This window comes from Choloepus didactylus, chromosome 18, assembly GCF_015220235.1.
Source record: "Choloepus didactylus isolate mChoDid1 chromosome 18, mChoDid1.pri, whole genome shotgun sequence".
Lineage (NCBI taxonomy): Eukaryota > Metazoa > Chordata > Mammalia > Pilosa > Megalonychidae > Choloepus > Choloepus didactylus.
In genome coordinates this window covers 22,369,460-22,503,121 of record NC_051324.1, presented here as the reverse complement: position 1 = coordinate 22,503,121, position 133,662 = coordinate 22,369,460, and the positions used below count along the sequence as shown (strand labels likewise).

At 48.3% G+C, this 133,662-nt stretch overlaps 5 protein-coding genes, 1 long non-coding RNA gene and 2 pseudogenes across 12 annotated transcripts; 5 read left to right on the top strand and 3 right to left on the bottom strand.

Moving 5' to 3' along the window:
• Positions 1-12,361: 12,361 nt before the first annotated feature.
• Positions 12,362-34,785, bottom strand: SLC13A2 (solute carrier family 13 member 2). 3 transcript variants are annotated; one of them, XM_037810032.1, is made up of 13 exons: positions 34,601-34,716; positions 29,999-30,137; positions 20,521-20,649; positions 19,675-19,811; positions 19,370-19,575; positions 18,747-18,927; positions 18,506-18,628; positions 16,355-16,573; positions 16,050-16,138; positions 15,639-15,760; positions 14,400-14,561; positions 13,629-13,766; positions 12,362-13,172 (listed from the first exon to the last, which is right to left on the bottom strand). In XM_037810032.1, exons 3-13 carry the CDS (start codon positions 20,545-20,547, stop codon positions 12,999-13,001), a joined length of 1,578 nt encoding a protein of 525 aa, XP_037665960.1. In that variant the 5' UTR covers positions 20,548-20,649; positions 29,999-30,137; positions 34,601-34,716; the 3' UTR covers positions 12,362-12,998. The 3 variants fall into 3 exon arrangements, with proteins under 3 accessions (XP_037665960.1, XP_037665961.1, XP_037665959.1); XM_037810033.1 differs by lacking the exon at positions 29,999-30,137 and adding an exon at positions 34,451-34,498 and having other exon boundaries at positions 34,601-34,689; XM_037810031.1 differs by lacking the exon at positions 29,999-30,137 and having other exon boundaries at positions 34,601-34,785.
• Positions 30,651-63,390, top strand: LOC119514319. Of its 4 annotated transcripts, XR_005212787.1 has the most exons (4): positions 30,651-30,730; positions 30,935-31,127; positions 33,805-33,867; positions 60,240-60,295. It is a non-coding gene; the product is annotated as an uncharacterized LOC119514319 (long non-coding RNA). The 4 variants fall into 4 exon arrangements; XR_005212790.1 differs by lacking the exons at positions 30,651-30,730; positions 30,935-31,127; positions 60,240-60,295 and adding exons at positions 32,244-32,394; positions 62,908-63,390; XR_005212788.1 differs by lacking the exons at positions 30,651-30,730; positions 30,935-31,127 and adding an exon at positions 32,244-32,394.
• Positions 63,391-63,621: 231 nt separating this feature from the next.
• On the top strand, positions 63,622-70,062 carry SLC46A1 (solute carrier family 46 member 1). Its single transcript, XM_037808215.1, has 5 exons — positions 63,622-63,930; positions 64,342-65,194; positions 67,160-67,243; positions 68,718-68,874; positions 69,454-70,062. The coding sequence occupies exons 1-5, from the start codon at positions 63,691-63,693 to the stop codon at positions 69,509-69,511; spliced, it is 1,392 nt and encodes a 463-aa protein (XP_037664143.1). The 5' UTR covers positions 63,622-63,690; the 3' UTR covers positions 69,512-70,062.
• On the bottom strand, positions 68,457-90,700 carry SARM1 (sterile alpha and TIR motif containing 1). The gene is made up of 9 exons (XM_037808214.1): positions 89,821-90,700; positions 81,793-82,411; positions 81,048-81,260; positions 80,668-80,759; positions 80,322-80,557; positions 78,271-78,373; positions 78,011-78,200; positions 73,636-73,757; positions 68,457-73,509 (listed from the first exon to the last, which is right to left on the bottom strand). The coding sequence occupies exons 1-9, from the start codon at positions 90,288-90,290 to the stop codon at positions 73,380-73,382; spliced, it is 2,175 nt and encodes a 724-aa protein (XP_037664142.1). The 5' UTR covers positions 90,291-90,700; the 3' UTR covers positions 68,457-73,379.
• A 1,292-nt stretch (positions 90,701-91,992) lies between these two features.
• VTN (vitronectin) lies at positions 91,993-94,884 on the top strand. 2 transcript variants are annotated; one of them, XM_037808216.1, is made up of 8 exons: positions 91,994-92,155; positions 92,267-92,386; positions 92,473-92,754; positions 92,834-92,973; positions 93,217-93,373; positions 93,499-93,651; positions 94,116-94,454; positions 94,689-94,884. In XM_037808216.1, the coding sequence occupies exons 1-8, from the start codon at positions 92,092-92,094 to the stop codon at positions 94,799-94,801; spliced, it is 1,368 nt and encodes a 455-aa protein (XP_037664144.1). In that variant the 5' UTR covers positions 91,994-92,091; the 3' UTR covers positions 94,802-94,884. The 2 variants fall into 2 exon arrangements, with proteins under 2 accessions (XP_037664145.1, XP_037664144.1); XM_037808217.1 differs by lacking the exon at positions 93,499-93,651 and having other exon boundaries at positions 91,993-92,155.
• A 1,159-nt stretch (positions 94,885-96,043) lies between these two features.
• On the top strand, positions 96,044-97,002 carry LOC119514693 (annotated as a pseudogene).
• Positions 97,003-99,333: 2,331 nt separating this feature from the next.
• TMEM199 (transmembrane protein 199) lies at positions 99,334-109,946 on the bottom strand. Its single transcript, XM_037808218.1, is given in 6 exon segments — positions 99,334-100,761; positions 107,288-107,379; positions 107,382-107,396; positions 107,604-107,646; positions 108,139-108,228; positions 109,708-109,946. Coding segments are annotated over 6 exon segments (570 nt in total). The 5' UTR covers positions 109,942-109,946; the 3' UTR covers positions 99,334-100,665.
• A 137-nt stretch (positions 109,947-110,083) lies between these two features.
• Positions 110,084-115,981, top strand: LOC119513598 (annotated as a pseudogene).
• The last annotated feature ends 17,681 nt before the right edge of the window (positions 115,982-133,662 follow it).

The following is a 133,662-nucleotide window of genomic DNA, read 5'->3' as shown; positions in this document are numbered from 1 at the left end:
AGACTGATGGGCTGACGCAGTCTGGGATATGGCTGTGGAATTTACAAGTGTAGGTGGAACCTCCAACTGTCTCCGGGCGATCCGGTTCTCGTGACACGCCCCGTCCTGGGCTTGTGTGTGCGCACGCGTGTGTGTGGTGTGTTGGTGCCCAGGCCAGCGTTAGTCAGAAGCAGCAGTTTCAGGCTGCGGGAGCCCCAAAGGTCCCTGGAGGGTGCCTGAGGGCAGGGCTTGAAGTTGACTGACCATGCATCCTCCCAGTAAGCACGGGTGGAGAGTTAAGTCAGTCCTCCCAATAGGCTCTCTGTTTTATCCTCAGTGGGGGAGGAGGGGTTGAAGGGTGCCCACCTCCTGGAGTTTCCAGAACAGTCAGGAGATACCAAGTTCCCTTTTCTCTGTGACTCACAACTGGCTCTATAGTCAAGTTGCCCGAGAGATCACGATTCAGCTTATTCTCTCTCCGGCCCCATTAATGTGAGCTGACTAAGCAAGAGCCACAGGCAGGGTAGAGACCCAGGGATGCTCACGACTCCAGTCATTCCTAAACAGCCTGGCAGGCCTCCTGGCTCCAGTTTCCATCCATCACCCAGCCCCAGGCCTGGTCATGCCTAATCATTTTATCCGTTAAGCAACCAGCCCCCTTCCCCCACCCGGGGAAAGGCCACAGCCTTCCTTTGGGAGCACCCCCCCCCATCCACTGCCACATGTCTCTCCATCTCTCCCCTTCACCCACCTCACACCTCCAGGGTAGAGAAGTCCATTTGGACATCAGACCTAAACTTGCCTTCTGCACCTGAGCTCATTTCTGCTGCTTGGCCAGCATCCAGCCTTTAATGTCCGGAGAGGAGCGGCTGAGGCTCCCCAGTGGCATGGCTCTGGGCTTTTCCTGAACACCCAGAGACACTGAGGCCATTCAAGGACCTGGTGGTGCTGCTGATGTCTGGAGAGATCCATCCAGGAGAGGTGGGGCTGGTGAAGGCTGGGAAGATGGGGTTAGGAATGAGGCTGGAGGAGGGGCTAGGGAGGATGAGGGTGAGGGAGGGAGGTGCGGAAGGAAGGGGGGTATGAAGTAGGTTATAGAGCCAGAGGTGGAGATAGGGATGAGGATGGGGAGGTGGACGGGAAGGAGGCTGGGCTGGGGTCAAAGAGGAGAATGGGGATGGGGTTGGAATGCAAAAGGAGATAGGGATGGGGTAGAGGGATCAGCTAGGAAGTCCTTCCTGATGTCTAACCTCCTTCCTTCCAGCTTGAGTTGACACCTGGTTCTCATGGACTAGCCTGCACAGGGCCCATACACATTGCCAGAGACTGTTATTAAGTCACATTGGAACTTACTGGGAGCTTGTATGCAGGAAAGGACAGAAGGAAGGCCCCTCTATTAGTCTATATGGCTTTGTACTCTAATGAGGGATGGGGTTCGGTGGAGTTTGGAGATGGGTGTGGAGATGGAGGAAGGGGCAGGGAGTGGGGATGGATACATTATCCAGGACCATTTGATTGATGCTTCTGAGATGCACTCTCCAAGGCCATTTATCATTCACAGCTCCTGGGCATGTTGCCAGCCCAACCCCACCCATCCCAGGTCAGGAAACCTCTCCACTCAGGAAACCACCTCCTGTGGTCACATTGACCAGCAAAACTCAATTTAAAATGCTGAAAAGTCTCTCTGAAGTCAATCTCTCCTGCCTCAGAAGCTAATCTTGGCTTGCTAAACTCCCCGCTGCAGCCGTCAGCAGAGATGGCGGGCTGTGACGTGGAAGGAAAGATGGGAGGGCATTCCTGTGAGACTGTCACCTCCATCCCTTTGATAGAGGGGCCCCAAAGCCCCCTCCTCATTAGAGTACGAAGCCAAATAGACTAATAGAGGGGCCTTCCTTCTGTCCTTTCCTGCATACAAGCTCCCAGTAAGTTCCAATGTGACTTAATAACAGTCTCTGGCAATGCGTATGGGCCCTGTGCAGGCTAGTCCATGAGAACCAGGTGTCAACTCAAGCTGGAAGGAAGGAGGTTAGACGTCAGGAAGGACTTCCTAGCTGAGAAGGATTGAGAGGGAAGTGGGTGCCATGTTGTCTTCTTGGAGGGCAGATGGGACTTCATGGGGGCTAAAGGAAAGCCTGAGGCACAGGATAGGACAGGAGAGTTTTCCAGAAGGCAGGTGTCACCAATGGGCTTTTTCCCTTGTCTTTAACTTTTTCAAGCCTTCTCCCTTCTCATGACAAATGACGAAGGCCATTGATTGGGGGCAATGTGGGTTCAGCATGTGGATGGCCCAAGGATGGGGAGCAGGGAGGGGTGCCAAATCCCCTAATCTTTCTCTCCTTTTCTCAGGACCCACTGGTCCAGAGGATTCTGGGGCTCTCTGAGCTCTCTGAGAACTCCCCGGCATTCCCGGGAGAACAGGTTCCTGGCTCTGGGAGGTGAGCGAGGCGCCGGGCCTGGGGGGGCAGCGTGCCTCGGCAGGCCCTGGAGCCAGTAGCTGAGCTCGGCAGAGGCAGTGCGGGCGGGGCCAGGAGGGCAGCCTGGAAGACTTGCACCTCTCTCCGCAGCACCTTCGCCCCGAGGAACCCTGGCTGGGGCAGCCCCCACCGCCTCTGCTCCTCCCCAGGCCCCAGCCCAGCTCTGGCCCTGCTGACCCACCCTGGGCCCCAGCACAGCGCCACAAGAGAGCGGGGCCGGGACAGGAGGTTCTGCCAGCCCCCATCAGATGGGGAGGCCTTCCACTGCCCGCGTCCTGTGGGTCACAGAACGACCAAGATGGTAAAACGGCCCGAGCCAAGCCCAATAGGGACAGGACTGGGGTGCACCCTCCCCACCTCAGCCTTCCATCAGCTCAAAGAAACTGGAGTTTATTCATGGGGGAAAGAGAGGACTGTGGGGGCAAGCAGAGCTGGACCCTGCAGCAGTGGAGCCTTCAGACAGACTCCAGGAAGGACTTCATGACTGTGAAGGAACAGATCAAGTCTCCTCCTTCGGGGATTGGGAACAAAACTAGGAGGCGGCAACCCAGGCTGACATGGGAAATGGCCAGCACGGAGTCAGGGCGGAGGACAGGATGACTTCTCAAGGGGATGAGCCCTCCTGACCGTCCTTTCCCACTGACCGGCTGGGCCTTGCCACAGTGCACAGACGGACGTACCCCCCATACCTGTAGGTGCAGAGAGAAGAGGCAAACTTGCCCACTGGTCAGAGTCTATTCTTAATCCACCATGCTTCTTGGGACATTTAGGGAAGGCCTGGGGGACTCCACGGGGAATGCCAGGACTTTACCTGATCAGGTAGGGGATGGGGAAGAGCCGTGGGAGCCAGAGGGGGCTTCCTGCCACCCCAGATATTCCTTCAGCCTCCAGCCCTCCAAATTCTAGGCACCAAGGACTCCCTACCTGCCTCAGGTCTGCTCGCTAAGCCTCCTCTCCACAGGGGTCTTGGAGGATAGAGATGTTCCCAGACCTCCAGGAGATTCTCCTCCAGCTCAGCATCAACCACTGGCCTTGATACCTGTCTGCCACCTGTCTGCTTCTCCACCGGGCACGCTGTCTCCTCCCTGCAACCCGGGCCTCCCCACAGGCCCCGGGATCCAGACACCAGCCTGGCTGCCCAGAGGTGTTGAGCGATTTCTGGATCCACACACACACCCTCGGCCTCACACAGACCTAGACCCCAGAGCGGGGCTCTCCTCTGTCTACCCGGAAGAGCCACTGGGTTGGGAATCTGCCTCACTGGCTTTCAGGGACAGGTTTCCAGTTCCAGTACTTCCAAGTCCTCCTTATCTCTCAGCACCGGGTGGGTAAGCCCACCTTCTTTAACACCTTGAGACAGGCACACAAAACCCAATAAACACACACCTGAATGAAAACCCCCACTGCAGCAAGAAGGATTGAAGTTAGACAACCTGGAACAGGAACGAGAGGGAGGAGCATGGAGGAAGGGGTCCCCCGTGGCCTCCGGGCACTCACCCCACTTCCTGAGGTTCCCTCAGGCTGAGGTGAGAAGATGGAGAGCACCCAGGAGCTCCCAGTCGGTCCAGAGGCCCGTTAAAAAGGCGACCCCCTCCCCGTGTCCTGGCCCGACCCTGCTGGCCTCCACGGCTGACTTGGGCCAGGTCTCCTCTTACCTGCTCAGTGAAGCAGGTCGGCGTGGGGGCCTGGGGCTGGGGGGCCAGGAGCTCCGTCTGTCTGTCAGTCCGTCAGCTCGGCCGTCCCGGGTCTGTGCTGACATCAGGTGAGGGGAGGCAGCTGCCGGGTGAGCCAATAATTATGATATCAGCTTCCCCTAGCCCCGAGGGGCTGCTGCCAAAACGGGGAGAAGAAAAAGGTGACTAAGAAGCTAGTTTGCTCCTTGGCTCTCGTTTGACAGGTACCGGCTCCTGTGCCCGCCCCAGCCGCGCCCCGGCCCCCCCCAGCCCCTCCCACCTCCTGGGCCAGCCCTGGCCCCTGTCACTGCCAGTGGCCACAGCCTGTGGCCTGTGGAAGAGGGAGCTGCTCCATGCCCCCACCCGCACCCCAGAAAGGGGATGTCAGCCCCCCATGGGTGGGGTACAGGCCTGCTGGGACATGCACAAGTGTGGCAGGAGAGCCTGGCTGCTCATGGGGTCGGTGGGGGGTTCTGGGGAGCAGCACTGGGGGGCGGCCCAGGGCTCTCTGGGGTAGGTGTGGATGAGCAATGGCTGTGACTTCTCATGTGCCAGGTGCTAGGCAGATTCTCTGGGAACCATCTGTCCATGTGGCCCAGCCATGTGTCTGTCTCTCCTGGGTCCCTCTGACACCTTCAGGGTGTCTCCTGGAGGGTGGGGGTGGTGGTGCCCACATGTTCACATGTCCGTGACTCCCTCCGTGCGTCTGTGTGGGCATGTTGAGCCTCTCCACATTGCAACTCCTTGGCTCTGCACGTCTGTCCCCTGAGTTGGTGTGTGTCTGCATCTCTGTCTTCCTCTATGTCCCTGTGCATGTCTGTCTCTATAGGACTGTGTCTTTGTATCCGGGCCTATGTCTGTCGGCTTCTTGTGTGTTGTTGTGTGTTCACACCCTCATGTCTGCACGTGGGTCAGCAGCTCTGGGGCAGCGGTCCTGCTCTGGGTGGGTGGAGATGGAGATAGGGGCCCTCTGGTTCTGTTCAGGATCCCACACCCACACTTGACATCCTGGAAGATGGAAACAAAATTCTGTGTGTGTGGTTGTGGCTCTGGTCCCTCAGAGGCCACAGAGAGACTGGAGTGCCTGGTGAGCCCTGAAGCTTTGGGAAATGGACCCAGATCCTGTCCCTGCCTCCATTTATTGATTTATTTGAGCAGTTTTAGGTCTACAGAGAAATCATGCAGAACATACAGAGTTCCCATATATTCCCCTCCAACACAGTTTTCTCGACCATTAACATTTTGCATTAGTGTGGGACATTTGTTGCAAGTGATGAACCAGTATTATTATAATTATATTAACTAAATCCATAGTTTATATTACTGTTCACTCTTTGTGTTAACGAGTTCTATGGGTTTTTTAAAAAAATTTTGTTGTGGTAACATATATACAACACAAAATTCCCCACTTGAACCACTTTCCAGACTGCAGTTCGGTGGTGTTAATCACATTACTTCTTCATCTTCCTGGCCGCTGTCTCCATCCCCAGACCCTGGTCATCCCTCCCGTCCCCTTGTACAACCCAGATCCCTGTCCTGGCCTCACCACCCTCTGAGCCCGGATGGATGGCTCCCTGGACCTAAAGGCTCCAGGAACCCAGTGGTAGATCTGCTGCCCAGAGAGGCCTGGGGTTTGGCTCCTGGCCGGAAGGTGTGGGCAGGTCTGCTCCTCCTCCTCACTCTGTCTCATTCCAAGGAGAGAGGTGATGTAACCTTGGCTGGAGGATGGTGGGGGTCATCTGGCACTCACGTGGAGTGGGCTGACATGTTTGGAGACTTGTTGGTCTAGGCAGAGAATGTGTGATGCTAAATGCCCATCTCAGAAAAGAGGGAGCTGAGCAGATGACTATGAATCTATTTGTGAGTGACGGTATTTGTGAGTAGAACCCATTTGTGAGTGACGGTTAGATTTTCCATACTTACCACTCTGAACCTCAGTCTCTTCATCTGTTTACAAGGGAAGAGTGTTATTCACCCATAGGGTTTTTGTGGGGATTAAATAAGAGTATATGTTTAAAGTTCCTAGCACAATCCCCGATATACAATAGATTCTCAATCAATGTGTATCTTCTTTCTCAAACCCAGTGATGCTGGGTGTGAAATGAGGCTGTGTTGGCATGCCTACCTGGGTTCTGGGAATAGAACAGGGGCCCGACTCAATCCACCTTTCTCTGGAACTGACACTGGCTATCAAAATCCCAATTAACCTAGTAATCAGTGAAGTTTCATGGTGAAAGGGCAGTTGTCAAGATCTCCAAATGTATTCACCATTTGCTTCTAATGGACTAATTGTTATTCCTAGACTCACAGGTATTTCTGTTTGGGTACTCTGGGCACAAAGAACTGGAAAGTTGTAAATTGGAGGCTATCTTATTGCAGACCAGTGCAATAAAATAAGAAAAAGAAATTAGGGGCATAAATTTAGAAAGAAGGAAGCAAAACCTAAAATCATATTGTAAAGATATCAATTCTTTCCTAAATAATCTTTAAACTGAATGTAATGCAAATAAAAAATCTAATGGGTTTAGCTTTTTCAAACTTGACAAGTTGATTCTAAAGTTTAGGGAAGAGTAAATACATGAGAATAACTTAGAACTTTTTGGAAAAAAAAAAAAAAAAGACTTAATAGGGGGAACTGGCCCTGCCAGATTTCAAAATGTATATAACACGGCTCCTATAATTACAATAGTGTAATTTTGGTGCAGAAATAAACATCAATGGAAGATAATAGAGTCCAGGACACTTGGGTATTTGTGAGAATCTAGTGTTTCAAAGCAGCGGGGAAAGTGTAGAAAATTGTTCTGAAGGCCCTGACCAGTGCAATAAGATAAGAAAAAGAAATGAGGAGCACAAATTTAGAAGGAAGAAAGCAGACTCTTTGTGGATTACAGATGGCTGATTGTTTACTTAGGCAATCTAAGGGAATCAACTGAAAAACTATTAGAACTAATGAGAGAATTTACTAAGGTAGCAGGATATTCCATAAACACACAGAAATCAAAAGCATTTCTATGTAACTGTAACAACCAATTCAAAAATCTAAGAAGACAAAAGGTCCAACTCAGAGTAGCAACAACATTACAAAATACCTAGGAATTAACTTGATCAGAAATACATAAAATATACATGAAGAAAACAATTCAACTTTAGTGACATAAAATGAGACATGAATAAATATAAAGGCATGTCATGTTCCTGAATCTAAACCCTTGAGTATTTGTGAGAATTGGGTATATGATAATAAGGTATTTGAAAGCAGCAAGGACAGTGTAGAAAATTCAATAGAGTTGGGAGAATTTTCTTTCCATTTGAAAGAAAGTTAAGTCCTACTTTACACTATACATTAAAAAATTCCAGAAGGATTAAAGGTCTAATGTAAAAATAAAACTGTACAAATAAATAGGAGAAAATACAGGAAATTTTGAAAATAATTGTAGATTGGAGAGGGCATTTTAAAGCATGACACTGAATCCAGAAGTCATAAAGGAAAATGTTGACCGATTTGACTAAGTAAAAATTAAAAATTTCTGTATGGCAAAATGTACCATAAACAGGGTTAAAAGACAAAAAACAAAAAACAAAAAACAGCCTGGAGGAAAGTGTTGCAATATATATATATATATATATAAAACAGACAGCGGGTTAATATCCATCATATATAAAGAGGTTCTCACAATAAATGAAAAAAGACAATCTCACGGAAAAATGGGCAAAGAGCATGAATAAGCAATTTGCAGATAAAATACAAATGGCCAGTAAACAAGTGAAGCAATTTTCAACTCAATGAAAATAAAGGAAATGCAAATTAATTCAGGGGCTGAGGGTCCCAGGGGGGCCCTGATGGGATCCTCTGGAGTGATTGTGGTTGCCACCTTCTCACAGTGAGTCTTGGCTGCAGTTGGGTGAGATGAACTTCTCTTTCGAGACAGGATCCACCTCTGCCCTAGGAAAGGGCGCGGACTCGGGCTCCCTCTTTCCTTTGGGAAGCACTACTTCCTCATTGCTTGCAGTCTGGATGTTGAGAAACAGGAGCCTTGGAAATTCCAGAGGCCTTGGACTGAAATGGGGTTTGTGAGGTCTTTCGGCTCATTCTCTGCCTCCAGACAGGACCATCCCCTCCTACTCTCCATGCCAGCCCCTCAGAGTTCACTCCTGGACCCAGAAGGTCTGGTGTCCAGCCTCAGCTCTAGCTGCTGTAGTGCTGGCTCCACTCCCCTGGGAGAAGGCTTCCATCTGGAGATTTGGTCCCACACACTGTAGCACCCTAATCTCAGGGTCTGCAGACGGAGCTGAGCTGGAATCTGGCCTGGATGGGCTGTAGCTGGGTGTCTGATCAGGATGGGGCCTCTGGAGCCTGGAGGTCAAAGCAGGTGCAGTGCTACTGGCTCTGCCCAGGACTGGGCTGCTTTGAGCCAGGAACAGGCTAAGAATGGAAATTTCCAGATCCAGTCCCTGCCATGCTTCTCTCTGGTGTGACTCTGGGTATGCCAGCAAAAAGGAAGAACATGTTCTCACTCGTAGGGGCCCCCAACTGCACCCCACATCAGGACAGGCCTTCTCTTCTGTCCACTTTGGCTCATGTGGGCTGGACCTGTCTTCCCAAATGGAGTTCCCAAGATGGAGCCTGCCACTTCCCAGGCCTTCCAAGTCTCATTCCACTGACATGGAAAACACTTCAGAAAATCTGCTGAGCAACAGGGCCCAAGCATAGCTGCCACGAGGCCCTGAAGTCCAAGGACCCCAGGTCAATGGAGGGTTGGAGAGGCCTGGGGTTAATCAGGGTGGGCTTCCTGGGGGAGAGCAGGCACCTCCTCAGCTATGGATGATGGAAGAGTACCCGGCCAGAGCTGTGGAGGGGTGTGTGGCGGGGGAGCTGGCCTGGGAGGTCTGAGCCTGTTCTGGTTGGCTGACCCCTGGGAAATGCAGGGAGTTTCCAAGCTGAGAGCTTGGGAGGGGGAGGGAGGGTCTGCTGGGGTGGAAAGAGCACACTTGGAGTCCTGCTGTGTGGGGAGGCCTGCCCCAGTCTTGTCTTAATCCCTCGGGCTGTAGGAGGCACTGTTGTGGGGCTGGGGGTGGGTGGGGAGGAGAAGCAATGCCAGTGCTGTGCGTGTGTGCACGTGTGTGTTCACTGGCATCGGTATCGGCATAAATATACATGTACCTATATGTGAGTGTTTGAGAACCCACATTTGTGTTCCCATGCTCACATGTGCTTTAAGTCTGTGTGATGCTTGGAAAGTCCATGCTAGAATCTGAGTCTAACCGTGTAAGCATCTGTGAACTGGGGGAACGCTTAAATCTGATGCTGTGTGCACAGGTGTCCGAGTCCATGTGGGTGTCTGGGAGTGACTGTACGCAAATGTCTGCTATTTTATGTCTATGCATGTGAGTGTGGCCACGAGCGCTGCGTCCGTGTCCGTGGGAGCGAGTGCGGCTGGGTGTATGTACACAGGCGGCCACATCTGTGAATGTGCCTGTGAGTTGTCCTGTGTGGACCCAAGAATCCATGGCTCGGTGCAATGTCTGTGGGTCAACCCCACCCTGACGAGCAAGCTTTCCAATCAGGCTGCTCCCTCCCCTGCCACTGCACCTGCCTCCCAGCCCCTGAGGTTTGGGGCTCACCCTTTTGAGGCCTTCAGCCTCCCTGTCCCTGGTACAACCTCTTGGTTCTGTTGGCCATGAATGGAGGCTGCACCCTCTCCAGGCTCACACCCCACCAAGAACCCCACCCATCTCAGTTCAGTCCCCATCCCTCGCCCTTAGCCCCTGGGTGCACCTCCTGCACTACTTCTCCCTCCCTTCTCAGGAGGCAGCCTCCCCTCCGATACTTTGGAGAGACAGGGAAGTCAGGGCCTGAGGCCCTAGGAGGCCTATTCTGGGGCTGGAGACACCAATCCCTACGGCTGCTCTTGATCCGAGGTCCTGGAGTCCAGGAAGGTGAATCCCAGAGAATGGGATCCACAGCCCAGCTCCCACCTGCTCTGTCTCCATAACAAGCTCCCCTCTTCCACCCAGCCATGCAGGGCCCAACGCCTGCTTCCCAGGCCCCTCTCTCTGGTTGCCATGGTTGCTTCTGGGGCAGGCACTGGCCAGGAGGGGCACAGAGAGTGGAAAACAGGGGAACTCCCAGGGCCCTCAGGGTCAGGGTCAGAGGAGAACAGTAGGAATTGGCTTATAAATGTAGGCCTATCTGCTGAGCCTAAGGTGACATTGGCCCAGAGAGGCCAGGATGCTGTCCCAAGGTCACACAGCACTCACACACAGCACTCTGGAAAGGGGCTTCAAGGGCAACGTGTCCAGCTTCCCTCCAGGAGCAAGAAGCCCCTCTGTGCTTCTGATGCATACCTTCATTTGTACCACGTTCACGTGCCAGGCCTTGTGCTGGAAACTGGGGACACAGGTGCATCAGGCAGACTCTGACCTCAAGTTGCTTCTGGCCTCTTTGATCTTCTCCAGCAATGGGGAGCTCACTACCTCAGAAGTTCTTGTGTCCCAGTGCTGCACAAATTTCGCTGGTGGGGAACACCTAAAGCCCCTTGCTGCCTTCTTGGAAGCCATGAGCACAGAGGCACAGGTACAAGGGTTGGAGGGCACAGACCCCAGTCCCAGTCGAGCCCCATCCACCTGCTGCAGCCCAGAGTGTGTGTGCAGGAAGGGCCGAGCTGCTAGACTGTTTGTACAAGCCTGACACAGGCTGACAGGCCCTTCCTTCAAAGGCTGGCCCAGTGGGTGCCGCTTTATTGCCCAGCTAATGACGGTGATTAGGCCAACAGGTGCCGCCTGCCCTCCCGCCTGCTGAGGAGGGTGGTTTCCAAGAAGCTGGGTGAGTCCTGGCCCCCAGGGCACCCCCACCCCCTGGGCCGACCCCTGGATCCTCAGGCGGACTCTTGTCCACCTCCACCACCGAGAAGGCAGGGCCAGCCCAGGCCTCATCCCCTGGGGCTGCTGTGTGACCTCAGCCCATACCTGGCCCTCGCTGAGCAAGACTGAGGGTGGGGGTAGGGAGGCGGTGAGTGGGGGTACATGCACCCTGTGAGGCATACCCCATTCCCCAGTCAGGCCTGGGTGGCAGGTACCCAAGCAGGGTCTGGAAAGGGGAGGTAGTAGCAGGAGGGTTCTCCTCACACACAGGGCTGGGGTTGGTCTTTTAGGAACCCACTGAATTGTGGGTAAGCCTCTGGGGGAGCCCCACCATTCTGGGGCCAGCCCACTGCCATGGGGGCTGTTTGCCTGGGGCTTTGGGGGGGGGGTGTCCCAGGTGTGGGTCTGTGATTTATGACTCTGTGCTTCATGAATGAGGAATGCCAGCTTGGGGGGCTGGGGGTGGGGGTGGAGCCGCTTGCCTGCCACTCCTTGCTCTCCTGGATGTCTGGCATGTCCTGTCAGGATCCCCCTGTCCCCTCAGGACCGTTCAGCATCCCCCTCCCATCTGTGCCTCTGCTCCCTCCCCCAGGTCCAGGAGGACTGAGGGAAGGCCCAGCCCAGAGGGGAGCCAGAATTAAATCCTTTCCCTCTAAAGAGCTCAGCTCCCCTTTTTGTTGAATGTGAGGATGATGGTAAATACTTCTTTCTCTCCTTCTGCAGCAGGAGAGAGAGAACTGGATGAGACTCCTGGAAACTTCCATCTAGATGAACTCAAGGCTTTCAAATGGGAGTGTAAGCTTATATGCTACTGTCTACAGTGAGGGAGACTTGGGATAGACACAAAGATGAACTTCCAGCCAGGAAGGGATGTTGAGCGCACAGAATGGAAGATGAATATGGCATCTTCCCCCACCCCCACCTTGCCAGATAAATGAAAACTCTGGGATCCACGGAGGGGTGGGAAATCAGAATCAGAATCATTCAGAGAAGTGTCTGGCCCTGGACTCCGGAGGCCAGGCCAGTTTTGAGCCTGCTCCTGTGAATCTAACCTGCAGCCTTCTTGCCATCATTTTTGTTGAGGGTCCATCTGTCCGGGCATGGGTCAGCCTGCCTCCCCTGGTCTGGTGAGACCGGTTTTTCCAGCCGGAGGAAGGGTCGGTGAGGAATTGGCAGGGGCAGAGGGTTTTATGTAAATGCCTGGGGAGTGCTCTGGGAACCGGGAGGCCGGTTTTCCCAAAGGCACGCAGGGACTGGCAGCTCCCAATTAGCCAGGCCTGGTGATGTCAGTGCTGCTATCCTGGGTGGCTGCGCCCACTCTGGTCGGCCTTGGCAGGGGCACCCCACCATTACCTTCTCTCTTGGGCGGGAAGGGTGCCAAGAGGGCCGCCGTGCAGGGCAGAGGCCAGGCCCCCACCCCCACCCTGGGGCGTGAACCACACCGCAGACCTGCCCTGGAGAGCGCCGTGAAAAACCAGCCCACACTCTACTGCAAAAGACTTTAATAGGCTAATATTCAAATGCTCCCCCAAACCAGGAGAGCTGGGAAGACCTCAGAAAGCTGGGCCCATCCCAGAGGCTGTTCCCATGACAACTGCTGGTAGGCTTTCCCCTCCAGCCTACCCCAACCCTGAGTGTCAATAAATACTGTGCAAAGGGTCTGGTCACCCTGCTGGGAAGACAAAGCCCTTGAGCCTTGGGATGCAGAGATGGCATGTGGTATTGTCTGGGAACTCACACACGTGCACAAGATATACACATGGACACCGTCCAGCACACACGCCTACGATCATGTACACACACACAACCGCCCCTCAGACGTGCTCACAGACACACGTATTTATTTACATACGCACACACATTTTCCTCAGACACACAGGATTATGTAGACGCGTGTCTTTCTCTGTCTTTGACCCAGGGCTTGGAGCTTGGGGTGTCCCCTCCTGGCTCAGATGAGCGGGGATGGGGGTGGGTCTTCCTGGGCTTGGCCAGGATGCAGCTGGTCAAGGGTCTAGGGCTGGAGCGTGGTGGAGGGCAGGGCGTGGGGGGGCAGGCACTGGGCCGTGGTGTTGGAGATGGCCCAGGAGGGGAAGGAGTACAAGCTGAAGATGGGGATGCCCCAGCTGTTGATGGCCAGTGTGATGACAAGCACCCCGATGACGTTGAGCAGGAATCCCGCCTGGGCCTGTGGAGGGGGCAAAAGCCGGTTTGAGTTAGCAGGTGCTGAGCTGGGCCGGCACCCAGCCCTCGGGTGTTCAGGGGTGCTCAAGAGCCCTCCCACTAGTGAACTCTCCCCGGGAAGTCCTCTCTGTGGTCTAACCTGCGTCACTAGGCAATACCCCTGCCCCTTGCTTTGTCCCCAGTGCTAACAGGGAGAAGGGAGGCTGTCTGTGAGCTCACAGGGACCATCTCCCTGGCGCCTTGGAGCCTTCCCCATGTTGCTCACCTGCCCTCCCTCGCAGAGCAGGAAGATGCCTGGGTTAGGAGGTTGTGTCCCAAGCTGCCCCACACCCCTCCTGCCCAGATGGGGCCCCCTCTCAACACTGAGACTCCCAGTGGCTTTGAGCTGCTTTGTGGTCCACCAAGATGGAAAGGCAGAGCAGGAAGGAGGCTGAGACGTTCAGCCCTCCCTGCCACTCACCATATCGGACACCTTGACTCCCCCGAAAGAGAAGACGATGGCATTGGGCGGGGTGGCCACGGGCAGCATGAAGGCCAGGGAGGAGGCCAGCGTGCAGGGCAGCATGATGTAGAGCGGGTGGAGGCAGATGGCCTGAGCCTGGAGGGGGAGCCGCAGAGCCCGGCTGAGCTGGGTCCCCGTCCCACAGCAGGAGGCGGGACCCCCAATTCTCCGGCTCCCCCTCTCTGAGGAAGAATACAACCCCCCACCCTCACCCCAGCCACACACATACACACACGCTTCTGCCCGAGGGCACTGTGTGACCTGGGAAGGGCCCCTTGGCCTCTCTGGAGGGGATGAGTGTGCTGCGCCGCCCTGCAGGGCGTGGTGGGGGGAGGGGCCCATAAAACGGATCTCAAAGGGGCTCGGGGGTGTCATCAAAGGCTGTGGGAACACACCTGGGGAGGAAGGGGCTGGGGACGCTCTGGGGAGCAATTTCAGCCCAGGAATGACCAGAGCAGAGACTGGACCAGGGAGGTGGGCGAGGCCACCAGCACGCCCCATCAGGATGCTCCGGGGGTGACGCCACCAAGGATGGGGGTGAGTCAGGGGCTAAAGTGCTTTGGGACCCAAGGTAGCTCAAGAACCTGGGGGAGGGTGGAAGCTCAGAGGTCCTCTTCAGGAGAGGAGAGGAATGGCAACGACAGGCCACTTGGCCCAGCAGGCAGAACCCCTGTGTGGGGGTGGGCAGGAGGGCTGCCTGGAGGTGGTGTGTCTGCAGGGCCAGCTCACCATGGAGGCCAGAATGGGCAGGAAGAGTGTGGTGGTGGCCACGTTGCTGGTGCACTCAGTGAAGGTGGCAACCAGGAGGCAGAGGATGAAGGCGATGGCGGGAGCCGGCACGTGCTGCAGTGGGGTCAGCTTGTACCCCAGCCAATCCGACAAGCCTGAGTGCTGTGGGCAGAGGAGGGTGGGCTGTGAGAGGCTGGGCTTTCTGGGGCCCCGGAGTCTGCTGCCGAGGTTGTGGGAGGGTCCTGCTCTTGCCAGAACCTCTCTCAAGGCTTCAGAGTCAAGAAACCCTGGCGGGGCAAGATAAGGCCCAGTTAGAACCCAGGGGTCACTCTCCTACTCTGGAGGAACAGTTGGGTAAGGAGAGAAGGAGCAAATGAGAAGCGAGCAGAGGGAGACAAGGGGCCTTCTTGGGAAACCTGGGGGCTGGTGGGAGTGAACACCTTTGACCCACTTCCTCCTGCCCTCCTGACCTCTCTCAGAAGGTCCCTGGACAACTTTAGCCCTCTCCCTGTCCCCTCCAGTCCAGTGTGTTGGGGCAGAGTGGACTTTGCTCCTGGCAGGGAGGGAGAGAGTGGGGAGAGCCCTGGGTGAGTCTGGAAGAAATCTGGCAGGACAATGTGGGACAAGACCACAGGGTCAAGAAAAGCTTCAAGGCCTTCCAGGTCCACTCTGCCCGCCCTGCCCACACCTGGAACGCCAGACCACGAGTGAGCCCCGGGGAGCTGTGCACCCAGCACCTAGCTTGCTCAATGAGAGTTTGATGGAAAAATGAACCACGGACCCAGGAGTCCCTGGCACCAATTCCCAACCTCCAGGGAAGGAGGAAGCCGCCTGCCGTCTGTGCAGTGGATGGGCTCAGCCAGGACCCTGAGGCTGGGGCGCAGTGTCTAGGATTTCCCACTTTGGGATGGAGGCTCTGGGGAAAGACACACTGGTCCCCAGAGCCAGACTGGGAGTGACCATGGTGCCCCCTGGTGGCTGCAGCAGGCAGACTGGGTCAGCCCAATGGCAGTAGCTTGGATGCTAAAGCTATCTCGTTCTGTTTTTGGCTCTGAGAGTGGGGGAGGTCCCTATGGCTTGTGTTTCCCTTCTTTCAGACTGGGCTCTAACCTAAGTCCCTCCAGCTGCCACAAAGTCTCTGCCCATCGGGCAACTCCTAAGTAGGGATCCAGTCTTCCCTTGGTGGGACAGAAGCAGGGACCCCTCTCTCCCTGGGGGAGGGAGCTTGGGGTCTCTCACCTCACTGCCCTTGGCCAGGGCAAAGCCACCACCCAGCAAGATCACGATTCCCCAGGGCATCTTCGCATGCACGGTCTTCCAGCTGAGCAGGGTAGGAGGGGCCTTCAGCTTCTCTGGATTTCCTACTCCCCAAGCAGAGGAGGAGAGGTGACCTGGAGAGAACAAGCCTTCCCTCCCTTCCACCTGGGGCCTCTGTGAGGGTCCGTATTGGAGCTTAATGCATGCAGGAGGGGGCCTCAGTTCTGCAATATCCCAACTTTGCCCCAAGTCCCTGTGGACCTTGGCAAGTCACCCCAACCTCTCTGGGCTTTGTCTACCCCTGCCAAGTACAGGCGAAAATACATTACATGTCTGAAGGCAGGGGCTGCCCAGCTGACCTGGAGACCTTCCCTGCCCAGGCCAGGTACTTACCTGGGTCCTGGGTCAGCCCTGGGATCTTGGAGGGCATGATGAACAAAATCATGCTGATGACCATGGCCACCGTCCCATCGGACACCATGCTGTGGGTGGGGCACAGAGGCCAGGCTTTGCTGCCCAGGGCTGCTCAGGGCCCCAGGGTGGAGGGGTGGCAGAGAGGAGCCTCCTCCCCGCCCCCCAAAACATGTCACACACACCCCCCCAGGAAGTCCGCCCCCCCGATGTCAACTCCCATTCTGCACTGGGGGCCCTGCTTCCATCCCTCCTCGTCCAGCTTCATGAGCCCCAGCAACCCTCACCTTTTCCCCTTGTCATTAGAAAAAGCCAGGTTTCCCCAACCAGGGAAAAAGCCTGGCTCCCGGGTGAACCAGAGCAGCACCAGGATGAAAAAGAGGATGCTGACAGCCTTTTCTGCAAAGGACATGGGGCCCAGTAGCTTGTGCTCTGTCTGGATGACGTGGAAGGCTGCCCGCTCTTGTTCCTGCTCCTGCCCCCCAATGCCGAAGTTCTTCCGGAAGCTGCAAGCAAAGGGGCAGGGGCAGCTCATGAGGGTCCTGCACCAGGCAGGGGAGCAGGGGGCTGTGAGCGGCCGAGATGGAAAAATTGAGGTCTCCAGAGGTCACCTCAGGGTCACGACACTAAGACCCTGGATCCACCCCAGGTTCTGGAAGAACAGAAGACCCTCCAAGGGCCATGGCTCTCCTTTAGCATGGGCAGGGCTGGGGTGGGGTGAACTGGGTTTCCTCACTCATGGCCCTCCTCCATCTGCCTCACTGGCTTCCTTCCCCTCCAAGGGTTTGCTTGTGCTAAGCCTTCCCTTGCCCAGGTTGAGGAGGAACTAGCAGCACAGACTCACAGCTCCCCTTCTCCAGCAGTCTTTTGGGAAATCCCCACCGCTTCTGTGTCCTCTGCCCAGACTGAGCCCAGAAGCACAGGAGGCTGCTAACCACTTCCTTGTGCTGCTTGCTTGGCTTGTGTTGACATTTAACGTTTCACGTGGGCCCTCCTCCTGGACTGTGAGTTCCTCCAGGGCAAAGACCATGCTTCCCACATCTTTGAACTGTGCTTATCTGGAACTGTGCTTCTTTTGACCACAGCTCCTAACCTCCTCACACTGGCCCGTGTGTTTTTTTTCCCAAGTATAGCAATAATGCTTAAAGGCTTTCAATGGTGCCCCTCTGCCTGTGCAGGAAAGGCAAATAATAAGCACTCACACCCCCATGCCTGTATCCTGTACTCATGGCAGACATCACTAATCAATCACAACACTGGATTCCAGCTGAGCCCCAGCAGGGACTCACAATGATTTTCAACTCAAAGTTCCAAACACCTACTACCAGTTACCCAGGACTGGAAGTAGGAATGAAGCCTATTTACTACTCCTGGCCTCAAGGACAAGATCCCAACTCCATATAGCAAACAAAACCCTCCATAGTCTGCACCTGCCGACACATCTAGCTTCATCTTCTGACATTCCTTTTTTTTTTTTTACGTATTGAATTATTTGTTATGCACACTATAGAAAATAAATTCATAATAAAGAAATGTGCAAAGTAGACAAGTGAAAAAAGAGTCTAAGAAGGATGGAGTCCATGAAACAAGCTTCATACAAAAGTTGATGCTTCCATTGGGTTGAGTTAGGAAATAGAAAATTAAGAAGATGGGCAAAAGGTCAGGCTTTTCACTGACATTCCATTTTGCACTTTATGTTTCAGCCACACAGAAGAAGAGTTCTGAATACATCCTGTTCTTTCTTGCCTCTAGGCCTCTGTACAAGCTGTTCTTGCTGCCTGGAGTGTCTTTACCTGTTCCTTACCTGGTTGACTTCTGGTCCTGCAAGGTTCAGCTCAGGCATCATCTACTCCAGAGGCCTCTGGAATCCCCTGTAACCTGGGCTGCTCTGTGCTCCCGAGGCAGACAGGCTCCCCTCTGTCATGGCCCCCACTTATCATCACCCATCAGATGGTAAACTTCAAGGACTGCTAGTGCTCTCAGTGTCCAGCACGGGGCCAGGCACACAGTAGGTGCTCAACAAGTGCTTTTATGACTGACCCCACTCAGTGTGATTTCATTAGGCACTTACCAAGGGGCTGTGGAGCACTGGGGGAAGAGGACCAGCCTGGGCCTCAGAAGACAAGGTTTTCAATCCCAGCGGTGACAAATCTAGCTGTGCACCACGGGGCAAATCTCCTTCTCATGCCTCAAGCCTCAGTTTGCTCATCTGCTAAGTGGGGTAACACTTCCCACCCAGTCATTCCCTGGGTTGCTGGGGGCTCAAGTAGAGGACCAAGTGCACACGGGGGCCATGTGGGGGGAGGCCTTCTCACTGGGATGGTGACTGTACCGTCTTCCACAACAGCTGCCGGGAGTTGCCACCTGGGCCCCACTGGAAGCCCCCAGAGGGTAAGGGCTGGGGGATCTGGGCTTTCCACACCCACTCTACCACTTACTTGAACCCCAGGAAGAGGATCTGCAGCCACAGCCAGGCCAGCAGCAGCAGGAGGATCATGGTGGGGAAGGCAAACCCAAACCAGGAGGCAAAATTCACCACGTTGCCGTTGTCAGGGAAGAGCCTGGAGCAGGATGGGATGCGGGTGGCTGGGTGACATTGGTGGGTAATGCCTCCAGCCCAGCTGCCTCCCGGTGAGTGTGTGGACAGCCCCCTGGCAGCCCTGTCCCTCGGTCACTCACGAGTTGACCTGGCCTTGCAGCACCAGGTTGGGCGTGGTGCCCGTCAGCGTGGCGATGCCCCCGATGCTGGCCGAGTAGCACACACACAGGCTCATGCCCCTGGTGAAGCGGAGCTGCTGCTGGTTCTGATGTGCCCGTGGCTCCGAAGGAACAGGTGGGACGGGGAGCTTCTGACTGTTATCTGGGAGCAAGGGAGAGATGAGGCAGGGGGTGGACCCAGGGCCAGCTCCAGGGAATGTGGTTGGAGGACGACGGCCCTCCTGGGGCATCTCATCACCGAGCAGCCCAAGGCCTGGGCTGGGAGGAGGGCAGGGGCTGCCTCCAGGTGCGACAGGGCCTGGCACTACCCTATCTGGCCCAACTTCTCCCTTGAGAGAGGGAAACTGAGGCTCAGAGAGGGGACAAGGATTATCTGAGCCACACAGGAAGAATGGAGCCTGGACCCATGGCTGCTGCCCGGATTCCAGCTCCCTTCTTGCTCGGGTGCCCAACCGTCTATTTTCCCAGGACTGGGGGGATTCCTGGGAGGAGGGACTTTTTGTTTTAAAACTGGGGAAGTCCTTGGCAAACCAGGATGGGTTGGTCACCCTACTTCTTGCAGGGTCTGTCCTCATCTTCCTCACCGAGTTTGGTCACCTCCTTCTGGGGACTTGGCTCCTGGAGCTCGAAGGCGGGGTTGTCACCTCCCTCCTCGACATCCCTGCCGGCGGTCGTGTTGTGCAGCTGCTCCAGGACAGCATGCGCGATGGGCACCATCATGGCCGTGGTGGCCGTGTTGCTGATCCACATGGACAGGAAGGCTGTGACCACCATGAAGCCCAGGATCAGCCTGGGGACGGACAGACAGACACGCTGGGGTCCCCAGGTCCCTTTGGGGACTGGATGCCTGGGACGCCTCCCCCGCCCCAGGTGGTGTGGGGTTGCTCACAGTGCAGGCCGCACGCCGATGGTGAGGAGCACGCGGAGGGCGATGCGCTTGTGCAGGTTCCAGTGCTCGACGGTGATGGCCACCAGCAGCCCCCCGAGGAACAGGATGTTGGTGTCCTTCATGTACTCGATGCAGACCTGACGGGCAGGCTCGGCTGAGAGGCGGGAAGACCCTGGGGCCTCCCACTGTGCCCCCGGCTCCTGGGATGCAGAGTTACTGACCCACCTTTGAGCTGACCTGGTTCCCCTGGGCCCTTGGAACCAACGGCGAATGGTCTTCGGATTATCCACCATTTACCATAACCATGTTCCTCTCCTCCTGCCAAACTCCCTCTTTCTCCCGCTCAGGAATGATTGAGAGATGCTCTAGCCCTGATTCCCCACACATATTCCAAGCCCTGGACTGGGAGATAGATAATTTAGTGCCGTCTCTAGAAACTAGAGCAGCAGTTCTCAAAGTGAGGTCCCTGGACCGGCGGCAGCAGCAGCAGCACCTGGAACTTGCTAGAAATGAAAATACTCACACTCCACCCCGGGCCCTACTGCTGCGGCAACCCTGGGGGGGCCCAGTAGTCAATGTTTGAACAAGCCCACCAGCCAATTCTGATGCAGGCTCCAGTTCTGAGAACCACTGAACCTGAAAAATACAAGCTCTTTCACTGGCTCTCAAGGCCTTTTGCTCCTGGGGTACCAGGCCTTTCCACCTCCCTGGCCTAAGCCTAGTTACTCCCATCTTGAATTACCCCTCAGCCCCAGCCATACACTCTGCATCTTCCTGGCTATGGGGAGGTTTCCTTGGTTACCGGGGCAGACCCTCCGTCTTGTGGGCATTGGTGGGGGAACTCACCTCAGAGGCGTCCATGATGCCCATCATGGGGAACAGGATGATGGGTAAGAGGGCGGTGACCGCCAGGGGCAGAGCCTCGGTGCACCAGAAGAGCGCCAAGAGGATGATGATGTAGGCGCAGTAACTTTCCTGCAGGAGGGAAGGGGGCGGCAGAGCTGTAGGAGGGGACAGGCCTGTATCCCAGCGTTACTCTTATTTCCCACCACCCCCACCCGTGAGAAAATAGGCCATTTGTAACAGAGGGAATGAGCTGGAGAAACCCACAGTCACTGATTCTTAAGCCCAAGGTCTCATTTCCAAGTGGAAATAAAAAAGCAACGCAAGGCCCTCACCACCTGGTCTTTAATCTCGGGGCACCCAGACATTATATTCCAGCCACACTGGAGGGGGCCAGAGAGCCTGAAGTCTGGTATCAGACCCCACTTGGCCCAAGGAGGAGGCTGGGGGCAACGGGTCTTGTGGAGGAAGGAGTGGGACCTGGGCAGCGTGCTCTCCTGCCTGATCCCCCGGCCTTTCCTGGCTCCATCACAGCCTGTCATATGTATTTGTTTCACTATCTAGTTAGTGTCCTTTCTCTCTGTTAGAAAGTGAGCTTCATGAAGACAGCGCTGGTTTTGTGGCCTTTGGATCCTTGGCTCTCAGGACCCAGCAGGTTTGGAGCAAGTATTTTCTGAATGAATGAATCACTGGAAAGCTTTGGGGTGGGAACGGCAGGACATCTCCTTCTTAGCAATTCTGGCGTGTCTGCCACATTGCACAACTTCAGGGGGCACTGTTCACATGTGTAGAATATGTAACAGGTTTCCCCATCCCTGCACTGCACAGGGAATTGTGGGGTGATCTGGAGTGGTGGTCTTGCATATCTCTGAGATCCAGGGGACCCCCTTTCCCGGGTGATGCCCCATGTCCGGAGAGGCCTGACTTCAGGCAGGAATGGAGGCCAGAGAGCCCCAGACCTTAGGGGCCCACGCTCCCCAGGAGAGCTGCTACATAAGCAGGGGAGGAAGGGCCAGGGAATCATTAACCAGAAGGAGGCCTCCGGGGAAGGGAGCGCCTGCATCCAGGGCCTCAGGAGCTGGGCGCCTGCTGGCTCTTTCTTTGCCAAGGAAGGGAACACACACTGGGATTGGGTGGTAGTGGGGCTGGGAGGTGGAGGTGGGGACAGAAGGGACCCTCCTCCCTTATTCTCCCCAACTGCCCTGCCTCTCCATCTCCCCACTGGGTAAAGACTGGGATCTCCATCTCTGTACCCCCCTTGGTATCCTGATGCTTGGGAAGGGTCCCATGTGGGTGGGGATAGAAGTGGGGGTGGGGCCTGGCAGAAGAGGAAGCCATTCTTGAGGGCTTGGTGTTTTCATGTACCTTGGATGGAAGGTGGTTTTTGTGGTCCCACCTTCCAGGTGAACTCAGAGAGGGCGAGTGGCTTGCTCAAGGTCACAGAACTAGGGAGTGGCAGAGCCAGGATGTGACTCCAGGCAAGGTGGTTGTATTGCACAACCCCAAGGACCCCCAAGAACGTTTCCCTTGTAATCTATGTCAGTGGCGCCCCCAGAGGTGGACAGTGAGCAGCCTGCACAGCTGAACTTGGCCCAGGCTCGCTTTCTTTCCACGAAACCTCTGGCCCTTCTCCCCCACCCTGGACATGAACTCATCAGCCCCATGGTCAGGGTCACCTTTACCCTGGAACAGAGACCCACCCCCGCCCCATGCAGGTGGCTGATTCTGCTGAGGCTGGTGTTTCTGCACCCAGTTCCCCACCTGCAATGATTTAAAGGCCGGTTACTCACCCTCCCCAGCCCTCCCCTTGGTCTAAGGGCAGGCCGGCCCCTCTGGACCCTGGTATCTCCCACCCCACCCACCCAGAACTCTCTGAGCAGAGGCAAGGAGGGGGCTGGGCGGACTGTCGCTTTGCTGATTCAAGAAGAATGTTCTGCCAATAGCAACAGCAGAAACGTCCTGAGTGTTGGGCTCTATGTGCTTGGAATGCAAGGTTATGATTATTGTCCCCATTTCACAGGTAAAGAAACAAAGGCATAAATAAATAAATATCTCAAAGTCACACAAATAGTGAGTGGGGAAGCCAGGCCACCGGTTCTTGAGCCCCAGCTTTTACCCTCTACCCTGAGCTCAATCCCTCTCACCAGCCCCGCTCTCCACACTTAACCCTTCTTGTCCTCACCGACCTCACATTTCAAGGGTGTCCTCCAGCCTCAGGCTCCCTGGCCAGTGGGGTATATGAGAAATGAGCTGGCTGCCCTGAATCCAAACAGAGCCAGGGGCTGCCATTTTCCCCCGGGACCTGCCACTTCCTATCGCCTGGCTCTGGGCAAGTTCTTCACTTCTGAGACCCTATTTCCAGGTACCAAAGGGAGCTGTTACTGGTCAGACCTGCCCCCTTGAGCTCCCATGTGTTTGATCCATGACTCCTCCACACCTTTACAACTTCCCTGAGTCCCTCTCTGTGTTTGTTGGTCTGTTTCTGGATCAAAACCCAAAACCTGTCTCAAAGGTCCATCTAGAAGCCATCCCTGGCCCTGGTGGCTTTGGCCCTGTGTCCCCATCCCAGCCTCTGGGCTATCTGTCCAGCTATAGCGCCAACTCAGTGACCTGCTCTTCCTGGGTCATGGGGTTCTTAACTGGGGCATGAAATTCCAACGATCCATAAAGCTGGATGGGAAAACAGTATCATCTTGTCACTAACATCTGACTAAGGTGATGAACGTAAGCCGTAAAGCCACTGAACTGTTAATGGCACTGTAGGTGATTTTGTCAACATAAAAATCACAGACATTTGATTGCAGGTATAAGATAAGATACCTGTACAGATCAGTTGCAGTTATCTCAAAGTATATCTAAAAATATTGCTCACATACTTACACCACTAGCCCTTGTTATTGAATGCTTAATAAAGAAGCATATATGTTTCCGAATTGCAAATTTTTTTCATATTTTGATAACTATATTTCAAAGCAATTGGTTTCCTTTGTAATCCTATGCATTTTATTTTTCACATTTAAAAGCAGTTATTGTGAGAAGGGTGCATTGTCTTCACCAGGTTGCCAGTCCAATCCACAAAAGTGGATTAGATGCCCTGGAGGCTACTCCTATGCAAACTTCAGCTAGATATGCCGAATGGCCACAGTATGATGAGCCCAAGTCAACGGGAGTCCCCAAAACCCTAAAGAATACCTGGATCCCTATCTGAGACTCTATAAATGTTTCATTCACTAAGTTTTTTTTTTTTTAAATCTTCATTTGATTGAGATATATTCACATACCACGCAGTCATACAAAACATATTGTACATTCGATTGTTCACAGTACCATTACACAGTTGTACATTCATCACCTAAATCAATTCCTGACACCTTCATTACCACACACACAAAAATAACAAGAATAATAATTAAAGTGAAAAAGAGCAATTAAAGTAAAAAGAACACTGGGTGCCTTTGTCTGTCTGTTTGTTTGTTTGTTTCCTTCCCCTATTTTTCTGCTCATCCATCCATAAACTAGACAAAGGGGAGTGTGGTCCTTATGGCTTTCCCAATCCCATTGTCACCCCTCATAAGCTATATTTTTATACAACTGTCTTCGAGATTCATGGGTTCTGGGTTGTAGTTTGATAGTTTCAGGTATCCACCACCAGCTACCCCAATTCTTTAGAACCTAAAAAGGGTTGTCTAAATTGTGCGTAAGAGTGCCCACCAGAGTGAACTCTCGGCTCCTTTTGGAATCTCTCTGCCACTGAAGCTTATTTCATTTCCTTTCACATTCCCCTTTTGGTCAAGAAGATGTTCTCCATCCCACGATGCCGGGTCTACATTCCTCCCCGGGAGTCATATTCCACGTTGCCAGGGAGATTCACTCCCCTGGGTGTCTGATCCCACGTAGGGGGGAGGGCAACATTCACTAAGTTTTATTCTTCAGAAACTTAAATCCTCTAGAGAGCAACTATGCCAGCTAAGTCCCAAAACCCAGAGGCAATAGCCTCTTCAAGAACATCAACCAGATGTGTCCCCTTTTCCCATAATGTCAACATTCTTTTCAACATGAACAGGTTAGGGTGGTCACTGCCTAATAGACATCCTTGAAGATCAGGAAAGTGATTAAACTAGAGGAAGGAGTAGCAACAGACAAGATAGAATTTAACAAAGGATTATGAATTCTGAATCTCTATACAATTTTCTTAGTTGCTAGGGTATTAGAATAGCTAGAAGGAAAGAACTGAAATGGTGGAACTGTAAACCATAGCATCCTTTGAAATTTGTTCTATAGCTGCTTGTTAAATTGTAATTTGAAAGTTATCACCTTTTTGTATATATGTTATATTTCACAATAAGGAAATAAACTGTGGAACTGTAAACTGTAATAGTCTGCAGTTTGCTCTCTAACTACTTGTTAAATTGCACTTGGAAAGTTATCACATCTATGTATAGATGTTATATTGCACAATAAAAATATGAATAAAAAAAGTGGATTAGAATCCATCCCCTGTCTTAAAGCAAAGGGAAATAAAATATTATCTAGCACCAACCTCTGTGGCTTCCCTGCATCCCTGCGGGGATTTTCTAAACTTCTAGTCCTAAGCCCCACTGTGGACTTAAGACCCTGGCTTGGAGCAGAGTTCTCAGCAAGCCCCAGTGAAGCTGGCATGAGGCAGGATGGAGAACCAACAGCAGTGGGGCGGCCAGGTGGGCGTTTTGCCCACACTGTCTCTCATTTCATGCTCACGGCCTTGCCAGGAGGCATCAGTTCTCATCATCCACATCGAGAGATGAGGAAACTGAGGCTCAGGGGGGCGGTCCAGGAACATTGCCTTAGTGGCGTTTGTTGGTTGAACCTTTGAGGGTTTGGGTTTGAGGCCAGGGAGCTGGCTGTGTTCTGAGGGGCTCCCCTAGGACCTGTGCCAGCCCCCGGGCCACCTCCCAAGGGGAGGATCCTTTCTTCTCGGCCCCACAATGTGTCTGTCTGATGCCAAGGTCAGAATTCCCAGAACTGGAAGTGGGCACTTGGGGGTGCATGCTGCCTAGCTGGGTCCAGCCCAGGTGGAATTCAGGGACCACACTGTCCTCCCAGGCCAGCTGGCAGCCTATGGCATGAAATTCAACTGGCTTAGACCCTGGTCACCGGCAGCTCCCCAGGGCTGCTGAGCTGCACAGCTCCACGGATCCCATCTGTATGTGGAGCTGTGCAACGCAGAGCTTGCATCACTGTTTGCAGAGGTCCCTCCTGGAACTCAGAAACCAGCAAGGAAGAGTTTTCTCTTGGTGACTAATGCTCTTCTTTCTGCCTCTGTCACCCCCTCCTCCTTCCCCAGGCCAGCAGGGTAGTGCTCTCCACTCTGTTCCTTGGCTGTGCCCCTCCTCTTCTCTCTGTATCTGTTTATGGGCTCCTGAGGACAGGGGCTGGGTCTTTTTTGCCCCTGAGTCTCTAACCACTTGCACAGGGCTGGCACCCGGCTTGTCCAGTGAGTAAAGCCCTGGCTGTCCTCCCCTTGGCTGGCCTCGCCCAAGGCCTGTCTTACCATCTCTGGTCCTTTGCCTGGCGCTGGCCTGGTCTGAAAATCCTCCTTTCCCACTTGTGCCACCTCTCTCTCCCTAGGAAGCCATCCTGTTCAGCTCCCCATTCTTCTTCGCCCCCAGGCAGCCCCTGCTATTGGAAACTCCCTGAGGGCAGTCACCAGGTCCTCAGTCTGTTCCTCAGCCACTCATTCGACAAATACTCACTGGGCCAGGTCCACAGTCCTGCTGGTTCTACCCCTCAAATCCTCCCATCCGCTTCTCCCCAGCTCTAGGCCATGAGCCGGGTCCAGCAGCTCTCACCTGGACTCCTACTCACATCCCAGCTTCCTCTCTTACCCCTGAAATCCTTTCTCCTTACTGCAGCCACAGTGACCTCAAGGTACTAATCTGTTTAATCCACTGCTCCCCTTACCCACTCCCCCAAAAGCAGCTTAAATCTCGTCAGTGGTTCCCCCTCGCTCTTAGGAAGCCCTGAGGTCTGGGCTAGGCCTCAGGCCTTATCCTGCCCCTTGTTCTCTCTGCTCCAGCCACACAGGCGCTCTCCCAGTTCCTCAAACGCTCTGTCTTCCCTCCGGCCACAGGGTCTGCCCTTGGGTCCCTTTCTTCGGACTGTTCTTTCCTCCCCACTTTGCCCTACTCATTCTTGAGATCTCAGCCGAAATGATCCTGCTTCAGGGAAGCCTCCTGGCTTCCAGGCTAGGGCGTCTTCCCCTTCCCCATGTTTTGCATACTCTCTACCTCTTCTGTACAGTACTCATCACAGTCTGCAATTAAACATTTAGTTTTATTAATTTCTTGATGAATATCAATCTTTGCCATTGGACCATACTCTCCAGGGAGCAGGGTCCAACTCTTGTTTCTGCTCACTGTTGTGTTCCAGGCCCCAGCAGGGTGCCTGGCAGCTACAGAGAGTCCAATGAATGAATGGATACAGATGGGAGTCAGGCCCAGCCCTGGCGCTCAGGGAGTCCCATGTGAGCTGGTCCGTAGGGTCGCGGCTGGACAGTCTGTCCTGCAAAGTGCACAGTGGACAGAAGAGCTGAACCCTCAGAGGGCTTCCAAACCCCGAGGCTGTCAGTTTGCTTCCTCTGTAATGGGAAAGCACAGGTCAGGGGTCAGAAAACCTGAGTGCAGAGACCCTGGCCTTATTGCTGTGTGTCCTTGGGTGAGTAACTTCACCTCTCTCAGCTTTGTTTTTTGTAAGCAACATTGAGCATTTCCAGCTATGCACACACTCATTTTCTTTATGCAGTTTCCTTATCTACAAATTGGGAATGAGAGAAACAAGCCTCCACCTTGCTGGGCTGCTTGCTGTAAGGATGAAGCGGGCTCACAGCTGTGACTATGCAGGTATCGGCTATAGAGGATGGTACCCTGTGAGCAGCAGGCAGGGTTGGCATTGGGAGGGGAATGTGCCCCTGGGCTCTGGGGAGTCAGGTGGAGGCAGGGGCAGAAGTGGAGAGATGAGGGTGCCAAGGAATGCAGGGCAGAATCTGAACCCTGGGTGTGTGGAGGGTGTGGGACCTGTGGGCACCAAGGCCTTTACCCACTACTGGCACAACACGGTTTGTGGCTGTGGGGCAGCTGCCAATATGCCCACAGCCCCAGAGATTCCGCTGCTTATTCCTCCTGGCGATTGAAGGTTAACCCAGGGGTGGGGCTAGGCTGGCACAGTGGGCCTCTCGCATTGCCCTGCTGCCCCTGGCAAGTGGGGGTGCTGCTGGCAGTGAGCACATCCTCCCAGGTCTGGGGATTGAGGCAGGGCACCAGGTGGCAGCCTGTGAGCACCCCTGCAAAGGAGCGAGCAGAAAAGTGGGAGCCCGGAGACAAGGGGCCCCTTCCCGGACTCTCCCTCTGAGCTGAGGAAGGCTTCCAGAGAGGGGACACTTGCGCAGGTGCTAAGGGATAAGTAGCAATTCAGCGGGTGTTAAAAAGGAGTCGGGTGAGGCAGTAAGCACAGAGGAACCAGAACGAGGCTTAAAAGATCAAGGTGCATCCAGGGAGGGGTGTGTGCTGCCAAAGAGCCTTGTCTGCCCTGAGAGGGATCAAGGACTTTATCCAGAAGACAGCAGTGGGAGCCAGAAGGCCCTCGAGGGTTTTAAGCAAACAGAGTGACATGGTCAGGTCACTCTGATGCCGCCATAAGTGATTTTTAAAATATGCACGCAAATGTTTGTATATACTTAGAAAAATCTCTGGATCAGGGGTTCTTACCTTTTTTATACCAGCCCCTTAGCAGCCTGGTGAAGCCTTCCAACCCCTTCTTAGAATAATGTTTTTAAATGCATTCAATAAAATACATAGGACTACAAAGGAAACCAATTATATTGAGATACAGTTTTTAAAATATGGAAAAAATGCATGTAAGCTAGTGATAGATGCAGCAGAGATGGAGAAAAGAGGGTGGACTCCAGAGATGTCAGGAGGTGGGATGGGTATAGGGTGGGAGGAGGAAGAAGGAGGAGTCAAGGCTAACGCCCAGGTCTCTGGTCCCGGGTGGCTGGGTGCAGGGCCATGGCAGTGCCTGAGCCGGGACCACCAGGAGAGGAGCCCGGCTGAAGGGGCTTGGGGAAGCATGCACAGAGAGGGCTGGGGGAGGATATCCTTTCCAGGAGTAACAACCAGCTGATGCCAAGTGCCTAATACCTTTGAGAAACTGAATATACAAACACAATGGCCAGACCACGCACGACAATAGATGACCCACCCCCTCTGCAGCAACTAGTTCAGGAAGCCAAGCCGCAACCTGCACAGCAACCACCTCCAAACAGTGAGGATTTGGAACTGCCAACTTCCCTAATTTTTGCCCCCACTGCCAACTCAGAACCAATCAGAGAAAGCCAAATATGCTCCCCTAGCCAATCCCGTAGGATGTCCTGCTTCTGGTTGGACCCCTCCCTCCCCCCTGCTGAGAACGTCCAATCAGAGCACACCTGAAGCCTTCCCAGTTTTTCACCCCAAAGCTTCCCGCTGCCCTGCCTATGCTCGTGGGGGGCGGCTGACTTCTTGGCTACAGCCCGCTCTGGGTAAATAGCCTCAGCTTGTTCTCGTTTAGGTGTGCTCCCGTCCTTTTAAGTGAATAACCTTGTTGCATCATCCTCTGCTTTAAAGAGGCCAAAGGGAGACAAGGGGCTTCTGAGAAAACAAAAGTGGGGGGAAGGTTTCCTGATATAACAGTTTGGGCAAAAGGACAGGCAGGAGGATCTTCACATCAGCCCTAGCCCTCACTGCCTGCCTCACATGCCCGCTGAAGATTCTGCCTTGTTTTCCCAAGCCTGACCTTTCACCTCTGCAGTGCTGATAAGCAGGACAATGATTTGGTAATCTGGACAAAATCCAAGTTGGGGAAGCTTCTGTCTGCTCTGGGGATCCTGCTAGTCTTTGAGACTTGCACCTTCTAATCCTACTCTTGGGCACCCAGGAGGCCAGAAAACCTGTTTCCTAGGTGGGAATAGAATAGCTGAGGCCCCCCTGAGGACAGCACCCCTTGGAACAGAGCTGTTGTGGAAAGAAGCCAGTGTCCGAGGCTTCTTTCTTTTTTCCAGGGACCTAGGAATTCAGATAAGAGGCAGAGGGTGAAGTGTTTACTGAGCCCCTGGGTGTCAGGCACTCTGCATCTACAGGTTATCTCATTTCATCTATGCAACAGCCTCTTAGCGGCAGAGGCTCAGGGAGGTTGGCTATGGTCACACAATGTGTACATGCTCTGGAATGGAGTTGAACCCAAGTCCACCTGGCTCCAAAACCCACGTGTTGTTCACTGGACTCTGCCTTCTCGACTGAGAGCCAAGAAGTCTCAAAAGATGAAGTTCCCAGAATTGAAGTACAAATTCCTTGTACAGTCTTCAAGCCTATGGTGAAAACTAATCTGTTGTTGGGGCCCAGGAATAGCTTACATTATGGGCATTTTAGTTACACAAATTTAACACACACACATATACACACACACTTACTGTTCTTGTATTTAGGAGTGCAGGTGATTCAGATTAAGAAATTTCACCTTCTGTTCTTATTGTGAATAGAGTGTGGATTTTAGCTGAGCTCTGTTCCGGCACCATTGGAGAATGTTTTAACAGAGGGTTCCATTGAGGCCTGCGAAGCATTTCCATTTTTAACTCCAATTTACTAGCTATTTGACCCCCGAGCGAGTTATTTAATAATCTTTGAACCTCAATTGCTTCATCTAGCCAATGGGAATATCTACCTCCCAAGGTCATTGCGAAGACCAAGTGAGTTTTAAAATAGGATCAGATCAGGTCGCTCTTCTGCTTGAAACCATTCAATGCCCCTCACTGTCCTTGGCATAAAATTCTACCCCTTCCCCGGTAGGCCTGACATTGTCTGACCTCTTCCCCCTTCAACGAACTTCACTTGAGCTCTCTTCTCCTCACTTACACACCGGGAGCCACATTGGCCTCGTTTGTCCCTCTCCCTTGTCAGCCAAGCTCACCCACGTTTGTGCTTGCTGCGCTTTCTGCTGGAAGGCTCCTTGCCCAGAGCTGTGCTTGGCTGGCTCTTGTGTAAATATCACCTCCGCAGAAAGCCTTGCCCGGCCACCCCATCAACAGCAGCCTCTCCCCAAGCCATAGTCACTTCCCACTTAATGCAAGCTCCACACGAACACGTGTGGCATTTTATTCTCTCCTGAATTCCAACCCCCCAACCTAAACAGGACCTGTCACACAGTAGGTGCTCACTGATAAGCGAATGAATGAGTGAATGAATGGGTGTAAGGGTGTAAGTTTTCTGGCACATTGATGGTGCATCTTTGACATCTGCTGCAGGATGGGGAAGCAGTGACAAGGCCTCAGGCCCCTAACCTCAAGCTGGGGCAACTAGCATTTCAGGGGCTCTGTTGCCAATCCTCTAACACATCCTTCTGTTTCCAGCCCCTACACCTCAGCTGTCCCCTTCCCCTGACCTGCCTTCTGCTGACGCCTCACTGTTGAAATCTCACCCAGCCTTCAAGGGCCAGCTCAAATGTCACCTGCTCCTGATTCTTCTTTGACTCAGTTGGAACGATCTGCTCCCTCTTCTGGCTGTGCCTCTGTTGTGGCAAAAACACATCTCCTCCTCTACACGGTAAGCAGTGTGAGGACAAAACATCTGCATTCCTTTTCTTTACCCCTGGCACAGGGCAAGAGGTCAGTAGAGATCTCTGACTGCAGGATGGACTGGTGGGTGGCTGGATGTGAGGCTGGATGACTCAGGAGGTGGGCTCCATGGGGGTGCCCCCCTTCCCTCTTGGACAGCCATAGGTGGGGACCTCAGGACCTGGGTTCCAGTCCAGATTTTGCCTTTTTCTAGCTGAGACTTTGGGCAAATTACTTCATCCCTCTGGGCCTCAGTTTACATGTCTGTAAAATGGAGGTAGTAGTAACCTCACAGTAACTCAGGTTATTGTGCGAAATGAATGAACTAATGCTTGGAAATGCTTAGCACAATGCCTAGCACATAAAAAGAAACTCAGTAAATGGCAAACTATTATTATTATGGAGGGCTCTTCCCCTCCCCTTTGGAACTCCTTGCAGAGAGAAAAGACTCAACAGGAATTCAGGACAGGAATTCAAGATGGACCCTCTTTGCCCTCATTCATTCATTCAGCAAGTATTTTTTTGAGCACCTGCTATGTGCCAGGCACTGGGGATGCTGCATGAAACAAGACAAAGCCCCTGCCCTCAGGAAGCCTACATTCTAGAGAAGAGAATCAGAGAATTAATAGGAAGTCGTCAAATAAATAATTTTAGCTAGTAAGAGCCCTGTAAGTAAAATAGCAGGGTTATGTCACAGAGAGTGATTGTGGGTAGTCAGAGAGGGCTTTTCTGAGGAGGCAGATTTAAGTGGAACTTAAGGAAGGAGAAGGAGGCGTCTGGGAGAAGATTCCAGACAAGGGGAGGAGCAACTTAAGGTGCAGAAAGAAGGCTGGTGGGGAGAAGAGTGAACAGGAGGTAGAAGGTAGAGGATAAGGGGTGGAGTCTGAGGGAGCTCGGGGCCACTTTAAGAGGTTTGGATTTTATCCTAAGTTTGATGGGAAGCCAATGTAGGATTTTAAGCAGGAGATCCACGTGATCTTATTTGTGTTTTGAAAAGCTCATCCTGACTGTGGGTGGAGAATGGACGGGGGAGGGATGCAGGATGGAGACAAGGAGACGGCCAGGAGACAGCTGAGAAACGACTATGGCTTGGCCCAGGGTGGAGGCAGTGGAGGTGGTGGGAAGTGATTCCAGGGAGAGTATTTTTGGATATAGAATAAACAGGACCTGCTGAAACATGTGGATGTGAAGGAAGGAGAGGAATCCAGAATGACTCTGAGCACAACCTGATAGAAGGATGAACCATTTCTAGATGAGTAAGATGGCAGGAAGAGCCAGTGGGGAAAGATGGGGAAACAGAGTTTTATTTGGGGTGTGTAAAAGTGTGTGCTGCGTATAAAACAGACGTTCAAGGGGGGAAGTCCAGTATTAGTTGGATAATATAAGTTTAGAGCTTTGGGCTGGGGTTACACACTGGCGAATTGTCAGAGGAGATGCTTTGTAAATCCACGGGATGGGGTGAAATCACATGGTGGAGAGTGTGTCGGGGGGAGGCAGGATGGACCCAGGAAAACCCCAACGTGCAGAGCCAGGTGTTAGAGCTGGGAAAAGTGGCTGTGGCAGGAGGAACACCAGGGGAAGGTGTGCCCAAAGCCAAGAGAAGGCTGTACTGCAAAAAGGAGGTGATCAGCTGTGGCAAGTGTTGCTGAGGGGCTGGGGAGGGTGAGGACAGTCCACGGGTTTAGTAACATGGAAGGTGATGACAAGGGCTCCCTCGGTGGAGTCTTGGGGACCTAGACAAAGTGGATCTGCAGTGCAGACAATGTCTTTGGGGCAGAGAAAAGAGGCAGCATCTGGGATCAAGGGAGGGTTTGTTTTGTTTAAAATGGGAGTCTGTTTGTACCCTGATGGGAGAGATCAGGCAGAGAAGGAAAAATCAATGATGCAGGAGCAAAGTCCTTGAGGGAGGCTGGTGTTCCGGGCCCCAGTGAAGGGGACTGGCCTCCCATAGATAGGACCAGTGGCCGTCCTTCCGAGTTAGGACAGGGGAGGCAGCATCTGGTGACCGGACGAGGGGGAGGGAAGGCGAGTGTCCCTGACGCATAGCACACCCACTGCGAGGCCTGGCTTCTAGTACAGACTCTGCCTTGAGTTTTCCTGTGTGACCTTGGGAAAGTTACTGACTCTTGCTGGTCTGTGCTTTCCTCAGTGGGTAAAATGGAAATCACAGCCCCAGTCTGGCTTCCATCGTGGGGTTAACACAATTGGCCTAGAATGTCTGAAAACCCATCTGATGGGTCCTTGGCACTGAGATGCCAATGGCTTTGGCTTGAGACAAGGGTCGTCTTGCAGGGTATCAGAGATCCAGGGGCTGCGTGCCCCCTCCCCCAGCCCCTTACCCCTTTGGGACACCATGAGCAAAAAGCCTGCATCAATTTCCCCACCTGTGACACAAGATTCAAATGGCCTAATGGGCTGTTCTGGGAGTGCGGGGTGGGGTGGAGGCTGGGGCTCTGATTCAGTCTCCAGGAGGCAGCTGTGGGGAGAGGCCCCAGCAGAGGCTATGGAGTCAGTCCACACCCCCTGTTCTGCCACTTCCCAGCTGGGTGACTTGCCAGAGGGAGTTTTCCTGTGAAGCTTGAGCTTCAAGACCCTACACCTGGATGGACCCTTCCCAGAGCCCCATGCTCATTTTAGATTCAAATTTTGTGTCCTTTTTCTTACAGAGGAGCCCTCCAACTGTATAATATTCAAGATCCATGAAACTAGGATCTGCCCTTTAACCTTGGGTAAGTAGCTTAGCCTCAGTTTCTCCATCTGTAAAATGGGCCAGTCAACCTGCCTCGCAAGGTGGGGGAGAGGGTGCCCAGTGCAGAGCGTGTGGTGGGGGTGCAAATGAATGGGAGCGGTAGTTTTGACTCCAGCTGCTGGGGGTGCCAGAGGCAGTGGTGCCTGGCTGTGCCCAGCTCCCCCTCCACCCAGGGCACGGTCTCTGTGGGTGCCCACTCTGCAGGGGTCCCGTCTCCAATTCCCACCCTTCCTCCTCAGCAGACTTCACCCTTGGGATTAGAGGTGAGCTCCTTCCTTTTCTGTTTACACAGTGCCTGAGGCCAGCTTCCTCCTCCTCCCCCTTCCATGCCCCTCACCCCTGGATCTCCCCCAGACCCCCAGGCAGCTCTTCCCATCCCCCACTGAGCTCAGGCCCATGGTGGGCACACAGTAGGCAGCTCAACTCCCATCTGCCCCCTCCCGCATCTCCTTGATGGATCTGGGCTCCCTGTTTCCCAAGACAGTAGATTTCAAGCACACCTAAGCAATTCATAGCAGCGCCCAATAGTGGGTGCCAAGCAAAAGCCCTCTTTGACCTCTTACCTCTTAGCCCTCAGAAGACCCGTAGGTTACTGCCTCCTTCCAGTGTAGCTGGGAGGATGGAGAGGAGGTTATGACCCGTCCTAAGGATGCCCGACCCTGGCTCAGACAGTCCCCTCCCCAGCCCCTTGGAGGTTAAACCCGAGTCCTTACCTTGGTGGGGATAAGGATGGGCAGAGGCAGCAGGACAATGGGCAGGAGGAACACAATCAGGTAGGAGCGATAGGCCCAAAGGCCCTGCCAGCAGGTGGCCATGGTGGGGCCCCTCTAGCCCTCTAGTCCACGGCCGCCACTGCCCCCGGGCAGCAGGCAGGAGGGAGAGGGCTGGGCGGCAGGTGGCCCAGAGGCAGGCAGGCTGGAGACTTATATAAAGCCAGTTGAGTGTTAACCATTGACCCACCCTGGTAATCAGAGTGTTTTTGGAGTCCAGGAGGTGAGAGTAAGGAGGAGGGACCTGTAGGAGGTGTAAAGATCAGGAAGACTATGCCAAGAAAGGGAGGGAGAAGAGATCAAGGAATAGAAGCTTCCTGTTCTTTCAAGAAGTTAGGCCCAGAGTTAACTCTTTCTGTTCATCAAGGCTGCTGGAGAAGTAGGGGAAGCAAAGGTGTCCGGGGAGCCTCACGGCCCTTTTATTCCCCAGAGGCCAGGTTCTCAGCTCAGCAGTTTATTGGGACCCTGAGTGGGGTGGCTCCGCCTCCAGAAAGGCCCTGCCCTCTAGGAGTCTTATTCTAAGATTGAGGGTGGCCCAGAGCAAGCCCTTTCCCCACCCCCCTGGAGTCAAGGAAACTCAAAACTCACCAGTCCTGGTTCTATCCCTTACTCACCAGGTGACATTGATCCAGTGGCTTAACCTCTCGGAACAACCACTTCCTCATTCTCCAGTAGCACCTTCCATTGTGATGCTCAAATCAGACAACCATGGTATATTGAGCACTTGATGTGGGTTAGGGGTATAACAAAAGACAAAAGCGAGTTTCTTTCAGGATCTTCCTGCTCCCTCCCCTCCCACTCCCATCCCAAACTGCCGTGGGAGACCAGCAACGATCATCTCATATTTTGGAAACCCTCCATTTTCCCATCTATCCATCCACCCATCAAATAAGTACTTGGCGTCAATTATGTGTTTAGTGCTAAGGACGCAGTGATGAGCAGGCTTCTGCTGGTAATTGCTAACAATTTTTCCACACTTAGTACAAGATAGTTAAGCGATTTACTCGGTATAGTCACACCACGAATGGGGTGTTACTATTTCATTTTATAGATGGGGAGACTGAGGCCTGAGGACACAAACATGCTTTAAGAGTGTCCCAAGGGAGGACCAAGCCAGAGAGGTAGCTGGGTGGAACGAGAGCAGCAGGAGCACCAGGGAAGGATTCCTGGGGAAGGTGACATCTGGGCTAAGTCTTGAAAGTTGAGTCTAATTTGATCATGAGGTGCAGGGGGATGGATGGCGAGCAAGGGAAGAGTGAACTAAGGCCCAGATGGTGGTGCATTTGTATATCTGTGCCTCGGGGGTGCTGGTTTGGCATTGCCAGCTGTCTATCTGGCCGGGGCCTCTGTCTCTTAGTCCCTTCACCCCTCCTCATCCCACAGTGCATGCAATAGGTGCTCAATCCACAGTTCCGAGGATTGTCAGAGTGTGATGATCAGTGTGTACCAGGATAAGAAGGTAGGATGTTGGGGAGATTGTTTTAGGCATTGAGCACAGCCTCTGCCAAGATGCAGGAGTTCAGAGAACAGCAGGTTCTGTGCAGTTGGATTGTGGGTTTGTTGGGGGCAGGACTGAGCTGATAGCCACATTTCCAGGGTGTATGACAGTGTGACCCAGGCTGTCATACCACCGAGACACCCCTGGAGACAATGAGGCCTGTGTGAGAGACCCTTCCTCTTTAGGAGGGGTGGGCATAGAGATATGGATGGTTCTGGACCTCAGGGCTCCTGGGGCCAGGCCACACGGTGTGGGACAGGACAGCTGAGCCACTCCCCTGACCCGTTCAGGCTGTGACTCCTCCATTCCCACACAGCCAAACTGCCATCTGGCACAGAGAAGAAGAGTCAGGGAGCACAACGATAGACAAAGGGCCTCAGATAGCCAGTAATACTCTCCTGTCTCGCTTTAGAGGAGGCCCCTGCCATGGCCAGAGGCTCTGGAGGAGCCACCAGGGGAGCAGGGCTGGGCCTCACCCCAGAAGGACAACATGCATTATGTGTACGATCCGCACTCCAGCTCCCCTAACTCTCCCTACCAATCCTGTAATGTAGGCTCAGAGCGGTGAAGCTCCTTGCCCAGGGTCACACAGCTTGTGAGTAACTGAGAGAGGACTGTATCCAAGATTGCCCATGCCCTTTGCCCAGCCCTCCATGCCCTGGGATCCTTTGAAGGAGTTGGGGAAAAACTCAGTGTTTCCAAATGAGATGACTACTGTTATTACCGAGATCCCCTGACTTTACACCTCCAGCTGCCTTCAGAGCAACAGACTCTTGCTGACCTGCCTTTGAGAACCGGTGTTGGGGGACTATCCCAACCCTAGCAGCCAGGTCCCATCAGTGATTAATTCCTTTCAAAGGCAGCATCCTGAGGCCAGCGGGAAGCCTCCAGCAGTCTCACCCATTACAAGAACTTACCCCCTGCCTAGCAATCACAGCCAGGACCCCACTCTGCTAGGTTGCTACCCCCAGATTCACCCCTGGCCTCATTCAGTTCTCCAGTTTGCTCCACCCCCCTTTCCTTCCATGAATGCTGCAAACAGCTGTGATTTTCTTCATGGCTCCTAATAGATGGTGAACAGGTGCCATGTCCTTTAGTCTTTGTTGGGGATTTCCTGTGATAGGTCTCTGTACTATTTCAGAGAGGAGTCAGGACCAAAAAACACCTGCTTTGCACTTTGACCGCTGACTCTGCTGGAGATGGCCATTGGAGAACAGCTGTGAAAGTCCTAAGGAGATGAACCCCTGCTTGCAAGAGCAAGTTTGTCCTCAGGAGCAGGTGGCTGATAGGCTGGAGATAGGGCCAAGGTGGGGGCAGGGCCCAGAGGGGATCTTTAGGAATTTCAGACCCAGACATGTGGGCTGGCATCCAGACAGAGGCTGCAGAGGGAACCTGGAGTCGAACGGGCCAGGCCTGGTCCTGGGAGGGCGGGGGTGGCCGAGCGCATCAGGGAGCACCAGGAATGCCCAGGAAGACCTGGGACTGGGCAGCCTGGAGAAGAGAAGATAGAGGACAGAGTGTGGGGCCAGTCTTCACATCCTCGCTTGAAGCAGCAGCCAGAGACCTTGTCAAGGACGGAGAGGGAGAGTGGGGCTAGAGAGGCAGGCTGGGGCTGTTTTCAAACAAAACCTGGGAGCCTTCTGCTACTAGAAGGGACTTGCAGCTCATTTATATACAGTCAGCCCAGAGCTGCCTCTCTGCATCCCCAAGCAGCAAGCCTTCTCCCCACTTCTTCTAAGACTCCATGCCCAGCTTTTTTTGAGGCCTCTCTGTTTTCTCATTTAAAATTTTCTTTGATGTGTATTTTAACCCTGCTTTCACCTCTCTTGCATTGTGGGGAGGCAGTAGTGATGGGAGAAGATGCTAAATGAAATGGTTACCATTGGCTTCCCAATCTTTTGGGTCCCCAAAACCTGATCCCATCCATTCATTATCCATCCCATGTATCCATTCACTCATTCATTCATTCAGCAAACACTGAGGGGCAATGCAGAGTTTTGGAATTGAAAGAACCTGGGTTTGAATCCTGGCTTCGTAAGCTTACTACCTACATGATCTTGGACAAGACAAAGTCAAAGCAGGGAAGAAGCCAGAAATGAAGCCAGAAGAGATCACTTAAATCTTTTGTGGGGAGGGGGTTGCTGGAAATGTTCTAAACACCGTACATAAAGGCACCCTCTCCCCCCCCCCCATAGACACTGGCAGCAACTGTTAATTCTCGGGGGTCAGCACTGGGTGGGTGCAGCCCTTCTCTGGGGTCCCTTGAGTCTCGGGATCAAGGAATCAGTCTCCTCTGGGAGCTCAGCTTCAGTGTATTTGCCCAAGAAATCATTAGCTGTTGATAAATGTAAACGGGATGCTGGCAGACCAATCCCCATGGTGACAGGGACAAGGTTTCCCACACGTCACGTATCCTGAACTTGAAGGCCAGGAGGATGGGAGTGGGCCCTGCTTGGGAGGAGGAAGGAGGCCTGTGTTTGTGGAGAAAAGAGCCTTTCAAAAGAGACCTTTCACTGATGACAGCAGGTTTTAATCTGATTGTTCTGGGCCAGGGGAGTGGCGATAAGCTGGGACGGTGTTTGTTGGAATCTGGAACTCTCTGGTGAGGAGAGCAACAGAAAGGCTGCGCAGAACAGGAGCAAGGCCTTCTCGGTCCTTCCCCTCCTGCCAAAGAATCCTCAGCTCCTGGAAGCCTAGAAGCAGCTTCCGAGTGGTGGAGGCGGGAGGAGGGGCTGGGTTCTGGACCCGACTTCTGCCCCTCAGCAGCTGTGTGACCTGCTCGGGGTCTTGCTGAATCTGAGCTGCCTCACCTTTAAAATAAACATTAGGAAAATCTACCTGAGAGGCTTGGTGTGGGGTTTACGTGGGTTTTATAAGAAGAGTAACTGGCACACAGTAGGTCCTAAGGCTAAGGTTGGCTTCCTCCTTCTTCCTTTTCTATCAGCCTCTGTTTCCTACTCGGCTTTTGGATGCTTAGACCCCATCTCTGCTGTTAAACATCCTCAGGGCTCCCAAGCCTCCAGCTGCCTGCACACTGGGCTGACTAGAACCCTGACTTCTGGAATATGCTGCCCACTTCCCTCTCCATTCCATGAACTCTCCCAGTCCCTCAAGGCCAGATCACACCTGCCATCTTGCCCGATGTCATGGCCCATCCTGGCCACCTCCTGTCCAAGACACCTTTGGGACATGCCGGCTGCTCTGGCTTCCTGGCACAGTCTGTACTTTTGGTGCCAACACTTGTTTCTGGCAGGTGCTCACCTAGACTGTGAGAGCCCAGTTGCGGAGCCAGGATCTGATTTGCCCACCTTTGGTGGGTAGTTCAACATGTAACCCAGCACCCTTCTCAAAGCAGTGTTCTGAAAGATGTTGATGACAGATGGACTCATCCAATTCCCTTATCAAGTGTCCAGAACTCCATCTAGTCCCCTCACCCCACCCCACCCTCCCACCAAATTATTTCCCTCAACAAGATGTCGAAGCAGAGCCCCTGGCCATTTAATTTGCAAGGCATACAGGTGTCTACGGCAGGTGTTCCCAGCCTTGAGACCCTTCACACTCTAGATGTGTGCCCTTAACGAAGAGAGGAAGACACCTGATAGTTCAGGTCACAGATTCCTGCAACAGTAGAGCTGGAAAGGAGTTAGAGATTATCCAGGTGAATATTTTCGTTTCCTGCTAAGGAAACTAAGGCTCAGCAAAGTGAAGGAGAAGTTGTATGAAGTCACACACATTTGGCAGGTCTTGGACTACAACTTCTACCAGTAATTTCCCGCTAAGTGTTTAGCCAACACTGAATGCGGTCTCCTCTGTAGGCCCAGCCCTTGCTAGGCATTTGCACGTTCATTCTTCTATTTAATTCTCACTGTACTGCTTGAAGTTGATATTATTATCATCATTGACCAGAGGGACAAATTGAGGCCTTAGAAAAGGGAACTCAATGGCCCCCAGGCCTCATAGCAAGTGGCCAAGTCAGGATTTGAATCCAGATCCTTTAGCTGCCAGTCCAGCACCCTTTCCACCAGCCCTGTAGCCCTTCCTTGGCAATGCCGAAAGATTGCTGGGGGAACAGGCAGCATGCCCAGCTGAGAGGAAAGGGTCAGGGTTAGGGCCCTTTGGAGATGATGGGTAGCACAGATGATGGCAGGGAGCTGGAATGATGGCCTTCCCATAGACTCTGGCTCTGCTTTGCATAACATGCAAATCAGACCTCACAGCCCTCGGTAATGCCGTGGAACTGCTCCCTGGCTCAGGGCAGCTGATTCCCAGACAAGGGCTTCCTGACAGCTGCTCAGTGCCACACCCCTATTCCTGGTCTTGCTCCTGCCTCCTGCTGGATGCCTACTGTTCTAGACTGCTCAGCTGCTGAAAATGCAGATACCATCAAATGGGTTGGCTTTTACAATGTGAATTTATTAGTTTACAAGCTTACAGGTTCTGAGGCCATGAAAATGTGCAAATCAAGGCATCATCAAGGTGATGCTTTCTTCCCAAAGACCAGCTGCCGGCGATCCTTGGCTCCTCTGCCGCGTGGCAAGGCACATGGCAGCATCAGCTGTTCTCTTCCTTCTCTTCCAGATTTCATTGATTTCAACTTCTTGCTTCTGTGGCTTTCTCTCAGTCTGTCTCTCCTCTCTCTCTCTCTTCCTCTCCATTCCACGACGTCAGTAATAGGATTAAGATCCATCCTGAATGAGGTGGGTCGCACCTTAACCAAAGTAGTCTCATCAAAAGTTCCTACTTACAATGGGTTTACATCCACAGGAATGAATTAGATTTAATAACATATTTTTCTGAGGTACATACAGCTTAAAACCACCACAGTGGGGGAGATTGCTAGCAATGACAAAATAAATATGCAATTAAAAATAATGACAAGTGCTAGTGTAACCAGTGCCCTGCTGGCAACAGTGCCAGGTGGAATCCCATTCCAGGTTCAGGACTCTCGCCATGGAAAGAATTCAGGGACGAGAGGGGCCAGTGGGAATAAGTAGTAAAGTTTATTAAAGAAAAAGAGAAAGATACACTTGAAAGAGATAGCATGGGCGTGTTCAAAGGAGACTCATGAATCGAGTGAGAGTGGCTTGTCTTGTTATAAAGAGAAATTTTACAGTGATCTTCTTATCTCAACCTTCTTTGTTCTAGGAGGAGATCGTTATCACAGTTATCAGAACTTGTGACCCACCCTTGCCCTTGCATACCTAGAATTTGTCTTTGGGCAGATGTTTAACAACATTTATGCCCCATGCTTTTTTGTCATTAACTAAGACAAAGCTTTGGGCCCATGATTTTACAAGTGTTTATAGTTTTCAGAGGTTTTGGAGCTTTAGGGGAAATTTTTGTCCCATAAGAAATTCAGGGGTCTGCATTAACTCTTCTGAGGCTGAATAGAAGCCCAGGGACCACAGCCTTGAAACCCTCTTCTATCCTGCCTTAGTGGATCATGAGGTATTCAACAGTGCCTAACCCAGCCTTGCTAGTCCAAGACGGCAGGTACATCTCTCAAATCTGGATTCCCCCAACCCTTGCCTTGCCGGCCTCCTGAAGAGCTGCTTGGGTTGATAAGCTCCTACCTGTGGCCCAAGACCTACCTGGGGTTGGAGGCACAGAGAGCCATAAGTCTTCTATATCTCTTCTCGAGTTTCTTCCCTTAAGTTAATCCTTTGGAGCCCCAGGTAGTAAGCCCCAGCCTAGGAGAAGTTCCAGGCCCTAGGAGCGGCTGGAGGTGGGGAAGCGGGTCTAAGTGGTAAGGTAAGCCTCATCGGGAGACGGGTCAGTCCTGCGGGGTGGGAGAGTTTACCCAGAGTTCCTAGGGCCTAGGACCCTTTCAACAAACCATGAAACGGCTTGAGACCTGAAAGCAAAATCATAGCGGCACCAAGATACAAAAATCAAATTGCAAAATAAAAACGAGTAACTTAGTGATTAATTCAGTGTCTCCCAGAAAAGTGAGGTGTCAAAGGCATCTCAATTCCATGTGTTCAAGTCAAAGTTTATTTACAGTGGGACATCTTGGTTAGCAGGGGATGTCAAGGGGGCAGCCAAAAGTAAGAGGGGCTGGCCCTACCTAGGAAGGCCTTCAGCTGGCCCGGGTGCTGAGGCTCCCTATGGCGGAGCCTATCGCGACAGAATCTGCCTGGGACCGGTTCTGAGTGGAATGAGCCAGCCTTTCCAGCTAAGGCACCGGACGCTGGGCTGGGTGAACCTCAGCAACTGTTTAGTCCAAGGATCGCCACAGAACTTCGACACCCGGGTGCCTGTGCATGGCCTGGAGAAGGGGGCCCGCACCTGCCCACCTCACAGGTGAGAGAAGTACCTGGGAGGGGGCCCTGCCAGTGCCACAAGGCCAGTGGTAGTTGATCCAGGCCTGGGAGCTGGGCTTGGTCTCCCCAACCAGAACTCACCGAACAAAGGCCTCAATTCTCTCCTGACCATGCGGAAAGGGTGCGCCGAGGTCTATAGGCATTTGTGCTACTTCTCTTGTGGTCACGGTTTTGTATTCACCTTCATTCTGCCATGGCCTGATCTTACTCTCGATTGTTGTCCTATGACGTATGTTCTAATAAGCCCTCCAAGTTCCTTGAAATAAAGAAGTAAACAAACTGAAGCCCAAGACAAACTGTACATGACAACAAACAATTAAAACTTCTCTAAGGCTAAAGACTCGATAAACAAAGTTGAGACATTGACTGGCTGGGAGAAAATATATAGAGCAACTATAACAAGTGAAAGTTGTACACATAAAATATTTAAAGCATCTATAAATCAATAAGAAAAAAAGTCAGAGATCCAATAGATAAAAGGATTTGAACACGAAATTTGCAAAAAAAAAAAAAATTGAACAACTGATAAACATGAAAAAGTTTTAAATTTACGTATCAACTGAGGAAATTTTAATCAAAGCATTCCTTGCCTATCAGATTGGGAAAAGTTTTACAGAATTGGTGAGGGTGTTTGGAAACAGGCTAACTTTTGAGTGGGGATACAAATTTATACAAGTTTTCTGGAAACAGTTTAGCAGTAAGAATTCTAATTTTTTTAATGCAAATCCCTCTGACTCAGGAATCTTCCTTCTAAGGGATTAACCTTACAGAATGATTCAAATGTCCAAACTTTTTTTTTGTACAAGGATATTCATTGCAGCTTTATTTTTAACAGTTAATGGTTATATACATAAATTATAAAGTATTCACAATGAAATACTATGCAGCCATTAAAGAGAATGGCCTCTATGAACAGATATGGAAAAAATATGAACAGACAATATACTATTGTGTGAACAGGGTAAGGTGATTCTATCTTGTAATTAAACAACAGTAAAAACTGCAAGTGTGCGTCATTTAGGGTTCTTAATTGCAAACAACAGATCACACTTTAGATAGTTGGAGCAGGAAATAATTCATTAATAGGCTGCTGATAACTCACAGAATCCCTGGGAGAGCCAGAGCTCAGGCTTAGAGGCCCTGCCAGCATTCACAATACTCAAATCAGACCACAAGGCTTCTACAGCAATGACCCAGCTACCACAATATGGGTGCACATATCACAGTTTGCACAATGACACTGAGCAGAGGATACCAGGACCTACTCATGGCTATCCCTGGGAAGGTGCTTGGTAGCCAGGAGTGCTAAAAGGTGGATATCACATAGCTCCTGCTTCATCACGTTGCTCTCTTGCACAGTTATTTTTAAATAGTAGAGGTTAGGTCACATGCCTGAGCTGGTAGCAAGGGGCTCTGGGAAAACAAATTTTAGCTCCTCTCTTGGGTAGCTGGACCTCATAATGTGGGAAATGACCCTCAAATAGGAAAGTTCTTCAAGAGCATGACACATGTTCACCACACTCCCACTTGGCTGCCCAACATCAACACTGCCATACTTAGCGTTCCAAAACAATAACAACAAAATACTCTTACCTAACAATTCATCTATCCTATGTACGAATGTAAGTAAACTCACCCTCTCTCCGCAAGGAGGACATTTCAATGTCACACGTGATTTACCGCCTCCAGCTTCAAGTCTAGAATCTCTGGGTGACATCTATTTTCTCTCTAGTTCTGCTACTATCCTGCTTCAGTATTCTGAAACATAGGCTATAAAGTTAACCAACAAAAACATACCATTTACAAAATAGGGAAAAGAGATAAGGAAAAATTAGTTAAAAATATAAACATAGCAAAGAAAAAAATATGGGTACATACTATTGCCATCATTTATGCAACTGGTCACTAGAGCAGAACTGACATTTATAATTTCTTTCTTCCTCTACTCATCCCGCTCCTTTGTCCACAGCTAGCAACTCAGCTATCAGGGTTCTTTATCTGGAGGTGAGACCCACACCTTTTTTTCTAAAAGATCTATTTACTTTATCCTGGGACATGACATTATTAGGAGGCACTCCCAGAAAATTCCTCTGAATTCTGGACAGCTTTTTTTGCCCCCTTTTTTTGCCCTGTTATACAGCAGCTACCCTATGTCTCCTTAAAAATCAGGATCAATCATCTGAACCAATACTGAACATCCATCTTTTGCCTGATCATTCAGAGGCAGAAAGAACCCCCAAAAGTTTGATATTCTCAGCTTTAATTCAATACAACCTTTCTTTTCTCCTTTTTTTTTTTTTTCTTTTTTCTTTTTGGAGTTTTTCAATGATCTTTTTCTAACTTGTTAGTTTAAAACTGGCGTATTAATTTTCAGTCCCTTTCCTTTCTTGTATAGGGACTTAAAGCTATCAATTTCCCTTGAAAGACCATGTTGTATTCATCCCACATGTTTTAAAAAAATCTCTTGAAATTTGTTGAATTTCAGCCTATCATGGCTTAGCATATGTTTATCTTGGTGGGTAGTCCGTGTGTATTTGAAAAGAACTTGTATTTTGTAATTTTTGCATGTAGTGTTCTTTTAACATCCGTTGGGTCAAGTTGATTGTTAGTATTGTTCAAATCGTCCATATCCTTTCTGATTGATTATCTATGTGTTCTATCAATTACTAAGAGGAAGGTGTAAAAATCTCGAAACATAGTTGTGGGTTTGTTTGTTTCTCCCTTTAGTTCTGTCAGTTTTTTCCACATATTTGGAATCTCTCTTATTGGGTGCATGAGCATTTAACATTTTTATGTCTTCCTGATGGATTGACCATTTTGCCATTGTGAAAAATCCTTATTTTTACTTCTGGTAATACTCTTTTTCTTAAAGTCTGCTTAATCTGGTATCAATATAGTTACACAAACATTCCCGTGCTTAAAGTTCACATGTTATATCTTTTTCCATCCTTTACTTTCACTTGTCTATGCCTTTATATTTAAACAAAAAGCCTTGATTTGTAGTGTTAGCCATAGTGTCAATACTACCACGATGTCTGATTTCAAACTACCAATGCGACACCATCTTGGGAAGAGACGCTCAATAGTGTACTATTATATAGTAAATAGATGCAAATAACCTCAAGAGCATAGATTATTATAAATGCAATAAAATTTAGGAACTGATGATTTTGAATATTTTTTTGTGTTTTTAATAAAATATATTTAATTTTAAATTTGTATAATTTAATTTTTAACAGTGGTTATGATTAACAATCAGCTTAACAATTGGCCCTTTACAGATAATGATAGCTGAACCCAACTATAGAGTTTCTATATGGAAAGTTTTTAATGTTTCCTATTATTGATTTTTTACTCAATTGCATTATAGTCAGAGAACATAATCTATATAGCATTGATTTATTGATATTTGCTGAAATAAATTTTATTACATAATAGATGGTCCATTCTCATAAATTATTCATTTATGCTTGAGAAAAAAATGTACTTGAATTTTTTTGTGTAATGTTCTAGATATAATGTCAAGTTTGCTAATTGTGCTATTGAAATTTTCCATATTCTTATGAATTTTTTGTTAGCTTGATCTTTAACTTGCTGAAAAATGTGTGCTAAAAGTCTTATAATGACAAAAGAGATTTATCTCTGTCAAGGATCCTCATTTGTCTATTTGTCCTTGTAGTTCTATTAATTTGTGCTCTACATATACCTTATTACATGCATGTGTATTCGTAATTGGATGCTTTTGGTGAATTGAAACTTTTATCATTATGTAGTGACCCCCTTTATCCCTAGAAAGGCATTTGTGCAAACTCTGTTTTGTTTGATATCTGTATAGCCATACCAACTTTAATTTAGTTGGTGTTTGCCTGTTATGTATTTTTCTGTATTTTAATTCAACTTGAAATATCCCTGAATTTTAGGTTTATCTCCTATAAATTGACATATCTGGATTTTATTCTTACTTTTAAAAAAATCCAATCTCATACCCTCAATTATGAGTTTAGTCCATGTATATATATATTTTAAATTAAATTCAGTTTTATTGAAATACATTCACATACCATACAATCATCCATGATATACAATCCACTGTCCACAGTATGATAACATAGTTATGCGTTCATCACCACAGTCTATCTCTGAACATTTTCCTTACATCAGAAAGAACCAGAACAAGAATAAAAAATAAAAGTGAAAAAAAACACCCAAATCATCCCCCCATCCCACCCCATTTGTCCTTTAGTTTTTATCCCCATTCCTCCACTCATCCATACACTAGATAAAGGGGGTGTGATCCACAAGGTCTTCACAATCACACTGTCACCCGTTGTAATCTACATTATTATATAATTGTCTTCAGGAGTCCAGACTGCTGGGTTGGAGTTTGGTAGTTTCAGGTATTTACTTCTAGCTATTCCAATACATTAAAGCCTAAGAGATGTTATCTATATAGTGCATAAGAATGTCCACCAGAGTGACCTCTCGACTCCATTTGGAATCTCTCAGCCACTGAAACTATTTCATCTCATTTTGCATCCCCCTTTTGGTCAAGAAGATACTCTCAGTCCCACAATGCCGGGTCCACATTCATCCCTGGGAGTCATACTCTGCGTTGCCAGGGAGATTTACAACCCTGGGAGTTGGGTCCCACGTAGGGGGGAGGGCAGCGAGTTCAGTCCATGTATATTTGTTGTGATGAATTATATATTTGGAAATATTCTAATCATATTATTATTTTTAATGCAAGTTTATTGAGATGCATTCACATACCATACAAACCATCCAAAGTATACAAATCAGTGGCTCACAGTATCATGATATAGTTGGGCATACATCCCCATGATCAGTCTTTGTACATTTTTATTCCTCCAGAAAAGAAATAAAAATTTTATAAAACCCAAATCCTCCCATATCCCATATCCCCCTCTATTATTGACCCATTGTATTGGTGTGGTACATTTGTTACTGTTGATGAAAGAGTATTAAAATATTGCTGTTAACTATAGTCCATGGTTTGCAAGACATACATTTTCCCCATATACCCCTCTATTATTAACTCCTTGTAATGGTGTTGTACATTTGTTCTAGTTCATGAAAGAACTTTTTTATATTTGTTCAGTTAATCACAGTCATTGTCCACCACAAGATTCACTGTTATACGTCCCCATGTTTTAACCTCCAACTTTAACCTCCAACTTTCCTTCTGGTGACATCTGTAACTCTAAACTTCCCCTTTCCACCATATTGACACACCATTCAGCACTGTTAATTGTTCTCACAATAAAATGCTAGCGTCACTTCTATCCATTTCCAAACGTTTAAGTTCAACCTTGTTAAACATTCTTCACATATTAAGCAACTGCTCCCCATTCTTTAGCCTCATTCAATATCCTGGTAACCTATAGTCTATATTTTATGTCTATGAGTTTACATTCTATAATTAGTTCATATCAGTGAGATCATGCAATATTTGTCCTTTTGTGTCTAACTTATTTCACTTATAATGTCCTCAAAGTTTATCCATGTTGTTGTGTGCTTCAGGACTTCATTCCTTTTTACTGCTGAGTAATATTCCATTCTATGTATATACCACATTTTGTTTATTCATTCATGTGTTGATGGATATTTGGGTTGTTTCCGTCTTTTGGCAATTATTAATAATGCCACTATAAACATCATGCAAATGTCTGTTAGCTACCCTGATTGTATTATTTTGTGGTTATATTTTTCTTAATTCTTCTATGATTCTTTTTAATTTTTCCTGTGTTCTTTAGGATTGGAGTCTATAAGTAAACTTTTATTTTATCAAAATAATATAGTTAAATAGTCAAACAATCCTGAAAGTCTTAAAACAAAATGCTCCTCTCCACTCCCCTAGTGTCCCTTTTTAGTGTCAGTCATTTTCAACTTTTTGCCCTTTCTTTTGGCATTTATATTATCCCTGTTTCTAAGTAGAATACATATACTCATATTTTATTCATAAATTTTTGCATTATCTATCCACTTCCTATTAGAGTATTATTTAGCTATAATACAACTATACTGGGAAGATTCAGCTCTCTTAAATGAAATACAATTATTTTATAATTTTAAGCTAAATTAATAGTCAAATTTTACATTAGAATGCTTTTGCAAATATTCCTAGTTGGGCATTGTGGTGTATGATAGTTATGATTCTTTGCTTATTTCTGTTTTTTTCCTGAAGTTAATAATTGCCTTGTGTTTTCGTTAGCTTAGTCTTCTTTGTAGTTGTTACTAACTTTTCTCACACTATCTAAACACTGCTTAGTACAATTTTCCAAAAGTTTAATCACATCAGATGATCTGTTCCTTCCACATTGTTTCTTGGAGACCTTTACTCTCCTCTGTCCTGGGGGCCTCCAATCTGCTCTGTCCAGGCTGGTTGTTCTTTAGGCCTATTGCCCAGCTGTCATTCTGGGACTTCCAGTGTTATATCCTTGGAATTTCCTTTGCTTTTCCCCTGAATTGGATCTCATGCCTTCCTCCTCCTTGATTCACTTCCTTTTTTGGTGGAGCACATTCACCAGCAGAGGACGTGGTGAAGACAGTCCTCAGTATGACTGCCTCATGAGCCGCGTGCGCCAAGGAGGAGGGGTGGCCCTCTCTATCTGGGGCACCGTTGCCATCCTGGGATCTCCCTTCATCATCGTCATTGTGCAGATTCCCTTCCCTTCTCTTCTGTGTTGGATTTCCTGTTTCCTGTATCCACTTCCTGCCTCTTAATTCACACCCTCATTTTGGTAGAGGACATCTTTCAACAAGTTATTGAGAAGGGATGCATGATGTAGACTTTTGGAGTTCTTGCATATGTGAAAATATCTGATTCTCCCTTCACACTGGAATGATAGCTTGGCTCGTTATAGAATTCTAGGTGGGAAATAATTTTCCTTCAGAATTTTAAAGTCATTGCTCCATTATCTTCTTACTTTGAGGGTCTTGTTTGAGAAGTCTAAAGTCATTCTGATTCCTGATCCTTTTATGAAACCTGTTTTGCCCCTTTGGAAACTTGTGAGTCACCTCTTTATCTCCAGTACTCTAATGTATTGCAATTATGTGCCTTGGAGTGGGTCTACTTTTGACCATTGTTCTGGGCTCTGTCAACCTACAAGCTCACACTCCCCAGTTCTGAGACATTTTCTTGAATACTTTCATTGGCGTTTTCTTCTCCTTTATGTTCTCTCTTTTGGATTATTTGGATTTGGGGCCTGCTGGACTGTCTCTCTAATTTTCTTATCTTTTATCTCTTACTTTCCATCTCTTTTTCTATTTCTTTTAGTTTCTTGGGGGATTTTCTAAACTTTCTCTTGAGCTTTTCATTTCTACTCTCATGGTTTTGGTTCTCTGAATGCTCTTTTTCTTTTTTTTTATCATCACATTTTAAAAAATTGTGATTGTTCACATACTATACAATTATCCAAAGATCCAAAGTGTACAATCAATTGCTCCCGGTACCATCATGCAGCTGTGCATCCATTACCACATTTAATTTTTTTTCAATTTTTAGAACATTTTCATTACTCCAGAAAAGAAATAAAGATTAAAAAAAAGGAGACTCCAATCTTTCTATACCCCTTAACCACCCCCCTCCACTGTTGACTCATAATATTGGTATAGTACATTTGTTACTGTTTATGAAAGAACAGTGAAATACTATTAACTGTGGTACGTAGTTTGCAACAGATACATATTTGTTTCCTATATGCTCCTCTATTATTATCTTCTAGTTGTAGTGTCATACATTTGTTCTGGTTCATGAAAGAGATTTCTAATGTTTGTACAGTTAATCATGGACATTGCCTACCACGAGGTTCACTGTTTTATACATTTCCATCTTTTAACCTCCAACTTTCCTTCTGGTGACATACATGACTCTGAGCTTCCCCTTTCCACCACATTCACGCACCATTCAGCACTGTTAATTATTCTCACAACGTGCTACCGTCACCTCTGTCCATTTCCAAACATTTAAGTTCAACCTAGTTCAACATTCTGCTCATAATAAGCAACTGCTCCCCATTCTTTAGCCTCTTTCTATATCCTGGTATCTTATGTTTCATGTCTGTGAGTTTACATATTATAATTAGGTCCTATCAGTGAGTCCCTGCAATCTTTGTCCTTATGTGTCTGGCTTATTTCACTCAGTATATTGTCCTCAAGGTTTCTTCATCAATCCATTTTTTTAAAGATGGTTTTGTTCACACCCCATACATTCCATCCTAAGTAGATAATCGATGGTTCCCTGTATAGTCACATATTTATGTGTTCACCACCCTCACCACTATCCATATAAAGACATCTCCATTTCTTCCACAAAGCAGGAGGAAGAGTCAGAGAAGGTAAAGAGGCAAAAGAAAAAGAAAAAAGAGAGAGAAAAAACATGACAGCTAGGAAGCAGCAAAAGGAAAGATAACCTTAAACTAAAGTAGAATAAAGAGTCAGACAACATCACCAATGCCAGGAGTCCCATACCCCTCCCTTACACTTCCTTCTTATATGTGTTTAGCCTTGGTATATTGCCTTTGTTACATTAAAGGAAGCATAATACAATGTTTCTGTTAATTATAGTCTCTAGTTCACATTGATTGTATTTTTCCCCCAATACCTCCCTATTTGTAACACCTTGCAAGGTTGACATTCATTTGTTCTCCCTCATGAAAAAACATATTTGTCACAATTGTTGGACACTCTAGGTTTCACTGAGTTATACAGTCCCAGTCTTCGTCTTTCCTCTTTTCTTCTGGTGTCCCACGTGCTCCTCTTTCAACCATATTTATAGTTATCTTTGTTCAGTGTACTTACATTGCTATGCTACCATCACCCAAAATTGTGTTCCAAACCTCTCACTCCTGTCTTTTCCTATCTGTCTGTAGTACTCCCTTTAGTATTTCCTGTAGAGCAGGTTTCTTGTTCATAAACTCTGTCACTGTCTATTTGTCAGAGAATATTTTAAACTCTCCCTCATATTTGAAGGACAGTTTTGCCAGATATAGGATTTTTGGTTGGCAGCTTTTCTTTTTCAGTATCTTAAATATATCACACCACTTCCTTCTTGCCTCCATGGTTTCTGCTGAGAAATCCACACACAGTCTTATTAAGCTTCCTTTGTATGTGATGGATCATTTTTCTCTTGCTGCTTTCAGGATTCTCTCTTTGTATTTGACATTTGATAATCTGATTATTAAGTGTCTTGGCATAGGCCTATTCAGATCTATTCTGTTTGGGGTACGCTGCGCTTCTTGAATCTGTAATTTTATGTCTTTCATTAGAGATGGGAAATTTTCATTGATTATTTCCTCTATTATTGCTTCTGCCCTGTATTAATTAGGGTTCTCTAGGGAAACAGAATCAATGAGAGGTGTCTCTGATTATCAAATTGTAAAAGTGACTCACACAACTGTGGGTATGCACGAGTCCAAATTCTGTAGAGCCATCAACAAACTGTCAACTCCAAGGAAGATGTCTGATGAACTCGTCAGGAAATGAACTGGCAACTTCGACGAACTCCTCAGGAAATGCTTCACTGGGCAGCCGAAAAAGTGAAGGGCCTCTATCTGTCTTGCTTATAAGTCTTCAACTGATTAATTGGATCCAATCCATCCAATTGCATTCTCTCATTGTGGAAGGCACACCCTTTGGTGAGTCATCAGTCACAGCTGCAGTCAATTGACTGATGATTTAATAAACCAGCCTGTTGGTTTATCAACCAGCCTCAAACGTCCTCACAGCAATTGTTAGGCCAGTATTTGCTTGACTAGACAGCTGGGTCACCCGGCCAAGCTGACACATGAACCTAACCATCACATGCCCCTTTTCCCTTCTCTTCTCCTTCTGGGAAACCCATGACACATACATTCTTGCATTTCATTTTGTTCTTAAGTTCCCAGAGATGTTGCTCATATTTTTCCATTCTTTTCTCTATCTGTTCTTTTGTGTGTAGGCTTTCAGGTGTCTTGTTCTCCAGTTCCTGAGTGTTTTCTTCTGCCTCTTGAGACCTGCTATTGTATGTTTCCATTGTGTCTTTCATCTCCTGTGTTGTGCCTTTCATTTCCATAGGTTCTGTCAGTTGTTTTTTTTAACTTTTGATTTCTGCCTTATGTACACCCAGTGTTTTCTTTATAGCCTTTATCTCTTTTGCCATATCTTCCCTAAACTTTTTAAATTGATTTAGCATTAGTTGTTTAAATTCCTGTATCTCAGTAGAAGTGTAAGTTTGTTCCCTTGACTGGGCCATAACTTATTTTTCTTAGTGTAGGTTGTAGCTTTCTGATGTCTAGGCATCTGGTTTCCTTGGTTACCCCAGTCAGGTTTTCCCAGACCAGAACAGACTCAGGTCCCAGAAGGAAGAAATATTCAGTATCCAGTTTCCCTGATGGTGTGTCTTAGAGTATTGACACACCCTGTGCTTTTCTGGGTGGTGTGGGTCAGCCTGTCACTCCAGACTGGTGTAAGGAGGTGTGGCCTGTGGCTGTTTTCACCCAGGCTCTGGGGTCTGGTTCTGAATGAGAGGTGGGTAGTAGAGCTTGGCACCGCCTTCTTCCTCTTAGGGAAGATATGCCCCCTAGAGAGAGGTCATTTGCATATAAATAGATTCTTTGTTTCTCTGACTCTGCTATTTCCACCTTTGTCTGGGTCAGAGTGCTATGAGTTTAAAATGGCTGAGGCTTTCTCTACTGCAGAGCACTGCGAGCTGAAATCGGTTGAGGCCTTTTCCACTGAGCTACCCAGGTTGAGAGAGAGAGAAAGGGACAGAGAGCCCCCTTTCAGGGTCAGTCTGTGGCCTCAAGAGTCACCTGTCAGCCAGAGATAGCATGCGATCCTTTGGGTTCCCCGTCCCGAGACAGATACGTCCCCTGACTCTCCAACGTTAGTCATCATCAAAAGCCTCTGTCTGCTGTTGGGGATTCGTAGTCTGTAATGCTCAGTTAACATTAAAACCCCAGTTGGAGCTGGGCTGAGATACATTCACCTGTTCAGAGAGTGCTGATCTCTGTCACAGCGACGCGTTGCAGTTCAGGCTGCCATGAGGGAGGGGCTCTCAGCAAGGGTCCGCAGTTTTTACTTACAGATTTTATGCTGCAGTCTTGGGCATTTCTCCCAATCCAGGTTGTTGCATGATGTGTGGTCAGTCATGGTCATCTCCCAGCAGTTATTCCAGATCTTTTACTAGTTTTTCCTGATTGTTTATAGTTAGCTCTGGGGGGATTAACTAACTTCCACTCCTCTCTTTGCCACTGTCTTCTCTCTCTCTTTTTCTAATAGCACCCTGTTCCTGTTTCATGAATGCAATATTCTCTTATTTCTCTGATGAAATTAACCATAGGGTTTTTGGAAGTTTTCTTTTTCCGGCATAGTTTCTTTCTTCAGAGCTTTTTTCCCCGTTTAATTGTTTGGGTCTCTATCTGAAATTTTAGAGGCTTTTCTCAGATGCTGGTTATCATGGTCATTGGTTCGTGTTTAAGAGTGGGGAAACAAAAAGCAAATTGGATGCTCTGAGTGAACTGTGAGCTTCATTACGGTGACCTGGACTGGTCATTTGTTTGGAAACACCAACTGTCCCCTCTTTAGATCTTTCCTCTTTGGCTGTTTAGAGTCCTCAAAAAAGACACTTCTAATCTTCTGACTATAGGATATAGGTTTTACTTCTAGTGTTCTGGGAACCCAATGGGGGAAAATGATGAGGATCTCAGCTTTTGGCGTGCATGTAGTCACACAACCGTACCTTGCAGTGTAGTCCTTGACTACATAGTCCAATGACTATCTAGTCCTTGACTATGCCAACTGTCCACCCCATCCAAAGATCTGTTGTTCCTTCTTTTAAGAATAACCCCCTAATATTCCACTGGGTTGCAGGAGGGTCAGTCATCCCATGGTGTACAGTAGCAAAAAGATTTGGTATCTTACTCTTTCTCAGCTTTCACCCAATCCTAGGTCATTGCAGCTGCATAGGAGTCTAAGAAATGAAGGCTCTTCTGGTCTCTATAATACAGGGAGGCAAGCTAGAAACAAATTGGAATGGAGCTGAGTGAGCTGGGCTACAGCATTTGCCACATATATAGTTTTATGCCTGGTGATAGAAAAGGCAGAGCAGATTCCAATCATGGGATCAATGTCCAGTGGCGGCATCAAAAGCAGAGTTCATGTCCAGCTGTGTCCCAATCAGAGTGGTGACCAGCTATGTCCCAATCAAACAGTTCTTGGGAAAACTTTGGCTGTGGTTCCTGCTTATTTTCCAAGCCTGGTTTTCCAGTTTTCTGGGAAATTCTGTGAAACCCTCAATGACCTTCTAGTGCATCTCTGTTTAAGTTAGCTGACATTGGTGTCTACTGCTGCCCACTGAATCCTGATTCATATCCACCCCAATCCTGCTTTTTATCTAGTCACTTAGTCTAAATTACTATCTATCTATAAAGTAAGATAGAATTCAAAGGAAAGGTTAGGAGTAGAGAGCATTTGCCTTTTTCCTGCCAAGAGTCCACTCCCCTCCTTTTTGGTTTCCTTGGAGAAACCTCTCTTCCCCCACTCAGTCCATGCAATGGCTTCAAAGTTCCAGGGGTGGGGCAATGGCACAGGTCTGGTCAATCAGAACATTCCCTTCTTCTAGTCACAGTGGTAGGGATAGGACTCAAGCCGGGCTACTGAGACTTAATTCTATAAGTTTCTTGGAACCCTGATAGCAAAACCAGACAAAGACAGTACAAAAAATAAAGTAAGCTACAGACCAACATACCTCAAGAATAAAAGATGCAAAAACCTTTAACAAAATGTTAGCAGATAGAATTCAGCAATATATGAAAAGAATTATGCACCGTGACCAAGAGGGGTTTATTCCAGGGATGCAAGGCTGATTCGATATTTGGAAATTAAACAGTGTAATCTACTATACTCACAAGTTAACAAAGAAGGGTCATATGAGCAAATCAATTGATGTAGAAAAAGTATTTGACAAAATTTAACACCAATTCATGATGAAAACTCTCAGAAAAATAGGAATAGAGAGGAACTTCCTCCACTCAATAAAGAACATCTACAAAATCCCTACAGCCTTTATGATACTTAATGATGAAAGACTGAATGATCTCCTTCTAAGAACAGGAACACGGCTAGGATGTTCATTCTAACAACCCTTATTCAATATAGTACTGGAAGTTTTAGCCAATGCACTAAGGCAAGGAAAGGAAATAAAAAGTATATGGATCAGAGAGGAAGAAATAAAATGGTCCATACTTGCAGATGACATAACACTTTACATCAAAAATCCCTAGGAATCTACAAAAAACCTCCTAGAACTATTGAGTTCAGCAAGATTGTAGGATACAAGATAAACACACTAAAATCTCGTGTTTCTATATACTAGTGATGAATACATGGACACTGAAATTAAAAGTACAATGCCATTGACAATTGCTCAAAAAAAGATGTAAGTCTAAAAAAACTGATTCCTGACTTCTATGCTGAAAAGTATAAAATGATGATGAAAGAAATCAAGGAAGATTGAAATAAATGCAGAGACATATCATGTTCATGGATTGGAAGACTCAACATTATAATGATGTCAATTCTCCCCTAATTAATATACAGGAAATATAATTCCTAAAAATATCCTAGCAACAATTTTTGTAGACATGGAAGGGTTATTCTAAAATTTATATGGAAAGGCAAAGAAGCTAGAATAGCTAAAACAATTTTGAAAAAGAAAAATAAAGTGGGAGGAATCAGTCTACCTTATTTCAAGAGTTATAGTGACAGTAATCGAGACTATGTGATAATTGTGTAGGGACAGATACACAGATCAATGGAACAGAATAGAGAACCTGTAAGTATATCCACACAGATACGCCCAACTGATTTTTGATCCTTTCCTTCAGTGGAGGAAGGATAGCATTTTCAACAAACGGTGCTGGAGCAATTGGGCATCCATAGACGACAAAAAAAAAAAAAGAAAAAAGAACTTCAATCTAAACCTCCCACTTCATACAAAAATCAACTCAAAATGGACCAAGGGCTTAAATATAAAATGTTAAGCTGTAAAACTTTAAGAAAAAAAATGGAAGAAAACTCTTCAGGATCTAGAATTAGGCAGAGTTCTTAGATCTGACACCAGGGGCATGATCCATAAAAGGGAAAATCGATAAATAAGACATTCTGGGGATGTCCGAAACAAGGGAAAAGCAAAACAAGGAAGAGGCAGATGGGGGAATCGAAGGCTCATGGGAGGGGTAGTTGGAAGTCAAGTCTGGAGAGGAATAAGTTTTGTGTGGTGGGGAAGCCCAGGAAATAAGGTCTGTACACTGAGAAAGAAGTTCCCGGTGAAATAGCATATGAAGTGTTGACAGGATAACGTTTCAACAGTGTGCCCTTTTCTCCCCAATGTAAAACCCCACAGAGCCAAGAGGGTGGTCTCTTGGACGGTCACTGCCACCAAGATCTGGCATTTGCAACATTCTGGGACAGTCCTGGTGTCACGTATTCTACTCTTTTCAATGTGGGTGACTTATAATGTGGCTTGCTAGATGTGATGTGATTGCTCATTTGTAACTTTATAGGACTTATCATTACATAAATGACCCATCAAAAAAAAATCGCCCATCTTGACAACTCTTTGTTTGGAGAATATGCTTGCCTAATCTGCTGGACTCACTTTCAAAATTGTATAGCAGGGTTCCTATTTGCAGATTGAGGACTTAGTTCTGAGACTGGAGAGCCCTGTGACACCAGGTGTGACCACCAGGAGGCAAGCAAGAGCAGGTCTGGCTGGAAATCCATCAGGAACAATTACCAGGAAAGAAGCTTAGCCTCTTCTGAGGCTCCCAGTCAGCAGAAAGCAGGGAAACATCCCAGCCACAGGGTTTGGAATCAGTGTTGCTGCGGAGGCCCAGTCTCTAGCATTATCTTTGGGGCGGAGAGCACTGACCTCATGCACACTCCACGAACCCTGTCCCGACTCTTGGTGGGACCTCTTCTGAACAGACTGGTGCCCTAGAACTGCACTCTGCTGCCCAGCTGTCTGCAGGACCACCTGCCTCAGGGCTCTGCTGCTCAGAAGAGAGCCCGGGCCGGAATCTGCTGGAGCCTGACCCAAGCACACCGCACTGAATCTTCCTCATTCTGGTTTCCTTTGTCACCAGAATTTACTCAACTTATGAGGGCAGCCCAGCAGCACGGAAATCAGTACTTCCCGTAACTAGCAATCAGCCCACCTTCTAATAATAGCATCTTGCTTTGCCTGCTCCACTGGGTGCAGCCTTGGAGGGACTCAGTCAAGGTGCCTCCCTTCTTTCCAAGGGGTGGACATGTGGCCCAGCCAGGCCAGCCTGGATTATGGGAACTGGACTATAGAGTAGACAATAGAATCGGGTTGCAGCTGATTCTTCCTAACAGCAATGTCCCATAGAGAGTGTCTGATGGTTCCTGCTGCCTGGATTCCCAGGAATGTCCTCATTCCCACCCTGCTTGTGACCTGGTTGTTTAGCATTCTATGTATTCTGAGATACCCTTCCAGAGCCTTCAAATACAGCCAGAATTTTTTCTGTTCCTTGCAACTAGAGAATGCTAAGTGATATGGATGGGCTGAATCTAACATGTAAGGAATACTAATATGGGCCTGACAATGGATCCAAAACCACCTGCAAATGGGCCAGGGTGAAATAGACCCAGGAGCAGAGCGTGTGGCAGGAGCTTGGGGATTCCCAAGACCAACAGAGCAGAAGCCAACAGGACAATGAGAGAGCCCCTCCCCCCTAGTTATGGCATCATTAATGAGTGTGTAAAACTTGGACAAGCCAGGTGATGCTCACGCTGCGTCCTGTGGGAGGGCTCTGTTCCTGCAAGAAAGGGCATGATGGGGAGGAATCTAGGACTCCCTTCAAAGGAGGCGTAGTTGAAGGAGCAGAGTTGTTCAGCCTGGAGCCAGGAAAGCCTGCTGGCTTAAAATATCACTTTTTCAGTCATCCAACAATTATTCATGGCATGTCATGCACTGCTACATGGAGTGAGACATAATTCCCTCCTTCAGAGAGTTCACAGGCCAGAACCCCAGTGGGGAAGGTACAGGGCTTGGTGGCAGTGCCTATTCTGGGTATACTCTTTATATATTCTGTTTATACTGTCCTGGATGGGGAGTGGGCTTGCTGGAGGAGGGATATCTGAGATGAGTCTAGAAGGATGAGTAGGGAGGAGTTACTCCAGCAAATGGGCAGGTGGGGTGGGATGGGAGAGGGTGCTCTAGGTTGGGGCAGAAGCAGGTGCCAAGGCTGGAAGCGGGCAGACTTAGGGTCCTGCCTGGAGTGGGGCCTGAGAGGGAGGGAGCTGGCACCAGCTCAGAAAGAGCCTCAACTGTTATGCCAAGGGAACCGTCAAAAGGTTTTCAAGTAGGCAAATGACAAAATCAGACTTGCAGTTTTAAAAGTTCTCTGCAGAGAAAGATTTGGAAGCAGAGAAAGGCTAGAATACAGAGACAAGTTAGGAGTCAGCCGGAATAACAAGACAGGGGGTGGGCTGGGCTGGGCTAGTGGAGTGCTGGAGCGGCAATGGGACAGGGTAAGGAGTGGAAAAGAACAGGTCCCAGAAGGCCTCTCCTAACAGGCTAAGACATTCACTTATGCAGTGGGCAGCTGGTCTTCCGAAAGAGCTATCTTGGCCATGGCAGCAGAACCTTGGGCAGTTGCCCTGTCCTCTGACCCCAAGTGTCAATTTGTCAGGACAGCTGGATGACAACTGGATTTCAGGGGCTGACATGCAGTAACCAAACTGGTAAGGAACTGCCTCATAAGTTCAAATACCAGTGTGTTAACTCCCAGTAGAGAAACAAACTTAAAAAATCTCAGTAGACTTCCATTCCAAGGACCAGAGAACATGTGCCAGTCAACGAGTCACCTCCCCTGCCCAGCAAGGACCCTGGAGGCTGGAAGGGTGGATGGGGAGACTGCAGTGATATTTATGTGGCCCAAGCAAGTCAAGGGCTGGGACTGTCTTGTCCACTGATGTATCCACAGCACCTGGCACCTGGAAGATGCCAAGTGAATGCTTGTGTCTGCCTGATGCAATGCTTCTCACCCTGGAATGAAAAAATTACCACATTCCTTCTTTCTCTATGATCTCCATTTTCAGGACACTGTTTTCAGTTGACCCATTTTTTTTTCCCCCGCTACAGGCAGTGCCTTATTTCTTACATGCTATGGAAATCAAGGGTACAAAAATTGAGCAAAAGCTGTACATGTCATATGATATAAAATCCCTATTTATGATAGAAATGTTTAGTTTTTTTACACCTGAGTATTATCCAGCACACACATGATTTTTCAAATCATTAAAACGTCATTTCTGTAACGTCAATGGCATGAAAATGCAGGGGGTTGATGGGGACCTGGGAGAGACTGTTCCAGAACAAGAGACTTAAGAGCCATGACATGCTTTAAAATGCAATGTGTGGTTCCCGAAGTAATTTGGCAGAGAATAAAAATGTATTTGCAGGGACCCCCTGAGGAATTGGGGGAAAATGCATAAATGTTGGACTTCCCCACCTTGGTTATTACTGATATTCTTTCTAACATTGAGGACTACCAATTTAGTGGGCTGAGCCCTCAATCTTGGGGCTTGCCCTTATGAAGCTTGTTACTGCAAAGAAGAGACTAAGCCTACTTATAATTGTGCCTAAGAGTCTCCCCCAGAGAACCTCTTTGTTGCTCATATGTGGTCTCTCTCTCTCTCTCTCTCTCTCTCTCTCTCTCTCTCTCTCTCTAAGCCCACTGGCAGGTAAACTCACTGCCCTCCTCACTACATGGGACAGGACTCTCAGAGGTGTAAATCTGCCTGGCAATGTGGGACATAACTCCCGGGGATGATCCTGGACCCGGATTCATGAGATTGAGAAAATCTTCTTGACCGAAAGGGGGAAGAGAAATGAAACAAAATAAAGTTTCTGTGGCTGAGAGATTTCAAATGGAGTTGAGAGGTCATTCTGGAGGGCATTCTTATACGCTCCATAGATATCTCTTTTTAGTTTTTAGTGTATTGGAATAGCTAGAAGGAGATACCTAATACTGTTGAACTGCAACCCAGTAGCCTTGATTCTTGAAGATGACTGTAGAACTATGTTGCTTACATGGTGTGACTGTGTGTGAAACCTTGTGGCTCACACTCCCTTTATCCAGTGTATGGACAGATGAGTGGAAAATGGGGACAAAAATTAAATGAAAATAGGGTGGGATGTGGGGTGGTGGAATGCTTTGGGTGTTCTTTTTTTATTTTTATTTTTATTTTTATTTATTTATTTATTTATTTTGGAGTAAGGAAAATGTTCAAGAATTGACTGGTGGTGAATGCACAACTATATGATATTGTGAACAGTTGATTGTACACTATGGATGACTGTATGGTATGTGAATATATCTCAAGAAAACTGAATTTAAAAATGCAATGTGTAGGCAGATTTGATCCCAATTCAAACATGCCAATCATAAAAACACAGTTTTGAGACAGCTGTTGAATACCCAGTATCAGCTAATACCAAAGCATTATTGCTAAATTTTTAGGTGTGGTAGCATTGTGCTTATGTGAGAAAATGTCTATGTATTTTAGAGATGCATACTAAAATATATAGACGTGAAATGACATGATGTCTGAGATTTGCAAAGGAAGAAAAAACTAGATAAATTTGTGGCAGGATTTTGATCATTGGTAAATCTTGGTGATGAGCAGATTCTAGAACCCTGGTCCTCCACAGGGCATCTCGACTTCAGCAACCTTTGCAGTGTGGTTTGAGGCTCCAGCTGGGGAGTTCATTTCTTCATTCAACTAACATCTTCTGAGCATCTACCATGTGTCAGGCTCTATTCCAGATCCTGGAGATACAGAAGTGAAGAAAACAAAGCCCTTGTCACCCTGATTTCTCATAAAAGGAGAGAGACAACAAATGAAGAAATAGGAGATTTATAATAATTCAGATGGTGATAAATACTATGAAAAAAACACACAAAGAAACAGGATAAGGGAGTGCCAGGAGATGGGGAAGGAGAGTTACCATTATATATAGAGGCCAGGTGACATTTTAGCAGAGACCTAAGAAGTGAGGGAGCCTGTCAAATGGATATGGGGGTGGGGGTGGGGGGAAGAATTCCAGATAGAGAGAACAGCAAGTGCAAGTACCCTGAGGCAGGAACCTGCTAGGCAAATTGGAGGAAGAGCAGGGAGGCCAGTGTGGCTGGAGCAAAGAGATCAAAGGGGGACTGAGAAGGGGAGAGGGTCAGAGGGCCTCCATAAGGACTTGGCTTTTACTCTGAGTGAAATGGAAACCACTGGATGGTCTTGAGCAGAGAAGTAACCTGAGGGTAGCTGTTTTGAAGGATTTACAAAGAGGTCTCCAGTCTAGTGGGCTCTGCAGGCTCCGGCTCTGGGATGAGCCACACCCCACCCCACTCCCACTTGAGGGACCTTGGCCTTAGCTCTCCCAGCCTTAGTTTCTCTTTATCTAGGAATAATTCCATAGTTTCAGCAGGGCACCCTTCCCTCACCTAGCAGGTTGACCTAACTTGGACAAGCCTTGGTGTGGAAGGTAGGGAGAGGAGGAGCAGGGCCTTCAGTTAACCAGTATCAAGCCAGGCCTGGGCCTCCTTCCTGCTCCAGGACAGTCGATAAGCCAGCGACCAGAAACGGAGCTGCCCAGACCCAGGCATCAGGCCTGTGGGACACCGTGCAGGGCCGGCCTCCATATCTCTGCTTGGCTGCCCAGTCCTCGGGGAAGGCTGTTTTTCCTGGCTGTGCTCCCCACAGACCAGGCCAGACCCCTGAATTAGCGCCTTTGTAGGCTCACACGCCTTTGCATAAAAGCACTTTCCACAGCTGGAATTTTAGTGATTAGTTGGATTCTATGATAGTCTCTCTCTCTCCCTCCCTCCCTCCTTCTCTCTGTCTCTCTGTCTTTGCTAAAGCAGTTGTAGGTTTACAGAAAAATCATGCAGAAAGTACAGTTTCCATTTACTGCCCTCCGTAGGTTTCCCTATTATTAACATTTTGCATTAGTGTGGTACCTTTGTTACAATTGATGAAACAATATTATTTTAATTATTCTAGTTCATAGTTTATATTAGGGATCACCTTTTGTATTGTACAATTCTGTTTGTTTGTTTTTACATTTTTATTCTGGTAACATACAACCTAAAATCCCTGTTTTAACCACATTCAGAATGTTGTGCTACCATCACCACCATCCATTACCTTTGACTGTCTCTTCCCCACTTTTCCCAGAAACTCTGGGTCCTGATGGGAGCTTTGTTTCCTTCACTGTGTTTCCAGAGCCCTGCAGCAAGGGGCCTGGCACATAAGAGGCACTGGATAAGTATGCTGAGTGAATGATTACATGAATGAGTAAGTGATGGGTGGGTAGGGTAGGTAATGCTACTCCTGTTTTACAGGCAATGCAGCAGAGGCGACAGGAGCGGAGCAGGTGACTGCCTTCTGCCCACGTTCCGTAGTGGGAGCACTGGTTGAATGGGTCCACACCCAAGGCCGTCCCAGGCCCTCCACGGCCAGCCCTCTGCTCTTTTAAAGGGACTGCAGAGACTGTTTTCCAAGGAAAGGACCCTCTGGACGGAGCAAAGCGGCACTCTATTAATAACAATAATAGCACTGATAACGCGCCAGACACAACCTTTAAGGTAGGTTCTGTTGGCAGCCCCATTTTACAGATGAAGAAACTGAGGCCATCGGGCTGAAGTGTAGGCATCGAGAATCACATGTTCTTCCAGATTGGCCTTGCGTGCCCGATGACCTTCCTTCACCTGTAGACTGGATTCGTTAATAGTGACTACCCTGTCCGGGAGATTAATGCTCGCAAACCATTTAGTAGCGTGTACAGCGCACAGTTAGCGCTTAGCAAATATTAATTATCGATTTTCCTCTTATTGTTATGCGTGTTCCTGGGTCCGGGAGGGAGGACTGCAGGGCAGTATCCCTGCACAATTTACAGATGAGGTCGCCCTGTGGGTCAGGTGTGAGGGGCCCCTCGCCCGCCCACACCCAGCCCAGAGCGGGCGCGGCGACGGAGAGGTGTCCTGCCGGCCCCAGGCCCCGCCCCGCCAAACTTTTTAATAGGGACGCTGGGCGCAGGCGCAGACTGTGCCGGCCCGCGTCTCGCCCAGCAGGCCCTGGGCGGCGAGTCGCGCGCCAGTCTCGCTGCCCGCCTCGCGCCGTTCCCGATGCGTGCGCGCATGGAGGGGCAGGCGGGCCCCCCGGGCGAGCCCCGCGGCCGCTCAGCCCGCGCGATGCTGTGCCGCGGCCCGGTGGAGCCGCTCGTTTTCCTTGCCAACTTCGCCTTGGTCCTGCAGGGCCCGCTCACGACGCAGTATCTGTGGCACCGCTTCAGCGCCGACCTGGGCTATAATGGCACCCGCGACAGGGGGAGCTGCCGCAACCACAGCGTGAACCCCCTCATGCAGGTAGCAGCGGCGAGGAGGCGCGAGGGGCTGGCGAGGAGCGTGGCAGGGGGCGGGGCCTGGGCTGGAGGACGTGGTGCAGCCGAGGGGCCGAGGGGCTTTCGTAGAAAGTTGGGGGCAGATGAGAGGGCATGGATATTGGGCGGTGGGCGGGCCCGAGCGAAGTTGGGGCCTGGCCGAGAACAGCGATGTGAGGGGCCTGCTCTAAGATTGATCGAGCTAAAGCGTCGTCCTGGCCTATTTCCCATACCTCCCCTCTAATGCCAGGTTTTGAGATAGTTGTATTAAGACATTTCTGACGTTTATGCCTCCAAAGAAAGGCCTCTCATCTCCATAGCTCCCAGGGTGAGATGTTTTAGGAGCTGGACAACCCAAGGAGACGAACAGCACCTTGTAAGGTTTATGCCCCCACAGGAAGTGGACACCCTCACCTCCCACTGGACCCTCTACATGAACTTGGGCGGCTTCCTGGTGGGTATCTTCTCGTCCACCCTGCTGGGGGCCTGGAGTGACTGCGTGGGTCGCCGGCCGCTGCTGGTGCTGGCCTCCTTCGGCCTGCTGCTCCAGGCCGTGGTGTCCATCTTTGTGGTGCAGCTGGAGCTCCACGTCGGCTACTTTGTGCTGGGCCGCATCCTTTGTGCTTTCTTCGGTGACTTCAGTGGCATCCTGGCTGCTGGCTTCGCCTCCGTGGCTGATGTCAGTTCCACCCACAGCCGCACCTTCCGAATGGCCCTGCTGGAAGCGTGCATTGGGGTGGCAGGGATGTTGGCCAGCCTCCTCGGGGGCCACTGGCTCCGGGCCCAGGGTTACGCGAACCCCTTCTGGCTGGCCTTGGCCTTGCTGATAGCCATGGTTTTCTACGCGGCATTCTGCTTTGGTGAGACGGTGAAGGATCCAATGCTCACCCGGCTCTTTACGCTCCGTCACCACCGCTCCATCATCCGGCTCTATGTGGCTCCTGCCCTGGAGAAGTCCAGGAAGCATTTAGCTCTGTACTCATTGGCCATCTTCATGGTGATCACTGTGCATTTCGGGGCCCAGGATATCCTGACACTCTATGAGCTGAGCGCACCCCTCTGCTGGGATTCCCAGCTAATTGGCTACGGTTCTATGGCTCAGCAACTCCCGTACCTCACCAGCCTGCTGGGTCTGCGGCTGCTACAGTACTGCCTGGCTGACACCTGGGTGGCCGAGATAGGCCTGGCCTTCAACATCCTGGGGATGGTGGTCTTTGCGTTCGCTACCATCACAGCCCTCATGTTCACAGGTAAAATGTGTGGGATCAGGGACAGCTTGTCCCAGAGGCACTGGGGTGCAAGTTGGGGGCCAGGCACTCTGTGGTTCATGCCTGTGTGTTTGGAAACAGCGTTGCCCCCAACCTGCATGGGAGAAGAAACAGCTAAGAAACCCCAGAAAAATGTCATCTTTGATATACTGAAAATTCAGACTGTAAGTAGCCAAAGTAATTAATCCACCTTATCAATCATAAATACAGCTCTATATAGCAAAAGAAAAAATATGGCTCATACATTAATTACATCACCCCTTGGCCTTACATGGTCTGTTCATAATGTTCTTAAACAAAGTCCATGCTGTTAGTATCTTAATACTCACTTCTCTGATAAGTGTCACAGGACCTCAGATATCCTAGGTCAGCTTCTTTGGGTTTTTGACAGAGCCAGCGTCCTCAGACTACGGATGTGAAATTTCTGCTTGCTTTAGTTCTTTTTCTTTCCTCTGGGGAAAGAGGGTCTGGCCAGGGAATGAGGAAGTTAGCTTTTTTTTAAAGGGACAGATTTATTTTGATATAGCCCTAAAATGTGTTGCGTACAAAGCTGACTGTTCAATAATCAAAGTGTGTTTGTCAACTCAGCTGCTTACTTGGACAGCAATGCAGAAGGAGATCTGCCCACTGCATCTGTCTGCCTTGTCCTGGGTGCTGAGATGATGAAGACACTGTGGTTGTCTACTTTTCCAGTAGAGTCTCGGGGATTTGGGTAGCCTGACACCTGCCCTGCAGGACTTTTGAGTGTCCCATTTTATATCTGTCTTGGAGGATATAAAGGTCTTGTCCTCTAGGAGTTTATGGCTTTTCGAGGAGGCATCAGTCACACTAGGGAGAGAAATGGTTGTGAAGAAAACAGGGTAAGCCTGTAGTGACCAAGTGCAAAGGGAAAAGGAGCCCACATGTACTGTGTGCTTAGTTGTGCCATGCCCTTCATCATGTCCCCTCGATGCCTCATGTGTTAGCTTCCTGTGGCTGCTGTAACAAATTACCACCAACATGGTAGTTTAAAACAACAGAAATTTACTCTCTCACAGTTCTGGAGGCCAGCAGTCCAAAATCAGTATCACTGGGCCAAAATCAAGGTATCAGCAGGGCCGCGCTCCCTCCAGCGGCTCTAGGGAAGAATCCGTCCGTTGCCTCCTTTAGCTTCTGGTGGCCACCGGCACTCCTTGTCTTGTGGTGGCATCATTGCAGTTTCTGCTCTGTGATTACATTGCCTCCTCCTCTCCTGTGTGCCCTCTCCTCTGTTCTGTGTCACGTCTCCCTCTGCTTCCTCTTGTGAGGATACGTGTGATTGCATGTAGGGCCCACCCTGATAATTCAGGGTGATTTCCCCATCTCAAGTCCCATGACATCTGCAGAGACCCATTTTTCAAATAAGGTCACATTTACAGGTTCCAGGCATTAGACCTGATATCATGGGGTGGCCACCCTCCAGCCTACTTCCCCTCATACCGTCCTGTGATAAAGGCCTTGCTTTCCTCCTCTTACAGTGAGTCAGGCTCAGCGAGGTTAGGATCCAGGGATACAGTGAGTAAGCACCAGTGTCAGGATTTGTACTTGAGCCTGACTCCAAAGCCCCTCCCTGCCTGTTTTCTGTGCCCTGCCATCTTGCTCCCAAGTGCTCAGTGGGGTGGGTGGTGCATGCCGTGCCACATGAAGTATTCCGACAGGAAAGCAGTTGGTGGGGAATAGCCATTTTCCAGAGCCCCCTGTCCTGGGGCATTGCCCTCCACCTCACAGCCTGGGGAGGGGCCCTCAGAAGGAGATACCTGGGCCAGCCCACCCAAGTAAAGGCTGTGTGACTTCTCTAGACAGGAGCTGAGGGTCCCCCATATATCTGAGAAAAGTAGAAGGTAGCGTCCATTCCTCCTCAGTCTTTGTCTGCCCACCCCCAGCCCTCTCCCAACCCCATTTTCCTGATGATTGCTTATTTCTCCACAGGGTATGGGCTCCTCTTCCTGTCGTTAGCCATCACACCTGTCATCCGGGCCAAACTCTCCAGACTGGTGAGCGAGTCAGAGCAGGGTGAGTGTCCGAATCACCGTGCACCTGGTTCCTCACGCCTGCTGTTGCCTGAGCTGAGCAGATGGACAGCCATGGGCCACAGATAGCTAACCTTCTTCCGTCCTACCCTGGAGAGGTGGCCAAGACAAATGCAGACTGCTGAATTGTCCTGGGCTGGCAGAGGAACAGGGTCCCTCAGATTGTCAGAACACAGGGTTGGGATTTGCAGTCAGCAGAGCACAGTTATGTTCTTTCTGGGCAACCAGAACAAAGTATTTATATTTACTCTCTTTAGACTTCAGCTTTTTCATCTGTGAAATGGAGGTGACAATGCCAGGGTTCCCAGCTTCCAGGGGGTCAGAGTGTACAAGCCTTGTGAAGTTGGTTTAATGGTCCCCAGTTGACAGATGAAGAAGCAGAGGCCCAGAGGGTTAAACCGACTTGCCCAAGGTCATTTAGTAAGTGGTGGAGCTAGGATGCAAACCCAGATTTTTAGGCACAGTGGGTCTCGGAACCTGAGTTTTAGTCCTGGCTCTGTCACCCACTGGCTGTGTGATCTTCGGCAAGTCCCACTCCCTCTCTGGGCCTCAGTTTCCTTATCTGTAAAATGAGTTGTTTGCTCTTGATGACCTCTAGGGCCCTTCTGGCTCTAACCGTCTGTGAGTTTAATGTCAATTCCTATTGGGTTGTTGCTTATTTTGCAAATTTGGGTTCTGTTGGCTTATTTATAAAGGACGGCTTCTGAAGCTTCTGGGTCTCTAAACTCCCACCTGGAAACATCTGGCTCATCTACTTTTCCCCAGATACCTCTCAGCCCAGGAGAAGGATAATGATGACAGAGATCCTATTTCCATGCAGACCCCACCATGAGCTCTGCTGTCCCCAGAAGCCATGTAACTTCATTTATTCACTCAATAAGCTTTCTTCCTGCATTGTCCTTGTACCCGAGAGGCCAAGGGGAACAGGAGGAAAGAATAGTTCTTTGCCAACTGGCCATGTCCAAAGGGCTAGGCCCTGCAACATGTGCTTTACATGTAAACTTAATGTTCCTGACAATCTGTGAAGTAGGAATTTTCCTTATTTAACAGCAAGGGGAACGGAAACTCAGAGAGGATAGCAACTTATTCAGTGATCACACAGCTAATAACTATCAGAAGTGGGAATCAAACCAGCAGTCAGTCCCAAACAAAAGATCATATCAAAGAGGATAAATAAAAAACCATTTCTCTTAGGCTTTCATTAGAAGATATCATACATGCTTTTAATGTGGATTTGATAGCAACCATTTACTTAGTACCCTCTGTGTGCCAGGTGCTTTCCATGGATGACCCCATTCTCTCCTTATCACAACACTTGATGCAGGATTTACAGGTGAGACAGTGAGACTCAGAGAGGTTAAGTGATTTGCCGCAGGTCACACAGCTGTCAGGTAGTGGCGTCAGGATTTGAACTTGGGTCTTGCAGACTCAGGAGCAGAGTATCTTTTTCTTCACAGGTGCTCTCTTTTCTTCTGTGGCCTGCGTGAATAGCTTAGCCATGCTGACAGCCACTGGCATCTTCAACTCGCTGTATCCGGCCACCCTGAACTTTATGAAGGGCTTCCCCTTCCTCCTAGGAGCTGGCCTCCTCCTCATCCCGGCCATTCTGATTGGGTAATGCAGGGCCCTCAACCCATGCTCCTAATAGGGCCCCTTATCCTAAGGGTTTTCCCTTCTTCCTCCTCCCAATCAGAAATAGTGGCCTCACTCCTGGGAACCCTTCCCTTCTGGGTGTCTCAGTCCCAGGCTGACTCTCCCATTGCAGGTAGCTGCCTAACCCCCCAAGAGCCATTCCCCAAGGGCAGGCTGGAGGCTTGGGTAAGGAAATGATAAGGCTAACAGTATGGCTTCTTGGCAAGGCTGCTTTCTCTCCCCCAGTTCCCCTCGTCTCCCATTTTACAGCTAGAACTATGGCAGCAGAAAATATGCTAAAAGGAATCCCAGAGAGCTTTCTTGGCTAGTTGTGGCTGGCTACAGGCTAGCCTGGCCCACTGACTTCCTCCCTATATCCATAAGAGCCATTTTCCAGAGTCCCCTGTCCTGGGGCATTGCCCTCCACCTCTCAGCCTGGGGAGGGGCTATAGGAAGGAAATTTCTGGACCAGCCCACCCGAGTAAAGGCTGTGTGACTTCTCTAGACAGGAGCTGAGGGTCCCTCATATCACAGCTGAACCTTCTCTCTGGTCTTTCACAGGGTGCTGGAAAAGGCTGATCCTCACCCTGAATTCCAGCAGTTTCCCCAGAGTCCCTGATCTGCCTGGACCATGGGACAGGGGCAGAAGGAGTGGAGTGAGCTCTGACCAGCTCACAGCAGCACCGCAGCTCCCTCAAAGGGCTGTGCTGTGAAGAAGTGGTCAGGCTAGACCAAGGCCCCACCTCATCCACAACTGTGCCAACCTGCGACTCTAGGATGTGGACTCATAACCCAGACAGGCTTACTCCAGGGCAGGGAGGGGGTGGGAGAGCCATTGGGAGAGGAGTTTGTTCACCCTTTATGCCATCTGTCACTTGGAACCCCCCAGGATAGAGGTGACACCTCAGGAACCAGTAGAAGCATGAGGGCTGGTGTCTCTACTTCCAGTCAAAACTGCCCAGCCCACAGTGTTCAGTTCATGACGTGTGTACCAGCTGCCTGACACTCTTTAATGATAAATATAGTGTCAGGTAGTGCCAGTCTTGGGGAGAGGTAGGTTCAGGGGAGGGGCTTAGTGCCCTCTGGAGACAGTGCTGTTGTCTGCATGGGCCCCAGAGCCCAGCAATACCAATCACAATAATAAATCCCTATGATCACATGGAAATGAAACTTCTGGTCCCCAAGGTATCAGCCCTGGTTTTCCCAAATGTGTCACAACAGCAGCTGTTGGGCTGGGAGGGAGCCCCTGAGCTGCCCGGTGCTGGGATTGGTATTCGACGTGACCAGCCCAGGCCTCATCTGACCCCCTTCTTCTCCTGAGCTGCTGGGAGATGCAGGGCTGCTGGGCTTGCCTCAGGCCAGTGGAGAAGCTCCCGGGCAGAGCCCTGGCTCCTCTGGAGGGGCAGTCAGAAAGCCACTCCCTGCAGGGCCTTCCTGGTCAGCCCAAGCAGAATGTTTTGTTGCCACCCAGCCCTCCTGTACTTGCCGTCACTGGCGTCTCAGCAACAGGAACCTGGGAAATGGGGCTAATGCCTCATGTGATCCAGGATCCTGGCGACCCACAGAGAACAAAGGGCTTGTTTCTAAGGAGTTAGGAAGGCCTGAATCTGAAGTTGAAAGGCAGAATCTGATTTAATATTAAGACACTGTGATGAGGGCCATAAGCCTCCCAAGCAGACCAAAGTCAGCTGGTATTTGACTTCAATCCAGAGTTGCCCACCCGGACTCTGCCCCCTGCTGCCACTTCTACCCTTGTTCCTTCTCACCTGCCTGCCCATGCTGCCAGCCAGTGCTTCTGTGGCTGGAAGCCATGCAGGAACAATGGGGGTGGTCCAGGGGCAGACCAGAGCCAGCTGAGACGTCTGCCACCTGGGCTGTTTCCAGGCTCCCACCTCACTGTCTCCTCTGTCCTTGGGAGACCTAGGCAAGAAGAGGGCCCTGCACCCACTGTCCCACCATGAGGCAGGCAGCAAGAATACGGAAAGGCTGTGAGTGGGCCTCGGGCCTGGGTTCTACTCTGGGCACTGCCACTGCCCAGCTGGGTGACCTTGAGCAAGCCCCCCTGGGAATGGCTAGATCAGCGATGCCCCAGACTGTCTGATCATAGAGATCACTCCTTGTTGGGCCAGTTTAAGAAACACTGGACCAGATGACATCCTGAAATCCCAGTTTATACATTCTAGAACGAGACACCTGTTTTCACTGTCCTGGGTGGACCTGCAAGAAGGATGAATGAGTGGTGGCTGGACTTTTGGCCCAAGGGGCAGGATGGTCTTGGAGTGTCCCTGAGCAGTTCTAGGCCCCTGGGGAGAGGTAGGATGGGGGCCAGCTGACTCGGCCCTAATCTCGGGGCAGCAGCCCAGCCAAACAGGAAACCCTGTGTCTGGAGACCCGGGTCAGAGCAGACTTTGTTGGAAAGGCCACTTCTCAGCCGTCTGTCTCAGGACCAGCCCTGAGGGGCCAGGCGTAGGTTGAGGGTGAGGGCCAAGGTCCCTGCCCAGGCTGAGGGAGGTGGTCACCCTTGAACACATGGCCAGGCTGGGGGGAGGGTTATCACTTCGGCTGCTCCGCTGGGGCTGGACTCTGGGCTGGGATTCCCCACAGGGATAGATAAGGGGGGCAGAGGTCATCCCTACCACCAGCTCGTGGAGGTAGGCAGCAGTGGAGGGTGTGCCAAACAGAAAAAAGGGCCAGAGAACCTCTCGGTGCTGCCCATGGGGGCCCTAGGAGGGAGCAGGGCTGACTAGGGACAGAAACAGAAAGCTTCCCTTCGAGAATGCTTACCACGCTGTATTATTGTCTCTGTTTTGGGAGGGCAACATCTAGTCTGCCTCGTTCACCAGTGGGTCCAGGCCCTGACCCTGGGCTGGCATGGTGGGCCCTCCCGGTGTGTGAAGAAGGAGGGCAGCTGGGAATTGAGCACGATCAGGACCAAAGCGCTCTAGGCCAGGACCATGCTGAAGATAGTGTGTGGCAGGGAGGGGAGTGGGAAGGAGGAGTCCCAAGTCTGGAGTAAGACCTTTGACTTTCTGATGTGGGTTGGGAGCTAGGAGTGGCCTGGCCAGCACCTAGAGGTGGGGGACAGGGGCGGTGGGAGCTGAGCCAGCCTTGAGGTGTGAACCCACGGCCCTCAGCAGGCAGAGCCAGGTTCAGCTGACCCCACTAGCCCTGAGTCTGGGTTTATTGGAGGGAGGGACAGAGGGACATTTCCACTCACTTATTTCTTTATGGCAGCCTGGGTCAGCCTTTTGTTGCTTGAACTCACCCCTCACTGCTAGATTCTTTGGGACAAGGGGGAAGCCGACTGTGGACAGCCCCACACAGGCACCATCTCCAGGGTGTCTCACAGGCCAGTTCCACCAGGCGGTGGACTGGGTTCTGGAAGCCTGAGGCTGCGTCCTGGGGCTTCACTAAGGACTGGGGAAACTGGCCACTCCACCTTTCTGAGCCTTGAGCTCTGTAAAATGGAGATGATAATACCAGAAAGAGGTGTTGTGGGATTACAGAGACCGTGGCGTGGTCTTTGGGAAATGGCAAGGATTTGTGAGGGATTCGTGTTTTAGAGCCAGCAGCATCGACTCATTGGGGAATTTATGAGAAATGCAGAATCTCGGCTGTATATTTGTTGTTGGAGGAACAGCCCTGGATAACAATCCTTGTCCTTCAGGATCCTGCCTCTTCCCACGGAGCTGCAGGCTCTGCCCAGGCTGCTGCCTGGTGCCCTGAACAAGGGTGGGTGAGGGGCTGGGGAAGCCGGCTAGGCCAGCCTGGGCAGGAGGCATGGGGTAGGACGGGCTAGCTGCCCTTTGAGGAATTGCCTCCCCTGTCTAAGCCCAAGCAGGGGGCCCCTGTGCACCAGTAACTGCAGCAAAGCCAGCCATAGGTACAGACCAACCCCGGATGTGGCAAAGGAGACTGCAGCTCAGGAAGGCTGGGAGGCAGCATCTGGGACCAGGCCCAGGCGGATAAGGGCACTGAGTGGTTACAGGGCAAGGCTACGAGGTGGCAGGAAGTGGTGATCCCAGGGGCCAGGCACAGTCTTGATGAGAACCATCATTGGCCTCATCCCTGGCTGGCTCCTGGGCCCAGACTCTTGCCGAACTACAGTGCTCAGGCCGGAGAGGGCAACATCCTTCACCCTACTTGAGCTGGCTGCTATCAGGGCAGGGGAGGGGAGTGTGTGCAGCAATCCCCCAATCTCCAGTGTCTCCAGAACTGAGCAGGGACTCTCCTCACATCCGGGACAGAGCCATGCTGGCAGGCTTGGGTGGCAGCGGCGGGGCCTGGGTGAGGTTTAAACCTCACCACCCCAATGCCTGGCTTCCTGTCCGAGGTGGGCCGTGAGGGTGGGGGAGGCGAGAGCCACTTGCCGAGAAGAGTCCAGGCTGTCTCAGCCCAGGGAGGCCTTCTTGAGTTGCTGCTCCAACGGGGAGGGCATTGGCAATGGGGAGGGAAGGGTCACAGCAGGACTTGGGAACTGGGGGTGGTTAGTTTGGGCCCAAGGGGACAGCACCCTCCAAACTGTTGTCGGAACCTGCAGACGAGTCCCGGGAGGAGCGGCCCTGCAGGAAGCGGATGATCTTCTCGATGGTGGCCTCCTGGTACTCGTGGGACCACCTGTGGGCACGGGGTGGCTTGGGTCGGGGGAGAGGCAGAGGGCATTTGCTTTGCCCACATGGTGCCTCATGGGGTGATCTGTACCCACCCCCCTGGGTTCTCTGTCCTGGGGACCCAAGGGCTCACTTGATGCCATTGAAGGTGAGCACAGCCTGCATGTCTTCAGGCAGGGCCTGCGGCTCGGGCCACTCGAAGCCATCTATGACGGGCACAATGTTCTTGCCACAGCTCAGGGCAGTCACGATCTCCTGCAGAAAGAGCAGAGAGGGGCCTGGAGGTGATGGAGAAAAGACCTCTGTCCCCATTCAGGAAGGACCCTGAGGCTCTGGGCGAGAGGCCCTTCTGCAGTACACTCTGACTTCTCTCTCACTCCCGCATCCAGGTCGATCTATCGTGAGCTCTGCCAACTGTACTCCTCACTTGTTCCTCAAGTCTACCCATTTTCTCTCCCCTCCCCCCACCCCCTTGCTCTAACCTCTCATTATCGTTAGCCCCCAGCACATCTCCCCTCATCCACTCTTGCCCCTCTAACCTGCTCCCCATACTGCCCCATTCACCCAGCTAATGAATGCAAAATGCAAATCTGATCATGTCACTCCTTACTAAAAATTCCTCAGGATTTCTTGGTGCTTAGAATAAAGTCCAAACTGCTTAAAGTGGTCAACAAGGCCCTGTGTGGGGAGCCACAGCCCACCTCTCAAACTCTTCCGCCCCTGCACTCTCCTCCCAGCCACACCCTCACCCTCACCACCGGGCCCCTTAGTCCCGCACAGGCCCTTTGCATGGGCCATTTCCTCCACCTGGACCGCCCTGCCCTTCCCCTTCACTGAGCTCATGCCTACTCGGTTTGCTCATCTAAGCTCCATCAGTACTTTCCCAGGGAAGTCTTCCCTCAGCACCCAGTCGCGTCAGATCCCCCAGCTATGGGCTTTCATAGCACAGTGTAGTCCTGCGGCACAGCTGCAGATGCAGAGTTAATTAATTAATGGGTAACTTTCTTAATACCTGTCTCCCCCACCAGGCAGGAGGGCAGGGACTAGGTCCGTTTTTTACTCACCTTATATCCCCAACACCTTTCACAAAGCCCTGCCTGTAGTCCACCCCCAATAACCACTTAAAGGTTTGATGGATGGATGTGGCGACAGTCCAGGAGCTAAGCTTAGGGGCTGCACTCTGGGATCATCAGATCTGGATTCACATCACCTCTCTGACACAGGCTGTGTGACCCGAGGTGAAAACAACGGCCTCTCAAATCTCTTTTCTACTATATAAAATAGGGTTAATGGTAACCTCTACCTTGTAGGATTGTTGGGAGGCGTAACTGTGACACTCTGTGCAAGGTGGTTAGACTAGCACCTAGCATACAGTGCATGCTTGATAAATAAGAGGTGTTAGTATTTCTTCCTCTGTACAGTGGGGATTATAACACTTTCCTCACAGGGTTGTTCTGAGGATATTCCTTACTATTAATGGGTGCTCAAGTGAGTGCTTACTGAGGTTATTTTTTTTTTTTTTTCCTTTCAAGGGGGAATCACAGGAATTGGACTTTCCTGAGTGCAATTCACGTGTGATTTTCCGTATTGATTGTCGGCTAAATGTGGCTGTGGGAAAGGAAATTTAAAACTCCTCTTAAAACCAGAGGCAATTAGGCACTAAAACAACGGAAGAGGGATGATGGAGCTTTTGAGACTCAAAAGCCCCAAGGCTGAGGCTCCTACCACCTCCCTGTCTCCTCCCCGTCTGCTGGGACAACAGGGGTGTCCAGCGCCCCTGTGGAGCAGAAGTTTTCCTGGGGAAAGAACCTGCCTGGCATTGACCCTGACTGGCTCTCTGGGGAGCCTCTTCATTTTTCAAGCAAGGAGAAGGACGCCTGAGTCACAAACACGCCCAGCCCAGGAGGGGCCGGGCCTCTGACTCAAGCCCTCAGATGCCAAGTCCAGGGCTGTTTTGACCAAGCCTTGCTGCCTGTCTATCTGCTGAGCATCTGGATCAATTCTGACCCTGCAGCAATATATTGGGGAAGTTTTCGACATTTGTTTCACCCAGAATTACACGGAACCAAAGACAGCCAAACCACTCATTGCACAGATGCAGAAACTGGCCAAGAGAGGGTAATGGCTTATTCAAGATCATGCAGCTAGTTAAGAACAAAAACTAGATTAGTCAGGACTTCTGACCTGGTAGACCTAGTGGATATGGCTCTCCCAGTAACCTCAACTTCATCAGAATGAGTGCATTTGTTTACTCGTTGATTCAGTTTTTCTATAAACTTTTTCAAGGGCCTACGCTGTGCCAAGCACACCCTTAGGCATCCATCAGGGATACAGTGAACAAAGTGAGGTCTGAGCTCTCGTGGAGCTTGCCAGTGTTCCTGTCTGTGTCTCAGAAGACAGTCTGCCACCTGCTCTGGGCCATCCACCATGTTCCTCCAGGATGTCTCCCCGGCCCGGTGCCCCCTCCCCAAACGAGGCCCAGTACACAGCCCTTCCTGCAGGGCCTCTGGGGCTTGACCCTCTTTCCCTTTGCCAATTGCCAATCAGAACTGCACTATAGTGTCAGAGCCTTCCTCCAAAACCCCACTACTCTGGCATCACCCCTCTCGTGTCCCCATGCTTTATGCACAGGTCTTCTCCCTGCCTTTACACACTCCATAACCTGGTTCCATAGTTCCTATCCAACCAATGGCAGGCTGGTAAATGCTTAGCAGCCAGCTCTTTGGGGGGCAGGGGCGAACAAATGAAAAAACAAAGCCCTAATCTGTAGTGTTTGCCAACTTCCTTGGTGTAAATACTCCCGCCGTGGCAGACTTCAAGCTACCAACATGATTTCACTAAACATGGAGTTGGGAAGAGACACAGACAATCATGCCTCATGTGAACTGAATCCAAGCCTACCCCACCACCTCCCCTCACACCCCATCATATCTGTGCCATGTAAAAGAGTACATACAGGTCCTGGGAAAGAACATGGGCTCTGGAGTCAGAAGGATGGAGTTCAAAATCTAGCTTTTATGATTTCTACACTAGTAGTGTGGCTGTGGGAAAAATTATCCTGCTTCCCTGAGCTTCAGTCTTTCTCTGTAAAGGGGAGAAAGCAATACCAATGATGCATGTAAGTTCTTGGCATCTTTCTCATCTCTACCTTTGTTCCTTTGCTAATTTTGTTCCCCCTGCCTGGGGTGCCTTCTATTGCACTTACATAAATTCTTAAGGCTCTTCTCAAGTTATGCTTTCTCCATGCAGTCTTCCCTGATTATTATAGCTGTCAGTGCTCTCTCCCTTCTCCATACCACTATAGTAAGTAACAGGTTCGCCTACCTGGCTTAGCATTTATACCAAGTTATATAGGATCCAGTCATTTGGGGCATATTCTTGTCTCCTCAGCTGCTTGAGGACAAAAGCCCCATCTCAGATGATTTCTGTATCCCTCAATTCCAGCCCTGATTCCTACAGCCTGACTAATGATTAATAACCTACAGATGGGACATGGGTCCATCCACCCATCCGTTCATTCCATATTCAATAAATTCCTACTATGTGCCAGGCACTGAAGATACAATGGAGATTATTGGGGATCAAATCATGTCCCCCCCAAAAGGAATGTTCAGGTCCCAATCTCTGGTCCTGTGAGTGTGAACCATTTGTAAATAGAACTTTTGGAGATGTTATTAGTTCAGGTGTGCCCAGACTGAATGGTTGAAGTTCTTATAAGCAAAGGAAACTGGACACAGAAAGAGAAGCCACGGTGAACAGCCAGAAGCTGGAACCCAGAAGAGAAAGAAAATGGTGTCATGTGCATTGCCATGTGACAGAAAAGCCAAGGAACCCCCAAAATTGCCAGCCAGCCAGAAAATACCAAACCCAAGAGGAAGCAAGCTTTCTGGCTTCTGAAACTGTGAGCCAGTAAATTCCTGTTGTTAAGCAAACCCATTGTATAGTATTTGTTTTAGCAGCTAGGAAACTAAAACAGTGATTTAAGCAATGGTGGTAGTTGTAATAATTATATTCATTGGAAGAATTGCTACCATTATTGAACAGGTATCATGTCCCAGGCACTCTGCTAAGCATGTCACATGCTAGGGGGTTCGGTGCTCTTATTTATCTCCACTTCCCATAAATAAACATGAAGCTCATTGGGGTTAAATAACTTGTCTAAAGCCAGAGCAAAGATTCAAACGTACACCTTTGTTCTTAACAACTATTCCATTCTGCCTGTCACTATGTTTATCCAGCCCCACCCCCTGCCCTCACAGAGCCTATTTTTCAAAGTATTTTCATCCCTCTCTGACCATCACAATAATCCTTTTGCAGATGTGGAAACAGATTCGGAGAGCCTAAGTGGCTTGCTAAAGTCAGAGCTGTGGCTCCTGACTTCCAGCTGGGCCAGGGAGGTGCTTCGGGGTTAAGTGTTGCTGGGGTATGCAGACGAGAAGGGATGGGGGGACTCTGTCCCCCGGGCCACCGGCTGGTGCTGGGCCACAGAGGCCAAGGCTGGCACCTACCTTGTGCACCCAGTCCTTGCAGTCGTGGTCCTGCATGCACTTGTCCAGTGCCCCAGCTGACAGCACCAGCACAAAGTTGCGGGCACTCATTACACTCTGGATGAGCTTGTCCTCAAACTTGCCGGCTTCCAGCTTTTCCACATCAATGAAGACGCTGAAGCCATGCAGCTGCAGGTGCACCTTTAGGAGGCTGCAAAGAGGTCCTGGGTCACCATATGGGCTTGCTCCAAACCCCAGGCTGCCTGCCTGCCCCTCCTCACCTGGCCAGCTGGGAGCCTGAGTTTCGGCGGTAGCTGATAAAGACATCTGGGGTATCCCCGCTGGGCTTACAGCTGGTGCAGGGCAGTGGGGAGTGTAGCATTTCTGAGGTGGACAAGAAATGGCACTGTGGGGGGACCTTCCCCACCACTCACCACGAGGTACATCATCCCTTGGGGACTTAGTTCTCTGCCCAGCCCGCTCTCTCAGCCCAGCCCATGCAGGATGGCAGGTGGCCCAGGTGGGGTTTGCTCCAAAAAGGGTCACTGAGATGAAGAGATGGGGCCTGTGGGAAGGAAAGATGCTAACCATTGGTGAGTCCTCTCAGGAGGCAGGTGCTATGTTTTAGGGACACTGACATGCACCTCCAGCTCCTCCTCTCCGGGGCTCCAGGCCTGGACAACCAGCTGCCTAAGGACACTCCAGTCTCAACACAGCCCAAGTCTGCCCCTCGCCCCCTGATTCCTAGTTTCCCACCAGAGCCAGAAATCTGGATATCAGTTTTAACTCCTGCCTCTAGTTCCTTCAACCAGCAAATGTTTGTTTGGCATTTACTGAGTTCCAGGCACTATTCTTAGTACTTGGGATACAGCAGTGAACAAAGCAGACAGCCCTGCCCCTGGGGAGCTGACATTCAGCCTCAGAGCTGGGCACCATGCTCTGTGGACTCTACCTACTAAACGTCTTGGACTCCAGCCCCAGGGCCCTCCCTATGTCCAGGTCCCTAACTCCAGCCTCCTCACTGGTCTCCCCAAACTCACACTTGCCCAGCCTAATCCATCTGGCACCCCTACCAGGGGATCCTTCTAGAACCCAAATCTGAGCATGTCATTGACACCAGTTAAAACCTATGCATGGCTCTGTACTCTCTATAGAAGGAATTTATAAGCTATTTTAGCCCTAGGACCCTCCTGTTTTAAAAAAATGTAATCTTGGGATTTCTTACAGGAAGTTGCAATATAAAAATGACAAAAGCCAACTTGCTTTGGTTGAAGCAAATATGGGCTAAAGCCTTTGTCAGTTTTTAAATGATCGGATGAATGAAAAGGGTCTACCCTCTTGTAATATGCAGATTTGGCACCCATAGAAAACATTTTTCTGTTTATGAAGCAGAAAGATCCTAGTTGTCTTATAATGGCTTCTATAACCTTGGGTAATTTACTTAAATTCTTTAGATCTTAGTTTAGTCATCTATTAATTTAACACCCATGATGGAAATGTTCTTTATCATTGATGGTGAGGGTGGTTACACAAGGGTATACATTTTTCAAAACTCCTTGAACTGGACACTTTTAAGTTAAATTATACCTCTTTTTATTCTTTAGAATGTTTTTAGAGTTGATTAGAAAAAATTAGCACCACCCACTGTATAGAATGGATGTACAGCTTAACAGATGGATGTACAGATTAATGGGCTAATATCCATTAAAATTTAATATAGTAGTTGGCATGTAGTAATTGACCAATAAATATTAGCTGATGTCTCAGTAAAAAGGGGAGGGTTTTGCTAGAACCCTAGAATCCACTCTGCCCTTGTGACCTCCCCAAAGCACATAGCCAATACTTTGTAAGCTGTTGGCTATTAGGATGAGCCCTGTCTTCCCACCTCACTGCACATATGCACCCTCCATGCACACTTTTGTATATGCTGCTCCCCCTGCCTGGGCTTCCCCTCCTCCTGCCACCCCACCCCATCCCACCCCAACACATCCTCAGTGCCTGGTCAGGCATCCCCTCCTCTCCCAGATCCCTTCCCAGGTGGACAGGGTAGGCAGTACTTTCTCTGAAATCCCACCAGAATCCTAGGGGTACTTCCTGCTCTATTTTCCACCTGTTTATATACCTGCTTCCCACCCCACCCTCTCACCCACCCCAGACTGGGAACTGCTTGAGGGCAGTTGCAACACATTCACCTTTACATCCCCAGAGCCCAGTCTGGCACTGCCTATGTGTTCTGTAACTCCCAGGGCGGCGCTGAGGCCCCACCAGGTGTCTCCCTCACCCCTCCAGGACCAGGGCTGGGGTGGGCTAGGGAGCCAGTGGGCAGGCTGACCTCTGGCCGCTGTGAGAATGCGGGCACGGTGCACACCCAGGCGGATGCCGCAGTCCTCCAGGAGCTGCTGCTCGGACACGCGGTGCAGCAGGGAGCGGTCCAGGCCGCAGCTGACCAGGCCATACGTGTACTGGCGGAAGCGCGGGTCGAGGCTGCCCAGCCAGTCGGCCAGGTTGCTGCGGTCGCACGTTGCATAGTTGGCGAACGTTTTGAGCTCCCTGAGCTCCCTAAAGAACCTGCACTCAGGAAGGAGAGGATGCTGAGGTCTGACTCCGGATTGGTTAGTGGCAGAGGGAGCAGTTAGACTTGGGGGGAGGGGGAGCTGGGGGGGCAGGAAGCTCTGTACCTCTTGCGGGTGATCCCTGATTTCATGCCTAGGTCCGTCTGGAGCTCCTCCTCCGTGAGCCGCAGAAGCAGGTCACCATCTATCTGCTGCTCCTGGAGGAGGGGACAGCTGTAAGAAAGGGCCCCCCTTCTCAGCCCTTGAACCCCAAACACAGATGCAAGGAGTGGGGAACTGGAGATGGCCATGGGGGAGGCAGATTGGACCCAGTTCACACCTGAGTGACCCCTCAGGTGGCTGGGTATAGGCTCCCCACCCCCAGGAGAGGGGATGAGGGCCTGGTGGAGGAACAGTCATCTGTGCCCAGGAAGCCAGAGAGCCCCTCGAGGATGTACCCACTCGGACTCAGGTAGCACCCCACCCCCATCCCCAGGCAGCTGTACCCGGAAGCTCTCGCAGAATTGGGAGAAGCCGATCTGCTGCAGCCACGTCTGCACCTCGGCCTCCTTCCAGCTGGGCACACAGGGCAGGATGGGCCGTGGCACCTCCTCGCCCACCAGGCGCAGCGCGCGCTTGGCCAGTGCCGACGTGGTACCATTGGTGGAGTAGGAGACCAGGCGTTTCAGGCTCTGGATGGCACCGATGTCGCTGAACACCTGCGGGGGGAGGAGGGAGGGAGCAAGATGTCTTGTGTCCACACCAGCTTGCCAGCGGTCCCAAAACATGCTTCCTCAGTTCCTACCTCCCCCTCACCAAGCCAATCACCAAGTACTAATTCCATTCCTGAAACACCTCTTGAATATGTCTCCTTCTCTCTGCATTTGCTGACTTACCTTAAGCCCTGCCTCCACCATCTCAACTGTCCCCCTTCATAGCTTCCAATCTGGCCCTCTTGCCTTCAATCCCACCCCCTTGCAGATGTCATCTCCACACAGCAGCCCAGGTGATCGTTGTGACACACAGGTGTCTCCTGCTTAAAACCACTTGATGGCTTCCCCTTGCCCTAAAGACTAAGTTCAAACTCCTGGTTTTGCCTTCAAAATCTGAAGAACTGGCGCCCTCATCCCTGAATCTGTCTTCACCTAACTCTTATGTGTACTTCAAGTCCTAGTTGAATGTCACTTCCTCTGAGAAGCCTTCCCAGATGCCCTCTAACCCTCGCCCACTCCACCCCATACCCGCACCCACCTTCGTCTTGCCCTGCAGGCTCTTAATGGCAGCCTCCGCGCATAGGTAGAAAGCCCCGATGCACTGGGCCTCCATGCGCGACGAGTCAAGCAGCGGCACGAGGCGCTGCAGGTCGTCGGGTCCGCGGCCCTGGCTTGTGTCGCTGGCGTCCACCAAACAGCGGGCGAAGCGGCCGGGGTCCAGTGAGGCCACTAGAGGCTCGACGAGCGCCAGCGTGCCGGAGCGCTCTACCTCGCGCTCCACCTCCTTGTTGGTCGCCAGTACCGCCACCGCGAGGCAGGCGTGCAGCCGCAGCAGCTCGTCCTCCTTGGAGAAGGCGAGTGGGAAGAGCCACTCGGCGGCGCGCTTCTCCACCATGCGCCGCTGCGCCGCCTGACCGCCGTGCAGCGCGCAGTTGGCCAGCGCCAGCGCGCAGTGGCGCAGCAGCGCCGGGTCGGTGCGGCGGCACCAATAAAGCACCGCGTCCAGGCCGCCGGCCGCCACCAGCCGCTGACACGTCTCCTCTGAGTGCTTGAACATGTGCTCCAAGATGCCAGCCACGCTCCGCGCCAGCTCCAACGGCTCGCGCTCCTTGGCCAGATTCAGGATCACGCCCAGCCCGATGCGCGCCACGCGGTCACTGCGGAGAGAAGGTTGAGAGAAGGTTGGGCAGAGCAGAGTTGCCGCAGCTTGGGGAGCTTGATTTGCCTGCTGGGGGGCCACGGCCTGGTCACTTACCCTTTCTGGCCCTCACTAGTGTCATATGAGACACGGGGGGAAACATTCCCCTCCTCGCAGCTTTCTCACCCCGTGACCTCCAGCTCTGGGAGGCCTACACTTCTCCAGTCAGAGTGCTCAAGGTGTTCGGTCCAGGCCGCGCCCATCTCCTTTCCTCTCCCTCCCACTCCCTTTGAGAGGCCCTCTGTATAGAGGTTAAGAGCCCCAGCTCTGGCGCAGATCACCTGGGTCCTGGCTTCATCTCTGCGATTTTCTAGCTGCTGGACCTCGGGCACCTTCTTTTATCTCTGTACCTCAGTTTCCTCATCTGGTAAGTGGGATAATAAGAAAACTTACCTCACAGGGTTATTATGAGGAGTAATGAGATAATCCACCTGAAGTGTTTGGCACAGTGTCTGGCACATAGTAAAGACCCAATAAATGTTAGCTTCTTATCACCACTCTTAGCCTTGCCTTCAAGCTCTTCTTCATTTGATGCTCCAGGACTGGAGTGTATGTATTCATTCATTCAACATACATTTACTGAGTATCTACTGTGTGCCAAACACTGCACCAGGGGCTGGGGTTAAACAGTGACTAAGACTGTCTGGAGACAGACAATAAGCAAGTAAACAATGAATGAACAGTGATATGGCTGTGATGACAGCAAAGTCAGGGAATGCAGTGGAGAGGTTCTGGGTGGAGAGACGTGCTTGAGGAGGTGACATCTCAGAGCTAAATGTCAAAAGACACATGAAAGTATCTGAGAGAGGAGAGTGACAGGCAGAGAGAACAACAAAAACAAAAGCCCTGAAAGCTATGAGCTTGGCATGTTTGAAAAATAGAAAGAAGGCCACAGAGATCTGCAAAGTCTAAAGCCCGAGGAAAAAGTAAAATCAACAAGAGATAATATAGAGCATTTATAATAAATATTCAAATCAACAAGGGAAAGGCAGTAAATTCAATAGAAAATGACAAAGCACTTAGGCAATTTACAAAACAGGAAATCCAAAATATTAACAAGCAAATAAAAAGATTCTCTAATGCATTAGTAATCAGAGAAATGAAAATTAAAACAACAGCTATCACTTTACACCTATTAGACTGGCAGAAACTAGAAGCTGGGTAATAAGGAGGGTTATGGGGGGTGGGGATATGAAGGCCCTGAAGTGCCTTCATAGGGAGCAGGTTGGATACACACACCCTCTGAGCCAGAAATTGGGGGTCTTGGTTCTGTATCCCAAAGAGATTCTCACATAGGTCCACAAGGGGACATGGACAAGGATGTTCACTACAGTGTTATTTGTAGCGTGGGAAAGTTGGAAGCAGTTCATGTGAAATCTGGGAGGGAGGAGAGGTAACATGGGAGGTGTCCACCCTGGGGGATTATGGAGTAGTTACGGGTGAATGAATAGATGATAACACAGAAACACAAAAGATCTTAAAGATACAACACTACCCTCAAATCTGTATGTGATTGCAAGGGGCTCCAAATAGCCAAAACAATCTTGAAAAAGAAGAACAAATTTGGAGCACCCACATACCCTGATTCCAAAACTTACTACAAAACTACAGAACAGTGTGGTATCAGCATAAAGATAAACATATAGATGAATGGAATGGAATTGAAAGTCCAGAAATAAATCTACACAACTATGGCCAATTGATTTTCAACAAAGGTGCCAAGTCCAATTAATGGGGAGAGAATAGTCCCTTCAACAAATGGTGCAGGGAAAACTGGAAATACACATGCAAAAGAATGAGGTTGGATCCCTACCCACAGCATATACAAAATTAACTCAAAATGGATTAGCAACCTAAATAGAAGAGCTAAAATCATAAAACTATTAGAACAAAAATAAGGGTAAATGTCCATGACCTTCGATTTAGCAATGAATTCTTAAATATGACACCAAAAGCATGAACAACAAAAGAAAAAATAGATAAATTGGGCTTCATCAAAATAAAAAACAACCCAGAGTAGTTTGCCACAGAATGAGAGAAAATTATATCTGATACAGTCTAGTATCTAGAATGTGTAAAGAACACCTACAACTCAACAACAAAAAGACCAACAACCCAACTTAAAAGTAGGCAAAGGACTTGAATAGACATTATTCCAAAGACGATATACAAATGGCCAACAAGCTCATGAAAAGATGCTTAACATCATTAATTATTAGAGAAATGCAAATCAAAACCACAATAAGATACCACTTCATAACCACTAGGATAGATATGAAAAAAAAAAAAAGGAAAAAAAATAACAAGTGTTGGCAAGGAAGTGAAGAAGTAGAAACTCTTGTGCATTGCTGGTGGGAATGTAAAATGGGGCAGTTGCTATGGAAAGCAGTTTACTGGTTCCTCAAAAAAGTTAAACATAGAATTATCATATGATCCAGCAGTTCCACTCCTAGGTATATACCCCAAAGAACTGAAAACAGGTACTCAAACAAATGCATGTACACAAATTTTCATAGCAACACTATTAAAAATAGCCAAAAGGTGGAAACAGCTCAAATGTCCATCAATGGATGAATGAATAAACAAATTGTGGTATAATTACAATGGAATACTATTCAGCCATAAAAAGGAATGGAATACCGATACATACTGCTGAGTGGATCAACCTCAAAAGCATTAGCTTAAGTGAAAGAAACCAGACAAAAAGGTTGCATATTGTATGATTCCATTTATATGAAATATCCCTAGGTAAATCCACAGAGACAAAATGCAGATTGGTAGTTTTCTGGAGCTGAGGGAAGGGGGGAATGGAAAGACACTGCTTAACAGATACAGGGTTTTATTTTGGAGTGATGGAAATGTTTTGGAACTAGATAGAGGTGATGGTTGCACAATATTGTGAATGTCCTAAACGTCACTGAATTGTTCACTTTTAAAATAGTTAAATTCATGCTATGTGAATTTCACTTTGATAAATTAAAAAAAAACAAACCTAACAGAGTGAAAAAAAGTAAGAAACAATGTACTAAATGATACAGAGCCATTTTATACAAAATAAAACACACACACACCAACAATAAAGATTTTGCAAGAACACGGGAAAAAAGATACGCTTTAGATATATTGGAATGATTGCCTATGAGGTTAGATCAAAGATGATAGGGGCATTAGCCAAGAGGAGAAGGGGAGACAGCATTCCAGGATTAGATGTTTGCAAAGGCTTGCAGACGTCTGAGAGCTGGTGCACTTGGGGTATTGCCACACTGCAGAGGAGAGTGGGGAAAGAGGAGATCAGTCCTGGGAACCTTTTGAGATATCTCAAGACATTTGTACTTGATCTTAATGGCCAGTGGAAAGTGACTGAAAAGCTTCAGGAAGGGTCATGACCCAATCACATGTGAGTTTTAGGAACCTGCATTCTGGCTGCCATGGGAAAGACGGGTACAGGGGGGAGGGCCTGAAGCCCAGCAGAGCAGGCAGAAGGCATTCGCTACACTCCATGCAGAGGTAAAGGTTTCCTGTCTTCCTGACCTTCACAAATGATGTCCTCCACAGGTAACACCCCCAAAGGGATACAGATCCAGTCAGCCGTGGAGTCCTTGCCCAGCGGGCACTGCAGTGACAACAGTGCCTGCACTTTGTGTCCACTGCAGGGCCCAGCTGAACACAGAACAAGCCATAAGGAAGGCCAGGACAGCTTTGCTGACCTGATCACTCAGCTTCTCTGTAGCCTATCCCCAAGGGAACACATCCACTCAAGTTCTGGCCCTGTCTCAGGCAGCTAGTATGACAGTTATTCCTTTTACAAATGAAAAAGCCAAACAAAGCTCAGAGGGGTTATATGATCTGCTCAAACAACTGGTGAGAGACATAGCTGAGATTCAAATTCAGGTCTGCCTGTCTACAGAGCCCAAGATCCCTCCTCTGTACTTTGTGCTACCAGAACAAGCTGGCTACATAAACTCCTAAAATATCAGAGCCAGGATGTGTTTGAGAAATAATCTAATCAAACACCCTCATTTTCAGAGGACTTAACTCAGGCCCAGTGAATGGAAGGTGTGACAGTTCAACATATTATGTCCCCCAAAACACCATTATCTTTGATGCAATCTTGTGGAGCAGACATATTAGTGGGGACTAAGTTGGAACATTTGGATTAGGTTGTTTCCATGGAGGTGCACTCCACCCAACTGTGGGTGATAACTCTGATTGGATAATTTCCATGGAGGTGTTGCCCCACCCATTCAGTGTGGGTCTGAATTAAATTACTGGAGCACTATATAAGCTCAGACAGAAGGAGCAAGTTTTGCTACAGCCAAGAGGGACACTTAGAAGAATGCACAGCAGCTGAGAGAAGAGCTGCAGAAGAGAGACCGTTTGAAGATGGCCATTGAAAGCAGACTCTTGCTTCAGAGATGCTAAGAGAGGACAAACACCCCAAGAGCAACTGAGAATGACATTTTTGAGGAACTGCAGCCTAGAGAGGAATGTCCTGGGAGAAAGCCATTTTGAAACGAGAACTTTGGAGCAGACACCAGCCACGTGCCTTCCCAGCTAACAGAGGTTTTCCGGACACCATTGGCCATCCTCCAGTGAAGGTACCCGATTGCTGATGTGTAACCTTGGACACTTTATGGCCTTAAACTGTAACTGTGTAACCAAATAAAACCCTTTTATAAAAGCCAATCCATTTCTGGTGTTTTGCATCCTGGCTGCATTAGCAAACTAGAACAGAAGGGCTTGCACAGGAACATCAATTCAGAGCCACAACTTTATTCTAAGTCTCTTGAGCCCCCAGCCCTAGCTTTTCCCTATGCACCTGACAACTCCACAGAGTTGATCTGTGTGCTTTCTGTGAGCGCTATTCACCCAGCTCCCAATTCTCCTATGGCCTGAGAGACTGTAGGCCTGGTGAAATGGGCACACACTTTGGAATCACAGATGTGGGTTCAAATCCCAGCTCCAAAGGAGGGGGAAATCGTACATATAGACAAACATGTGCATTTCATATACATATATATGCAAGTGCTTGCATGTGCATAGACTCTCTCTAGGAGGACATACAAGAAACTTGTATCTGGTTTGCCTCCAGGAGGGAGATCTAGGAGAGAAAAAGACCTTTTCACTGTATATCTTTTTTTCCTTCATGCTTTCAAAATTTTTGTGCAATAGTTTCTTGTTGTTGTTTTTAAGCCTGTGTTCTCCACTTATTCATTGTATATTCTCAGGAAAGCCATTTAACCTCTCCAAGGCTGTATTCATTAAGGTTCCCTGCTAGAGGTGGACTGTGAATTTAGAGAGCTAGCAGGTGGTGCCCTAACTGGGAGTTGTGGGGCCAGGTTTGGAGGACCCTATGCTGTTGGGCTTCTCCTGGTATTTGGGGGTGAAGACAGCTATGTCCTAGGCTTCTGGGAAGAAGAGAGCTACAGAAGGAGGGATGGAAAAACAGGAGTTGGGAGCACTGATGAAAGGACCTTCTTTAAGAGGAGGCAGAGGAGGGCTGGTTGGTGGAGCAGAGAAAAAGTTTCATAAACATACATTCTCAGCGTGTCGCCCCTTTTCTCCCTTCTGGCTCTCCTGTCTTCTCGGGTGCAGAGACCCCGCCTCTCTTGGAAAGGATTTTGATCACCGCGGGGCGCGTTGTGCTCTGGCCTTGGTCCTGAAGCGATGCAGGCACCTGGACGTTGTTTCTTGGGACAGGGAGACTAGTTGGTGCCTCCTCTCAGTAATACTGAACCAGGTGATCATTGTTATTTTCTACTTTGAAAATATCAGTGCTGTTTGCATTTTGCAGCATTCCTCTTCCTAGGGTGCTGACTGCACCCATTCCCTAGGGGTTCTAGCTGTGGCTGCACCACCCCCACATACCAAAAGTATGAGACATGGCCTCCAACCTGGGCCCCACCACGCCCAGTGAACATTCACTCCATTTGCTAGCCCTCCAAATTCTTGTGCCATCTCCATCAGGGCACCTGATGTTAATTGGGAGTTTATTTGCTGAATAACTTGCGGAATCCTAACTTGGCCTCCCACCTAAATTGCTTCATTTATATACACTTTTTCTTAAAATATTACATGTTTTATTATTCTGTCTCTGGAAGAGTGGTTTATCCAGAAACTAAGGAAAAAATCAACCGGAATAAACTAAAAAAAGAAAGAAAGAAAAGATGAAAGGAAAGGAAAGGAAAAATAAAAGGAGCAAAACCATCAACTAACAGGCAACCAGGCCAGCAGCCCACCCTCCACGTCAGAAGGTCCCAGAGACCCATGCCCAATAGAAGACAACAAAGAGAAAACTCAGTAAAGGGGCTGGGGAGGGAGAGCAAAAAACTATGTCTTTGTTACTGCAGCAAGAGAGATGACAACGCTATCGTTCAAGTGTTTTTGACAGTTGTATCATTTCCACCAATTATAAGGCCATTTTTCTTTTTGGAAAATGGCAAGGAACATGTCCCTACCCCACTCTCATCCCACTTATGGGAGCTGCATAAGCTGTAAGTGATCCTCCTGAAATACTTCTAGCCTAAGGGAGTATCGGTGTGAGATTGGAGTGGGAGAGTCTGGTCTTCCCTGGCATCGGAGGGGAGGGAAAGTGAGTCCTCAGGGGTCTTCCTATTCCACAGGAGATCCCAAGAGGTAGGCACTTAGTACATCTTGGCACTAAGTGGAGAAGGGGGAGAGAACACCTACACTTTTTGACCCCTGCCTAGCTCTCTGCTTCAGTTTCCTCTTCCCCCACCCATTCATCCCAGCCGAAAATCTGTTCCCCATCAGCAGCTGCAGAATGAGATCATGTCTGGACCAGAATGAAGAAGGAGGAAGCAGGAGGTCGATTGTAAGGAGTTGAGCAACCCCTAAATTAGCACTCATTTCAGCCTTGGGAGAGGAGAGAGGAGGGTCCTCCCCCTTCCCACACCCCTGACCATTGTGTTCTCCTCCCCTCCCGTGTGTGTGTGGGGGGGGTGGGGGGGTGGGAGGAGAGGCAAGGGGAAAGAAGGAACCACAGAAGAGCACCCAGGTCCATGGAGAGGCAGCTGTGGATTTAGGGGGGCATTGGCAATGGGATCCAATCTTGATCCACAGGACCAACTCCAGTCCTCCTCTCCGTGTCCACGTCCTCCACCGCTTTAGCCCTAGGAGTGAATCCTGGCTGCACCATTAGCTCACTGTGTGGTGCTGGGCAAATCACTAATCTTTCCCCAGCCTCAGCTTCCTCATTTGTAAAATGGACACGCTGATCCTAACGTGCAGGGCTGTAGTGAGGTGAGGCGGGCTGGGCACAGTGCGAAGCACACGGGAACCCCAGGCGTCCGACCGCCCTCGCCGCCCCGCACCACGCGGGCTGTCCCCCGGGCCTGGCGCCCTTACCGGTTCTCGGCTACCAGGATCTGCTCTAGCAGGCGCGCGGCCTGAACGCGCGTCTCCAGCTCGGACGCCTGCAGCAGCCGCAGCAGCAGGTCGAGGCCGCCGTCCAGGCGGATGGCGTCGCACAGACCCTGGGCCACCTCGCGGCCCACGGCCGGCAGCAGCCAGGCCTCCTCCACCAGCTGGAAGACCTCAGCCAGGCCGGCGCCCATGGCCCGCGCGCCGCCCGCCTGCTTCAGCGCCGACAGCGCCTGCTGCAGCTCCGGCAGTGCTCGCTCCAGGGCGCCCTGCACTTCGGCGCCCACCCCGGGTGACACCTCGCGGGGTCCTCGGCAGCCGGCGGCCCACCATGGGCCCGCGCCGCCGCCCCCTTCCGGCCCCGGCACAGCCAACCGCTCGGCACCCGGCCGTGGGCCCGACATGGTGAAGACGCGACACAGCTTGTAAGCGGAGAGGAGCAGCGTCAGGACCATGGGCGCGGGGCTGCCAGGGACATGCCCGGCCTGGGGGGGCGGAGCCCGGCGGAGCTACCCGGGGCCTCGGGGCAAGGAAGGCCCGATAGGGGACCAGGGGGAAGAAGACGCAGGAGAAAGGGAAGGAGAGAGAGTACTAGGCAAGGGCGCTGACCAGAAGTTTGGGGGAGGGATGAGGTCAGGATCGAGGACGGAAGGGTTGGGGAAGGGGATGCAGGCCTGGATGCAGGCGGCGGGCGGGAAGAAAGAGCAGAGAGGCGAGGGATGGACGCAGCCGCCAGAGGGTCGGGTTGGCTGTGGCAGGAACAAAGCGCCGCTCCCGCTCTGCCTCTGCCCGGCGGAGAGATGCTCTGCAGCGGCCGGGTCTCCGAGGAGCAGCGATCTGGAGTCCACACCCCGCCTTGCGGTCTCGCGGGGCTCCTCCCCCGCCGCCTGCGAAGCCCCGCCCCCTCTGCCCAGCCACGCCCACACCCTGACCAGGCCTCCCCCCCTCGCCGAGTACCCCGCTCTCTACGTTGAATAAGGGGCGGGGCGCGGAGGGGGGTAGGGAGGGAAGGAGAGGGTGGAGCGGGGGAGGATTGCTTCCGCTGAGTGTGCCTCCTACCCCCCTAGTGGCTAAAACGATCATAAGAACGACCTTGTACAACTCTCAATGCCCTTGTTTGCCTGTTTCTCAATTAACACTCACATCCCTAAAGGGTAGAGTTCGGAGTTCCCATTTTCCAGCTGAGGCGACTGAGGCCCATAGAGAAGAGATTGCCCCAAATCACACTTCTCTCTGATTACAGAACAGAAAAAGTCAGTTGGAAGCCCTAGGGAGGGCTTTAGGAGGTCTGCCACCCCCTGAAATTGTGCACAAAATCATGTGTTGTGTTCCAGAGGGCATTTTCTGGGCAGAGGGACTGTACTTCTCATGAGTGTCTGAAAGTGTGCTGAACTAGCCTAGCCCCCTTCTTTACAGATGGGGAGACTGAGCCAGGGAGGGAGGGAGTGGCCTGCCCAGGATCAGGGAATTACTGGAAGTCTCGGGAATAAAATCCTGTTCAAAGGGTTAATATTCCACCAGTTTCCTGTGTTGTGAAAATCAGCTTGGGGAAATCAATGTATCCAAGAAAAGAACTCAGAAATGAAACACTGTTCTTTTATGATAAAACAAACAAAATTCCCCAGAGTGTTTACCGTTTGACCTCCCACCCCCCTTGCACTGCCCTAAATACACAAAGCAGCCATTTGTGTGAATCACCCAGGCAGGGTTGCGTCTGATCAAACAAATCATGGATCAATAACCATTTATGGAGAATGAATTTGGGGCTACTCCAAACACTAGGCATTTTGCCTGCTGTAGCTCATGTCATCTCCCAACACACCAAGAGGCAAGTGTTATTAGTCCCATTTTACCGGAAAGAAAACTAAGACTTAGAGAGGTAAAGCAGTTTGCCTCAGGTCACATAGCCAGTAACAGGCAGCGTGGGCCCACTTTTTGCCCTCCAGATCCACTGTGCTATTCCCCCTCCTGAAATGACCTTGAATTTGGCAAGGATCTCATTTCCCAGCTGTTCCAGGGCCAGGGTTCTTGGAATGTGACCCTTTGCAGCAGCAGCCTCTGGGGTCTGGGTCCTGGGGGCTGGGCTGGAGGTTGAGCAAACAGCAGCAGAGAGGGCAGCTCCGCTTCTCTAGTCCCCTCCCACTGCCCCTCCTTCCCTCCCAGTGTCCTCCTCTCCTTCCCTTCCTCGGGCATCAGAGCTGAGACCTCACGGAGCTCAGAGCCCAGCTCACCAGGACCTCAGCTAGAGGGCCTGCCATGGCACCCCCCAGGCCCCTTCTGCTGCTGGTCCTGCTGGCCCCACTAGTTCTGGCTGATCAAGGTGCAGGGGTGGGGTGGGGGAGGCAGTGGTGTTGGTGGCCACCTGGGACAATGTGGGGTGGGCTGGGTGGTCCAGGCCTGGTCATGCCAATTGGCACCCTCCTCCCCACAGAGTCCTGCAAGGGCCGCTGCACTGAGGGCTTCAACTCAGAGAGGAAGTGTCAGTGCGACGAGCTCTGCTCTTACTACCAGAGCTGCTGCCCCGACTACACAGCTGAGTGCAAGCCTAAAGGTGTGTTTAGATCCGTGGCAGGTGGGCCCGGGGTCCCCTCTGCAGCTGGAGGCTCAGTACCCCCCACCCCCCCACTCCACCTGCAGTGACGCGTGGAGATGTGTTCACCTTGCCTGAGGACGAGTACGGGACCTATGACGACCACGAGCAGCCCAAAAACGCCAGTGTCCCTGAGCAGCCCGTGAGCCCTGACCAGCTTGAGGGGAATACTGAGCAGGGGGAGCATGTACAGACTGGGGGGGAAACCCTAGAACCTATCACCTCTAATCAAGAGATCTTCGAGACCCCAGCCGAGGAGGAGCTGTGCAGTGGGGAGCCCTTTGACGCCTTCACTGACCTCAAGAATGGTTCTCTCTTTGCCTTCCGAGGTGACTCTGGGGATGGGTCTCGGGGGTGGGGGTCTGTCCCAGGAGCATCCCCTCCCTCACACAGCCTCCCCCGCCCCAGGGAAGTACTGCTATGAGCTGGATGAAAAGGCAGTGAGGCCTGGGTACCCCAAGCTCATTCAAGACGTCTGGGGCATTGAAGGCCCCATAGATGCTGCCTTCACCCGCATCAACTGTCAGGGGAAGACCTACCTCTTCCAGGTGCCAGTACAGGGGCTGTGGGTGAGGGTGGAGGGCTTCTAGGGAGGGGTGGAGAGCTGCTGTGCCCAGGACCGGGGTGGGATCTGGGGCTCCATGGGCGCCTGGCTGGGGGTCCGTGAGGACAGGGCAGTCAAGGTTCCAGGTTCTGGGCAACAAGCCTGGAGTTGGGGACAGCTGCCCCCAGGTGGGGGGTTCTGCCCAGCCGCCGCCTCCTCACCCCTCTCCCCCTTCCCTGTCATTTAGGGTAGTCAGTACTGGCGCTTCGACGATGGTGTCCTGGACCCCGGCTACCCTCGCAACATCTCCGAAGGCTTCAAGGGCATCCCAGACGATGTGGATGCGGCCTTCGCCCTTCCTGCCCACAGCTTCCGTGGCCAGGAGCGGGTCTACTTCTTCAAGGGTACTCAGGGGGGTGGGTTGGAGAATGTCCAGGGAGGGGAGCTGCCTTGGTTTCCCTCCATACTTCCCGGGGGACGGGCCTGGCTCATGCCCACCCCTGCTGATGCTGGCTGCCCTGCGCCCCAGGGGAGCAGTACTGGGAGTACGAGTTCCACGAGCAGCCCAGTCAGAAGGAGTGTGGAGACAGTTCCCCGTCGGCCGTGTTTGAGCACTTTGTGGTGCTGCAGCGGGACAGCTGGGAGAACATCTTTGAGCTTCTCTTCTGGGGCAGATCTTCTGGTACAGAGTGGGGAGCAGTCGTGCTTCCCCCTCCCAAGGACTGTGGACCCCTGGATGGGTGGAGGGAGGGCTGGCTGGCCTGAGGGGGCTCTGATTGTGGAACTGTCGATCGAGAGCTGTTTGCTCAGCCCAGACTTTGCTTCTGTTGACCTTTGGGGGTGGCTTGGCTCAGCCTGGCCCCTACACCTTGGACTTTGCCTAGCAGGGCACAGCCAGCAGAGGGAGGGGGCTGTGGAGAGAGGACTAGGGAGGTCTCAGGGGGTGGGGAGGAGACACACGGGGTAAGGCTGAGAGAGGACAGAGGAAAGAGCATTGAACGGGGAGTCAGAAGCCCTGAGCTGGGCTCTGCCACCATCTTACTATGTGTCCTTGTGCAAGGCACAGTTCAGCCTTGGACACCAGGTGACCTTTAAAGGTCCTACTGGAGGGGGCAGGGCCCCTCACTAGCCCCTTCCTTGCCACAGGTGGTACCAGACGGCCCCAACTCATCAGCAAGGGCTGGCCCGGGGTGCCCAAGCAGGTGGATGCAGCCATGGCTGGCCACATGTACATCTCGGGCTTGCCCACCCGCTCCTCCCGGGCCCAGAAGCTCAAGTCTAGGAGTCGCAGCCGCAAGCGCTACCATTCCCGCCGTGGCCGTGGCCGCAGCCAGACCCCCCGCCGACCATCCCGCTCATTCTGGCTGTCCTGGTTCTCCAGTGAGGAGAGCGGACTGGGAGACGACAACTATGACCACCTCGGGGTGGACTGGCTTGTGCCGGCCTCCTGTGAACCCATCCAGAGCGTCTACTTCTTCTCGGGAGGTGGGATCCCTTGCCACCCCTGCAGATGGTCTAGCCTGGGTCTTCCCCGCTGTCCTGGTCTCCACAGACTGAACACAGTTCCTGAGCAATGGCCCCAGAAAGCCAGGCCAGGGGTCCTCGGGTGCATCTTGGATGTTTACTTCCCCCTCCAGGAGAGACCTGGGCTTGCTTTCTCAGGGCAGGAGTGGCAGGACCGGGCTGGGTCTCACTCACCCTCCCCATCCTCTCTTCCAGACAAGTACTACCGGGTCAACCTCCGCACGCGGCGAGTGGACACTGTGGACCCCCCCTACCCACGCCCCATTGCCCAGTACTGGCTTGGCTGCCCAGCTGCTGGCGGCAAGTAGGAGCTGGAGCCCACACAGCTGGACCCTCCATAGCTCCCCCTCCAACTTCCTTCCCCACCCCAATAAAGGTTCCTTGGCCCTGAGTTCAAGACTATTGTCCTGACTGGGGTAGACAAGCAGGAGGGGAAAGCAGGGGAAGCTGGGCATCAGGATGGGTTGGGTAGGGGACTGGGAAGGGATTCACTGTACCCCACCCATGAACCAGAAAAGCTGTGGGCCAGGGAGGACCTCATGTGAGCCAGCCTTCCTCCCATGCTAAGCATCCCCAACACTCACCAGCAGCTAAGCTGGAGCTTGAACCCTTCTGATGATGGCGGGGGTTACCAAGCTGCCCCTCTCAGTCCTGGGCTTGCTTTACCCCTTGGAGTTGACTAAGGTCTTGGAGGACAGAGGAGGGGTAGGAGGTGGTGGGTTCTGACTCAGCCTTTCTGCCCACCCTTAGCCTGAAATCCTGCTTAGCTCAGATGGCCAGGCCTCAGGGAACTGGTCACTGTGTTCCCCCAAACCCACCCCTAGGGTGCACCTTTCTTTGAGGTCTATCTTGGGTCTGGGGTGGGAGGCAGTGAGGTTAGGAGAGAGACGCCAGGGCAGAAACTGAAATTCAAATGCACCCCCGTCTTAGAAAAGTGGCCCAGGGGACTCCCATGGAAGAGAACACTGCAAAACAAACACCTTTCTTAAAACACCTCAGATGTACCTGTGGAGCCTCCTCAGGGTTCTCGAAAGGGCAGGAAGGAAAGATTAGATGCAGGCAAGGTGCTAAAGCAGACTCGAGGGCGATCTGGTGGTGACATCTGTTCCAGCCCTGCTGAGGGCCTGGTGGTCCAGCACATCTGCTGCCCCCCTCTCCACCAAAACCCTCCAGGTCCTGTCCAGCCTCACTCGCCCAGTCCTCTGTCATGGGAAAGGGCTCCAACTTCCCTGAAGGCAGCTGGGGTCAGAGCACCAAGGGCTCCAGAGGGCCTGCAGCACCAGATGCATCTCTTAGGCTTCCTAGAAGCAGCCCTGGGAGGATTTTCATGAAGTACAGGATTTGGACACACGGTGCCAGAGTTTAAGGTTTGAGGAAGGAATCTGGGATCAGAAAAGCTGGCCACAAAGCTTTTGTCCCACACACTCCCCCATAAGCCCCATCTCCGCGTCTGCCCTCTTTAAACTGAAATCTAAACTGCTCCCCTCCTGGAGGCAGGGCCAGCCATGCTGAGCTGGATAAAACCCCAAATGGAGGGGCCTGCTGTGGGCATGGCCCTGACATGGCCCTTCAGCTCCTCGCCCTCTGCTAGCTCCAAGGCCAGCCCCATGGATGCAGCCCCAGCAGGTGCTCCAATGGGGAAAGAGTGGGCAGGGGGAGGATGAGGGGAATGATGTGATGAGGGAAGGTCGAAGAGGGGTGGGGAGTAGGGGCTTCGGAATCTGTTGATGGCTTTGAGGCTTGGTGGAGGCAGAAGGCTCTTGGGAAGGACCCTGGCTTGACTCCCACCCCAGCCCCCAGGTCATGCCCCCAGGCTGAGTCCTCACCTGAGGAAGTGGACCACCTTCAGCAGGGGCAGCTGCTGGAGCTGGAGCGGATGTTTGCAGCACAGCCCTACCCTGACATCAGCACCCATGAGCACCTGGCCCGGGTGACCCATCTCCCTGAGGCCAAGATACAGGTGAGCTGTTGAGACTCCTTCTCAGGACGGGAGTGCCCCACACAGCCAGCTCTGGGCTTGACCCACAGCCCCTTCTCTCTGGGTTTCCAGACTTGAGGTTCTGCTCTCTCTGTCCCTGGAGGGAGGAGTGCTGGAGCTAGAATAAACCCCCTCTTCTTCCCTATCTGGTGTGGTTCCAGAACCGCTGAGCCAAGAGAATCAAGAAAAGGAAGCCAGGATGTGTAAGCCCCAGGCTTGAGCCTCCCCAGAGCTCCTGTTCTTTTCATGACACACTCCAGCAGCCCTGGGATCCCCGAAAACTGGGCCAGCCTCTGCCCTCTAACAGCACACCTCAGCACACTCTGAGGGGGTTGGCACTGCTCCTGCCCAGCTCCCGGCCTGGGTCCAGGGCAGTTCTGGGTAGAGGCTAAAGCTGCAGCCCCAGCAGGATGAGCTGGGGCTTTTGGGACCCAGCCTTCTTTGAAGCCAGCTACTCCCCACACCTCACTGGGCAGCCTGTCTGATCTCATCTGTGCATCAGCCATCATTTCCAACCAGAGCCACTCCTAATCTAGTTCTGGAATTTGCAAGATGCTTTCTCTGGCTTGTGTAGACCCCCTTCCCTCCTTGGAATGAACACATCAGAAGTGGATCCCCTGCTCTCCTTTTTTTAAAATTCAGTTTTATTGAGATATGTTCACATACCATACAATCATCCATGGTGTACGTGCTGGTTTGAATGTATTACGTCCCCCAGAAAAAGCCATATTCTTTGATGCAATCTTGTGGGGCAGACATATTAGTGGGGATTAAGTCGGAAAGTTTGGATTAGGTTGTTTGCATGGAAATGTGCCCCACCCAACTGTAGGTGATAACTGATGAGATATTTCCATGGGGGCGTGGCCCCACCCATTCAGGGTGGGCCTTGATCAGTGGAGCCATATAAATGAGTTGACAAGCAGAAGGAACTCAGTGCAGCTGTGAGTGACATTTTGAAGAGGAACTACAGCTCTCTTGAACACACTGGATCTGAGAGAGGAGCTTCAGCTTACAGAGACATTTTGGAGACAGCCTTTGAAAGAAGACTTTGGCTCCAGAGAAGCTAAGAGAGGACAAACGACCCAAGAGCAACCGAGAGTAACATTTTGGAGAGAAGCTGAAGCCTAGAGAGGAACGTCCTGGGAGAAAGTCATTTTGAAACCAGAACTCCGGAGCAGATGCCAGCCACGTGCCTTCCCAGCTAACAGAGGTTTTCCAGACACCATTGGCTATCCTCCAGTGAAGGAACCTGATTGCTGATGTGTTACCTTGGACACTTTATGGCCTTCAGACTGTAACTGTGTAACCAAATAAACCCCCTTTTATAAAAGCCAATCCATCTCTGGTGTTTTGCATTCCAGCAGCATTAGCAAACTAGAACACCTCCCTTCTCTCTGATGAAAGCTGGAGGACAGGCCATCTGATTCCTATTTCTAACTGCCCTTGCAGACATAAACCACCTTGTATAGTGGGCCATTTCCTCCCCACTAGGTAGGAACAAGGTCTTTTTTTTTCTCTTTTTGCCCAGAAGCTAGCACAGTGCCTGGCACATAAAGAAGCTCTCAATAAATGCTCAATGTCATATCTGCCTGTTGGCTTACAGGCAGTGCAGAGCTACAGCCACAAGTCCTGCTCACAAAAGTATGAGGGAGTAGAGGGTTGGGATCAAGAGAGACCCCATCCTAATGAAAGGGGGTGGGAGTGCGATGAAGGAGGAAAGAGATGATCATTGTGTGAAGGTGCCCAGAGTCAGAAGCTGTTTGAGGTGGTTTGCTGTCTAACGATTAGGAAATCTCCCCACCTAAATCAAGGTACCTGGGGGAATGTGGATGCTTAAGGATATGTGGACATCCTGCCCCACAAAGCATGGGCACAGGTAAGCAGAGTCATATATCTTCACAAAGCTTCAGTGTAGGTCTACAACTCAATCTTAAATTGTTCAGGTTACTAGAAACACTGAAAAATGCCACCTGCATTTTCTTCTCACAGCTTACATTTCTTTAAACTACAGAAACCTTAAGATTTCTCAACAAAGTGGACTATGGTAGAAAAGAAAGGTCCAAAGCCTCCCGGCCTTTTATGTAGAATATTGTCCTCAGAGGCTTAGACTTGCTAGATATCAAGAAGAAACTGGTAAACACTGTAGCAATAACATGTATTGAGACAATGAATGTATAATTTGTAAGAACAGAAGAGTGCTCTGGGGGAGAGAAAAAAAGTCCACGGAACTCATACAGTGAACAAACAGAAAGACAAAGTCTGCCATCAGGAAAGGACCAAACAATTCTCAGAACCATGGAAATCTTTGTGATTTTGTGTTATTTGTCGTAGGATGTGAATTAAGAATTCACAGGTGTGCCGGTTTGGATGTATTATGGCCCCCAAAATGCCATTATCTTTGACGCAATCTTATGGAGGCAGACGTATTAGTGTTGACTAGGTTGGAACCCATTGGTTCAGTGTTACCGGGGAGATGTGACTCAAGTCAACTGTGGGCAAGACCTTTCATTGGATTATTTCTAAGGAGGTGTTGCCCCACCCATTCAGGGTGGGTCTTTATTGGATCACTGGAGTACTTTAAAAAAGAGTCACACAGGCCCAGACACAGAGCAACTGAGAGTGACACTCTGAAGAGGAGCTTCAGCTAAGAGAGGACAAAACGCCCCAGGAGCAACATTTTGGAGAACGCCATTTTGAAATGCAACCTGGGAGCAAGTGGACGCTAGCCACATGCCTTCCCAGATAACGGAGGTTTTCTGGACACCAGTGGCCATTCTTCAGTGAAGGTACCTGTTGCTGATGCCTTACCCTGGACACTTTACAGCCTTAAGACTGTAACTTTGTAACCAAATAAATCTCCTTTATAAAAGCCAATCCATTTCTGATTTTTGCATAGCAGCAGCATTAGTAAACTGGAACAACAGGATACAATAAATATTTATTAGGTAAATAACCAATACTGATATCCTATTAAGTGCTTTACACAATTGTATCATGACACCACTAACTTAAGTTCTTAGGAGTCTAACATTACACAGAGAATTCAGGGCAACCTAGGAGTTCTGGGCTCCATTTACCAGATGAAAGACCACAAGCTGCTCATTTGCTTTCTCCCAGTCCCAGCTTTGTCTTCTGGAAAAGGGGCCTAGTATCACTTCCTTTTCCAACCTCCAGGATTCTTGTGAAGACCAAAGACAATCAGGTAAAACAAAGAGTCCTAACTGTGAACATTTACATATTATTTTTTGCACTCAACTGAAACTTGTTTAAGAACCCACATGAAATATCCTGCATTAGGCTAATATATAACAAAATGTACAGTTATGTGTATGTATACTCATATTCATATATAGTTACATACATCATTAAATGTGAAAATAGTCCCTGTCTACAAAGAATGTCCCCCTTTATTGGCTGAGACAATCCACAGCAGTCACACTACCCCCAAACACAAATACAAGGAATTTTGCAATTAAAAGCAGACATAGTGTTTTGCCTCTGGATTGTTTTTCTTTTTTGGAGGCAGAGCAAAGGGTGATAGGGAACTAAGAAGTTGAAGAAGGGTTGGTGAGTGATAGAGACAGGCAGAAGTATATAGAAACTCAAAAAAGGGCTAGGAGAAGGAAGAGGAGGATGAAGATTGAAACTAAAATTCCAAACAGGCAGATTCCTTGTTTCCAGTTCCACCATCCTGTACCAACCCCTTTCTCTTGTTTGATGTTATCTGATTAGTTCCTCTTCCAGTACAAACTGGAGAAAGGGGATTCTTTCTGTCTTCTTGGGGGCTTCTGACCTAAATTACAGGTCCACCTCAAAGACATGTGGACAAACAATGACATTTGATTTATGTGCTTGGACAAGTTGAAGACAGTATGGTCTATTTCTGGAAAGGCCTGGATTCCATTTATTCCTGATGGAAAAACCTCAGCCCCAACAGTGCCTGGAATGGACTGGAGGAGGTAGATGGGGCACTGGATTCAGGAGACGGTACCAACAGACCAGTTCTCCAGTTGAAAGATGTGTTGCCTGAGTTTCCTCCTCTGTTCCTTCTGGAACAGCAGGTAGCTTGGCCTGGTTCTCTGACTAACAGGAGCTGAGTACAACGATCCTGATGGGTTGACTGAGAGTCAGTGATTGGCAGGTGGGAAGGAGGGCCCCCAAATCTTCTCCAGACTTTGATGATGAAAACACCAGTTACAGCTCTCCCAACTCGCCTTCCATTGCTCGCACCATGACATACAGCTCAGCCAGACCCACAACAGAGGCGACAATTAATGCAGTCAGCACCCGCTGTAGGGGGGGAAGATTGGGGTTAGGGGATGCAGGTGAGCACTCTGCTCTGCAGCCCCAACAATGCCAACAAGAGAACCCAATCTAGCCAGTAAATTGAGGGGTAAAGAAGAGAGGATCTAGCTTCTCTTGGGGTTATTATTCATTGCCCTAACTGCTGAAAAGTGCAAATGTTCCCCTTCTTGTTGTAAGAAAGCAATAAGTTTCGTTTTCACATAGAGACAGCATGGAATAAGGGAAATGGAGGCAAAACCAGTTTAAACAAGCCCCAGACAAAGAGAAGAGAGAATCTGCCTGATGTAAAGAGACATGAGGTAGTATCAGAGGCGGGAACTCACAGCAAAAAAATAAAAATTTGGGGGGGGATTGGCTAATCAGTTCAAAATCTCAATAATGAGCTAGTTGGTTCTCTGGGATTGGCTGTACAAATTAAAATCTCAAAAGATGAATTAGTTAGTGTTCTCGGATAGGCTGTAACCTCTGTAGTACCCAGTCAATGGGAAAACAGGGGAGGGACTTGCGAATTAGGAGTAGGAGATTTAAACATTGCCATTCTCTTCCTCGGGCGCGCCAGCCTTCTGCGTGTTTGGCTGGACGCCCCATCTTGCAAGATCGTAAATAAATTCTTTTCTCCTCCAGAACCGAGAGAGCATTTATTCCCTTACAGGTACCACTTTATTTCCGACAACTTGGGGGCTCGTCCGGGATCCAAAGCTTCGGAGGGGGACCCCCGAGGTGGACAAAGGGAAGGCGCGCCCCGCTGATTGAGCGGTCTCGGACTCCGCCATTGGGGGCCCATCTCCGGCAGCTAAAGGGCCCGAGACCAGATGCTTGGATCTGCCGGTTGTGAATGAGAAAAGGGGGAAAAGAAAAGGCCTGCCTCTGGTTAACCAGGCAACTCCGTGCACGGACCAAGGTAAGGAAAGAAATATTATATTACCTTGGTGGTTAAAGCATTCTGAGAGTCTGGGGCTGATCCTGAGGGAAAAATGCCCAAACAAGACTCAGAATGGGGACATTCTGATGAGCTTAGAGCTGATCCTAAGGGAAAGATGCTCAGGCAAGACTCAGAATGGGGAATAGAGGCAATCAGCCGGCTGGGAATAAAGGGAAGGGGGTACCTTTAGGGTCCCCGGGGAACATTCCTCTAAATAATCCATTGGGAAACATGTTAAAACATTGGGCTAAAAGTAATTGGACCAAGGAAAAGGGTAAAAGAAAATGATCAAATATTATTGTTATGTTTAGACAAAAAAAAAAAAAAAAAAAAAAAAAAAGGCATTTTGCTGCCAAATATATTCTGGCCAAAATATAAGGCAGATAAGAGTTGGCTTTGTGCTGACCTCGTGTGTCATGTTAATAAAAATAAACCTTTTTCCAAGGCAGAATTGAACTGTACCATGTGGTGGCTGCAGGGAAAAAAGAAACTAAAACCTGGCATAAGCATTCCCCCACCTTATGGTTTCCCCTCCCCCACTGGGGCGGGAACCATTAAAGCCTGGGGTTTTAGTGGAAGCAGTCTATGCCCCCAGGCAATTGGAGAGCCAGTTAATGCTGACTGCTCCAGTAATTACAACCCACCAAAAGTTAAGAAAAAAAAAAAATGGAGAGATTTCTAAAAGTTTCTGTTTCTAAAGGCTCTTAAAGAAAGAAAGGTAAGAATCATTAATAAAAAGCCTAGCAAGGCTAGCTGAATAACAATTAACTTGATTCTTAAACTCTGGTTTATGTAAATATCCCTTTCTTGGGAGAAGAAAGGGAAATGGGAAAGAGGGCGGCTATGAGAAAAAGAGAGAGACTGCATCCACCTAAAATAAAATTGGCTGTACCCATATCCCCAAAGAACGATGAAAGTTGAGGTCTGAAGTCAAGTGGTCTCAGGCTGGGAGAGTGGAGTGGCCCACATGCATGAAAAGGGTGAGTTTGCCCTGGGGGTTGAGGGTGGGCCTTCCGCCTCAATGCTCTAGAAAAGTTTTGCCGCCTCAGAACCCAGAGGGTGGAGCACATTCCCAGGGGAATGCGAAAAGCCTGGCTGCCACCCCACTGTTCAGAGAAGGTAGAGCCTTTACCCCGAAGAGGCAGAGTCTGGGTGGCACCCCGATGTTTAAGAAGGGTGGGGCCAAAAAGGTAATCTCCCCAACATCACCCCAGACTTTGAAAAGAAAGGGCTGCCACAAAAGCCTCTAAAAAGGGTTGGACTCCCACTCCCTCAAGCCCCAAGAATACAATGTCATTCTGTTAATAACTCAGACTTTAAAAGGTCAGTTATATAAAGAAATTTTAGCCTAATATTCAGAGAAGATCCAAAAATCGATGAATGGCTAAATAAGCCATTAGAGGAAATATTCAGAGAGTCAACAAGCCAGGGAGGAAACAGACAAAAGTGAGATAGAGAAGTAATTGGAGCAGTTTAAAAAAAAAAAAAAAAAAAAAAATAGAGGAAAAAAATTTGTAGCATGGGGTTTGTGTGATTCTCTATTCATATACTTATGTGGGGCTAAACAGGTATTAATAAATACATTTACATATTTTAGTGTGCTGTGTAATTAAGTCTAAGGCATGTGGAAGCTACATTTAAAGTCCCTTAATGTGTGTATCAGGGTATACAGGAAGTTATATGCACATTTTTTAGGACTGTATTTGAATGCATTCTGAGAGTTAAAACTTCATGAATCTAATGAGAGTTTAAGTTGTATGTTTACACAGGAATGTGGGATAGTTGTATTTGTATGTAATAAAAGCATGTAATATAATTACGTAGGAGTCTTTCAAACTGTGAAAGTTTGTCAGTGTGTAATTTAAAGCTTGGCAAAAATTTCCTGTGTACTCATCTATAGTAAACTGAAGCTATTTCTTTGTGTCTTTATAGCGTATACTAGTTTGTGTGTACTCTAAAGCTGGGCAATTGTGTGCAGTTTCACAATAGTGTGAAAAATGAAAAAAAAAGTGAGAAAAACTGTGTAAAAGTTTTCTATGTATGTGTAACAGTAGTGTATTGGCTATACATGCTTGTAAATGGGAATGTATGTCTGTTTCGTATGGTTATGAGTGTGTATATAAGTTATATGTGTCTGTATTCCAGATATATGAGACTGTGTATTCTTGTAAAAAGCAGAATAATTTTTCTGATATATTTTGGGCAAAAGCAAAAGGTCCATACTCAAAGTGCAAGTAAATGTTCCTATAAAAGGGTTTAAGGTTCACTAAAGCTGAATTAAACAAACTTAGAACAGTGAATGGTTCATATCTCTTCCCAGGTCTCCATTTGGTAATGCCAGGTTGCTATCTTAACATTAAGTCTAATAGGAATAAAGACACCACATATATTGTCAAATACTACACACCAAGGCTTGTCCTCCTCTCCCTGAAGAGTGGGTTTTTACTCATCTAACAGCAAAACTTGTGTGTATGTTCAGGGTATGCATATATGTGAATCACGTATATTCAAGCATCACTAAACTAGGTGTACTAAAAACTGAATTTTAAGTTAGCATTGAAGAGTGGTAAGCCTTTTTATGTTCATTAATCTTAGGTTATTGTAAATTATTGTTGTCCTTTAGTCTAATTGTTCTAGCCTGAAATGTTGGTAAGTTCTTGCTGCTCTTCATGCACATGACTTCAGGAGTGTCTGTACCTAAAGCAGGTATTAGCAGTTTTACACTAGGAGAGTCATTAGAGGGGTGCAAGCCATGTGTAATTTAGTACTTAGGCAATTACAAGGTGTAGGCCTTTGGTTTTTGGTTTGCCTTTCCCCAGGAGGACTGGAGAGCTCCCCTCCCTAGACACAAAGGATCTTTTTCTTAAGAATTATATACTGGCCTTGTCTTCTACTTTATCATCTCTCAGGCACCGTGGACTGCTGGCTCAGACCCTGCCTCTTGAATTTGCTGCCCATTGACATCAGCCTGGCAGCTGGGTTCTGATCCAGTCATGGAAAGAATCCAAACTTCAACCGATCTGGGAAGGACCCTATCAAGTCTTGCTGACAACTAAGACGGCAGTCCGAACGGCAGAAAGAGGCTGGACTCATTACACACGAGTGAAGGGACCGGTGCCTGAACCAGACGATAAGTATCCAGCAACTCAACCTGAATCCTGAAAAGTGACTCCTACCTCAGATCCCCTAAGGATCACCTTAAATAGGCAACAGTTGAAAGAACATACTAGGAGGGAGGAAGGGCTGGATTAAACCCTATGTTTGCATTGTGCTCTGTGTATAGCTTAATGACGAAATTGCTTATACTGATCATAATGTTCTATATTCAAGGAGTAACAGGTTCTGCTAAGCTGGTTATAAGTGTAGTCAAAGGCTTAAAGTCTCAAACTGTACAATTTAATGTCTGTCAAGTAATGAGCTGTAAAAATCTAAAACATCAGCAACAACTGAGGAAGAAATATAAGCATTTATGTAAGCAGACTGTTCAAATAGAAAGCAAGATTGTTGGGGAGCAAACATTTGAGAGTATAACTTATGAAACACCTAACCCCTGTTATTCTTGGAACACTGCTTGGTGGACCACACAGTATGAGGGATGGGTCTTAACCCAGGTTGGAGGAAAAACCATTAAGGGAAACTTGGCTGGAATTTAACTCTCCAGTACAAATTGACCCCAAGGTCATTAGAATACTTAAGGCCAAAGACTTAAAGCAAACCACAGAAATAGAGACAGGTTATGGAAATACAAATGCTTGGGTAGAATGAGGCAAACATACCATCCAGAGTCTAAACAGAAGTAACTGTTTGCTTGTACAACCAAACAACCCACTGTTCAGATTATGCCCTTCCCCTTGGGGATGAAAAAGCATGAAAGAAAGTTTAAATGTATAACACTCCTCTTTCAAAATGCTACTCCTGGTGAAAGCTGTAGTACGTTGTCCTCCCTTTTCCCTCCAGTCCAGGAGGGAAGTGTCAAAGCCATACCAGCGTCTCACCTTGGTCCCGGAAACCACTCTGCCTGTCTCTCCAGATGGAAAGAAGGGCTCCAGAATCTTGGTACCATGGCTTTGTGTACACAGGTGTGAAATGTGAGCAAGGATAGTACTGGCAACTTCTCCAGCCTAACTATACCCCGAGCAGACCTCTGGTGGTACTGTGGGAAGGGCATCCTCTGGCCAACACTACCTGAAAGGTGGGGAGGAACCTGTGCTCTGGTTCAATTGGCTATCTCATTTACCCTGGCATTTGAAAGTAATAAAGTACCAACCCAAGGCAAAGGAGAAAAGAAAAATGTACAAAGTGTACCTAGTTCCTTCAATAAAAAAATGTTTGTAGATAGTATAGGGGTTCCCCAGAAAGTTCCTAATGAGTTTAAAGCTAAAAATCAATTAGCTGCAAAATTTAAATCATCCTTATTCTGGTGGGTCACCATCAATAAAAATGTCAATCATCAGCTAAAATTTATCAACTATACCAAGAATGTCATTAAAAAAATAGCAGAACAGTTAGATGCCACTAGCCGAATGGCATGGGAGAACAGAATGGCCCTAGACATAATGCTAGCTGAAAAAGGAGGCATCTGTGCTATAGTTGAGGGAAATTGTCGCACATTCATCCCCAATAATACTGCACCTAATGGAACTATCACCAAAGCCCTACAAGGCTTAACAGCCTTATTTCAAAAACTAGAAAAGAATTCTAGCATTAACAACCCACTCATAGAATGGTTGGAAAATTGGTTCGAGAAATGGAAAGGAATTGCAACATCTATTTTAATTTTCCTTATCATTCCAGCCAAAATGTTTATAAAAGATGGGTGCTACATAATCCCGTGTGCTCAAAGGCTAGTTCAAAAACCCATCAAAACCACTAGAATCAAAAATAAAAAAAGATCCCTATGATAAAAAATGTGAAAAAGCCCTTAGCAAATTTGAGAATCTAAAATGTGAAAACTAAAAGTGTTTAAAAAGAAAGAGGAGGGAATCTGTAAGAAAGGAATAAGTTTCGTTTTCACATAGAGACAGCATGGAATAAGGGAAATGGAGGCAAAACCAGTTTAAACAAGCCCCAGACAAAGAGAAGAGAGAATCTGCCTGATGTAAAGAGACATGAGGTAGTATCAGAGGCGGGAACTCACAGCAAAAAAATAAAAATTTGGGGGGGGGATTGGCTAATCAGTTCAAAATCTCAATAATGAGCTAGTTGGCTCTCTGGGATTGGCTGTACAAATTAAAATCTCAAAAGATGAATTAGTTAGTGTTCTCGGATAGGCTGTAACCTCTGTAGTACCCAGTCAATGGGAAAACGGGAGGGACTTGCGAATTAGGAGTAGGAGATTTAAACATCGCCATTCTCTTCCTCGGGCGCGCCAGCCTTCTGCGTGTTTGGCTGGACGCCCCATCTTGCAAGATCGTAAATAAATTCTTTTCTCCAGAACCGAGAGAGCATTTATTCCCTTACAGGTACCACTTTATTTCCGACATTGTTAACTGCATAAATATTCCTTCAATACCTAACCTGTGAAAGGCACTTTCACATACACCTTTCCTTTCCCACCAGGGCACTCTGCCTTGCCCAGTGCCTACTCACCGAAGCCATTTCTGTGAAGATATACTGGCTTCCAAGGTAAGTGCAGATGAAGGCAGCTGCCACCGTGACGATGAAGTTGAAGATGGTGATGAAGCCTTCACTGACCTCACTTTAGGAGAGGGCCAGAGAAGAAACCTTTAGGTCAGCATCCTCCAGGAGCCCCTCTCATCTCATGGCCACCTCCCCCATCAACAGGGTTTCCTTCAAACAGCAAGCCTGAATAGCTCAGGCTTCAACTTGGAGCACTGGGGTGGGGAGGAATGCCATGGCCTATGCCAGGGAGAAGCTTTTGCAGCCTGATTTCCTGGTACTTCACCTTGCTTGCCCAGATCACTGAGAGTCCTACCATGCCTTGAATCCTGGGAAAAAGAAAAAGCAGATGACTTTAGAATGGAAGCAGCGCAGAAGCAACCTAGGGTACCCATTTGTAATGCTGGGCTCTGCCTTCTCTTTTCCCCAATACATTATGTCTGCCTTCTCCATGGATTCTTTTATCTAGGACCAGTTTGGCTCTTCTGGACCACAGACAAGCATTTCAGGAAAGGACATAGGCTCCCAGTACCCATCTACTCATCTCCTGCTCCAGGAGCATGCCAGAGAACAGTAGGGAGCCCTATCAGAAGGGTTCCAAGGACATCCTTATCACTATAATCTTTAAAAATCAGTCACCACCTGACTCTAGAGTTCCACTGAATGAGTTGGAGATTATATTTGATGTATACATGCAACAGAACTTCTATGGTCCCTGAACAGCACACAAACCAAGTTTCCACATTGTTTTTTTCCCAGTACCTCTTCTCAGTGTAGGTCCCTGCTTTCAGGGTCCATGGTACTGAAGGGTAGGCTCTTACCTGGCAGGTGACATTATGGGTGATCCGTTTATATTCCTCATTTGCCAGCTGTATCTTAATCTTCTCCAGCCGGGCAACTAACTCTGGATTCTGAGGCAGAAAAATCAAATGAGAAGAATTATATTCCCAGTTTGCTAGAAAGTATGCCACAATCTTTAGCTCCAAAGAACAGTATTGGCAAGAGTGCCAGGAAAGACCCTTGTACCAGCTCTGCCTCCACTGCTTTGGAAACTGGTTTCTCTGGATCTCAGTTTTCCAATCTGTCAACTAAGGAGGATAATATCTGATTCCCACACCCCACCCCCTCCCAAGCGCCCAAGGATTTAATAGGCAAACTTTTGAGTTCAAAAGTTGATTCATAAATTTAAAGTATCATAAATAAGCCCAACTCAGCTAATATCCCCACTCTCAAATATATCTTTTACATACCCAGGGAGGCTTCACAACCTCTGGGAGATAAATTTCACTGCCTTTGAGGAGCTCATGAAGGTATAATGTGGAGTCTGGGAATAAAAGGTTTCCAATAACACAGTGATTCATAGAGCTGAGATTGAGGGGTTAAGATCAGGGAAGGGTCTAGCCCTTCTATTCTTCCTATCAAAATAAAAGATGATCACTCCTAAATCAATCATTCTCTGGGATCATTTTTACTTGGGAAGAATCAAGAACGATACCTCATAAGCTTCTCCTGATGCCGCAGAGCTGATTTTGTCAGCTCTCAGTTATCCTGCCAACATCACAACTAATGCATAAGGTGTTTACATTTGCCTTGGGGTTAGGTCAGTTCTGTGGCCACACAGATCTGCTCTAGATAGGTTTAGGGCAAAGCAATCCTGAATATTCAGAGGACACTGGCCTAGGTATCTCTTTCTAAGGTCCTTTGCAGTCCATTAGTTGAGGACTCTTGTCTTAGCACTTCTAGCTAGGCTATGTAAATTATGGCCACAGGCCTTAGGTGCCAGTTTGTCCTATTCCCTCCCTTGACAGATAAGGGTACTGAGGTCCAGTGAGGGGTAATGACTATTCCACGGGATGTGAGTGGCAGAGCTAGAACAAGATCTCAGATGCTACTCCTCATATAGATCTTTCTATACAGCTTTCTTCATCCTATCTAAAAACAAACAAAAAATCCCAACAAACAAAACAAAAAGACCAAACAAATGACAACAAAACAGTAACAGAGTATAAGGAATAACTGACCACTCTTGCTTTTAAGATAAAAACAAATCTAGATTCCCATACAAGACAAACTCACTATACTAAGTTGGTTCCTAATGTGGCTCAAAAGGAAGAAACTGAATGAACCAGTGAGATGGTTTTGGGTTAGAACTTGGACTTCCTCATGGCTCAGGTGTGCTTAGGCGTGCATGGACGTGAAGAGAATCTTAAAAGAGCAGAAACTGCACAAGTCGATTTTGTCATAGACAAATTCTCAGCGGGATTTTGAAGAATAAGTGGCCTTAGGCTTTATGAGGTAACTCTTAGGTTGGCTAGATAATTCTTCCTGGGGAGGAGGGTGATGGAAAACGACCTCAGGAAGGAACAGATTCTGGAAATAAAGAGGCAAACCTGGACAGGGTGTTGGGGCTCACCCCTTTCTCTCAGGTGCTGATGGAGATCCCGGATCAGACGGAAGGGAACCAGGTATCCGGACCCACTGCGGCTTTCACAGCCCATGTCTTTCTTTCCAAGCGCGGCCTCAAGCTCGGCCCGCAGCTTCTGGGGCAGCTGCTCCCGCTCCAGCTCCCCGCCGGGGCTCAGAGCGCGCACCACCCGCTCGCCAGCCAGCAGGGAAGACACCATGTTTAGTCGACTCTAAGATCAGGTGACCCCGAGCCGGGACTTCCGCCCGCAGGTAGCCGGAAGGAGCACAAAGCTCGCGGGACCGGGCGAGGCAGGGCAGAGGGCCAAGGGGGCGGGGACGCGGCGCGGGGCAGTGTGGGGCGGGGGCGGAACGCCGCCCGGCCGGGTGTCGGGTTTTGTGTCAGCACCCCGGTGGGTCCTCCGGCGGGACATGGCAGGCTTTGAAGCCCGGCGAGCCCTGGCCGTGGGCAGCCGCTGGTGGTCCCGGTCTCTGACCAGGGCCCGGGAGCCGAGACTGCTTTGTGCGGCGGGTGGAGCCGGGTTCTTCCCCTTAGCGGCGACCACGACGACGCGGAGGCACTTCTTATCCCGGTGAGGGACAGAGCAAGGGGGCTGAGGGACCGGGCTCCGGAGCCCGGGGAGCTGTGTTCCGGGCCAGTGGGGAGGCCAGGAAGCTTGCCCCGACCCGGGCCCGCCGAGGGTGATTGGTGTTCGACCCGGGAGAGGGTCCCAGGCAGGGCGCCGATCTGCGCCAATGGGACGTGTGCCAGGAGCAGAGGGAGCGCGGCCGGGAGCCCTGGGTTGTGCAGTAGCTGGAGAGACTGTGTGGGGTATGGTTCTGAGGAGGAACTAATAACTCTCTTAGAGTGAATCCTACCTCCCTGGCTGGGGGTTCCCTGAGCACCGCTGTTAGTGAGCAGCCTTTTAATTCAGCCCTAAGGCTTTGACTTGAACCCCCAAGCCCCGGAATGGGTCAAGGACTCTGAAAGATGCTAGTAGGTGGGAAACCGGACTCTTAGAGCTGGGCCCTGTGTGGATCCCAGGTTTCAGTGTGACTGGTTCTCTCTTTGTGACTTGGGGGAGGAGGGTTGAGGTCATGGAGAGGGTGTGAGCAGTGTCTCGGGATGGGGCAGGTTGATCATATTGGGAAGGGTGAATCAAGTGGGAGGAATCATCAAGTTCACATCTCCTAAATAGGAAGGCTTAAGTGATCCTAGAAGGAGGAGATCTGTCCAGAGAGGTGAGTGAGAGAGCTGACCTTTTATTGGCTGAGATTTGAAACAGATATTGGAGAAGGATGATACCTATTTGTAATTTAAGATTCCTGTGAAAACTGTTACAAAATCTGAACAAAATCTGAACAAAAAGTTTAGCAGACTATAGTAAGTGCTGTGCAGGCAGTAGAGTAGGAAATCTAGAGATGATTAAGTTCTTCAAGGGCAGAGTGATGACTACAATTAAGAAGAGGAGATGGATGTGGCATTAGATCTAGATCTAGACACTAGTCTCTGAAGGGGAGCGCATGCTAATCAGACAGAGATATTGCTCCCAGGGAGCTTACAGTCTCTGTTGGAGATAAGACATGGACACAAATAACTGAAATGCAAAGTGGGAGGAACAGTTAAAATTCTGAGGGAGGTCAGCAGGGTGGATCAGGGGAGAAATGGGGGTAACGGGCACATTTAAGCAAGGTAAGAGGGTGTGATGGGAGGACTGCTGAGAGTAAAGATGGAAGAAAGTGACCTGGGAGCAGTTCTAATACTGGGATATTGGGGAAGTCTTCACCAAGGAGGGGCCCGTTGCTGGATCTCAAAGGAGGGAAGGCAGAAGAGAAGCTCTGGGGTGTGGTGGTTTGGTAGGACCCTTACCTGCTTCAGTGGGTCCCACTGTCCTGAACCTTCTCTGCTCTCGATGCCCTGGCCCTGCAGTAACCTAGCAGCTTTTTCTAGTATATAAATACCATTGCCTTCTCAACTTTTCAGTTGCTTGTTCTTTTCCCTCCTGATCAGAAACTGAGCAGAGGGCAAAGTTTTGGAGACGGTTGGTGTATTTGAGGTGCCAAAACACAATGGAAAATATGAGACTGGTCAGGTGAGTGCTGGGCTGTTTCCCCTGTCATTTTCAACGTATTCTTTCCTTCTGAAAGGAGTTGGATTTGGTCACGGGCCTGAATGTTATTTTTTCTGCGTTGGTGTTTAGTGCCAGACCAAAACCACAAAATTTTCAGGACAAGGCTTCTGTTTTTCTGGATTTGAATGCTCTGGGTGTGTCAGTGAGTTCTCTTTCTAAGTTAGTGTGTCCAAAGATGGTTTGGACTGTAGTGAGGACAGAGCCAAGTTACCGAAGAGTCCTCTCACATAGTAGAGGGTAGGAAACCAGCTTTCAGAAAAGCAAACTTTGATGCTTTGTCAAAGTTGAACTAATTGCAGTGTTGGAAGCTGAATGTGAGGCTCTTTCTCTGTGTCAGCTTTGGGCCCGGTCTGCTGAGATAGATGGAAGACCCTTGTAAGTAAGGAGGACTTTTTATTTATTCAGCATTTTTTTTCTTGGTATGCTGACAGTGGACCAGGCATTGTACACTGGGGTTAAATCAGAGAGTAAGGTAGACATGGTTCCTGCCTTCATGGAGTTTACAGTCTAGGGAGCAATAAAGATATGCAAATGGTCAGTGGTCATACACTGTGCTAAGTGGAAGAAAGCAGATCAGGGAAGGGTTCCTAGAGGAAGTGATGTCTAAGCTGTGATCTAAAGGATGAGCAGAAATTGGCCAGGTGACAAGGGGGTAAGAAAGAGTGTTCCAGGCAGAGAGTGAGTATGGTCTGGGTGGGTCACAGAGTTCAAAGGGGAGAGTGGCAAGAGCTGGAGCTGGCATTGCCTCCACCTGTGTTTTTGTGGTCCTGGCCCCACCTGGGTGGATTTGCTGGACAGCAGACTCACCAAGGCTTCCCCTTCCTCCCAGCTTTTCCTTCATAGTGTTTTTGGCTACTGAGGCGTCGTCTTGTTTCCCTGGCAGGCGAGACTCTGTGACCGGGATGTGGCTTCTACAGCTCCAGAAAAGTAGGTTTCTATGTCATTGTGCCTTACGGTACCATCAGGAGGAGAGGAGACTTGACTTATGGCCTGAAGAGTTGGCAGACCTACGCAATTGGGGTCCCAGGGGTGAAGACAGCATCATCTTGGACCTTGCGAATAGTCCCAAAGTACTTCTCTGGCACTAATACCCATGGAGACCAAGATGCTGAGTGCCAGGGATAGTCTTAAGCCAGAGGGTCCCTCTAGGCCTCTCCAGGATGTCTCCCATCTCCTCTGAATTGTCAGTATTATAAGCACACTAGAGAGCATTTGGGGGGCCGGTCTTCTTGATGTTCAGTTAGAATCTTTCCCTTAATTTCATATCATTCCTGGAATACATTACATATATATATGTATGTGTGTGTGTGTGTGTGTGTATATATATATATATATATATATATATATATATTTTAAATGCCTGACTCCATTAATTGATCACAGAAAAGCCCTAGGATGTGAGAAGAATAGGGTCCTCTGGGCTCAGGGGACAGAGGAAGCAATTTGATTTTCTCAACATACCCCTCTTCTTCCAAGAGACATCCAGAGAGCAAGACAAATGGTGACTGTACCATGGGTCCTCCATGCTCCATTGTTTGCCCCTGATTGGGGAGCAGCTAAAGATCAGGCATCCTCCTGCTTAGGCAAGGCCGTGGTAAGGAGCTGGGCAGCCACTGCTCCGGTTTCTCTTGGGGTGATCTTTGGCTTCTCCCACTCCACAGAGCAGAGAACCCTGCTGGCCATGGCTCTAAGGAGGTGAAAGGCAAAACTCACACTTAATATCAGGTGCTGATCGATGCTCAAGACTGTCCACATATAGTAAGTAAGGATGGCTGGGCCTGGGTTTCTCTCCTTGGGAAAGGCCTGAGCCCTGATGGGGAGGAAGGAAGGGAGAGGGGTAGTAGAGCTGGATCAGCACTAGGCCCCAAGCCCCTGGGACTGGACAATGGCCGAGAACACCACTGACTCCCTTCTTGCCTTAGTCTCAGAGATCTCAGACAGAAGCTGTGACCTTCCTGGCCAACCACGTTGACAGTCGGGCCCTCTATGCCATCCCAGGTGAGCGGTTAGCATCTGAATGGTGCCTATTGATGAGGGGTCTGGTGTGTGTCAGGGGGAAGGTACTGATGCCTTTCTTAGGTCCTTCATCGCTGGGAGGAGTTATTGATGCTGAGAGGGGTGATGCCGGGGTTGTCCCACCTGGGGGCAAGACCAGGAATTGTCTGTTTCTTCTCAGCACCTTTCCTCCTCTCCTGTGTGAGTTTCACTGTTGTCTTTGCTTCCCTGTGCCAGGCCTGGACTATGTCAGCCATGAAGACATCCTCCCCTACAACTCCACTGATCAGGTTCCCATCCAGCACGAGCTCTTTGAAAGATTTCTTCTATATGACCAGACCAAAGGTAATGTCTTAGGAAGAGAAGCTGGAACAGAAGGGCCTGTTCCTCAAAAAACATCATCATAGAAATAATTCCAAAGCTCTATTTCCACCACCTTATTCAGCCCTCACATTAGACTTGTCAGGTAGAGGGCTGCCCTCTCTTCCTGGCAGTGAAGGCTCAGAGATGGTAAGTGGCTTAAAGTTGCTAGTTAGTGGTGGAGCTGGATCTAAAAGCCAGGACCCCTAAGTCCCAGTCTAGTTCTCTTCCCGTGATATCAGACTACCTCTTCAGGGCTTATTCTTGGTCGGCAGCTCTGTGTCTTTTTTTAACCTGTTTGCTTCATTTTGGGGCATCCTGTTCCCCTGGGCCATGGTAGGAAGGGTTTTCTAGGAGGGGCAGTTGGAAAGTACCCCACAGGCAGAGCCTGGTTGCAATGCCCTGGACTCTGGCTTGGACTGACCAGGGTCTCTTGCCCCAAGCACCCCCTTTTGTGGCTTGGGAGACACTACGGGCCTGGCAGGAGAAGAATCACCCCTGGCTGGAACTCTCCGACGTTCACCGGGAAACAACCGAGAATATCCGTGTAACTGTCATCCCCTTCTACATGGGCATGCGGGTATGTGCCCTGCCTGGGTCCCTTCCCTCAGGGATAGACCCCAGATTCTGTGCGATGTCCCTGTGGTTCTGCTCCCAGGTGCTGCATGTGTTGGGTGAGGGCTGAGGAAATTTTTGGCAATGGCTGATACAAGTCCTGGAAGGGGGATCCCCACAGGTACTGGTCCCTCTCACGGGACCCAGAAATGACTTCTCTAGGCTGACTCTTCCCTTTTGGCCCACAGGGACCCATGTTTATGAAAAATACACAAACTTGTTTAAATCAGTGTATACATTCATTGAACATTTATTGAGCTGTTTCTTGCCTGGCTGTAAGCTAGACCCTGGGGATACAAACATAAGTGAAACACTATTCCTGCCTTCCAGGAGCTCCTGTAGTGGGGGAGACCAGTGTACAGCAGTAGGGGAGTGTACTGCAATAAGGGAGGTAAGAGCACAGAGGAGGAGGGCAGCAGCTTGGGCCACCAGTGGCAGGAGGTTACCTTGTTGGGGAGGGTGGTGAGAAAGGTAAGAGCTCGGTAGCTGATTTTGGTTGGCATCTGGCTCTGTTGGCGATTTTGACAAGAGGAAGAGGAGAGGGAGCAGGGCTGAACCCAGAGGAGGCTGCTCTCCTGTGGGCTTGTGGGCAAGAGATCAGTCATCATCATCCCGCAGATGTTTACCGCTTTGCTTTGTCTCTGGAAATCTTCTGGAATAATCCTTCTCCACTGGAGAGATGTTGATTGGAACGGACTTGATCCTATCCTCTGGAACTTAAATTCTTTGTGTTTCTCCCCTGTCCCCCCAGGAAGCCCAGAATTCCCACGTCTACTGGGTGAGTGTGTCTCTCAGGGTGGAGGAGGGGAGCTCGGCAGTGTGCCCGGGGGGACAGGTGGGAGGTGGGGGAGTGGACCTCCTGGCAGGGGGGAGGCTGCGCAGTACAGCCTTTGTTGCCCTTGCTCTCCCTAGAATTGTGAGCAGGCTAGCCCATGGTCTAGTTCTTTCTCAAACATGAACTCTCCCCCTCTCCCCGTAGTGGCGCTACTGTATCCGCTTGGAGAACCTGGACTATGGGTATGCATCAGTCCTAATTCCATAGGGCAGGCAGCAAACTGGCAACTCTAATGAAGATACTCGATGAACTCCTCAGGAAATGAACTGGCAACTTCGACAAACTCCTCAGGAAATGCTTCACTGGGCAGCCAAAGAAGTGAAGGTCCTCTGTCTGTCTTGCTTTAAAGTCTTTAACTGATTGATTGGATTAAATCCAGCCAATTGCATTCTCTCATTGTGGAAGACATGCCCTTCATTGAATCATCAGCTGCAACTGCAGCCAATTGACTGATGATTTAATAAGCCAGCCTGTTGGTTTATTAACCAACCACAAACATCCTCACAGCAATGGTTAGGCCAGTGCTTGCTTGACCAGACAGTTGGGTACCATCATCTGGATGAGTTGACACATGAACGTAACCATCACAGCTGTTTCCCTTTTTGTCCAAGAAGATTTTCTCAATCCCACAATGCCAGGGCCAAACTCATCCCTGAGAGTTATGTGCCACATAGTGGGGAGGGCAGTGAGTTTACCTGCTGAGTGGGCTTAGAGAGAGAGACCACATCTGAGCAACAAAAGAAGTTCTCTGGGGGTGACTCTTAGGCACAATTATAAGTAGGCTTAGCTTCTCCTTTGCAGTAACAAGCTTCATAAGAGCAAGCCCCAAGTGGGGAAATATAATATTTCTACATTTTCCCCCAGTCCTTCAAGGAGGCTTTGCAAATACATTTTTATTCTCTGCCCAAATTACTCTGGGATGCATTGGGGCTTCACATTAACCTGTCCAAGCCAACCAGATTTCACTCTGTATTCAGAGTTCCATGTAATTATGTTGTTCAAATAAACTGATCATACTAGTTAAATTGTATAGTGTGCTACAAAAAATACAGATTTTGCACCTTATAAACATCTCTTCCTTTGGTCTCACACAGAAATTGAAGTTTTAAAACACCATCAATATCACCCTTTACCTTTTAGTCTGATTTACCTTAGTCCTAACCAAGTCCATTTTGTTCCTGTCTTTAACTGAAGTCTGATCTCTTTTTCAGACTCTTTAATATTAGCTGTATGGTGTAATGCTGACATTCATAGCTGCCAAATTCTGGCTCTGAGTCTCAGATGTCAACATACTCAAAGTTCCAGGGGCCGACCAGGTTATACACAAAGAGCTCAGCATCTCAGAATTCAGAAATAGCCTTTACAACTCAGGAATGGAGTTACTGCTGTAAGAGCTTACAATCTAGGAACCTTTACAATAAGCCTTCCCCTGATAATCTGTGCTCTAAGATTCAATTCTCAGAGTTTGCAGATTATAGTTAGTCTGTATTAGTGAGGCATCATAATGTTTGTCTTTTCATTTCTGGCTTATTTCATGCCACATACTGTCTTAAAGTTCCATTCACCTAGTTGCATGCCTCACAACTTCATTCCTTCTTGCAGTCACTCAGTATTCCATAGTATGCATACACCACAGTTCACCCTTCTGCTCATCAGTCGATGTATCCTTAGGCCACCTTCATCCACTGTGAATCATGAATACTGCCACCATAATCCTGAGTGTGCAAATGTCCATTCATGTCCCTCTTTTCAGGTCTTCCAAGAATATACCCAATAACAGGGTTGCAGGACCATACACAACCCCATAGTTAGCTTCCTGTGGAACCACCGCACTGTCCTCCAGATGGCTGCATGTGATTAGGTACATCCGTCTCTCCACATTTTCTCCAGCACTTGTATCCTTCTGTTTAATTTTTAGACAGTTTTATTCACACACCATACATTTCCTTCTAAGTAAACAATCAATGGTTCCCTCTATAAACATGGTTATGCATTCACTACCACTATCTATATGAGAACATTTCCGTTTCTTCCACAAAGAAAGAGGAAGAGGTGAACAAAGAAAGAGAAAAAAAGACTAGGAAAACAAAAGAAAAAATAAAAATAAAATAAAAAGGTCAGAGAACAACACTAATGCCAACAATCCCATACCTGTCCCTTATATTCCCCTCATAGACATATAGCTTTGGTATATTGCCTTTGTTACTGTTAATGGAAGCATATTACATGTTACCATTAACTATAGACTGTAGTTTGCATTGATTGTATTTTCTCCTCAATACCATCCATTTTCAATACCTTGCAAAGTTGATATTCATTTGTTCTCCCTCGTGTAAAAACATTCTTGTATTTGTACATTTAATCACAATCATTGGTGACTTTAGGTTTCAATAAGTTACACCGTCCCAGTCTTTATCTTTTCTCTTTCCTTCTGGTGTCCTGCATGTCCCTAACCTTCCGCTTTCATCCATGCTCACAGTCATCTTTGTTCAGTGTACTTATAATATTGTGCTACCGTCACACAGTATTGTGCTATCCATTTCTGGATCTATACAATCAATCTTGTTGAAAATTTTGTATTCCTTCTGGATCAATGGCTTTACCAATCTTTACCCTCTTTCTATCTCCTGGTATCTCCATTTCTACACTCTTCTCCAAACCTCTCTCTCCTGTCTTTTCCTATTTCCTATTTTTTGTAGAAGAGGTATCCTGTTCAGGAACTCTCTCATTGTCTGTTTATCTGTAAATATTTTAAAATCTCCCTTGTTTTTGATGGACAGTTTTGCCAGATATAGGATTCTTTGTTGGCAGTTTTTCTCTTTCAGTATCTTGAATATATCATACCACTGCCTTCTCACCTCCATGGTTTCTACTGAGAAATCTACACTTAGTCTTATTGAGCTTCGTTTGTATGTGATGCACAGCTTTTCTCTTGCTGCTTTCAGAATTCTCTCTTTGTCTTTGACATTTGACAATCTGATTAGTGTCTTGGAGTAGGTCTATTTGGATCAATTCTGTTTGGGATACGTTGCGCTTCTTGGATCTGTAACTCTATGTCTTTCATAAGAATTGGGAAATTTTCATTGACTATTTCCTGTATTATTCTTTCTGCCCCTTTTCCCGTCTCTTTTCCTTCTGGGACACCTATAGCACATATATTCATGCACATCATGTTGTCATTAAGTTCCCTGAGCCCCTGCTCATATTTTTCCATTCTTTTCCCTATCCCTTTTTTTGTAGGATTTCAGATATTCTGTCCTCTAATTCAGTAATCTTTTCTACTGCCTTTCTAAGTCTGTTGCTGTATGTATCCACTGCGTTTTTCATCTCTTCTTTTGTGCCTTTCATTCCCATAAGTTCTGCCATTTGTTTTTTTAAGCTTATAAATTCTTCCTTACGGTCACTGTCCTAGTTTGCTAATGCTGCAGAATGCAAAACACCAGAGATGGATAGGCTTTTATAAAACGGGGGTTTATTTCGCTACACAGTTACAGTCTTAAGGCCACAAAGCGTCCAAAGTAACACCTCAGCAATCGGGTACCTTCACTGGAGGATGGCCAATGGTGTCCGGAAAACTTCTGTTAGCTTGGAAGGCAGCTGGCGTCTGCTCCAAAGCTCCAGCCTCAAAATGGCTGTCTCCCAGGATGTTCCTCTCTAGCAAGCTTGCTCCTCTTCAAAACATCACTCCCAGCTGCACTCAGTTTCCTCTCTCTGAGTCAGCTCATTTATATAGCTCCACTGATCAAGGCCCACCCTGAATGGGCGGGGCCACGCCTCCATGGGAACATCTCATCAGAATCATTACCTACAGCTGGGTGGGGCACACTCCAAGCAAATCCAACCCGCACCAAAACTTCTGCCCCACAAAACCACAAAGATAATGGCATTTGGGGGACACAATACATTCAAACCGGCATAGTCACCCAGTGTCTTTTTATATCCTTCATCTCTTTTGTCACATTTTCCTTCAACTCACTGATTTGATTTGGAAGATTTGTTTGAACATCCTTAATTTGTTGTTTCAACTCTTGAATCTCAGTTGAGGTGTTAGTTTGTTCCTTTGGGTTGTATCTTCTGTTTCCTGGTGTGGCTTGTGATTTTTTGCTGTCTTTAGACATCTGATTTTCCTGATTGGTTTATTCTGGTGGTTGTTTCCTCTCTTTGGGCATTGTTGCTTAACTTAATCATCCTCAGAGGCTGCTTTGGCTCTTAGAAGAGGCTGTGTCTACACAGGTGAACTGAAACTGCAATATTCCTATACTCTCACACTGCTGGCCAAGTCTGGCTCAATGTGAGGCTCCACCTGTGGCAGAGTTCTCCCTCAGCTCACCCAGTACTCCAGCCATCCCAAAGGCAAGGAAACAGTTACCAGCTGCTGCTTCCCTCAAAGGTGGGGGAAGGGTTTTCAGACCAGTGCTGGAAATGCAGTCTCTGTCCATGATTTCTCAGTCTCTTTGTCCCTCACTGACCTGGGCCTTGAATTGTCCTCCCTTGTCCCCCAGTTCTTCAAACAGTGGGGGTATGTCTCACTGCAGTGAGAGATTTTAAATTCTGTGTCCCTGGTGGGAGGGATCCCATCTGCTGATTCTGTGCCTTTCCCACACTAAGCCTGAGTAGGGGGGAGGGCAGAGGACTAGCTGGTCTGGGATGGAAGATTCCTAGCTGATATTTCTTCTCTTTCTTCAATTTGGCATTTGCAGGGTCAATATCCGGTCTATATCCTCCTCCAGAGTTACAAACAATTCAGAATTGTCCTTTTTCCATTGAATCTCTGGAGAGGAATTTACAGTAGCTGTTTGTGTCACCATGTTGACATCACCCTCCTCTCTGCTTTTGGTTGCAAAGCAAGCCTCCCCCCACTGCCTCTGAGTGGTGACATTGCTGCCCCCTCTGAACCTCAGTGGCTCCATCTTTGAGATTTATCACCTTCTACTTTCAGCAGTGCTGACCTGAGTATATGTGCCATTAATCTCTTTTTCCCCCCAGACTGTAGGTGCCTTGAAGACAAGGCTGTACCCTAAGCATCTCTGCTTTGCTAACACAAAGCTGGGGCTCAAAAACTGTTACTTGGTGTAATTCTGAAGGGAACCTTGGGTGTAAGAACAGCCAATTGATGATGAAATGCAGACCTATCAAATTTCAAGGTGTTTTGTTGCTGGTGGGAAAATAAGACCTGGAAAGCACTGTGGCTCTAGAATTAGCAGATGGTTTCACACTGCAAAATCAAAACGTTATAAACAATAAAATATAAATTATAAAAAATAAAAACAATGAGTCCATTGTTTACAATAGGGTTCACTGTACAGTTCTATGTTCTTTAAAATTTTTAATCCTAGTAATATGTACAACCTAAAAATTTCCCCTCAAACAACATGCAAATATATAATTCTGTGCTGTTAATTGTGTTCACAATGTTGTGCTACTGTCACTACCATCTATTACCAAAACTTTACCACCAACCCAAATAGAAACTCTATAAAATTTGAACATTAACTCCCCATTGCCTACTCCATCCCATTGTGAACTATATTCTAGATTCTGGCTCTATTTCAGTTTGCTTATTGTATTAGTTAGGGTTCTCCAGGGAAACAGAATCAATGAGAGGTGTCTCTGACTATCAAATTGTAAAAGTGACTCACACAACTGTGGATATGCATGAGTCCAAATTCTGTAGAGCAGTCAACAAACTGTCAACTCCAAGGAAGATGTCCGATGAACTCCTCAGGAAACGAACCGGCAACTTCGACGAACTCCTCAGGAAATGAACTGGGATCTTTGATGAATGTGTTTGATGAACTCCTCAGGAAACGAATGCGCAACTTCGGTGAACTCCCCAGGAAATGCTCCACTGGGCAGCTGAAGAAGAAGTGAAGATCCTCTATCTGTCCCGCTTATAAGTCTTCAACTGATTAATTGGATTAAATACAGCCAATTGCATTCTCTCATTGTGGAAGACATGCCCTTTGATGAGTCATCAGTCACAGCTGCAGGCAATTGACTGATGATTTAATAAACCAGCCTATTGGTTTATTAACCAGCCTCAAACGTTCTCACAGCAATTATTAGGCCAGTGTTTGCTTGACCAGACAGCTGGGTCACCTGGCCAAGTTGACACAGGAATCTAATCATCACACTTATTCTAATAATTTCATATCAGTGAGATAATACCATATTTGTCCTTTTTGTGTCTGGCTTATTTTCCTCAACATTATGTCTTCAATATTCATCCATGTTGTAGCATATATCTGAACTTCATTCATTTTTACAGCTGAACAATATTCCATTGTGTGTATATATACCACATTTTGTTTATCCATCCATCAGTTGATGGTCACCTTAGGTTGGTTCTATCATTTGGCATTTGTGAATAATGCCGCTATGAACATTGGTGTGAAAATATCTGTCCAAATCCCTGTTTTCAATTCTTTTGTTTATATTCCTAGAAGTGGGATTGTTGGGTTATATGGTAATTCTACACTTAATTTTCTGAAGAACCATCAGCTGCACCATTTTAAATTCTCACCAACAATGAGTGAGTGAACTATTTCTCTGTGTCCTCTCCAATGCTAGTTAATTTTCCATTAAAAAAAAAAAAGTCATTCTTGTGGGTGTGAAACAGAATCTCATTGTGATTTTGATTTGCATTTCCCTAATAGTGATGATGTTGAGCATCTTTTCTTGTGCTTCTTGGCCATTGGCATATCCTGTTTGGAGAAATGCCTATTCAAGTCTCTTGTCCATTTTTTTTTTCTCCATAGGTTTTTATTTTATTTTATTTTTGTTATGATGACACAGATGCAACATAAAATTTCCCACTTTAACCACTTTCAAATATACATTGTAGTGGTATGTACCACACTCACTATGTGATACCATAACCACCATCAATTATCAAGATTTTTCCATCACCCCAAACAGAAACTCTGTACCCATTAAGCAGTAAGTCTCCATTCTCTGCTTCAATCCCCATCCCACCTGCGATAGCCTATGATCTACTCTTGAGATAGCTTTTTTCTCTCTCTCTCCCTGCTCCCCCCCATATTAATTACAATCACAATATTGTGCTTCCATCACCAACATCCATTATCCAAACTTTATCACCTTAAACAGAAACTCTACATCCCCTTAAGCAACAATTGCCCCTTCCCATTTCTTCCTTCCCTGCTCCTTGGTAATCTGTAATCTCTCTGTCTCTATGGAATTTACTTATTATAGGTATTTCATATAAGCAAAATAATATAATACTTGTCTTTTTATGTCTGGTTTATCTCACTCAGTATGATGCCTTCAAGGTTCATCACATTATAGCATGTAACCTTCTTACAGTTGAATAATATTCCACTGTATGGATTTACCACATTGTGTTTATCCATTCATCTGCTGATGGACACTTGGGTTGCTTCCATCTTTTGGCAATTGTGAATAATCTTGCTATGCTATGAACATTGGAATACAAGTGTTCTGGTTTGCTAATATTGCTGGAATGCAAAACACCAGAAATGGAATGCCTTTTATAAAAGGGGGTTTATTTGGTTACACTGTTACAGTCTTAATGCCATAGCTGGGAAGGCACGTGGCTGGTGTCTGCTCTGGAGTTCTGATTTCAAGACGGCTTTCTCCCAGGACATTCCTCTCTAGACTGCAGCTCCTCTTCAAAATGTCACTCTCAGTTGCTCTCCAAAATGTCACTCTTAGCTGTGTTTCAAAATGGTGTTCTCCAAAATGTCTCTGTGCCAGCTTTTCAGGGCAAACTGAACTAGTATCAGCAAAACTCTGCTTTCAACAGCCATCTTCAAAATGTCCCTGTAAGTTGCAGCTGAGAGCTCCTTCTGTCTGAACTTTTATAGAGCTCCTGTTAACTAATCAAAGCCCACACTGAATGGGTTGGGCCACGCCTCCATGAAAATTATCTAATCAGAGTTATCACCTACAGTTGGGCAGGTCACATCTCCATGGAAGCAACTTAATCCACTATTCCAACCTAATCAACACTAACACATCTGCTCCCACAAGATTGCATTAAAGAATATGGCTTTTTCTGGGGGACATAATATACAAACTGGCACAAGTATCTGTTCAAGTCCCTGCTTTTCAATTCTTTGGGGTATATACCAAGAAGTGATATTGCCAGATTATATGGTAATCCTACATTAAACTTTTTGAGGAACCACCAAAGTGATTTGCAGACCCACTGCTTTACAAACCCACCAAAAAAGTATAAGATCTTGCCCATTTTTAAAATGGCTTGATTGTCTTTTTATCATTGAGTTATAGGGCTTCTCTAATATTCTAGATATTAAGCCCTTATCAGGCTTCCAAATATTTTCTCCCATTGTGCAGGCTGTCCTTCTACCTTCATGATAAAGTCCTTTGCACAAAAGATTTAATTTTGATGAGGTTCCATTCATCTATTTTTTCTTTTGTGGCTTGTGCTTTTGTGTAAATCTCAGAAAGCATTAACTAACACAAGGCCATGAAGATGCCTTCCTACATTTTCTTCTAGGAGTATTAAAGTCCTGATTCTTTATATTTAGATCTAGGATCTCTTTTTTTTCCACTTTTTAAAAATGTAATTTTATTGATATATATTCACACACCATACAATCCATCCAAAGTAAACAATTGATGGTTCACAGTATCGTCACCTAGTTGTGCATTCATCACCTTGATCATTTTTGAACATTTGTATTACTCCAGAAAGGGAAATAAAAAGAAACAAGAAAATGCCACACACCCCATATCCCTTACCCATGCCTCTTATTGAATTTTTTAAAATTCAATTTTATTTAGATTATTCACATACCATACAATCATCCAAAGTGTACAATTGTTCACAATACCATTATATTATATAGTAGTGCATTCATCACCACAATTAACTTTTTTTTCAATTTTAGAACATTTTCATTACCCCTCAAACCCTGTCATACCCCTAACCCTCCTTCCCATTATTGACTCATAGTATTGGTATAATACATTTGTTACTGTTGATGAAGGAATATTAAAATATTACTAATTGTAGTACATAGTTAGGAATAGGTACATTTCCCCCTATATACCCTCTATTATTAACTTTTAGTTATAGTGTCATGTGTTTGTTCTGGTTCATGAAAGAAATTTCTAATATTTGTACAGTTAATCATGGACATTTTCCACCACAAGATTCACTGTGTTATACATTCCCATGCTCTAACCTCCAGCTTTCCTTCTGATGACATACATGACTCTAAACTCCCCCTTTCCACCACATTCACACACCGTGAAGCACTGTTAGTTATTCTCACAATAATGTGTTACCATCACCTCTGTCCATTTCCAAACACTTAACTTCATCCTAGTTAAAATTCTGCTCATAATAAGCAATTACTCCCCATTCTTTATCCTCATTCTATATCCTGGTAACTTACATTTCATGTCTATGAGCTTACATATTATAATTAGTTCATATCAGTGAGCTCATACAATATTTGACCTTTTGTGTCTGGCTTATTTCACTCAACATAATGTCCTCAAAGTTCATCCATCAACTCTTTTTTGTTTTTTTTAAGATGGTTTTGTTCACACACCATACATTCCATCCTAGGTAAACAATCAATGGTTCCCTGTATAATCATGCAGTTATGCATTCACCACCACAATCACTATCTAAAGACAAAAGAAAAGGAAAGAAAAAAAGACGGCTAAAAAGCAACAAAGAAAAGATAAGATTAAAATAAAGTAGCATAAAAAAAGTCAGTCAACATCACCAATGCCAAGAATCCTATAGCCCTCCCTTATATCCCCCTCTTATAGGCAGTTACCTTTGGTATATTGCCTTTGTTACATTAAAGGAAGCATAATACAATGTTTCTGTTAACTATAAACTCTAGTTTTATTTTATTTTATTTTTTTTATTAAATTCAGTTTTATTGAAATACATTCACACACCATACAATCATCCATGGTATACAATCAACTGTCCACAGTATGATAACATAGTTATGCATTCATCACCACGGTCTATCTCTGAACATTTTCCTTACATCAGAAAGAACCAGAACAAGAATAAAAAATAAAACTGAAAAAAGAACACCCAAATCATCGCCCCATCCCACCCCATTTGTCCTTTAGTTTTTATCCCCATTTTTCTCCTCATCCATGCACTAGATAAAGGGGGTGTGATCCACAAGGTCTTCACAATCACACTGTCACCCCTTGTAATCTACATTATTATATAATTGTCTTCAGGAGTCCAGACTACTGGGTTGGAGTTTGGTAGTTTCACGTATTTACTTCTAGCTATTCCAATACATTAAAACCTTAGACATGTTATCTATATAGTGCATAAGAATGTCCACCAGGGTGATCTCTCGACTCCATTTGAAATCTCTCAGCCACTGAAACTATTTTGTCTCATTTTCCATCCCCCTTTTGGTCAAGAAGATACTCTCAGTCCCATGATGCTGGGTCCAGATTCATCCCTGGGAGTCATATTCTGCATTGCCAGGGAGATTTACACCCCTGGGAGTCGGGTCCCACGTAGGGGGGAGGGCAGCAAGTTCACCTGTCGAGGTGGCTCAGTTAGAGAGAGAGAGGGCCACATCTGAGCAACAAAGAGGTACTTGGGGAGACTCTTAGGCAATATTATATGCAAGTTTAGCCTCTCCTTTGTAGTAATGAGCTTCATAAGGACATGTCCCATGATTGAGGGCTCAGCACATCAAACCACCAGTCCCAATGTTTGTGATAACATCAACAGCAGTCCAGGTGAGGAAGTCCAACACTTCTGCACCTTCTCCCAGATCCTCGGGGCTGGGGAGGGGGAGGCTGTAAATATATTTTTTATTATCTGCCCAAATTACTCTGGGATGTGTCACTATTTCACTCCAGCCTATACTAACCTGCCGTATCTCACTTCCTATTCAAAGTTCCATGCAATTGTGGTGTTTGAACAAATCGACTGTAGAGTTGCACCGTTCAGAAAATTTAGATCCTGTACCAAATAGATATCTCTTCCCTTGGTCTCATATAGAAGTTGAAGTTTTAAAACACAGTCAGTTTCAACCTTTACCCTTTGGCCTGGCTTGCCCTGGTCTTAACCAGACCTGCTTCATTCATATCACTAATTGAAGTTATAGACTCTAGTTTGCATTGATTGTATTTTCCCCAATACCACCCCATTTTTAACACATTGTAAGGTTGACATTCATTTGTTCTCCCTCATGTAAAAACATATTTGTACACTTTATCACAATCATTGACCACTCTAGGTCTCATTAAGTTGTACAGTCCAAGTCTTTATCTTCCCTCTTTCTCTAACCTTCCCCTTTCAACCATATTCACCATCATCTTCAGTGTATTTATATTATGTGCTACCATCAACCAATAATATGCTGCATACCTCTCACTCCTGTATTTTCCTATCTGTCTTTAGTGCTCCCTTTAGTATTTCCTTTAGATCAGATATCTTGTTCACAAACTCATTGTCTATTTGTCAGAGAGTATTTTAAACTCTCCTTCATATCTGAAGGACAGTTTTGCCAGATATAAGATTCTTGGTTGGCGAGTTTTCTCTTTCAGTATCTTAAATATATTACACCACTGCCTTCTTGCTTCCATGGTTTCTATTGAGAAATCCGCATATAGTCTTATCAAGCTTCCCTTGTATGTGATGGATCACTTTTCTCTTGCTGCTTTCAGGATTCTCTCTCTATCTTTGACATTTGATAATCAGATTATTAAGTGTCTTGGCAAAGGTCTATTCAGATCTATTCTCTTTGGGGTACACTGTGCTTCTTGGATCTGTAATTTTATGTCTTTCATAAGAGATGGGAAATTTTCAGTGATTATTTCCTTCATTGTTGCTTCTGCCCCTGTTCTAGTTTGCTAATGCTGCCAGAATGCAAAACACTAGAAATGGATTGGCTTTTATGAAAGGGGGTTTATTTGGTTACAAAGTTACAGTCTTAAAGCCATAAAGTGTCCAAGGTAATGCATCAACAATCAGGTACCTTCACTGGAGGATAGCCAACAGTGTCCGGAAAACCTCTGTTAGCTGGGAAGGCACATGGCTGGCATCTGCTCCAGAGTTCTGGTTTGAAAATGGCTTTCTCCCAGGACATTACTCTGTAGGCTTCAGCTTCTCTCCAAAATGTCACTCTCAGTTGCTCTTGGAGTGTTTGTTCTCTCTTAGCTTCTCCAGAGTCAAAGTTGGCTTTCAAAGGCCATCTCCATAATGTCTCTGTAAGCTGAAGCTCCTCTGTCAGTTCCAGTGCATTCTTCAAAAGTGTCCCTCTTGGCTGTAGCTCCTCTTCAATATGTCACTGTCAGCTGCACTGAGTTCCTTCTGTTTGTCATCTCATTTATATGGCTCCAGTGATTTAATTTAGACCCACCCTGAATGGGTGGGTCAACACCTCCATGGAAATTATCCAATCAGAGTCATCACCCACAGTTGGGTGAGGCACATCTCCATGGAAACATTCAAAGAATTACAATCTAATCAACACTAATACATCTGTCCACACAAGATTACATCAAAGATAATGGTGTTTGGGGGGACATAGTACAATGAACTGGCACAGTGCCTTTTCCCTTTTCTTCTCCTTCTGGGACACCCATGACATGTACATTCATGTACTTCATGTTGTCTTTCAATTCCCTGAGATGTTGTTCATATTTTTCCATTCTTTCCCCTATCTGTTGTGTGTAGGATTTCAGGTGTCTTGTTCTCCAATTTCTGAATGTTTTCTTCTGCCTCTTGAAATCTGTTGTTGCATGTCTCCATTGTGTTTTTCATCTCTTGTGTTGTGCCTTTCATTTCCATAGGTTCTGCCCATTGTTTCTTCAAACTTTTGAGTTCTTCCTTATGTTTGCACAATGTTTTCTTTATATCCTTCATCTCTTTTGCCATATTTTCTGTCAACTCATTGAATTGGTTTTTGAATTGATTTAGCATATTTATTTGAGGATCTTTAATTAGTTGTTTCAATTCCTGTATCTCAGTTGAAGTTGAAGTTTGTTCCTTTGACTGGGCCATAACTTTGTTTTTCCTAGTGTAATTTGTAGTTTTCTGTTGTCTAGGCATCTGGTTTCCTTGATTACTCCAATCAGATTTTCCCAGACCAGAATGGGCTCAGGTCTCAGGAGGGGGCTTTATTCAGAATCAGGTTTCCCTGAGGGTGTGTCTTAGAAGATAGACAGAATTTCCTGTGAGACCTCTAGCCACTGTGCTTTTCCTAACCTACCCAAGAGGTGGTGCCTGTCAGCCTGTTGCTCTCCACTGGTATAAAGAGGTGTGATCCCTTTAATACTCAGCTTAAGTTGTTTCTGGTTTGATTGTTTTCTCCCAGGACCTGGGATCTGAGTTCTGAAGGGAGGGCAGGCATTTGAGCTGGGCCCCACTTCCCTCCTCTTAGGGAAAATACATCCCCTAGGGAGTTATCTTCTGCATTTAATTACTCCTTTGTCTCTCTGGCTCTGTTAACTCCACCCCTGCCTGGGTCAGCACACCAGGAATTGAAAATGCCTGAGGCTTTCTCCACTGAGCCACTCAGATTGAGAGAGGAAAAAAAGGAGAAAGAAAGCCCCTTTTCAGAGCCAGTCCTTGGCCCCCAGTTTTGCCTGTCAGCCAGAGATAGTACCTGGTCTTCTGTGCTCCTTTTCCAGTATTCTAAGCTCAGCCATCTCCAAAAGCCTCTGTATTTTTTTTCCTGTCAGCCCCACCTCCTCTCCACTGGGAGTGACCTCAGGATAATTTGCTGTTTGATAGGAGTTTATCTATGCTTGTGGCTTGTATTCAGCAATCCACATTTGTTAATTAAAACCCCATTTGGAGCTAGGTTAAGCTATATTCACTTGCTCCGGGACTGCTGCTTTCTCCCACAGTGAAGTTTTGCAGCTTAGCCTGCTGTGGGGGTAGTTTTTACTTACAGCTTTTATGCTGTGATCTCAGCTATTCCACCCATTCAAGGCTGTTGTACAATGTGGGGACAGTCACAGTTGTCCCCCAGCAGTTGTTCCAGACTATCTACTAGTTTTTACTGGCTATTTACTAGTTGCTCTAGAGGACTAACTAAGTTCCACACCTCTGTATGCCACCACCTTGCCTCACCTCCCTTCTCTACCCAATTTTAAGACTTATAATAAAGATAGATGTGCTGGTTTGAATGTATTATGTCCCCCCAAATGCCATTATCTTTGATTTAATGTTGTGTGGGCAGATGTATCAGTGTTGATTAGATTGTGATTCTTTGAGTGTGTCCATGGAGATGTGACCCACCCAACTGTGGGTGATGACTCTGGATAGTTTCCATGGAGGTGTGGCCCCACCCATTCAGCATGGACCTTGATTAGATTACTAGAGCACTATATAAGCTCAGACAGAAGGAGTGAGCTTGCTACAGCCAAGAGGGACACTTTGAAGAATGCACAGAAGCTGAGAGAGGAACTGCAGTTTACAGAGACATTTTGAAGATGACTGTTGAAAGCAGACTCTTGCTTTGGAGAAGCTAAGAGAGCACAAACACCCTAAGAGCAACTAAGAATGACATTTTTGAGGAACTGCAGCCTAGAGAGGAACGTCCTGGGAGAAAGCCATTTTGAAACCAGAACTCTGGAGCAGATGCCAGCCATGTGCCTTCCCAGCTAACAGAGGTTTTCTGGACACATTGGCCATCCTCCAGTGAAGGTACCCAATTGTTGATGACTCACTTTGGACACTTTATGGCCTTAAGACTGTAACTTTGTAACCAAATAACCCCCATTTATAAAAGCTAATCCATTTCTGGTGTTTTGCATTCTAGCAGCATTAGCAAACTAGAATAGTAGGTTAACTAAGACTATGGGAGCCCCAGGCCCAGGGCCTTCCTCAAGTACCTTGAAGACTGCACACAGCAGTTTGCTTGACCTAGAACAGTTAATGTTTGACCTACTCTCTTTGTAAAATCAGGCCTCTGCTGCTAAATGTAATTAATCTATAACCACCTCCTCTCTGAAACTCCCAGAGATACTGGTATGAGATAATCTATAATCCTTCCCTCCTCCCTGTTGATTACAATCAATCCCTTCTTACATTGCAAGACCCCCACTCCCACCTTATGCTCTCATACCCATTGGAATGTCAAGCCCTTATAACCAGCTTATTCAGCCCCTTCAAAGTGCAGAGTATCTTCACATTGAGCTCTGAACCTGCTGCCATTCAGAGCAGACCCTGAATCCATTCAGAGAATCTTCTGAATTCAGGGCAATGTGACTTGATTTCCCACCCTGTAGGTAAGCCCCTAATAAAAGCTCATGTGTCAGAACATGCCTGGTGTTTTTTTAGTCCTTTGGCTACAAAAATTCTCTTGGGCTGTGGCAAAGACAGTGTAGTATTGTCAGAGACAGAAATATAGAACAATGGAACAGAACAACACATCCAGAAGTAGATCCATACAAACACAGGCAACTGACTTTTTTTTTTTAGGTCTATGATCTATTTTCAATTGACTTTTGTATTTGGTGGAAGGTAGGGATCCACCTTCATCCTTTTGCTTATGGAATCCAATTTTCCCAGCATCATTTGTTGAAGAGACCATTCTTTCCACTGACATAGCACCCTTATCAGAAATCAGTTGGCTTTAAGTGTGAGGGCTGATTTCTGAACTCTCAATGAAATTCCATTGATCTATATGTCTGTCTTGTGCCAGTACCATGGTGTTTTGGTACTATGGCTTTGTAATTTCTAAGATAAGGAAATGGGAGTCCTTCAATTTCATTCTTCTCTTTCAAGATGGCTGTAGCTGTTCAGGCCCCATTACCCTTCCATGTAAATATGATAATTGGCTTTTCCATTAACACAAATGGAAATGGGATTGCATTGAATCTGTAAATCACATTGGATAGAATTGACATCTTAACAATATTTAGTCTTCCAATCCATGAACATGGAATATTCTTCCATTTATTTATATCTTCTTGGACTTTTTAAGCAATGTTTTGTGGTTTTCTCTGTACAAGTCCTTTACCATCCTTGGTTAGATTTAGTCCCAGATATTCAATTCTTTTAGTTGCTACTGTGAATGGATATTTTTCCCTTTGATTTCTTCTTCTGATTTTCATTGCTTGTGCATAGAAACACTGATCTTTGGGTATTGATCTCATACCCTACCAGTTTGATGAATTCATATATTAGTTCCAATAGCTTTATTGTGGATTTTTGAGGATTTTCTTTATATAGGAACATGTCACCTGCAAATAGTCCAAGTTTTACTTCTTCCTTTCCTATCTGATTGTCTTTTACTTTTTTCTCTTGCCTAACTGCTCTATTTAGACCCTCCAGTACAACGCTGAATAAAATTGGTGACAGTGAGTATCCTTGCCTTGTTCCTGATCTTGGAAAATGTTTAGTTTTTCTCCATTAAATATGATGTCAGCTGTGGGTTTTTCATATATGCCCTTTATCACATTGAGGAAGTTTCCCTCTATTCCTATTTTTCAAAGTGTTTTTTATCAAGAAGGAGTGCTGGATTTGACAGATGCTTTTTCTACATCAATTGAGATGGTCATGTTTTTTTCCTTTGTTCTTTTAATGTGGTGTATTACATTGATTTTTTCCTATGTTGAACTACTCTTGCATACCTGGGTGAATCCCACTTGATCATGTTGTGTAATTCTTTTAATGTGCTGTTGGATTTGATTTGCTAGTATTTTGTGGAGGATTTTCAAATCTATATTCATAAGGGATATTGACCTATAGTTTTCTTGTATTTTTATTTGGCTTTGGAATGAGGGTGATGTTGGCTTCATAGAATTAGTTAGGGAGAATTCTATCCTCTTCAATTTTGGGGGAGACTTTGAGCAGGATAGGGGTTAATTCTTCCTGGAATGTTGTTAAAATTCCCCCATGAAGCCATTTGTCCCTGGGCTTTTCTTTGTTGGGAGGTGTTTGATTACTGAGTCAAGATCTTTTCTAGTTATTGATCTGGTTAGATCTTCAACTTCTCTTTGAGTCAATAAAGCTGTTTTCTGTTTCTAGGACTTTGTCCATTTCACTGTCTAATTTGTTGGCATACAGTTGTTCATAGAATTTTCTTATAGTCATTTTATATTTGTGGGGTAAGTAATAGTAATGCCCCCCTTTCATTTCTGATTTAAGTTGTGTCCTTTCTCTTTTTCTTTGTCAGTCTGGCTAAAGGTTTGTTGAGTTTTATTGATTTTCTCAAAGAACCAATTTTTGGTTTTGTTTATTCTATTTTTCCCCCCTCCATCTTGTTTATCTCTGCTCTAATCTTTATTTCCATCCTTCTCACTTTGGGTTTAGTTTGTTTTTTTCTAGATTCTCTAGTTTTGAGGTAAAGTCTCTGATATGAGGGCTTTCTTTTTTAGATTAGACAGACTGTAATTAAAGTTGTAACAAACACAGGCAGAATGCAGTTCAATTCTTCAGAAAAAGAAAATGATGATCTCTTCTTTTCTCTAGATAAAAGAATAACAAACCTCTTAGGGGAAAATGACATCATCTACAATCTCTGCCTGATTACTGCACAATGTCTAACATAATAAAAAATATGATCTGTGCAAACCTCCAGGGTATGTGATGAATAAAAAGTAGAAAAAAGAGACACGACAAAGAGAAACATATGTCTTGAAACTGGAGTTAGAAGAAAAGGTATGTAGCATTACTACTAAAATCATGTTCTTAATTATAATCCATCGCTATGGCTGTGAACCCACTGTAAATAGTACCTTTTGAAGATGTTATTTTTATGTAAGTTGTGGACCTACTGAATGAAATATAGCTTTAATCCTATTCATGAAAGATTTATGAAGCCACACAGATGACCAGAAGCTGGACATGGTTAGGACACAAAAAATAAAAATAAAGTACCTCACCATGTGACCTGGAATCCAGGGAACCTCAAGGACCACTAGCAAGCCAGCACCAGAACACCACAGTCTTTGGTGGGAAAAGCAAGTTTCCTGGACTCTGAAACTGTGACCAAGTAATTTCCTCTTTTTAAGTCAACTCACTATATGTTATTTGT

Bases quoted from the DNA above. Each gene is read 5' to 3' on its own strand.
- SLC13A2 (XM_037810031.1), bottom strand. From the start codon at position 34,702: ATGGCCACCTGCTGGCAGGGCCTTTGGGCCTATCGCTCCTACCTGATT. The intron at 18,629-18,746 runs GTGAGTGACCGA...ATCCTGCTCCAG, and splicing joins CTGCAAGGCCAGGTCAACTC to GCTCTTCCCTGACAACGGCA. The intron at 13,767-14,399 runs GTGAGCTGGCCC...CTCCCCCTCCAG, and splicing joins TGCCCATTCTGGCCTCCATG to GCTCAGGCCATCTGCCTCCA.
- SLC46A1 (XM_037808215.1), top strand. From the start codon at position 63,691: ATGCGTGCGCGCATGGAGGGGCAGGCGGGCCCCCCGGGCGAGCCCCGC. The intron at 65,195-67,159 runs GTAAAATGTGTG...ATTTCTCCACAG, and splicing joins CACAGCCCTCATGTTCACAG to GGTATGGGCTCCTCTTCCTG. The intron at 67,244-68,717 runs GTGAGTGTCCGA...TTTTCTTCACAG, and splicing joins GGTGAGCGAGTCAGAGCAGG to GTGCTCTCTTTTCTTCTGTG.
- SARM1 (XM_037808214.1), bottom strand. From the start codon at position 90,290: ATGGTCCTGACGCTGCTCCTCTCCGCTTACAAGCTGTGTCGCGTCTTC. The intron at 82,412-89,820 runs GTAAGGGCGCCA...TTCTCTCCGCAG, and splicing joins ATCCTGGTAGCCGAGAACCG to TGACCGCGTGGCGCGCATCG. The intron at 78,374-80,321 runs GTCAGCCTGCCC...TGTCCACCTCAG, and splicing joins CATTCTCACAGCGGCCAGAG to AAATGCTACACTCCCCACTG.
- VTN (XM_037808216.1), top strand. From the start codon at position 92,092: ATGGCACCCCCCAGGCCCCTTCTGCTGCTGGTCCTGCTGGCCCCACTA. The intron at 93,374-93,498 runs GTACTCAGGGGG...CCTGCGCCCCAG, and splicing joins GCGGGTCTACTTCTTCAAGG to GGGAGCAGTACTGGGAGTAC. The intron at 93,652-94,115 runs GTACAGAGTGGG...TCCTTGCCACAG, and splicing joins CTTCTGGGGCAGATCTTCTG to GTGGTACCAGACGGCCCCAA.